The sequence below is a fragment of the Lemur catta genome, chromosome 10 (genome assembly GCF_020740605.2).
Source record: "Lemur catta isolate mLemCat1 chromosome 10, mLemCat1.pri, whole genome shotgun sequence".
NCBI lineage: Eukaryota > Metazoa > Chordata > Mammalia > Primates > Lemuridae > Lemur > Lemur catta.
Window position 1 is genome coordinate 90,894,671 of NC_059137.1, and position 144,179 is coordinate 91,038,849.

Below are 144,179 nucleotides of genomic sequence, written 5' to 3' on the forward strand. Positions count from 1 at the left end.
CTTTTAAAAGAGTATAGAGAAGAAATGAGGAACATAGTTTTTTAAAAATTTACTCACATATTTACCATTTCTAGAAGCCTTCAATTCTTACGGATTTGATTTACTGTTTGGTGCTACTTTCCTTCCGCTTGTTGAACTTCCTTTAGTATTTCTTTTTCTTCTTTTCTTTGTGTGTGTGTGTGTGTGTGTGTGCATGTGTGTGTGCACACTCTCCCCCACCCCCCAAGACAGAGTCTCTTATGTTGCCCAGCCTGGACTTGAACTGGAGTCAAGCGATCCTCCTGCCTCAGCCTCCCGAGTAGCTGGAACTACAGGCACATGCCAGCCACTATGCCTGAGTAGTATTTCTTATATGGAATGTCTGCTTGCAATGAATTCTTCCAATCTTTTTCCAGAAATGTCTTTTCTCATTTTGTTTTTAAATGATTATTTTGCCAGATACAGAATTCTGGGTTGACAAGGTTTTCTTTCAGCACCGCAAATGTGTCCGCCCACTGCATTCTGGCCTCTATTATTTCTGGTGAATATTCAGTCATTAGTCATGCTGTTGTTCACTTACACTTGATGAGTCATTTTTCTCTTGCTGCTTTCAAGATTTTCTCTGTCTTTATCTTTCAACATTTTGACTAGGATGTGTTGAGGTGTGAAACTCTTTGTGTTTACTTTGTGTTTGCTGAGGCTTTTAAATGTGTAAACTGATTTTTTAAAGCTCAAATTTGAGACATGGCCATTACTTCTCCAAAAATATTTTTTGGCCCTTTCCCTTTCTTGTCTCTTCTTGCCTGCCTCTCGCTATATAAACACGTTGGTATGCAATACATTATAAATATATTGCTCCAAAGGTCTCTGATGCTCTATTCATTTTTCTTCAATCTTCATAGCCTTTCTTCTTCAAATTGGTTATTTACTATTGATCTATCTTCAAGCTCACTGATCCTCTGCTGCACCCCTTTTGATAAGGGTTTTTTTAGTTATTTCACATTTCAACTCCAGAATTTCCATTTGACTCTTTTTAATATAAGTTTCAGTCTTTGTTGAGATTATTTGTTGAGTCATTGTTGTCATACTTTATTAATAGGGTTCCCTATACTTTTGGGATATTTGTAATAGCTGCTTTAAAATCTTTGTCTGCTAAATTAAACATCTGGTGACAATGATGATAGCTTCTTTCAACTGCTTTTTTTTTTTCCTGAGTATAGGGTGTACATTTTCATTTCTTTGAAAATCTTGTAATTTATGAAACTAATTCATGTTTTCTAATGCATGACCAATATCTGTGAAATTCCATGTTTGAAAATAAGTTATATTCTCTAGTATGTGGGTGTATATTGATGAAATGTAGCCTATCTATACTATACATCATACATAAAAAATACACCCATGTGTACATGTGTACATACGTATATGTGGATACACATACATGTATTGCACATATACTATAAAAGCTTGGTGAACTGGTATATAATCTACCTTATATTGTTTAGGTGATCTAAAGCCCACTTAATTTTTACCTACTTGACTTTTCTTGGACTGAAAACTCAAATCTCCAGTGTGTTACTATTTTCCCTTGAGTCTCCTATAGTATGCTTTATGAATATGGGTTGTGTTTCTTAGTGCAAATATACTTGTAACTATTTTATCATTATTTTGAATTGTGTCCTTTAGCATTACATGCTTAATGTCTATTGGCCAGAACTCTACCTTGTCTGATATCAGAATTATCTCTGCTTTCTTTTGTTTCTAATGTTTAGTTTTTCTGAGTCATTGAGTTTAAGGTGTGTCTCTTGCATTGCAGAATTTGAATTTTGCTTGTAAACCAATCTGAAAACTTTTTCTTAAGAGTAGAAATTGAGGATGGCGGAGTGGAGGTGACCTCCTGGATTTGTGCTCCCGGAAAGGAAGGCGTGGATCTCCACTTGCCACAACGCTAGAGGATTGCTCCTCCACAGGAACGGTGGGGTGAACCCACGGAGAATCACCGTGGGACACAGGGAACAGGAAAAAACAGAGGCGAGTGGGAAATCAGACCGAGATAATTTGGAGAGTGTGGGACGGAAAACAGACAGCGGAGTGCGGGACGGCCGTGCCCACCTCACCGGCGAGTGGGGCGGGTTCAGCCCCACAGCAAAGCGGCTTGATCTCCCCACTGGCCCCCACATCCACTCGGTCAGGGATCTGACTGAAATTGGTGCAGAATCACCACGGGAGATGTGGAGCTCCGAGGACAGGTGACATAGGCGGGCGAGAGCTTGGACTCTGGCGGGTCTCCGTTGCCCTATCTCTTAAAGGGACAGACGCGTACCTGCACAGAGGCAAGGGGCCGGGAGCGTGAAATATTAAAGGGAGATTTTTTTTTTTTAAATTTCTCTTTCTTTCTTTCTTTCTCTTTTCTTTCTTGTTTTCTCTTTCTTCTCCTTGTTATTCATATTGTTTCTCTCTCTTTTTTTCTTTTTTCCTTTCTTTTTCTTTTCTCCTTTCCGGTGGCCCTCCAGCCCAGGAGCTACTGTATACTCCTGAGTGCTCCAACCCCCCAGCTGATTCCTATTGGACTCTGAAAATTGCCCCCCAGTGCCAGTGATCTGCGGGTGGGCAGCAGCAATTGTGCGGGCCAAGGTCTAACTGCTGCAGAGCCATAGGGTGCCAGGCGGCTCCCCAGGAGGCTCCATCCCCTGATCCATAGACCCTCTCCAGGTCCCCTTCCCAGGTGTGAACACTGAGTGCTTCCCCAGACGCAAGAGTGTGGAGCCCAGACCTTGGGAACACTGGGACAGGGTAGACCTTTGCCCGTGGGAGCTGCAGCAGCTGGGGCACTGAGGGAGTGAGGGCACCGCCTCCTCCGCCTAGCCAGTGTCTTTCCTGCAGAAAGAGACAGAAACCACACATCCAGAGGAATAACCAAAAGTCAGGGGGGGAAAAAAAAAGAGAGGGAGAAGAGGCTTTCTGCTTGCAAATAGTGTGAATCCTGCCTACTAACTGAAAGTGCACAACACAGTGATTTAACTTGCCAAACTGGTCTTAGGTCAAGCCAACCTTCTGGGGGTGGACCCATCAGAAGCAGTCCCCCAACTGAGATAGAAAAAAAAGAACTCTAAACAACACACAACAGTCTCCCCCTCTAGATAAAGGAAGCAACATACCTAGTCTGTTTCACAGCCTAAGAACAGAGTACAAGACGTGCTGTTAACTAGACTAAAGCTGTGAGAAAAGATCTAACGATAGAGCCAGATGGGAAGGGCTCAGCGGAAAAATACGGGGAGCACAAAAAACCAAATGGAAACCTCGCCCCCAAAGAGAAATACCAACTCTCCTCCAATTGGCACAAGCTCGTTTCAGAATACCAACATGTTGCCAGAAGAATTTCAGTCTTGGGTTATAAATAAGCTGAATGATATACAAGAAAAAATTGATATCCAACGCAAAGAAACCGCAAAAAAATTCCAGGATTTGGAAGAAAAATTCACTAAAGAAATAGAAATATTGAAGAAAAACCAAACTGAACTCCTAGAAATGAAGGATTTATTCAGGGAGCTACAAAACACAGTGGAAAGTCTCAAGAACAGGGTAGATCAAATAGAAGACAGAATCTCAGAGATCGAAGATAACTCTTTCCAATTAAATAAGACAGTCACAGAGATAGAGCAAAGAAATAAGAAAAAAGATCAGAGTCTTCAAGAAATGTGGGATTATGTGAAGAAACCTAACATGAGAGTTATAGGCATCCCTGAAGGTGAAGAAGATAATAAGCAAGGGCTGGATAAACTATTTGAAGACATAATAGAAGAAAATTTCCCAGGCCTTGCTAAAACTTTAGATATACAGGTTCAAGAAGCTCAAAGAACCCCTGGTAGATTCATAGCAAATAGGAAAACACTACGCCACGTAGTTGTCAGACTGACCAAAATATCCACTAAAGAGACCCTTCTTCAAGTTGTAAGGAGAAAGAAACAAGTAACATACAAAGGGAGACCCATTAGAATTATGCCAGATTTCTCAACTGAAACTTTACAAGCAAGAAGAAGTTGGGGCCCCATTCTCACTCTTCTGAAACAGAATAATGCCCAGCCTAGAATCTTGTACCCAGCTAAGCTAAGCTTTCTATATGAAGGAGAAATTAAGACATTCTCAGATAAAGAAGGACTGAGGGAATTTACCAAGACAAGACCACCCCTCCAAGAAGTACCCAAAAGAGAGTTACACACGGATCATCACAACAAAGACCCACGAATGTAAAACCACTCAAGACCTAAAGATCAAATTCTAGCCACCACAATGGCTCAAGAGAGAAAACATAGCAAAGAAGTTCTACCCAATAAGATAAACAGAAATCTGTCCTAATTATCAGTTCTCTCACTAAATGTCAATGGCCTGAATTCCCCACTCAAGAGACATAGACTGGGCCAATGGATAAAAAAACACAAACCAAGTATCTGCTGCCTTCAGGAAACTCACTTAACCGGCAAAGATGCATTTAGACTGAAAATAAAAGGATGGAACTTGATATTTCAAGCAAATGGTAGCCAAAAGAAAGCTGGTGTGGCAGTTGTAATTTCCAATAACTTAGTCTTTAAACCAACAAAAGTAATAAAAGACAAAGATGGTTACTACATACTGGTGAAAGGCACAATTCAACAAGAAGACATAACCATACTTAATATATATGCACCCAATCTAGGTGCACCCAGATTCATAAAGCAAATCCTACTCGATCTAAACCAAATGATAGACAACAACACTTTAATAGTTGGAGACTTTAACACCCCACTGACAGCACAGGACAGATCCTCCAAGCATAAAATAAGCAAAGACATAGTAGACTTAAACAGAATGCTAGAACAAATGGGCCTGACTGACATCTACAGGACATTCTACCCGAAATCCACTGAATATACATTCTTCTCATCGGCTCACGGAACATTCTCTAAGATTGACCATATCCTAGGTCATAAAGCAAGTCTTAAAAAAATTAAAAAAATAGAAATCATACCCTGCATCTTCTCAGATCACAATGGAATAAAAGTAATAATGAACCCTAACAGGAACTCTCATTCCTACTCAAAGTCATGGAAGCTAAACAACCTTCTTCTGAATAACAATTTTGTAAAGGAAGAAATTAAGTCAGAAATCAAAACATTCTTTGAATTAAATGACAAAGGTGACACAACTTATCAAAATCTATGGGATGCAGCTAAAGCAGTCCTGAGAGGAAAATTCATTTCCATAAATGCCTATTTCAAAAAGACAGACAACTTACAAATAGACAACTTAATGAATAGACTCAAAGAGCTGGAGAAAGAAGAACAGACTGACCCCAAACCCAGCAGAAGGCGAGAAATTGTTAAGATCAAATCAGAATTAAATGAAAAAGACAACAAAAATACTATAAGGGAAATTAATAAAACAAAAAGTTGGTTCTTTGAAAAGATAAATAAAATAGACACACCACTGGCTAGACTAACCAAGAGCAGAAAACAAAAATCTTTAATAACTTCCATCAGGAACATGAAAGGAGAAATCACAACCGCAGCCACAGAGATACATGACATTATCTATGAATATTACAAAAATCTTTATGCACACAAATTGGAAAATGAGGAGGAAATGGACAAATTTTTAGAAACACACAGCCTTCCCAAGCTCAATCAGGAAGAAATAGAATTCCTGAATAGACCAATATCAAGAACTGAAATTGAAACAGCAATAAAAAACCTTCCCAAAAAGAAAAGCCCTGGTCCAGATGGGTTCACACCTGAATTTTACCATACATACAAAGATGAACTGGTGCCCATCCTACATAAACTATTCTTCAATATTGAGAAGGATGGAATTCTCCCCAACACATTCTACCAAGCCAATATAACATTGATACCAAAACCAGGAAAGGATGCAACAAAAAAAGAAAACTACAGACCAATTTCTCTCGTGAACGTAGATGCAAAAATTCTCAATAAAATCCTAGCAAATCGTATCCAAGTGCTGATTAAAAAAATAATTCATCACGACCAAGTAGGCTTCATCCCAGAGATGCAGGGGTGGTTCAACATACGAAAATCTATAAATGTAATTAACCACATAAATAGAAGCAAAAATAAAGACCATATGATCCTCTCAATAGATGCAGAAAAAGCATTTGACAAAATTCAACACCCTTTTATGATAAAAACACTTAACAACATAGGCATAAGTGGGACCTACCTAAAAATAATACAAGCCATATATGACAAACCCACAGCCAACATCATACTGAATGGGGAAAAATTGAAAGCATTCCCACTCAGAACGGGAACCAGACAAGGCTGCCCACTGTCCCCATTACTTTTCAACATAGTATTGGAAGTCCTTGCGAGAGCTATCAGACAAGAGAGCAGAATCAAAGGTGTCCAAATAGGGACAGAAGAGATCAAACTCTCACTCTTCGCTGATGACATGATGTTGTATCTGGAAAACCCCAAGGACTCAACCAAGAGACTCCTGGAATTAATTAACGAATTCAGTAATGTCTCAGGTTACAAAGTCAATACACACAAATCAGAGGCATTCATATATGCCAATACCATTCAATCGGAGAACCAAATTAAGGACTCAATACCATTCAAAATAGCAACAAAGAAAATAAAATATCTAGGAATATATTTAACTAAAGAGGTAAAGGACCTCTATAAAGAGAACTATGAAACGCTAAGGAAGGAAATTGCAGAACACGTAAATAAGTGGAAATCCATACCATGCTCATGGATTGGAAGAATTAACATCGTTAAAATGTCTATACTACCCAAAGTAATTTATAGATTCAATGCAATTCCTATTAAATTACCAACATCATTTTTCACAGATTTAGAAAAAATAATTATACACTTTGTATGGAATCAGAGAAGACCCCGTATAGCAAAAGCAATCTTAAGCAATAAAAACAAAATGGGAGGTATTGATTTGCCAGACTTCAAACTATACTACAAAGCTGTGGTTCTTAAAACTGCTTGGTATTGGCACAAGGGCAGGAACACAGACCAGTGGAACAGAACAGAAAACCCAAATATAAAACCATCCTCATATAACCATCTAATCTTTGACAAAATAGACAAAAACACACTCTGGGGACAAGAGTCCCTATTCAATAAATGGTGCTGGGAAAACTGGATAGCCACATGTAGAAGACTGAAACAGGACCCACAGATTTCACCTCTCACAAAAATCAAATCACGGTGGATAACAGATTTAAACCTTAAATGGGAAATGATTGGAATTCTAGAAGAAAATGTAGGAAAGACTCTCACAGACATTGGTCTAGGCAAAGAATTTATGAAGAAAACCCCTAAGGCAATCACAGCAACAACAAAAATAAACGAATGGGACCTGATTAAATTAAAGAGCTTCTGCACAGCCAAAGAAACAGTCACGAAAATAAACAGACAGCCTACAGAATGGGAAAGAATTTTCGCATACTACACATCAGATAAAAGACTGATAACAAGAATCTATTTAGAACTCAGGAAAATCAGCAAGAAAAAATCAAACAATCCTATCAAAAAATGGGCAAAGGATATGAATAGAAATTTTTCAAAAGAAGACATAAGAATGGCCAAAAAACGTATCAAAAAATGCTCAACATCCCTAATCATCAGGGAAATGCAAATCAAAACCACAATGAGATACCACTTTACTCTGGTGAGAATGGCCTTTATCAAAAAATCCCAAAACAACACATGTTGGCGTGGATGCGGAGAGACAGGAACACTCATACACTGCTGGTGGGAATGCAAACTAGTGCAACCCCTATGGAAAGCAATATGGAGATACCTTAAACAGATTCAAGTAGACCTACCATTTGATCCAGCAATCCCATTATTGGGCATATACCCAGAAGAACAAAAGTCATTCTTTAACAAAGACACCTGTACCCGAATGTTTATAGCAGCACAATTCACAATCGCAAAGATGTGGAAACAACCCAAGTGCCCATCAATCCACGAATGGATTAGTAAACTGTGGTATATGTATACCATGGAGTACTACTCAGCTATAAGAAATAACGATGATACGACATCTCTTTGGTTCTCCTGGAGAGAGCTGGAACCCATTATACTAAGTGAAGTATCCAAAGAATGGAAAAACAAGCATCACATGTACTCACCAGAAAACTGGTTTCCCTGATCATCATCTAAATGCACATCGGGGAAGGATACCAATTGGATATCAGACTGGGATGGGGGGTGGGGGGAGGGGATGGGTGTATGCCTACATGACGAGTGCGTTGCACACCCTCTGGGGAATGGTCATGCTTGAAGGTGCAGACCCGGGGAGGTGGGGGGGGGGAGGGGATGGAGGTATGAATACATGATGAGTACCAGGCGCACTGTCTGGAGAATGAGAACGGACGCGCTTGGGACTCTGACTCGGGGGGATGGGCAGGACATGGACAATGTATATGACCTAAACTTATGTACCCCCATGATGAGCTGAAATAAAATAAATAAAAAAAAAAAAGAAAACGAAAAAAAAAAAGAGTAGAAATTGAGTGCCCACACATTTACTTATATGATTAATATGTCTGATCTCGTTATTTTGTGTATTTTCTGTATATATTGTTATACTTATTTTTCTTCTTTATTATGGTCTAATTTTGCTTTTTTAAAAAAGAATTTTGGAAGGTTTGCATTTTTGTTTTATGTTTATATTCAAAACTTCTTACAATGTCCTTAATCCCCCCTATTCTTCCATTAGTCTGTCTAAATAATATCCTTGCCCTGAACTCCACCATTATTTACATCATGAGTTTATTCTGCATTTCTTGATTAGATGCTTTCCCCTAGTAGATTCGTCAGGAAGGGCTCATGAATAAGTATCAAATTCTAACTTCAAATTGTTTTTCTATAATCTTGTTACTTGAGTCTGCTTTGTGCATGTAAAATCTTTGATTCACATTTCTTTTTCTCTTGAATCTATGGAAAATGTTCCACTTTTTTTTGCTTTGTGTACTGCTGTTGAGATGATTTATTTTATCTGTGCTTGATCATCCTTGAGGCTCCTATCCTGTCCTCCTCTTTACCAGGCAGTAAGTAGGAAGTGTAAGTATTCTCTACAGCCTGTACCGTGGGTGTTGGTTACGGATGTTTTGGTTTCATGTCATCACAAGGACAGGTGTTTTGGGAAGATGTGTGAAGATATTCACATTAGACAGTCACTATTATCCTTGGACATCTCTATCTTCTGGGACTAAGGCTTTATGTCCACAAGGAAAGATGGCATCAGGCCCACACATCAGATGATTACTGTCTTATTTTGTAGATTTTAAGATGTACCTTCTTCACCCATATTATAATATTTCTAACATTGAAATACATCTTACAGCTGATACCGTATTATAGATAGAGTTGTTTTCTTTTCGTGGTATGTAATATTAAGTACATATGGTACAATTAGTGAAGTTCTGAGTTTGATGAAATACTGGTATCTTTTGTGTCTCAACTTTGCCTCAAAGCCTCCCTTTTCCTGAGTCGGAACCTAACCCTACACAATAAAAAGGTCATGTGGTTCCCTTCTCCCTGGGGGCAATCCTGTTGAGTGGAAATGGGCTCCATGCCAGTCACCCCAAGTGACTGGCTCTCCAAACACAGGATTACTGACAGGGCACCTTAGAGCTCTTTCAGTTTTTGTAAAAGAAATTTGTAACCTGCTTCAGATTTGAGATGACTGTCCTTTCTCAGCATTTTGCTTCAGTTTGATCCAAATTTTATTGTTCCTAGCAGACTTTTTTTTTTGTAGTGCATATTACTGGACTACCGTCACTCCATAGTTTTAATATAAGGGCTTTATTTTTGCTTCTTTTTGTTTAAAATGTTGGTGTGTTTCAATGATTGAAGTAATGTGCCTTGCTCCACCATCTTCCCCAGAAACTTCTCATCAAACTTAGTATTGTAAAAGCTGAAAAGTTACTATTCTTATCTGTTTATAAAAATAATGACTTTGGCATATATATATATATTTTGAGATGGTCTCTGTCACCCAAGTTGGAGTACAGTGGTGTGATCACAGTTCCCTGCAGCCTTGAACTCCTGGGCTCAAGTGATCCTTCCATTTCAGCCTCCCATGTAGCTGGGACTATGGGCATGTGCCACCACACCCAGCTAATTAAAAAAAAAATTCTTTTTGTAGAGGCAGGGTCTTGCTATATTGCCCAGTGTGGTCTTGAACTCCTGGCTTCAAATTATCCTCCTGCCTTGACCTCCCAAAGTGCTGGTATTATAGGCACGAGCCACCGTGCCTAGCCACGACTCTGGTATTTTCGTAGTCTTAAGATGCCAACACTTAAATCAGCAGAAACCTAGGAAATTTCAGATATTATATATTCTTGTATATTCACATGGTTGGGTGTAAAAAAAGGAACTAAGGAATTCAGCTGTTCTTTTCTAAAAAAAAAAAAAAAAGGCACACACACAAAGACTACTACCCTGGGTTTGCCAAAAAAAGTTAAAATTAAGAGACTATTCTGTTGAATACATTACATATGCAAATAGACTGATCATCAGGAATGTAGGTTTATTCCATTAAAAGGCAAAACAAAACAGATTTACCCCCCAAAGAGTACTGTATCCTTTAAAGCAGCAGCAATCACAAGGCACATATATATGTACGAAATACCTCAAGAAAAATAGAAACTGATCATTAAAAAAATACATGTTATTTAAAAAGATGTTGAAGACATTTGTTAATATGAATATAGATTATTAAAATGACACTTTTAAAATAATTTTATTCCTTCACCTTTAGTAAGAGAGGCAATAATGGTGTTATCTTGTGGCATATATCACAAACCTTACACCACTTAACCTGGTTTGCTAAAGAAAAAACAGCTAAAGTACAGCTGAAAATTTTTATTTTTAGTGGTTTCACATATTTTTTAGATATTTGGAATTCATAAGCTGAAAAGAAAAATAATTCTCATTTTTCTTAGGTTAGGAAAAGCCTGCAGTTATACATCCCTAAGCAAACCTACTATACAAAAAAGGAATTCATTTGAGATATTCTAAAATGTGAAGGACATCATTTATATTTTGGGATCAACATAATAACCAACCCCTTCCTAAAACAGACTAGAAGTCAACAACACATTAATAAATGTAAAGGTCAATTATATTAAAATAAAATAGTATTTGATTTAAATTATTGTTCATTTAGGAACAATTCTCTGATTAGGGATGCTCAGGTTAGAAATGGTATAACATTAATATTTAGTGTATATAAAAATTCTAGGATTCAAATATATTATAATGAAAAGTTAATAGTAATCACACACAAAATATCCCTTTTAGCCCCATTTAGCTTCAGATGACAATGACTGGGAGGCATGTGATTGAATGAAATCGTTAATAACACACCTGGTATCGTGTATGTTGCAGGGCTCCTCTGAGCTTTCTGTTGCTAAGTCGCTTTTCTATGAAATACTAAGGGGCTAAGGAGTGCTCACAGAATCATTCCACCAGAGGAGAAAAAAGAGAAACAGACTCCAGTTTTAAATGACAACAATAAAGAATACAAAATACTAGCATAATAAAACATTTAAATAGTACTAAACATACAATTTAAATACCAGTTATACTGTCATTAGTTTTCCTCTTTAAAAAATCAGTTCCTGGGCTTTTAGATGTATTTTCTTTTTAAAAATAATAAGCATCCTTCTGGGTACACATCTGGTCCATACCCACACCATTTGGTAACAATCCCACCAAATACCCACGTGCTCGCTCTCTCCGGACCACTCCCTGGCCAGCAGGAGGTCTGCGTGCTGTGTGGCAGGGCCACAGTCCCGGGACTCAGCCTAGAGCAGGACAGCCCGGGTGACCTCCTTGATGGCGGACGCAGCTCTCTCCAGTTCTTCTTCTGTCTGTTCCACTGTGATCACAACCCTAATGCTGAGAAACGGTAAAGGATACAAAAATTTATCAAGGGAGAAAAAAATTTACCAAGGTCAACCATCTGTGGCCAAAGAGCCAAACTGAGCACCACCACTTTTTGTAAATAAAGTTCTACTGCAACTCAGTCTGCTCATCTGTGTACCTGCTGTCCACAGCCACTTTCTCAGTACCGTGGCAGGTGAGCTGCTGTGACAGGGACTCTACAGCCGGCGAGCCCCGGCCTATAACATTAGCGCACACAGCCTGCTGTGGGCTCTGCCACCAAGGCCAGTTAACGGTGTCCTGTCCCTCACCTACTGCTTCATGCAGTGCCAGGAGCAGGAACTCAACCTTTCTCAAATCAGTGAGTGGTTGTTTGTCTTTTTAAGTCAATAAGCAATGTGGAAGTTCTATAATACTCTGAGGCATGGCAGAAATTTTCAAGTTTTCAGGAAACTGAAGAAACATTAGCTTGACAGGACAACGCCACCTTGGTCCCCCTCACTTCCCTTTGCAAACATCTGCTTCATGCACCGTATACACTTTTCGAGCTACTCTGTGCTGGGCACAGTCCCAAGAGCACACAGCAAAAGCATGGCCCGCCCATGCATCTGTGGTCTGACCAAAAAGTAAACAAAGGATTGTGCGCTTGGATGGGTGCAGTGACAAAGGACAGGGGCGAGGTTTCTAAGGTGCCTTGAGCTGCTGCCAGAGTGACCTTCCAAATCCTCATCTGGCCGCCCCCCGCCCGCCGTGCCTGCAGTGTTTCCACTCCCAGAGGGCTCCTCCCTCAGCCTCCCTGACCCGGTGCCCGGCCTCCCCCAGGACCTGTCTCTCCGGCCCCTCTGCTGCTCGTGCTCTGGGCTCCCAGATGGACCTGGAGGTCTGCGAGCCACTGCAAAATCCGAGCAAAGCTCGCACCTCACGTGCTGAAGGTGCCCCTGGTATCTGGCACACACACTTGCTTCTCCAGGCTTGGGTTAGGCGTCACCTGCTCTTAGAAGCAAGGGTGTCATCCCAGGGCAGAGTTGGCCACACCTCTCCTGTGACCGCCTGACCCAGTGTCGTGTTTGGATGTCCACCTCCCTCGACTATACTATGAGAGCTCTGAGGGCAGAATCCGCTCTCCTTTAGTATCTTTAAGCTTTGCTGTGTCTTGTGGACTCTGCAGAGTTTCTCCACCTTTGCTCTGTTTCCCAAGGCGCTGAGTGAGTGAGTGCTGGATGAAGTGCCAGCAAGGCGGCACGACCCAGACTGCAGGATGGCCCTTGTGGCAGGAACTGCGGGCATGGCGCGTGCCACTTTTGAGATGTGGGGGGACCAGTTGATGGGAACTGCAACTTGCCCGGTTCACTGCCGAGATCTCAGACATTGCCTTGAGTTAACTGGGAGGGTCCACAATGAGTCCTGAGGGGCTTTTAGTTAAAAGTTAAAAATAACTGGTTTAAAAGTGGAAAACGGGTGATATACTATATTTTAATGACAGATATTCTTCCTGATCCTGTGACAGTCTTTCGGAATTTTTCAAAACATAATGTATTTCATAAAGTTTAAAGTAGGAAGGAATGTAAGGTCATATTTTAATGCCAACCAACCTGGGAGGAGGGAGGCACTTCTCTTCTTTCTCTAAGTAGCGCGCCTGAGTCAACGCAATATTTCTGTTCATGCACTGTGTGAAGAACAAGAAAGATATTTGCAACCTGGTCTTCATACGTGGTGGAAATTCAAACAGGAGGGTACACTGAGATCTCTCAACAGCAGTTTTCATTCACATTTCCAACTGTAACTGCTAGAAGACAACACTAAAATACCACAGCGTAACCTAGAGCAGCCCGGTCCACAGAACTTCCTACAGTGATGAATACGGTGTTCTGCGGTGTCCAGTCCTGTCGCCATGAGCCTCATGTGACTGCCAAGCACTCGGAGATGTGGCTGATGCTACTGAGAAACTGAATTTCTAATTTTACTTACTTCTACTTAGCTCAAATTTAAACAGCTGTGGGTAGCTAGTGGCTACCATTTTAGACAAAGCAGAGTTAAATGTGGGGAAGCAGCACGAGCAAAGCCCTGCAGGCACGAAGGGCCACATTGAAGACCACCACCCGCAGGGCCGCGTCAGAGAAACATCGCTACACTTCAAAGAGTAGCAATAATTTGATTTCCACCTGCTACATTCGGGCAAGGTGCTACCAGGACTAAAGAGTCTGGTATTAAATTTTTTGCACAGCTTTCTCATACGCTAACCACTGTCAACATTTCTTTTTTCTTTCATTGAAACATTCTCTACGGCTGGGCGTGGTGGCTCACGCCAGTAATCCCAGCACTCTGGGAGGCCGAGGTGGGCGGATTGTTGGAGCTCAGGAGTTGGAGACCAGCCTGAGCAAGAACGAGACCCCATCTCTACTAAAAATACAAAGAAATTATCTGGACAGCTAAAAATATATATAGAAAAAATTAGCCGGGCATGGTGGCTCATGCCTATAGTCCCAGCTACTTGGGAGACTGAGGCAGGAGGATCGACTAAGCCCAGGAGTTTGAGGTTGCTGTGAGCAAGGCTGACGCCACGGCACTCACTCTAGCCCGGGCAACAGAGTGAGATTCTGTCTCAAAAAAAAAAAAAACCAAAAAAAAAAAACCAAAAAAAAAAAAACCAAAAAAAACATTCTCTACTAAAATAAACAAAGCATAAAAACCAGAGCAAGGTAGTAGGACACAGGGGTTTCTTTTTAGGGTGACGAAAATGTTTTGGAATTAGATAGCAATGGCTGCACCACTTTGTGAATATACTAAAAATCACCTGATTTTATACTTCAAAATAGTGAGCTTTATGGTATGTGAATTATATTAAAAAAAAACCAAACCAGAGTAAGGGGTAGCGTAAAGGAAAGCAAAATTATTCTGTGTGCCTGGTAGGCACAGCATCGCTGCACAGGGGTCGCACTCTAGGCCGCGGAGGCAGCAACACCAGGCCACAGCCACAGCCTCTCACTGACTCTAGATGCTGGACGTGCACTTGGGAAAGTGAACTCCTGCACACATCTGGACTAGCTCTGTTTCTAGCCCTGGCTGGTTAAGAGACATTATAAACAATAGCTCAGTTTGTAAAAAATACTGTCCTGCCAAGCAACTTGACATAAACTTGGCAAAACCTCTAGCTCTACAAAGCTTAAACAAGAGTTAAAGCACCATGATTCTTCTTTCAAATATTAAAAAGAGGGGAGGGGGGCAAAAGATTTTGAAGATTCTAAGCAAAACATTTTGAAGATATTAAACTGTAAGATTTTTCTTTTTTTCTTCCTATAGATGAAAAATGTCCACATAGCATTCTGTTCCCCACCCCTGACTGTTCTCCTCCCACTTAACCCCCAAGACCACTTCATTAAGACCCAGGAATCACACTGGCCCAAGGATATGCTTTTGGGATCTGACAGTTGCCCATGGACTTTCGCTTTCTCTTTGTGCTACATGGGTAGTCTATGCAAACGCAGTATATTCATATCGAGTCACTTCATTCACTTCTTCCATCTCTCTTTGGAACAAAGCGGTGGTAAGACTTTAACCATTGCTGTCTAATGAGAAAAGAACAGAGGTGGATTTATGGGATCAGTGCACTGGCACGCAGAGGCGGCAAGTGTCCCGAACACCAAGCATGTGTAGACAGCCGTCCTGAGGCAGCTCCAGGGGAGACTCTGAAAGAGGCTGAGGAGGCAGCGCTCGGAACGCGGCACGGCACAGGCACTCTGTGTGGCTCCCGGCCACGCCACCGGGCCGGTCCCATTCACCTCTCACACGCAGGCAGTGCGATGCATTCGAATTTTATTGGCTTGTTCATTTGGTGTGTATTCAAGTTTATAAAATTTGTTTTGGTTTTACATTTGTACCAGAACACCAATCATACAAATGTTGCATTTAGTTTTGTGTTAGTTTAGATATAAGCAATATTATAATAAAAATACCAAGACAGTAAAGCAGGCAGCGGGATTTTTTTTCCCTTTAAGGAAGGTTTGTCTTTCTGCATGTCCGCAGAGCTGTGCCCCAGGGGACATCGGTGACATTTCCTCACCCAGCATGGCAAGAAGGCCACCCACTGTATGAAGTTCTTGGTGAATCTGCTACTCCATCCAGATTGTGTGGCTCAAACACTCTAGGAAGTGGGATCGCTGTGCAGCCAGCAGTGGCTTTCGCAGCTGGGCTGCACACTGCACAGCCACGTGACGGGAGAGCTCGGGCCGGGCCTGGCCAAGGCACACAGTGGGCAGCGGCCGTCATCATGACCCCAAGCCTCTGGAAAGAACTGTTAGCAGGACAAGGAAGTGGAATGATGCCTATTTTCACCCTCAAGTACACACTGGGCGTATGTCAGATTCAACTAAAAGGCAGCGTCATCCCAGGGCACACGCATTCATGGCGTGCAGGGCCACTGGGCGCTTCTTCCCAAAGGGGAGAAGGAGCAGCAGAGTACCATGGGGCAGGGCACTCGGGAGACGCAGTGCTACTAAATGGAAAAGGGCAAGTGGCCTTCCTCACCATGTGCTTCTTACAGTTAGTATCTAAGTAATAATTAGTTGTAAAATGACTTTTGGAAAATAAAGAAATTTAAATAAATCTTCCCACATAGGCATGTTACAAACATGGTCTTCGTTCTTGCTTACAAGGGTGTCTACTTCAGGATGACACTTAATTGACTGTCCCTGAGCTATGCTGCTATGCCGGGGGCTCCACAAGTCAGCTCACTGTCTGGGAGTGTGTGCAATTCCTACACACAATGCCTCCCCTAACTACACGAACGAAAGCCTGGCTTTGTGAACGGTGAGCAAGTGAGTTTTCTGCAAGGCTAATTATTCAGAGGAGAAGCCAAGTATGTACATTTAAGTATAAAGTGGCACAGAATGCAACAACTTCGGAGGGAGCTGAGGACTGATCCGTAGGAGGACTGCAGCCTGTCATTATGGCCAGATGCTGGGAAGGACCTGGAGCATTGGGACAATTCTGTGTCATGAGCAGGTGACCAGCAACTTCCTTTACACCCACTCTCTTGGGACAAAGACATCTTTCTTACAAATGATGCAAAAAATTGCTTGGGTTGGTGGCAGAAGTGCTGTGTGGAGATGCACTCAAGTAACCGGACACTTACCTGATCCACAATTTCCTGAAGCAGTTTCACATCTTGCTCTCGAGACCCGGTGCTGTCTTCCAGCTGCAGGTGAAAGGCTGGGGAGAAGGACTCCCCCACCACTTTCAATCCAGAGATGCTGAAGGAAACACACACATCCACAAACACCTCCAGGCTTGAAGACAGCTCACACAGAAACCATTTGCAAGTCTACACTGTTAGGGCCCACTGACTATAACAAACTTGTGGCTCCTGGGAAGCATCACGTGGTGGGATTCCACTCCCTACAAAGAAAGGTAAACCACGCGCTCTGGGCAGCACTTTCTTGGCTGGGAAACCACCTGCGATGCTGCTTCTGTGAGCAAAGCCCCAGGATTCCCAGCCCCAGCCTCCTACCGGGGGGTCTGCGCCCACTGCCTGCTTGGCAGGCCCCTGGCCTGTCGTTTCCTCACCCGACGTGCTCCCTGCCTCCTGCTCTCCTCTGTGCTGCTGCCCATGCTGGGTCCCAGCTGCAGCCTCGGTGACCGTGAGGGGCCTCCTTCGTCACCCAGCTCAGGGCGGTGCCACTGAATCATTTCCTATTACTTGTCCTGTCCTGATTCCTTTGTGGACCATGTACTGCAGCCTCTAATGTTACCCTTCCATGCTTAGCAGCTATGTCTTTACTTGGGTTTTGTCTCTCATAAATTATAGGGATGGTTTTTGACATTAAAAAAAAATCATATTTTGACCACCAGCAACATGTTTGGCTTGAAAAAAATTTCTTATTTGCATGTTTAGTTTTAAATTTTATGTGGATTACGATTATCTTCTTATTTAGGATTAATGGTACAGAAATCTGAAGCTTCTCAGAGAGGAAGATTTCCTTAGGGGTGAAATCCTGTATTTTTAAATGATTATCACAGATACAATGAGAACTCTGTGCCACATTTTATTAGTCAGTTCATTTAAAGGCCATTTTATCCTATAATAAAAATATACTGTTTGAGTTTTGATCTTCTAGGACACAAATGGTGATATATATCTATTTGAAATTGGGCTAAACATTTTAGATTGCTTTCATTTAGTTTGTTTTACCTAGAAAGATTTGTCTGTCCCTTAGAGTGAAATGACCATAAAAAACACTAGGTAGCACAATTGAATCCTCCCAGTTTAGGACTCAACAAGCTTTTACAGAATGACTACTGTGTGCTACAATCACACGATGTACTGGAAGCTACTCTCACTTGGCTTTCAAAACACCCTTGGACATGAGTAATTTGTGTCTCTTTTCTTTAAATGTAACACATCATGCTAGGATCTCTCAATAAAGCAGGCTAAAGGTACAAATCACGGAATCTTAGAATCTAAGGCATCTGAAATGTGATGGAGCCTTCTAGATGAATTCCTTCACTAATGTAGAAACTAAGCAATATGTTTCCAAAACCCGTTTCTTATCTGAATCTTGACTGTATTAAACTCATATACTAAGAAGTATCAATTTTTTTAGGTCATGTTCTCTTAGAACTTAAAAGATGCTTTTCAAATAGCATCCACATAAGTCAAATGGCCTGGATTTTCCTCAGTATATACAGGATACCCGAAGCCCAAATCTAGCTTGTGCTTTGATCAAATGGGTTCATCTCACATGTTGGGTGGGGCAGGAGAAGGAATTAAACAAAATGCCCTATGTCTGGTTGCCTAGATGTTGAATATTAGAAGAGTTTAACTAAACCCAAATGGATACAGAATCATAGCTCAGTTTCAGAAACTTAGAAGCTGTGTTTCATAGGCCATTATATACTCTTTAAAGACAAACTTTGGCAAACATACCATTTTATCCAAATGGATAAATACTGGGCACTGGGCCAGGTCCTGGGCAGAGCACTCACCCTGGCAGCCATGGCCTCCACTGTGTGCTTATAGTCTAGGGAGAGAGTGAGATGCTCATAGACACCTCTATGACAATCTGGGGAGCCTTCCAGTTTCTGACAAGAGGCAAACTAGCACAGCCTGTTGACTTCCTCTCTCAAACTCAATCTCAGAAATGAGAGAAGTAAATCACTGATTAGAGAAAACTGGGGGGAAAAAATTACTTGGAGCTAAACATCGAAGATACTAACTCTGACAATGTTTTATCTTTAATATATTTATTGGAAAATGAGATAAAACTAATAAGCCAAATGTTAGGAGCTGAAGAAGAGTAAGTATACAATGCAATGAAATAAGAGTATACAAAAATAAGGAAAAAATCAATACAAGGAAACAGACTATGACAAAAACACACAAAACCAAGCTCATACAAATTAAAAGAAGAAACAATATAGATACAGACTATCCTCAACCCAAAGGCACTAAAGGTAGAGAGCCCTAACAGGGGGACTCCACTTGACTTTGAAGAAACATAAAGCCTGGTCCTAATGGCTCCAGGAAGCAAAAAGTAAAAAACAGCCAAATCATTTACTGAAGCTACCATAACACTGATTCCTATGTTGCTTAAAGTTGGCATGACAAAAAATTATGGGCTCATTTAAATTATAAATATCAATATAAAAATTCAAATTAAAATATTAGCTAAAAAACCTGAAACTATGGAAAAATATAATCAAGCAGGGGTCTTCTCAGGAACATAAAGATGGTTTAACATCAGAAGATACATCAAGGTAATTTGGCCATGAGACAAATTTACAATTTATCTTAATAGACATGAAAAATATTAATATTTGACAGAGTTCATCTATTTATGATTTTAAAGAAAGATCTTCAAAATTAGGAATAATCAGATAATGGCCATCCACCAAAAATCTATGGTATGATGTTTGATACTTAAGGAATGCTTCTATACTGGGATTAAGAAAGATAAGGATGTCTGCTATTACTGCCATTGTTCAATACAGTATTTGAGACCCAGAACAATGCAGTAAAAGAAGAAAAAGAACTAAGATATATAAGAATTGGGAAAGAGAGAAAACCATTATTGCAGGTAATAGGACTTCTATGCACAACATAATAATAGAATGAAACATATTACTGGAATTAATAAGAGCTTAGAAACACTGATGGATATAAGATCAATTTAGAGAAAACAATAATATTCTTCTTAATCACGAATAGTCAAGTAGAAAATATAAGAGAAAAGGCAACCCCGTTCATAATAGCAACAAAATCTATAGGACATCTAGAAGTCCCCTTTAAAGGTTCCATAAAAGCAGAAGGGCTTTATGGAGAAAATATTCAAATTCCATTAAAGGACACAATGGAAGATTCAAATAAATAGATCACATTCATGGATGGCAATTCCCTCTCCTCATTAATCAGAAAATTTAATACAATTCCAATTATAATTCTAGCAATAATTTTGGAGGAACCTGTGCTCTAAAACTTATATAGTGATAAAACAGACACGCTGATGAAAACAGAGTCTGAAGACTGAGTAACTACACCAATGAAATGAGAGAGACAGTTCAAAAACAGATCCAGATCCAAATGTGAAACTGGTATTATGATAGTACCACCAACCAGCAGGAGAAAGGACGTGTTTGGATGTTAATCAGAAACTGACCCCAATAATTCTTAACCTGAGACATTCTTCTCCAGACACCACTTCTTCCCTCAGCCACCAGCCAGTTTCTCAGTTCCTCTTTACATCAAAACTCCTCCAGATAGTTATCTAAGCTGTGTTCACCTGCTCCCTTCCCAGTCTCTCTGGAACCTCTGTCAATCAGGCATTTTGCCCACCAGTTCCCTGAAACTGTCCATCAAATCACAATTCCCCTCCCATGACGGAGTCAAAAGACAGGTGTCCAGTGAGCTGGCCTGGCCTGTCGGCAGCAGCACATCACAGGCTGACCACCTATGAAAGCACTTTTTTCATGGGGCTTCTAGGACCTGACTCTTCTGGTCTGCCTCCTTCTCACTGGCCACTATTTCTGTCTCTTTGGCTGGATTCTGACCTCTTCACATTGAAATGTTTGAAATCATTATCTATAGGCTAATGACTCAAAACTTTATCTCTAGCCCAGTACTCTCCCTCACACTTCACACCTGTGCACCAAGCAGCTGCTCTCCACTCCCTGTCCACTCAGTGTCTGACGGGCAGTTCAGATTACCATACCTAGCACTGACCTTCCCCAGTAAGCTTTCTCCCACAGTTCTTCCCTCTCTCTCACTAGCAACCCCATCTAGTCGCTCTGACCGAAAACCCTATGCTCAACCTGGAGCCTTCTCTTTCCCACTCACCCGGCATGTGAACTTCAGCCAAATCTAGCTGGCTCTGCCTTCAAAATATATCCAGAATCCAAACACCTCATGGACACCAGGAAGGTCAGAGTCACCATCATGTTTTGCCTGCATCAATCTTCTAACTGGTCTCCTTGCATCTGTTCCTACTGCCGTACAGTTTATTTTTTTCACATCATGAAAGAGTAATTTTGCTAAGATGTAAGTTCAGCTGGGCTGTCACTTTTTTGCTCAGAATGATGCCAGGGCTTCCTATGTGGGCCAAGACTCTCATCACAGCCTACAAGGCCTGTGTGGGCTAGCCTGTTACCTGCCTGGCTCTCATCTTCCACAAGGTTCCCCTCTTCTTCTTGTCACGCTGGCCTCTTTGCTGTTTTGTTTGTTGTTCTCCTTAACCATCTAGATACCTGCATTCAGGTACCTCCCGTAACCTTTTTTAGTGTGTTTAGTATGAGGTGCTCATGGGGTTCTCCCAATGTGGATACTGAGGAGGCAACTGGAATGAAACCTGGAGCCCTGAAGAGTGGTACAGAGTGGAGATAGAAATCAGAGAGCTGTCAACACACAGGTGGCATGAAACAACGTGAAGCTACAGGTGTGTAAGAAGGCAATTCTTCAAAAAGCTAATGAGAAGAGAAGAGGACCAAGGACTACTAAGCCCTGAAAAGCAGGGTGCTGAAAGAAAGCCTTCCAAGGAGACTGAGATGAAGCCATTCAAACATGTGGAAGGAAACCCAGAAGTGCAGTATACCAGAGTCCAAAGGAAAGAGTGGTCACCTGTGCTGAACGCTGCGGAGACATCAATCAGGTGAGGTCTGAAGACAGGCCACCGCAGTCAGCACCATGGCAGCCAGTGTGACCTCCACAGCAACAGTCTGGGTGAAGTACAAAGTGGAAGCCAGATCTCAGAGTTTCCAGCGTAAATAGGGATGAAGATGTGAAGAAAGCATAAATAACTCTTGAGAAGGTTAGCTACCCAGAGAGGCAAAGAAATGGGTAGTTGCTAGAGGGAAATGTGGGGTCATGGGCAAGACGAAGTGCACAAAGTGGACTCAGATGCTCACATAATGACTCAGGAAAGGGGAGAGTCTCAGGACAAAGCAGGGGTGAGCAAAGGCACTCAGTCCTTCAGAAAGAAGAAGGGCCCGTGATGACTGCAGGGACATGTCTGGACTATGACAGGAGGAAGGCTGGTTCAGATATCCATACGTGTGCCCACTTGTTAGGAGAAATGTGAGAGTTCCCAAGTAGACAGCACAAGGCCAGGCTGTTAGCTGAAAATGGGTGGAGTGAAGACAGAGGGTTAGGGATATTGGAAAGAAGAAAAGGTATGATAGAGCTGGGGAAGGGGAAGATGGGACTTAGAAAACACCCCACCAGACAGATGAATTTACAGGGACTCCAATGTGCTGGGCTGTGCTGGTATATTACGATCTCACAAACCAACATAACTGGAACCAATACAAATGTATCTCTCTACCATAAATCATGCAAGAACTTCTGTTACTATCACACAGACACACCCAGAACTTTAATTGTCTTTGTCCTTATTTTATTGTGAACAGCTGTGTCTACTCATTTATCAACTGTCCTTTTAAAAGACTCTCGCTTCCATATTTGGCAACAGAGATAGGACTTTCATGACCAAAAAAGCTTGTTTCACCTTAGGAAAGGCAAAAAGAAACACCTTGGGCAATGTTGAGATCACTTTCTATAAATAAGATCAGAAATATGCCTGAAAAAGTTCCCAACCTCAAATTTTTTCTTCAACTTCAAGAGGACTCTTAAATAACTATTTTTGTGTAGTATTTAAAAAAAAAGAAACGTAAGGTTCGTATCAATTTCACTTGTTCCTTTTTCTTAATTTAAATCAAAACTTGGCAATTTACTAAAAAGGGAACATAGACAGTACGAGCCCGTGGTCATCTAATTATGGAACACATAAGGACATCCTTCTACCTGTGCAGTCGTGGTGGGACACGCCAGCCTTTACCTTGGCTATTTCTGGAAGTAAGATGCTGAGTTGTTATTTTTATCTTTGCATCTTTTGTATTGCTATAATATTTAATTAATGGGTTTGTTTCATTTTCTGAAAAGCAGAGTCACGATTCTTTAAGACAATGACAGAATGGATGCTCTAGTTTTAAACAAATAAACCAATCTGAGTGAACCAAATTTAGTTGCAATTTGGTCAAAGTGACCCAAGTCTATAAAATTTAAAACTTCTCATTAGTCAAGTATAGTGCAGATAAACTTTATGTTGGTTGAAAATATATAAAACTTACCCTTGTAAAGCTTTATGAATTTGCTTGCACTTTTCCTTCAACACTGCAAAAATACCTGAATAAAAAAAATATATTTGGTAGTCAATTTGGAACATTTGATAGCACTAACTTAAAAATATTTTTAAAGACCCAGTTCAAGTTCATCAATTTAAAATGCTGCAAATCCTTGCACATACTAACAGAGAGCCAGTAACTCTCACTCCTGAGCTTCCTCTTTGGTCTTTGGCACTTACTAACCAGCCCTTTCTCACCTTGCTACCCAGCAAAACAATGGCTCTTGTTCTTATCAAGATTCTACAGATAATCTGGCTAAGAATCAAAAGGTACAAATCTATTACTTATTTCTTGATCCTAAACAATTTGGTGAAAAATTGACTGCAGTGAAGTAATTTTTACAATCTTTTCTTGATATTTTCCTTTTATTAAACCAGATTCAAAAACAAAGTATCTGGTCAGGAGGTGGGAGTGCCAGGCCAGGTAACAAGCAAGCGTGAGGGTGCACAGACACACTGACATTTTCTGATTCTCTGAATTAATACCAATGATGAAGATTCAAAAATATGGTACCAGGTGAGACCTGCAAAAGCCTTTCCATTTTAAGCTTTGGTAAGGTGGCACTATCACAGCCAAAGGCCACGTTTTAAATTCTTAGTTGACTTTTTATTTTGCCCACTAAGTAAGCTCTTGTTGGTAAACCAGGTTTGGTCTCAGTACCAATTGAGGATTCAAAGTCTAAAGGGGAAAAACAACAATATTTATAAAATTATATAGACTCAAAAACAGCACACTTCAGCTAATTTCTCAAAGAACTATAAAAAAGTGATAAACCAAACAGCAACCGGTTTTCTTACACCAATGGAACATCTAGGCCCAGCACTGATGGAGGTGGAGATGGAGAACCCTTCCTCCTCCCAGCATCTCCACCCACACCTGAGCCAGCCTCATCTGGGCTCCAGTTCCCAGCATAGGAGAGAAGCTCTGACCCCAAGTGCCTGAGGCAGGGACAGCTTCTTCGCTGCCATTCTTCCTGTAAATGCCAGATAATGCAATTAAGGGCCAGAGTCTTGTCTGGTAAATAATTTCCTCTAGCTAATTCCTCCAAAAAGCAAACCAGTAATATGACTAACATAAGCTGAGATGTCTTTGGTTTCCTGGGTATACCTGGATTCTCTTCCATGATGTTGAGGGCCTCAATTGCTGCAGCAGCTAACAGGGGAGGTAGCGAAGCTGAAAAGCAGTATCCCTGGCCGGAAAGTCGCTAAGAAGAAACAAGTTAAAAACATATATACATTTTCTATCCTTTTTGGGTAAACATTAGAAAGGCACTGATTCTCTATACTACCTACCTAATAGTGCATACATGTGGTGAGGGGGTAAGATCCAGCCATAAATAAATGTTATACATATAAAAAAAATCGAAGATCTGTTGTTAAAAGGGAGATAATTTCTAAATATAAATATTTTGAGTGATTCTTTAAAAACTCACTTTTCAATAAAAACTGTCATAAACTAAGAGTAAAATTTTATATTCTGAGGTGACCAATGGAGCAATCAGTTTCAGTTTTTGCGTTTGTTTTTAAAAAGAACCCACCTGATGGTCAATTACAAAAGATCTGCCACAGCAGAAACCTCCAATAGAAGCAAGTGAGTTCTCCATGTTGGCGCTGATAAGATCAATATCATCAATCTGCCAGAAAAGTAGGAGTGAAAGTTATTCCTCAATTTCAAGAAAAAAGGGGCAGCTTCAAGCCTAGAGACAAAATTTCAGCATTAAACACATCTGTTAACATCTGGATTCAAACAAACTACCTATATAAAAATAAAGGATAAACCACAGAAGATCTACCTCTACAGGGATGGATTGTATTTTACGGCCCATCTCTGAATCTGTCTCATTTCATACTTTTTTTTTTTTTTTTTTTTTACCATTTCATTATTCATTGACTACTTGACTCACAGTGGAAGAGATAAGTTAAAAGGAGATAAAATCCAAAATTATTTAATATTAAAACTAGTCAGAGAGTCAGAGGTACAAACTAAGATGATTTCCTTACTAAAACAGTGGTCTAGATGGCCTTCCCCATGGAATGCACTTGAGATAAATAAAAATAATCTATCAAAGTTTTGAGAACTTTATTCCTATATTCAATTTACCTTTCAGTATTTCATAAATGAAATCAATTGAGCCAAACCTCATGGCAATGGAATCTCTGACCAGACTGGACAGTGGATGAACCTAATGTGCTCTAATGACCTAAGGGCTTCTGAGTTCCCAAGTCTTTCCAACTGCACGGAAGGCCTTTGGTCCTCATCTTCTGCCCTGGCCCTAGCACCAGGTTCTACTCTGGGTACACAGCAGGCATTTAATAACTACATATTGACAGCCATGATAGTGGTTTGTCAGATCACATCAATGTATAACATTTTCTAAGAGTTCCACAGATCCAACAGAGAAACCTCTGTATTCTTACTCTTTAAAAGTTTTTTAACCTTTTACTATGAAAATTTCAAGCCTAAAAAAAAAAAGAAAGAAAGAAAGAAAATTTCAAGCCCATAAAAAGTAGAAAGAATAAAGAATCCCCGTCACCCACACTCAATTATTAACAACTCAAGGACAAACCTGCTTCATTCTACAGCCCTGACTGTCCTCATCCTTTCTTTGGAGCAAACCCCAGACTTCACAGGGTTTCAGTTATAAACATTTCGGTGTTATTTCTAAAAGATATTGGGCTCTTTCAAAAATGTAATCACAAAACTGTTATTATACTTATTAAACTTAAGATGGCTCACAGAGTTGTTTTTTTTTTCTTTAAACAACATTTGACTCTGGATCAAAATAAAATCTATACATTTTGCACTTTTACTCTTAGGACCTTATAAATATTATCTCAGTAGCAACTGCTGAAAGCATTGAGAAAACTAGACCAGTGAAGCTTGTTTTCCTTTTTAAAGATTTTTAGGCCTTAAAAATGGCTCTCGTGTACTGCTACATTTGCTTGAATTGTGTTTCCATTTATCTTAAACTCCTCCATGCATTTAACTGCCAAACTTCAGTCTGTCTCAGAAGAGTGTGTTTCCATCTAACTTCATGTGACAAGAACTCTGCTTTATTTTTTTTATCTAGGACTATATGGATAGTGTGATGCAGATAATCTAAGGTGACTTTCTATATTATAGTTCAATTTTGTAACACAGGTTGCAAAGCTTTTATGCACACATTTTGGAAAAAAAGCTTCCTGTAACTCTATCCCACCATAGCTGGTAAAGATAGCTGCTCAAGACTGGCTGACTTCTCTCTGCCCTGAGGCCCCCAGAGCATAACTCACTAAGCACTGTGGGCAGTCTGGATCCATTTCCCTTCAGCAAAAGGAAACATGACAAATTCATTTCAACTGTCCAGGACCTTGAGGAGCTTTACTGAATCTATGTCAGTGGTGTTCTGACACTATATATATGTGTGTGTAAAATAAATTATAACTGTATCGACCACTTACAAACAAATTACACAGAACACAGAATTTTAAATACTAGAAAGAATGTCCTTTCACTGCCATCATAAACACTTTTTAAAGGACTACTTAGGGAATTCTTAATGATTTTAAGAAATAAACGGAAGGCCAAATTTAATCATATCTAGAAAAGAGACACTAAAAGCCAAGATCAAACACTACCATGTAAACAGTACACAAACCAAGCCACTTTGAATTTATTGGTTCAGAAGACAGACTGGGCTCCCTGGGGTCAGTGAAGTCACAAACACCAAACTTTCATGACCCTCCAAATTGGTGAGGAGCACTGTCTTATTCCTGTAAAAATATGAGTAGCAGAATAAAACTACACATTTCATATACGATGGGAAATGTTCCAAAAAAGGAGAACTTACACTGATTCCATAGTGTTCAGTGACTCCTCGGCCATGCTCCCCTAGGACTCCAAATGAAAGGCTTTCTTCTAGAAAGATTCTTGCTTTGTATTTGTATTTTAACTTAACCTAAGTGTTATATAAAAGTTAACTTTAAAATACTGATGATGAGCAGCATATATAACATATTGTGAAGAATCAAACTTAAGATTAAAAAAGTATATACAATCGACCCTCAACATTCACAGATTCTTTATTTCCAAATTCACTTACTTGTTAAAATTTATTTGTAACCAAAAACAATACTTGGAGCACTTTTTCAGTCACTCACAGACATGTGCAAGTGCAGGGCAGTGAAGAATCTGAGTTACCAACCTCACTTTCCTGGCTGAGGTTGAACAGGCCACTGGTTTCAGTGATAATGTAAACAAGTGTCCTTTTCATGGTTGATTTATTGCCATGTCTTTTGCATTTTTGTGCTTTTTGTTGGTAATTTTGCTGTTTAAAGAGACCCCTAGTATAGGGCTGAAGTGCCGTCTGTTGTTCCTAAGTGCAGGAAGGCTGTGATGTGCCTTATGGAGAAAATCCTTGTGTTAGAGAAGGTTCAGGCATAAGTTATATTTAGTGCTGCTGGCCAATCAATGGTAATGAATCAACAATATATATTAAATAAGGCAACTTTAAACAGAAACAAACATAAAACAAGTTATGTACTGAATGACTGACAAAAATGTTGCGACCAAAGGCTCACAGAAACCTTAACCCTAGTAGCAATAATTCAGTATTCCCTATTGCAGTGTTCATAGCAACTGTAGAACATAACCATGTTGACTATACTTTGGATGGTCTAAAATGATTCAATTTAACTCACCAATAGAGACAGCACAATACCAATTTTTAAAAAGAAATATTATGACATTTATGGATATAGACATGTAATCTATCTGTTAAACACTGGTCTGATTATACATAAAAACTGCTGGGGAAATGCAGACATTCTTCCCTCGGTGATTCTGTTTTAATTTGGACTCATGACACTTTTTTAATGCAGAAAAGGTTTTCCTTATTAGGTCTTTCCCTTTGTTTTCAGGCTTATAAGAAAGTCCTCTGCAACCAACGGTTTGGATGCATACTTATCTATAGGCTTTTCTAATTATTTCATGTTTTTAAAACAAACACAATCCAACAATTCATTGGGAAGCTGAAACACGCATATTTGTGTATAGGTATTTATTTCTTATGTAACGGATTTACCCATATATGATTTGTACATAATCATTTGATAACCAAATTAAAATACAGCAATCACCACCCACTAGACTTTTATATATATGACATAAGAAGTTGTTGGGCTCTCAAATCTTCCTCTGACTCATGTATCTTTATGTCAGAATCATACTTAAAGGCTTAATTAGTAAGGTGCTTTTGTACTAAAACTACAGAAATGATGCACAGAATGTATAAGATGGTTTGATGTGCCATACTGTAATACTCTGATAATTTATTTTTTAATTATCAAAAGTTTAGGCTGGGCATGGTGGCTCATGCCTATTATCCTAGCACTCTGGGAGGCTGACGGTGGGAGGATCACTTGAGGACAGGAGTTCAAGACCAGCCTGAGCAGGAGCAAGACCCCATCTCCACTAAAAGTAGAAAAAAATTAGCCAGGTATGGCGGCACACGCCGGTAGTCCCAGCTACAAGGGAGGCTGAGGCAGGATTGCTTGAGCCCAGGAGTTTGAGGTTGCTGTGAGCTAGGCTGATGCCATGGCACTCTACTCAGGGCTACAGAGTGAAACTCTGTCTCCAAAAAAAAAAAAAAAACAACAACAAAAAACAAAACTTTACTGGCTATCCTTATGCTAATCAATGTCACATGTGTGGAGGGTTCTTACTACCGGGCTATTGGTTGGATTTTCATTAACAATGAATAAACTAATTTGGAAAAAATTACCTTTCAACACTGACTCTTTTCTATCCCTTAATAAAAACGAGGTATTATCTAGTTTCTGAAAAGCATGTTTTAGAAAATATTTAATAATATTACTGGCATACAAATAGACAAATCAGTTGAAGAAAACAGATACCCAGAGTCAAACCCTAATTTTTATCATGTAATCTTTACGTACTCAATGCTTATATATACTTGATATGTTCACACATTATGTTTCACTGTTCTGCTCTATACTTGTCAATCGGCACTGCTTTATTATTGTAGCCCTATAACATACAGTTCTATTAATAGTATCTTTTGGTCTACCACTGCCCCTACATTATTCTATCAGTCTGTGAGAAGCTTACAAAAACAGAGAGAAGAAAACAAAAGCATCTCTGTTATTGATATTTAGGATGTATTTAGATTTCCTCAGAAATAGTGAAAAACTTTAAAAATAATATATGAAACCCGTATTTTGAATCCTTGTTCGTTTAATGAACTCCTAGATTCAAATCTCAAAGGATGAATGCAAGAGTGGTCCAATATAGGAAAATCAACCGACGTAATACGCCACATTAACAGACTGGGGAAGGGGAAACACATGATCATCTCAATTGATGCAGAAAAAGCATTCGACAAAATCCAACAACCTCTCATGATAAAAACATTTCAATAAATTAGGAATAGGAAGGAATTTCCTCAACCTGATAAAGGGTATTTATGAAACACTCACAGCTAACATCACACTCAATGGTGGAAGACTGAAAGCTCTCCCTCTAAGATCAAGCACAAGATACCTATTTTTGCCATTTCTAGTTAAGACTGCTGAAGTTCTAGCCAGAGCAATCAGGTAAGAAAAATAAAACGCATCCAAATGGGAAAGAAAGAAGTAAAACCATCTCTATTCACAGATGACATGATCTTACATATATAGAAAGATCTACAAAAGTATCATTTGAGCTAATAAATGACTAACAGTAAATAACCTAGAAAAGAAATGAACAAAACAGTTCCATTTATAAAAGAGTAAAAAAGAATCAAATACTTAGTGATAAATTTAACCAAAGAGGTGCAAGATGTGTACACTGAAAACTATAAAACACTGCTAAAAGAAATTAAAGATCTAAATAAATGGAAATGTCTCATGTTCATGGCATGGAAGACTTAATATCACTAAAATGGCAATAATTCCCTAAATTATCTACATATTCAATGCAACCCCTATCAAAATCCTAGTGACATTTTTTTTTACAGAAATGGAAAAGCTGATCCTAAAATTCAAATGGAATTTCAGGGGACCCCAAAGAGCTAAAACAATCTTGAAAAGGAAGAACAAAGTTAGAGAACTAGCATAAGCTGTAATAATTAAGAAAGTGTGGTACTGGCATAAAGACAGACATACAGACAAATGAAATAGAGTCTAGAAATAAACCTATTCATCCATGGTCAGTTGATTTTGACAAGGGTGCCAAGACCAGTAAATTGGGAAAACAAGTCTCTCCAACAAATGTTGCAGAGACAACTGGACAACCACAGGCAAAAGAATGAAGTTGAGTCCCTACATAAGAACATATGCGACAATTAACTCAAATGAGTAACAGACCTAAATGCGAGACCAACAACTATAAAGAAGGAAAAACAAAGGAGTAAATCTTCATAACTTTGGATTAGTCAAAGATTGTTAGACATGATACAAAAGCACAAGCAACAACAAAAAAGATAAATTGGACTTCATCAAAATTAAAAACTTTTGTGCATCAAGGGACACTATGAAAGAAGTAAAACAAAACCCCACATAGTGGAAAAAAAATTTACAAATCAGATTATCTGAGAAGGATCTAGTATCCAGAATATATAAAGAACTCTTATAACTTAAAAAAAAAAAGACAAACAACCCAATAAAAATGGACAAAATACTTGAGAAGATATTTCTTCAAAGATATGCAAAATGGCCAACCAGCACAAGAAAAGAGGCTCAACATCATTAGTCATCTGGGAAACACAAATCAAAACCACAATGAGATACTACCTCATATCCACCAGGATGGCTAAAACAAACAAACAAAAAAACCCAGAAAATAATAAGTGTTGGCAAAGATGTGGAGAAACTGGAATCCTGTTTCTGGATTTACATTCCCACATAACTGGTGGGAATGTAAAATGGTGTAGTCACTGTGGAAAACATTACGACAGTTCCTCAATAAGTTAAACATAGAATTACCATATGATCTAGCAATTACCTAGGTATATACACAAAAGAATTGAAAACAGGGATTCAAACAAATACTTGTACACAAATGTTCATAGCAGCACTATTCACAATAGCAAAATGGTAGAAATAACCCAACATCCATTAGCAGATGAAAAGATAAACAAAATGTATTAACCACACAATAGAGTATCACTCAGCATTAAACAGGAATGAAGTACTGACACATGGTACAACATAGATGAACTTAAAAACATTATACTAAGTGAACGGAGCCAGAAACAAAAGGTAACATATTATATATGATGCCATTTATAGGAATATCCAGAATAGGTAAATCCACAGAGACAGAAAGCAGACTGGTGGTTGCCAGGAGCTGGCGAAGGGGGAAATGGAGAGTGACTCCTTAATAGGTACGGGGGCTTCTTTTGGAGTGGTGAAAAGGTTTTGGAACTAGAGTTGATGGTTGCAAAACGTGGTAAATGTAGTAGATGACACTGACCTATATAGTTTTAAATGGTTAGTTTTGTGTTATGTGACTTTCATCTCAATAAAGAAAATCTCCATAGTCATGTTTTCTAAAAACATTATATTGTTTTCACTACCAAAAAGCTGAGTTTTACAAAATGCATATTATATGCTTTCATTTAGTAAAACTAATCTATAGGAAAAGGAAGCAGATTAATGATTGCCTGGGGCCAGGGTTGGGTACTGACTATACAGAGGCATGAAGGAACTTTCTGGAGTGATGGAAATGTTCTATTTCTTGACTGTGGAGGTGGTGGTGACAGGGGCGTATACATCTGTCAGAACTTATTGAACTATACACTAAAGTAGGTGTATTTATTATTTGTCAGTCCCACCTTGATTAAGTTGGTTTTTACTATTTCAAGGCCAGCACTGGCATTCAGTGTTCATCTACTTCCCTGGTATGATCAAAATATGCTTGTGATATCTACTGTGCAAAGCAATGCAGACGTTATACATTAAAAGTGGTCATGAACAAAAGGCACATCTGCCAAATAGTCTAAATACTAAAATAATGACTATACATGGTTGCTTACCAACTCTGGAAGAGGACAAATAGTTCCAGTATTCATATACAATCCTTCTACCACAATGAAACGTCGAGTTACACGAGCCTTGCGGGGATTCTTTAAAAGAAAAAAAGCAGACAACTTAAATTTCAGTAACCCCAAATATATAATCTGTTACATACTCTGTAGCATTTTCACCTTACAAGATTTATTCATTTAAAAAAGTGTGAATGAATTTAAAGCTCAGTGTTTGAAATCTGGTTATTTTGAAATGAGCAACAGAACTGTCTCAGACATGTTTTTCAGTTTACAATACCAACTACGTGACCTCACACACACACAATTTAGGCATTCTGAGAATACTAAAACACAAATAAAACCCTCCAACCCTAGAATGACTGGGAAAAGGCACAGGGGAACTTTCTGGGGAGACGGGAATATTTTATATCATGAAAGGGCCGAGATTCCTGGGTTACATGGGTATAAACCAGTGTTCAAAATCATATGGCAAGGATTTGTGTGTTTCAATGTCTGTACATTTCACTTAAAGAACTATAATGAAGAACCACCATCATCACTGCCATCATCATGAAGATGGGGTGAAGAGGAGGTGGAGGTATAGATGGTACAAGAATGGCAGAATGGTGATAAAGCTGAAAGAAGGGTACAGGTGGCTTCACTATATACCATGGTTGTTTCCTTTGTATGTACTGGCTATTTTCCCTCATAAAAAGTCAAAAACCAGACAAACCCTGTTCTCCTTCACCTACCAAAAACAAGATGCAACCCTTTTCCTTACTTCCCAGTGACCTCTCACAGGGACAAGTAAACTAGACTATGATCTCGTCCAGTGACGTTCCCAGGTTGTGGGGTGGAGGGCCCTTTTCAAACAACACTCCCCCCGCCACTCCCCTCATGGCAAGTCTCTCCCATGCATTAATCTGTAGATGCTTCAGGTGTGTTGGACTAAAAAACACTGAGATCCACAAACAGAGTTTGCCACTACCTTCCTGCTCAAGGCTTCTTGCCTCTAAGCTTCTGCTCCAATGAACATTAGAGAAAGCATCAAAATGAGAAAGCAGCAGAGCAATGCTTTAAGGCAGTGGTCCCCAATATTTCTGACACCAGGGACCAGCTTCATGGAAGACAATTTTCCATGGACCAGGAATGGGGCATGGGTGGGGAGGCAGAGCTCAGGTGGTGATGCAAGTGATGGGGAGTGACTGTAAATACAGATGAAGCTTCACTCGCTTGCCATTCCCTTCCTGCTGTGCATCCCGGTTCCTAACAGGCCATAGACCAGTACTGGTCTGCGGCCCAGGGGTTGCTTTAAGGGGTATTGTAGAACTCATAACAGTAGCACTAAAAAGAAATGTGGCTGTTGAGGTACACAAAAGCATGTACCGTTGAGGTTGCTCAATCATCTTCACTCCGTCAACTCAAAACTGAATGCCTGGCAGCGTGCAATACTGATCTGTCAGGAGTCACTGATGAAGAGAAGCCACTTTCATTTCAACACAGGAGCATCCTGCCTCTGCCTGCCTTTTTAAAAATGAAGTACTTTTCTTATGATTTAAAAGTAATCAATGTAGGAGTCTTGGGAAATGAGAGTATAAAAAAGAATTTTAAAAATTAGCCAGTCATACTACACAGTGGTAACTTTTGTCTTTCTTTCTTGTAAATACATACATTTATAAATTACTTTGTTCAAAATCAGGATTTTATTGTAATAGTTTTAGGATCTGATTTAAAAAAAATTATGTTGTGAGCATTTCCACATTATTTAATATTATTTAAAACATAATTTTAATGGAGATATTCTACCTTGTGGGTATACCATAAATTACTTAACTATTTCTCTAATGTTCAATTTAGGTTTTTTCCCCCACATTTTGCTTTTTTATATAACATATAAATATCTCTGACACCATTTCTGATTATTTTCTAAAGACAACACCCCAAGTATGGGTCAAAAGGTATGGATATTCTAGGATCCTAGAATATATCTGCTCATTTACCTTCTAGAAAGACAGCACTGATGTAAATTCTTTCCAGTGTTACAGAAGTATCCTTTGTCTCACCACACCTGCGTTGGCACTTACTATTATTGTTAAAAAAGAGCCCTAATTTGACAGGCAAGAACTCCTAGCCTAATTTCCTTCCTTACTAGTGAGGCCAAATTATATTTTCACTTTCATAGCTATGTGTACTCTATGAGCTACTGTTCCTATCTACTGCCCATTCTTTTTACAAGAATTAATATGGGACAAAAGACAGCTGTAGGAAAAGAGATTTAAAATAATCTATGAACCACAACACTTGGAAAATTGTCAAAGAAAACATTCAAAAAGCTAACAATTGTGTGAAAATGAAACTAGAAAAGAATATATCTAAAAACCCAAACGTAAAGTTATTTAGAAAGCCTATTCTCAGCAAGAAAACAGTATAAATTAATTATTAAAAAAGTAAAAATTATAAAGTAGAAATAACTTTCAAGACAATTATATTTCTTGTTCTTACTCATTAAAAAAAACAGTTCCATGGATTACAAATCTTGTAAACCGCCCCGCCCCCCAGCCACATGAGACTTGAATCAATATTTTCCAAATTTATACACTGGTTATACTTTCCCAGACAATGTTCTTCAATCTGGTGGCTAGCACTGTATTACTGAATCAGAATAAGAGACATCTTTTCATAGTCTGCAGAAAGAAATTAATCAGTGGAATGATCTCAATTTTAAGATTTTCCCTGTAGATTTTTCTAAACTGTGTACATATGAAACACTGAGCTATAGCAGATCTAGCATAAAACGGTGAGTTCGTGCATATTCATCATGAGAATGTGTACATTCATCAAGTGCTACACTTGGGCTGACACCTAAACAAAGATGACAATCCTAAATGCATAAGGCAAATATTTGGGAAAAGTAGAAATTAACACCAAATTAATGTGAATGTAATGAGCATTTTTATCAGTTATTTTGGTTATGAATGAGTTGCACTGGCAAAGTCTACTTGGAAGTGGTGTTTGAGACAGAGGCTGTGGTGACCAGATTCCCAGTGCAATCCACACATCATGTGCATAGAAACACAGACCAGAGCTACCCTTTTCATCCATGTTGTTAGGAGAAAATAAGCTGTAATTCTAATGATGACGCTCTAAACACACTTCCTTTGTTCCACTCTCTAATCAGAACACCAAGGAGGTACTTCCAAACCACCATCACCAGAGCATAGGTTCCTGGGAAAGAAGAATTGAAAACAGGGCTGCACACTGTAAGGAGACCGTGGACCGTGTTTGGGGGCAGTCATTTCCTACAAGCAGCAGCTGTTCAGAGCGCCAGGATAGAGGTGGAGCGGGAGAGAAAGGGTCTCACTTTGCTCATATATTAATATTAACTAAGATTTGCTGTCATTCTTTCCTCCATGTAATTGATACATGATTTATTCTGATATGAACAAGCCCATTTTGAATTCACTAGGTATATCTAATTAAGGTCCTAAGGAGTTTTGGTATTGTTATGCCAAGGAGAGGGTGCATTATCTCCCCCACTTATCAAGTACAGGCTATTTCTCTCCCTCTCTTGGTATCTCTTAGAAAGCCGCCTGGATTACCTCCCCAAAATGTGCCATCTATAATTATGGTAATGACAAGGCAATCACAATCAGACTTGGCTCTCCGACATGAAGTACATTTAATAAGCAGGAACACCCTTACTTAATATCTAAATGTGATCCGCAGGCAAGTTTCATGACAAATTACCATTTCATATATAATTTAGCTGGTTGGAAAGTACAAAAGAACTGTATAATTTTCTTCAAAAGAATCATACCTTTTGATCTTCAATCTCTTGTTCTTTTAGTAGCCGCTCCAGGTCAGCCATATCATTATGCTTAAATAACTTAATGTCACTACGTGATGCCTGTAATCCTTTCTGAATAGCAAAGCAGGCAGCTTTATCTCTGCAAGGAAGAGAGACCCACCAAATTAGGGTTTAAAGGGCCTTGTCAACATTCTCAGAAAAGGAATGCTTGCTTTTGTAAATTGACCAATTTCCAATCGTTAACCTGAATGCAGCAAGTAAATAAAACATGTTTGCACATTTATACGTCATTATTTGCTCTTCACTCTTTAAGTCCCTTTCACATAACTACCACATTGAAACTATTTCAAGCAGCATACTCTTGCCATATTTTAGCCTCTCTGAAATCGGCTTGCATCTTACTATGGATGATGGCACATCGGTTTATTCACATACTTTCCTCTTTCTAAGAAATACATAAAATATTGGTGCACACCTCACCATCAGTGGTATCTCCAACTCGACTGACACCTTACTCTGCCATTATTTTGCATAAGAAGCAATACTGGCAGGCCAGCTAGAAAGAAAACTTTTGGACACTAACCACTCTACTGCAGTAAAACACCACGGAAAAACTGTGGCCCCCAACCACATCGACACCAGCAAAGGCTGAGCAGAGAACTAGACTCAACCCTTGAGAGCCTGTAACAAGGCATCCCAACATCTGTCCTAAGATGATGTCAGAAAAGGCCAAGTAGGGAGCTGGGACTTTTATCCCTGCCAGTTGGTAACAAGTGGACATCCCTACCACCCCGTGGTGTCCGTGGCTACCACATGGAGAGTCCGAACTTCTACCTCCACCTGGCAGTAATGAGGGATCCTTCTCGCCTCCACTGGGGCCTGGAGAGTGTCAGCACTATCACCGTTACTCAGCAACAACAAAGAACCTCCCTGACCCTGTGTCTATGGAGGCTGCGTAGAGACCCTCAAGCATACATCCCCATGGTAGTAATGAAGCAACATGCCCACAACCCCTTCCCTTGTTGGAATAGTGTCTGACAATGCCAATTAAAATAGATGGCTTAAATAAGGTATAGATGATAATAGCATAGTATGAAAATGTCCAGGTTTCAATCAAATACCACTTATACCAAGAATCAGAAGACATCAAACAGAATGAAAGAAAACAACAAATGCCAATAGTGAGATGACAGAGATATCAAGATTATCTGCAATTTTAGAGCAGCCACGATAAAAATGTTTCAATGAGCAAATTATGAACATGCTTGAAACAAATACAATAATGCAATAGAAAGCTTCAGCAAAGAAATGAAAGATACAAAGAAGAGTCCCCTGCAGATATCAGAACTAAAAAACAAAATAACCAAGATAACAAGATCAGTGGACAGGCTCATGAGCAGAATGAAGGAGAGAGGAGAAAGGATCAGTGACCTGAAGTCAGAGCAATACGAATTATTCACTGTACAACAGAAAGAAAATGACTAGAAAGAAATGAACAGAGCCTCAGGGACCTGTGGGATTACAATAAAAGATCCTAACATTCATGTCATTAAAATTCTAGAAGAAGAGAAAGAGGGTGGGGCTAAAAAAGTACTCAAAGAAATAATAGCTAAATATCCCCCAAATTTGCCACGTGGCTTAAACCTACAGATTAAAGAAGATGAGCAAAACTCACAGGTAAACTCAAATAAATAGATGCCAAGACACAACACAGTCAAACTTCTGAAAACTAATGACAAAGAAAAAAATCTTGAAAGCAGCCAGAGAAAAAGGGCACCTTACACAGAGGGAAAAATAATTTGAATGACAGCAGATTTCTCATCAGAAACCATAGAGGCCATAAAAAAGTGTCACCATATGCTTCAAATGCTGAAAGAAAAGAACTGCCAACCAAGTCTCCTATAACCAGCAAAAATATCCTTTAGGAATGAAGGAGAAAGCAAGACATTCTCAGTTGAAGAAAAACTAGGAGACTTTGTCACTAGCAGATCTAAAGGAATGGCTAAAAAAAAAGTCCTCTAAATAGGAAAAAAAGCCATAAAAGAAAAACATTAGATCCTTAGATCATCAGAAAGGAAGAAAGAGTACAGTAAGTTAAACAAACAAACCAACAAAAAAAAAAGGGAAAATACACTAGGCTTTTCTTCTCCTCTAGAATTTTCTAAATTATTTTAGACAGTTAAAGCAAAAAGGTATAACACTGTCTGATGTGGTTCTCACTGTATGTACAGGAAATATTTAAAACAGTCACAATATATTATAAGTGAGAAGAATAAAGGGATACAAAGGGAGGTAAGGGTTTCTATAATTGAACTGGTAAAATGGTGACACCAGTAGACTGTGATAACATATGTATATAATGTAATATTATACTTAGAGCAATGACTAAAAAAGCTATACAAAGAGAAACACTTAAAAATACTATAAATAAAGATGTAATTCTAACACAGTTTCAATTAACCCACAGAAAGGTAGGAAAAAGAAAATAGAGAAACAAAAAGTAGAGAGAACAAACGAAACAAAAAACAAAATGGCACATTCAAATCCTAAATATCAATAATTACATTAAATGTAAATTAACAAATCCATGATTTAAAGACAGAGCAGGTCGAGTGGATTAAACAATGTGACCTAATTATATGCTGTCTACAAGAAAATCACTTAACATATAATGATATAGGTAGTAAAAATTATATATATACACAAATATATAACATAAATACATAATGAAAAGGACATCTGATAAAATAGACATTGAAAAAAAGAAAATTAGCAGAGACAAAGACAGACATTATATCTTTGGGTCAATTCACTAAGATAATTTGGTAATCCAAAATATGTACCAACCAAACAACAGAGTTACAAAATGGGAGCTGCAAAAACAGATACAACCGAAAGGAGAAATAGACAAACTCACAATTACAGTTGGAGACTCTACTACCCCTGAACAACTGGTAGAACTAGATAGAAAACTAAGGAGACAGAAGAACTCAACATCATTAACCAACAAGATCTAACTGACATTTACAGAACACTCCAATAAAAACCAGCAGAATACATTTTCCTTTTACGTGCCTACAGCACATATTCCAAGATAGACTACATCATAAGCCATAAAACAAACTACAACAAATTTAAAATCTCCAAATACCTGGAAAGTAAACAACATACTTCTAAATAATCCATGGGTCAAAAATAAATAAATAAATAAATCAAAGTCGCACGCGTTGGCACATGCCTGTAGTCCCAGCTACCCGGGAGGCTGAGGTAGGAGGATCCCTTGAGCCAGGAGTTTGAGGCCCGCCAGAGCAATATAACAAGACTCTGTTGAGGTATTTCTTTTAAAAAGAAAGTTGAGAGAGAGAGAGAGCGAGAGAGAGAGAGAGAGAGAGACTAAAGGCAAATAAAAAAAATACAATGAACTAAATAAAAATGAAAATACAACACATCAAAATTTGTGGGACACAACTAAAGCAGTGCTGAGAGGGAAATTCACAGCACTAACTGCATATATTAGAAGAGAGAAAAGGTCTCAAATTAGTAATTTAAGGTCCCATCTCAAAATTGAGAAAAAGAACAAAATAGACTAAAGTGAGCAAAAGGCAGGAAATAATAAAATAGCAGAAATCAATGGAATTCAAAACAGAAATACAACAGAGAAAAAAATCAATGAAATATAAAAGCTGATTCTTTGAAAAGACCAATAAAGCTGACAAACCTCTAGCAAGACTGACAGAGAAAAAAAGACAAAGACACAAATTACCAATACCAGGCATGAAACAGGGGATATCACCACGGACCCTACAGACACTAATAATAAGGAACACTGCAAACAGCACTATACATATAAATCTGACAACTTAGAAAAAAATCGACCAATTCCTTGAAAAATACAAATTATCTGAACTCACTCAATAAGACATAGATAATCTGCATAGCCCAATAACTACTAAGGAAATTGAATTCACAATTAATTACTTCCAAAAAAGAAATCTCCAGGCCCAGATGGTTTCACTGAAGAATTTTACCAAACATTTAAAGAATTAAAAATAATTCTATACAATCTGCTCCAGAAAACAGAATAGGAGGGAACACTTTCCAATTGATTTTATGAAGTATTATTCTGCTACGCAAACCAGACAAACTATCTGCCTCATGAATACAGATACAAAATCTTTAACAAAACATTAGTAATACAATTCAGCTACATATAAAAAGAATTATATACCATAACCAAGTGGTGTTTACTCCAGGTATAAAAGGCTGGTTCAATATTTGAAAATAAATCAATGTAATCTACCATATTAATAGACTAAAGAAGAAAAAAATCACATGATTGTATCAACCAATATAGAAAAAATGTTTGACAAGATCCAATACCCATTCACAATAAACACTCAGAAACATGGTGGGTGTGGGGTGGGTAAGGAGATGCGATAAAGAGCATCTATAAGAAAGCTACATCTAACACTATGCTTCATAATGGTGAAAAATTGAACGCTGTCTCTCTAAGATCAGGAACAAGGTAACAATATCTGTTCTTATTACCCTTAACACACAGTCATAGAAGTTCCAGCCAGTGCAATAAAGCAATAAAAGGTATATAGATCAGAAAAGAAATAAAACTACCTATTTGCATATGACATGATTGCCTACATGGAAAAACCCTAAAAAATCCACAAAAACAATTCCTAGAACTAGTAAGTGAGTTTGGCAACATTGTAGGATAAAAGATTAGCACACAAAAAAACAAATTTATTTCTAGATATTAGCAATGAACATGTGAACATCAAAATTCTTATTTGCAAACCATGTATCTGATAAAGGACTATTAACTAGAATGTAAAAAGAACTCTTAAACTCAACAGTAAAAAAAACAAATAATACAATTAGAAAATAGGCAAAGGACACGAACAGACATTTCACTGAAGAGATGGCAAACAGACATATGAAAAGATGTTCAACATCATTAGCCATCAGGGAAACGTTAAGTTAAAACCATGACGAGACACCTTTACACACCTATCAGACTGACTAAAAAAAAAAAATAGTGACAACACCAAATGCTCTTAAGGATGTGGAGAAACTGCATCACTCATACACGGTTGTTGGGAATGTAAAATGGTATAGCCACGTTGGGAAAACAGCTGGATAGTTCCTTACAAAACTAAATATGCAATACTATCAATTGCACCCCTTGGCATATATCCAAGAGAAATAAAAACTTTTGTTCACACAAAAACCAGTACATGAATGTTTAGAGTAGCTTTATTTCTAATGCCAAAAACTGGAAACAACCCAGATGTCCTTAATGGGTAACTGGTTCAACAAACTGGTGTATCCATTCAATGGAATAACACCCAGCAATCAAAAGGAATCAAGCCTTCATAAGCAACAACTTGGATGAGTTACCAGAGAATTACGCTAAATTCCAAAGCCAATTCCAAAATGCTACCTTACTGGATGATTCCATTTATGTAACATTCTTGAAAAGACAAAATTATAGAAGTGGAGAATAGATTAGTGGTTGCCAGGAGTTAGTGTGGGTAGGGTGGGAGGAACGTGGATATGGTGACATGAATGATCCTTGTGGTGATGTAAATGTTCTGTAGCTTGACCACAACAAAGTCAATACCCCGGCTGTGAAACTGTGCTAGTTCTGCAAGAGGTTACCAGTGGGGGAGGCCTGGTTAAGAGTATACAGAATCTCTGTATTATTTCTTACAAGTGCTTGTGAATCTATGATTATCTCAATGTACAAAGTTAAATTAAAAAAAATATATGAAGTAACATAAACATAGACTTAGTGGAGTGACAGGAAGACACTTAAATACACAAATGACCACTATGCTGAGACCTGCCATTGGCAAAGCATTATCACTGTTTACTGAAAGGAAGCATCAGACAATGTCTACACCTAATAAATTTATCAAAACCAATTTACTAAACACCGTTTTTACCTCTAGCAGTCCTGCATTCAGGCAGAATATTTAAAATTACGTAGAACAGAATAATTAGGCTGTCTAATGATTCACTGGAAACTGAAATTTTAAGACACTGGGTATAACACAGAAGTGAATTTAGCCTAGGCTTTCTGGTAGCTAAAACAAAAAAGACAATGTAGTGTTTATTATCAGATAAAGGATGTATACACGTTCACCTGTAACCATGAACTTTTTCTAGATTTAAACTCAAAAAGCAATTTATAGTGGGATGCTTATGGATAAAATGATACTAGGTGACACTGCAGTTGTCTGTACTCTGCTTTCACTAAAAACCTAGAGACAATATTTAAATCAATGGCTTTCAAGTTTGTGACGAGTATTTCTGTGATTTTTTTTTTAACTTTGAGAAAAATAAAAATATTTGTTTTCATAGTCACATCAGAATACACTACTACTTAGGCCCAGGCCATTTGCTGGAGTGCTCCCAGGTTGTTGTAGGCTGTGGTGAGGAACAGGTGCCATGAGTCCTGAGAATCCCAGGCAGAGTCAGAATCCACTCTGCACAAAGCGCGATGGAAGGGACGGAAGGTTCTGCCACTGCACAGGCAGGAGCTTCAATGGTGAGTGATAAGTAATAGGACAGTCCAAGTGCTGAGGGAGGCCAGGCTCCAACGTTCAGTCACTTGGACCCCTCTTTGGAGTTCTATCTTCCATTCAATCATTTACTGAACTAATGTTTACTGAGCACTACTAAATGATACATGCTATCCTAAACTATGGGCTCTCAGCAAGAAACAGAAGCAAATAACCATACAGATATAAAATTATAAGCTGTTGTTAAGTATTACAAAAGAAGAGTGTAGCAAGTGTGAAGCAAGTGAGCAGAGTGAGTATGTACATGCATGCACATGGGTGTATAAAGGAGGCTCTAGAAGCACAGTGCCCTTGACAGGCAGTGTTGAGTGCTGGTGTGAGCATGGATTCATGAGGATAACAAATACTCTTTCGGCTGTAAGATCTTCCCCACATGCAGCAGGGGTCTTGAACTGCTCTGAGAGGTTGGGGAAGGCCCCTCCATAGAGGCAATGTGTGTGCAGGATGAGCAGGAATTAACTGGGAGAGGAAAGAAGGAACAGTATTCTAGGCATGGGCACTAGCATGTGCAAAGGCCCTGAGGGGAGAGGAAATCAGTATATATGGTTGGCAAGGCTACACCTTAACCACTTCAGGGGAAATGGTACACAATTAGTCTGAAAAGGTGTCCAGAACTCACAAGAACCTAGGAAGAACTTGGGTCTTTATTTTAGGAATAACAGAAGCTCTTATGCATATCAACAGAGTGCGACATAATCAGATGTGCATTTTTAAAAGATTACTCTAGCTACAGTGTTAAAAAGGAAAGGAGGAAACCAAAGTAAATTTGAGACTGCAAATTAAGAGTCATTTAATAGTCCACTCAAAAGAGGACAGAGGCTTGGGCTGGAGTGGCAGACGCTTCTGACAGGTGTGAGCAGCTGCCTGGGCAAAGGCAGCCCTTCCGTGTCTCCCCTCGGACCTTTCCCTTCACAGTAAACAGCAGCCCAATGCAGCAGCTTTGGGGCAGTCAGGGAAGTTCTCAATTCATAGCCCCCACGTTTTAATAAGCTTAAGAAGGAAGACCAGCAGAGACAAGGAGTTTGGGGTGAGTGGGAGATGAGACATGGAGTGGCTTTACAAGGCAGTGTGAGTGACCATGTTAAGGCCGTGACCATGGACTTACGAGGACATCACACAGCTACAGCTGCACAGGGAAGGCAGATGGCTGGCCTCATTTGGATATCAATAAAAAAAACCATAAGGGCAGATAAGCTACCACTGATACCTTTAAGCATTTTCGAGTGAAGGTCTTACAAATTTTGTAGAATTACTTGGCTGAGGTTACTATACCTTTCTTTAAAAACAAAAAATATCAACATTATTTTAGGCAGATAACTGCTACTGACATAATTCTCTAAGATGGTCAGTATTATTTCCAAATAAATTTTGATTACAAAACTAGGTAAAGGTTACTTACACAAATACAATGTCCCCTCTCTTGGAGTAAGCAGGAATAGCACTGGCTATGGTGGCAAATCCATATGAGTATATAATGGCTTCTTCTGTCTTCATAAATTTTGCCAGGCGGTCTTCCAAATCCAAATGGACATCTATTTCAATAAAAAAGGGTAAATGGTTAAACCATCTTAAAAGTCTTTTTCTCTGTTCAAGACTAAAGAAAAGAACATAAGCAGTTTAATTATCAATACTTTCACTTCATGGCCAATACATAATTATTTTTAAATGATAAATTATATAAGATCTATTAAAATAATTCTGGGCCAAAACTACTAAAATACATGAACTGAATCAGCTACTGATCTGCCTGCATGGCAACTCTGAAGTCTGGGCAACGCGCGGCAGGCAGTCTGGACATTCCCAAGTGAGGTGCAGCAGACAGTGTGGCCTGGCAGAATCCAGGGCATTTACAGACTTCTTAAAGGACATTACACAATTGTTAAAATGAACTATTTATCCTATTCCAATCAAGTAGTGATAAAACATGAAGCATGCTTCTTTCCATATGTAAGTTAAAATGTATATAAACGTGGTCTACCATCATATAAAAAAACATGAAATATCACTTGATGTCCATTACCAGTTGGTTACAATCACTTTATAAAACACTTTTCATTGTAACCACATTAAATAAGTGTGGAGTTTTGCAAGAACACAAAGTCTAGAAGAATGCATCCCAGTTAACCTTCAAGTATCAGATCTGTGATATTAACATAACCAAAGTCAAGGCCTTGACCCTTTGAGCCTGACAGCTGCCTTCTGGGAGAGATGCCATCAGTGAATGGTTTCAAGCAAAATCTGGCAAAAAGGAAGAAAACAACCAAGTAGCTGAGCATGGGTTAGTCTCAGGGGTGTCTTCCTTTTCATCCTTATTAGTGTTCTCTGAGTGCCACCACTCTGTGACCTTTCACTTCTGCATCAGGCAGGTCCCCAACAGGAGACCTCCTAATTATAACGTTGCCTCTAGTCGAGAATATCTACCACAAACCTTCACAATTTAGCTGGCAGATGGACATCCCAACCGCAGTGAATTGCTTTCATTTACTGTCTCCATTTCAAAAAGAAAAACATGCTATAGATATAGACAAACTATTTTTGCTAACTACTAAAGGGATTTTAAATAATTCTATAGACTTCTTAGCTCTAAATGACTCTTCACTGATGAGTGATAGGAGATTATAAAACTGAATATGACTCTGTTTTAGGGCTTTAGAGTGAGTTTCCCAGTTGATGAAAATGGGCATATTATGAATATTCTCATCATTAAGTACCTTCATAACCACTTATACACAGTTGTTGTAAGGTTATAAGAAGAACCTCTAAACAATAAACCAATGACTTATTGGCTCTTGTCTAGCCTCAAAAGTTAAAAAAAGATTGGCCTTTTCCTTCTATCAAAAGACACTGGGTTTTAGCTGATGTCAGCCTTGCAAAGCAGGTTTTGTGACAGGTGACTGCAGAACTTGTTTCTCTTGTTGCTACTTTGTGCTATGAAGAAACTCTCAACACAAGGAAGGGTGAGGCAGCAAGTGGGAAAACTGCCAGGGTAGTTTTCAACTTCCGATGTCCTTAACTTCTGTGTGTATGATCCACTTCACCAACTAGGGCTGTAGATTTACATGGTATAAAACTAAAGCACTACATTCTCTAATCCACTGCTGGGAGTAAACGCAACAGAGAAGAGCCCCTAGAGCGAGGTGCCCTAGAAAGCCTCAGAACAGCCCATAGCACCTGGCACTTTCCTGCACTTGCTTATCTGCCTGTCTGGCGCCCTCATCAGAAACTCAGAGACAGGAGGCCTGGCCACCTTGGGCATCACAGAGCTAGCTGACTGCAACCAGGCCTCGGGCATTCAAACCTGGGCTCTCCCATCACCAGGTGCTTGTTCAAGCATCTGGACGAGCTTGAAACGGCTCTGTGCCTCAGTGCTTTCCTCGGTCTAACAGGGTAACAGCCCTGGCTTTCCTCAAGGGTTGGTAGGTGGAATATACAAGTTAATTGCTAATAAAACACTCTGAACAATGCCTGGCATGGAACAAGCAATATGCTATGTAAGAATTTGTTCAATTAAATCAGTATTTGTAGAATAAAAGGTTTTTTTTTTAAAGGAAAAACATGATCACACTTTAAGCTATCTTTTAATTAAGTTATCTAAATTCTGTAGGGTTAAAAGACTATCTTCTATTAAGAGTCACAAGGCAATATATGTAACCTACACATCTGTGCCCCCATAAATTTCTGAAAGTAAAACAAAAAAGAAAAAGAACAACAACAAAGAAGAGCCATTTGTTCAGATTCTCACAAGAAAGAGATTATGGGCTTCTTGGTTGTTTTCCAGGGAAAGGCCATAAAATAGTCAACTTTAGAACATTTAGAAACAATGAAACAACTGCATTTTCTCTTAAGGCTGAACTTATAAGGCCTTCACATTTTGCACACATACTGTCTTAAAACAAATTTCTAGAGAGATGGATAATTTTTCTTATTCATTAGAACTTCTATATAGTCCTGAATGTTTTTCAAAATGTTTTCCCATGCAGTATCTTATGTGATTCTTACCAAAATGTTCTAAGTTTTGCAAACAAGGATTGTTCCCATCCTACACCTGAGAGAACTATGATCCCATGATCGGTAGGAAGAAGAAGCAGATCTAGGAATTTTATAACCAAATGTTCTTCCTATGAAAGCACGCAGTCATGGATCAGCTGGCTGTTCTAAAACAAACAAGGAAAACAGTTTTGAAAACTACCCAAATGAACAATTGTTTACTCTAGACTGGCTCTAGAACCCAATTAAGTACCATCTTCTCTCACAATGAAACCCTGTCACACAATTTTTTTCTTGATCTAGTTTAAGACCCAAGAGCCATTACACATATAAAACAGCTCCCAGGGCATGAGAGATAAATCACAGGTAAATAAGATGTTAACGGATTTAAAACAAAAAAAAGTTCAACAAACTCTCACAAGTGCACTGGGACCCCTCCAGCCTTAGAGGGAAGGCAGGCTCCACAGCTCGATAAAACCACTTGCTCAGTTCTAAAATACACACAAGTAGCTGGGAAGAAATTCGGATCACATAGCCCTTAAGAAACTATTCTGAGAACCCAGGCAGTTCTACCTGCCAGGCCTCTAGGAATTAGGGGAACATTTAGCCTAAAGACTAGATGAATTTTAACTCTACTCTTGCTCCGTTTTCTTGTTCTGTGTTAATCATGTGACATATATGTTACCATGAAACAGTAACAGGAGAGAATGTTTAATAAGGAAATTTACTTTTATAAGTAAAATGATTTACATTCATTATCTGAAAAGTTAAGAAAAGAGCTATAAAAGGTAGCAGGCTTTGAAAACAGATGTCTCAATGGGATACTTCTAGGAAAAAAAAAGGACCACAATTAAAAGCAACCCAGAGCTCAGAGAAAGAGACCTTAAGCCTTGAACTAACCTCTTCCAGAATACACAAGCAACTACAGAAAAGAGAGAGGCCTCATGTCTGCTTTACTGCTCAGCACAAAGGGTCAACCTACCTTAAATATGTAGAATAATTTAATTGTACAGGGTATTTTAGAGATTTAAAATTTAGCCTTAGATGACCTTCTCTGATTTTATCTAATGCTAAAATTTCAAGGTAATTTAATATAACCATAACAATTCAAGTAATTACTTTCAGAGTAAGGAAAAACAGAAACAATACTGTTGGAAAACCAAAAAAGTACAAATATGAGATAGATACATAATAAACAAAGAAAAAAAAAGATGACAAGTAAACATGGGCAACTGTTAAGAAGGAAGGAAAACAAGTTTATCTGAAGGACAATGCACTCTAAAAATATCACATATTGCTTCAAGACATTGGTGTCTTGTTACAAAACCGTCCCATTGCAAATTAACTTGCAATCTTTGGGAGCCAGTCTGTATGACCCTTCAACGACAGTTTTAGGAAAAGGATGACTCAGTCAGCAATCAAGTAGTTTACAGAGGGTCTGATACACAACTGTGCATTCATTAGACTGCCTCTGGTGGCCCATATAGACACCAGAAAGAGCAAATCCAATTCAAATTTAAAACACATTCACTTCAACAGCAAGGTACAGAACGGTGTGTATGGTATGCTAGCATTTTTGTAAACATGGTGGGGGGGAATACATGTATGGAAGTGGTTTGCATATGCTGAAAGTAAATTAACAAGAAACTACTAATAACAGCTTGTCTTTTGGGGGGGGATGGGATGGCAGTGGGAGGATAGAGCCAGGGTTAGAAGACCTCTCACATCTATCCTTGCACACGTTTTGAAGTTTATATTGTGTACTGAATTTCCCAATTAAGAAAATTAATTTAAAAACCATTAATCTAAAGACCTCATGTCTGAAACCATCAACCATGCAGATCATGCAAATGGAAAACTGATGGTTTTAACACAACATATTTCACAGCTTTGAGAAAACTAGTCTTGAAAATTTGAAACATTTTTTCCCCTACAACTTTATCTGGCCATAAATAAATCTCTCACCTATCTTTCCAGATTAAGTCTCAAGTAAGGGCCAAGGTCATATATGTAAATAAAATCCACTAGAAAGAGACGCTTTTTAGAAAGCAATTACTTTTCCCCAGCAAGCAGTCACAGAAAGAAAGCCTTGTTAATCAGATTACAACCAACAATCCCATTAAAAAAATACCTTTTCTAGTTTACTAATACTTGTCAACGGGACAATTCCCTACCAATAAAAACCAAGTAAACAACTCATGTTCACATTAGACTAAAGGAAAGTGGGAGACTGATCTGAGCTCATTTCTTTGATCTTGCCATCGTCTTGGAACCATGTCAGAATACCTGCTTTCCAACTTTAGGGCTGAAATTAATGAGCTGTGTGACTGTGAGAAAGACACTTAACCTCTCTGGACTTTCTCTTCCGCTTCTGAATAGGTGGAATGATGGAACACTAGATTTTTAAGATCCCTTCCAGCTGTAGGATTCTTGGGCACTAACTCTTCTCATCTGTATCCAAAACAAATAATGTAACTAACCACCAAACTAGCTAAGGAATAAAAAAGGTGCTTCCTTACATTAAAAACAAAACAAAACAAAAAAAAACTTCTAAAGCAAAAAACCACAAAAAGATCCAGAAGTAGAAATAAGGATAGAAGACACAAGATATTTCCCTGGCTCTACTTTCTGCACACTCTGACATTTTGTAAGCCAGATGTTATTTCCAGCAATACATTCGTTTGAACAATTATTTAATGACATTTTCAGAAGCAAAAAATAATATACACTTAATAAAAACAACCATAAAATGAGAGGGTCTTTCTCCTGTGATGATTGAGTTAGGGAGTTCACAGTATTTGAAATCATATACTCATCAAATATTTACTTAATCCACACACAAGGAAATCAATGATTCTTCATCTTCATTCCAGCAAGAAACAAAGCTATATAGATTATCCCACCCTCCTCTTGAAATCTGCTCTGGACTTTCTACCTGGCACATGGCTGCCTCGTTAAAGCTGTTTCCCAGCCTTCTTTGTGGCCAGTCACTGCCTGGAGTTACAGTCTCATCAATGGGCTATGGGCGGGACCATTAAATGCCACTTCCCCTGCATTCTGTGGATGCAAGACACAGTGTGCAATGCCACCTCCCTGAATAAAGGGCACTGTTGCTCTGCATTTCCGGTCCCCATATGCGACCCCCACACATGCAAACAAGGAGGGTGCCCACGGACACTAGGGTAACAAGACGGGAAGATCCCAGTCCCCAAATGACTGTGAGGAGCACAACCACTCACACTGAACCCTTTACCTTGCAGCTGTTAGGCACAACAGAAACAAACTGTCTTCTCACACCACTGCCCCTTGGGGCATGTGCAACAGCACCTCTGCCTTCACCCTCCTGATGCGGCACAGCTTTGAGGGCTCCACTGCTCCCTTCTCCACAAGTCCCACTCAACCCCAGACCAAGGCATTTCCCACCAGCAGTTCCCAACCACAAAATGTTCTAGAAAGTTAGGTAAGAAATCACACATATCAGCTTAACACCACAACTAAGTGAGGATGTATCTTCCAAGGTGTTCTGAAATAACATTGAATCTTAATTCTTGAAAGTAATTGCATGAAAAAGAACACAACGAAACTTACCAAAAGTGCCATAAAATCCTCTAGGTCCACAAGTCCCTACACCATACTTCTTCAGAGATGCTAAAGCTGCGGCCTTTATTAAAGTAAAAAAAAATTATACTTTAATAATTTATCTTTAAGAGTACAAAACTGACATTTCCTATTCTTTAACCCACATAGCTCTTTCCTCCTTCCCTTACTTTTCTTCCTTTCTTAGGACTATGATAATTCTAACAGGATATAAAGAAAAGACAGATATAAAGATTTAGTATATGACTTAAAATATGGAAAAATTATATTAGTTTGATTCTCAAAATCTGGTTAACTTTTCTGCCTTTGTGGGCCTAAGTATCTCCTGAAAAATGCTTATTAGCCTACAATCCCAAGAGGAAACAGAGCAATTTCCCAGACATTTTTCCAACTGTTACTCAGGTCTGGCTTATTCAGTTCTCTGGCTGTCACCCAACACTAAACCAGATTAGACACTCTTGCCTCCCTCTCTGTAGGTCCAGGTCACGAGTCTGTTGGACAAAGAGAAATGGAAAACACTTGTAGAGCCCCTTTCTGATATTCTGCATTTGTCTTTTATGTCCAGTTTCTTAAGTTTGTAATGTCATCTGTCCATGTCAGCATTTTGTGCTACTCACCTTAACCCTAGGGTTATCCAACAATCCAAGAAAATTAAATGAGGCGAAGTTTATACATTCCTTTCCATTCACTACAATGTTGTGGCTTGGAGGGCTAGGCAAAAGAGACAAAGAGAGGCACCTTTTAATACACATTCATGTTACACGTTATTGTATTACCCTGGTGGCAGGCATGACACAACGGTTGTCATTCTACCCACTGGCATCCTGGTTTTCTCTTTTATTTTGTTTTTAAGAAGTCAAATTAGAGAATAGTGCATTAAAAATCAGATACTTTTCCACTAATTTTATTTTTAATAAGCTACCCTGTATGACTTCAATAAACAGAAAATGACCTAGAATTCCAAAATAGAAGAATGGCAAATCTTTGTTTTGACTTTAAAACTCACTTGAGAAACAAGCTGCTAAACATTTCAGAAAAAATCTGGAATAAGACAAACAGGGAAGAAATATAAAATGGTCAAGATCAAAGGCAAGAACAGGCAGAGTGAGTTACAATCTTACAGTTATGTGGTTTAAAATAAATGTTATCTATAGGCAGTCACTAAAAGAATAAGTGGGATATATTCCCCGTTTCTAAAGTTAACGCTGGAACGCTATTTAAGAGGCACCCCCACCCTCTGGGGGTGGGGGGAGAATGAGGATGGCCAGCTGCACGGTAGCTGATCTGAGCACAGTTGGGGCAGGGGAATGGGCTCTGAGGAGACAACTTGTGAAGCCCTCTGCTGACATCTACTCAAGCCAGAAGCCATGCTTCACAAGCCCAGGGTCAAACTACAGGTCACAAACTATCAAAGGGCTGTGAGACCAAGTTAGTTAGTCACAACCAGCCTATTTTAACCAATGGAAACAAAAAGACAAAACAGAACAGAATACAAAATATGAGAAGCATCACACAGGGTGAGGGAAAGAACTATGTATCTGTACTGGTCTGTGTACTGGGTGGCTCCATAAAATGTACCACAGCCAGAAATGATCGAGAAACACTGTTTTCATCGATACCTTTTAACAGAATTGGTAAGCCATGAGCAAAGTAACACAAGATGCTGGGAAACCAGGGAAGGAAAAGAATGACAACTTGAAGTAAACTCACAAAAGCTGATCAACTCACATAAAAGGCAAGAAGACTTAATGAAAAAAACATGGGTTGTGAAGTCAGTTAGAGAGACCTCACTGCATTACGGCTGCTGATGACTTCAGAAGCAAGGATGTCACTTGGCCTCTGTGATCCCCAGTTTCTTCATCTGTAAGCAGGGGAGAACCTGCCTCTCAGGTAATTGTCATAAAAGTGCCTGGTCCATAACAGGCACACTCTACATTATTTTTTTCCTTCTTCTCTGGGGCTTCAAGGGCTTCTCTTTCAATTCTAGCATCTGTCACCTCCTCAACCACCATGATTCTGAAGCCATCATGTTATATAGTTTCCCACTTCTCAGGGTTTAAGTTTCCTAAGTTCCCCCTGATTATAGAGGTATTGGCAGTCACAAAAAGATGAGAAAATAAAACACCTAGGGAGACACACCTTGTAATAAACGTTGCTGCTGTGAAAGTTGAGACCACTGTACAAAAACTGTAACACATAGGAAACAAACTATCAAGTACATTCAGAGCCCCTGACTACAACCCAAAAGCTGTCAGGAAGCAGCATGATGTGATGCAGGGATGCTGTTTCTGTCTAGCATTTGGAGTACGGAAGGAACAAAGCTTCCAGTGAGAACTGGAAGTCTCACACCTGTGCCCCATGCAGGCTAGCAATAATAAGTCATACTTGATACAGGAATCCTGGAGCCTAAAATCCTATAGGGTAGGTCGCAGAAGCAAGTAAAACCAACCAGAAACACAACTCCACCACCAAGGCCTAATAGGACTCAAAGGAGGGGAAAGAAAATCCTTCTCAATCAAAAACGACACCCCCTACTACGTGTGAGAGTCAGCAAGCAAAACATGCAGAAGGACCCACTTCCGAGAACTTGAGACACTGGAACATTAGAAAGTGGTGAAGATCAAAAGCATAAACATAAAAAAAGTTTAAGGAACTATTAAGAAAAGGATAGGAAGATCTGTAAAATAACCAAATATAACTTCCAGAAACAAAATCTAAGAGTCAATACAATAGAAATCCAAGAGATAGATTAAATACCCAATCAGACACAGCAGAAAAATGAAAGAACTGAGAAAATTACAAAGAGATGTCAAAATATGAAAGAGCACATAATGGACACAGAGGATATAAAGAAAAGGTTGGGGCATCAAACAGAAGCTCTAGAAGGAAAGAATGGAGGAAAAAAGTGAGAGAATGTTTGAAGAGATAGCTAAAAAATTCCCAGAATTCATACAAGCCAGAAATCTATAGACCGAAGAGGAAAAATGAATCCCAAGCAGGATAAATATGAATTACAGAAGACATACTATAGTGAAACTGCAGAATTCTGAAGATAAAGAGAAGTGTAAAAGCTACCAGAAAAACAAAAGATGGACAACAACTGGACTATCACTAGTCCCATCAGAACAGAGGCCAGGACACAATGAAAGAATTTTCCAAGGGCTGCAGGGAAAGTAACTATCCACCTAGAACCCATTATCCACTGTCACTCAAGGAGGGAAAATAAAAACATTCTCAGTAAGAGATAGAGATTATCTTCTACCAATCCCTACTGAAGGATCTAATAAAGAACATACTTTAGAAAAAAAAATTTTAAGCCCAAAGAAGTTGCATGGATAAAGCAATAAATATCCAAAGATCAATGAAGACACTGGTAAATAGGTAAAGAAGTGGTGATTCTCAAAAATAATAATCCTGGGGATATAAAATAAGGGGAACTCAAATACCAAACTAGGATATCATGAAAGGTGATGTGGGGAGGGAGAATGACTGAAGTAGAAGGAGTCTAGTAAGTCCCTACACTAAGGAGGAGAGAAATATTTATTAAAATTTAGACAAGAAATACTCGTGTTGATTATGAGGGGAAGGGAAGAATGAAAAAAATGTAATCAAGAAAACTTGATCAAGTCAACAAGAAGGCAAGGGGAAAAAATGAAAAAAGTAAAAGTCTTGTATTTAGAAAAAAATGATAGAAATAGTGCCTATTAAGACATTTTTTCTCGCCGGGCACGGTGGCTCACGCCTATAATCCTAGCACTCTCAGAGGCCGAGGCGGGCGGTGGCTCACGCCTGTAATCCTAGGAATCTGGGAGGTCGAGGCGGGTGGATCGCTCGAGGTCAGGAGTTTGAGACCAGCCTGAGCAAGAGCAAGACCCCCGTCTCTACTAAAAATAGAAAGAAATTATCTGGCCAATTAAAAATATATATAGAAAGAAAAATTAGCCAGGCATGGTGGCACATGCCTGTAGTCCCAGCTACTCGGGAGGCTGAGGCAGGAGGATTGCTTAAGCCCAGGAGTTTGAGGTTGCTGTGAGCTAGACTGATGCCATGGCTCTCACTTTAGCCCGGGCAACAAAGCAAGACCCTGTTTCAAAAAAAAAAAAAAAAGAATAGGAACAAAACAAAGATGCTTAGTATCTTTTTACTGTTCAGCATTTTATTATACTAAAGACCATGCTGGTACTCTAAGGCCAAAAATATAAATATACAAACAAATGTACATACACATGGCTGAGAAGAGTCACATTGTTATCTGCAGTGCTACGATCATCTTACATAAAAAACCTCAACAGACTCAACAAACTATCAGAATTAGTAATAATAAAGGTGATAAAATACAAAATACTTATAATATTAAAAAATGTAAAGACAGGAATAAATACATAAGATGTTGTGATATTCATTTGAAGGGATGGCTTAACATTTTAAAGATATTATATTATGCCAAAATAAACTATAAAGTCCATGCAAACACAATTAAAATTCCTTTAAGATTTCTAATGGAGCTCTGCAAACTTCAATAATTACATGGAAGGATAAGGTTCATGAATGGCTGAGTTTAGAAATAGGGAGGAGGGTGCTTTATAAGAAAGAAGCAAATATCACAGACCCCTGTTAACAACAGGTTTGCTACTAGTGCAGGTAGACAAATACAAATGAAAGAATCCAGAACACTAGAGAACTGTGTATACATAAATACCTGGAAAAGGATAGCAGTTGTCTCATTAAAACTACTAGGTTATACACAAATTTTTCTCAATGAGTAAAGTGGAACAGCCATGTACAAAGGTGAATCCCATACATAACAAAAACCCTAAAGTTATTTTAGAAAAGATAACAGAAGAAAACATAGAAGTGTATCTTTGTGACCTTGGGATAGGAAATGATTTCTTAAACAAGTCTCCAAACACATAAATCATAAGACCAAAATGGGTACATTTGACCAAGTCAAAATTAAGAAATTTGGTTTAATGAAAGATACCAAAGACAAAGTTAACAGGTGGGTGATAGAGAAAAGACTGATTGCATTTCACTGAATCTAAGATGTCAACAATTATATTTTATCTACCACTAAGAAAGAAAAATACTACTAATTAAAATGTAACTGTGTTTGCCTAGCATGTAGAATTTTTTAGTTTGTATTTAATAAAAGGGCCTATTAGGCATTCTTAGATACAGATTTTTGTCATACTACCTGTGTACTTAGGAAAAGGAAAATACATTAGTAACAAGATAAATCAATTGAGATATTCCTAAAATCTCTGTATCCGAGTTTTGTCTCTCTCTTCTGTTAAGTCATCAGCATCATGGGTATTCATGCTATATTCTCCTCCCTGCTTTTAGGAGTATCCTGGCATTGCTTAAAAGGATGCTCCACTATCACCTCTGAGATCACCTGACATGTTACTGTCACTGGAACTTTCCTATTGGACTAACCTTGCAATTTCATCTTTCCCCAGTCAAACCACGTTTCTAGAAAGTAAGCTGCTACTATCCAAAGGCAACAGGCATCAGACAAAAAGACCTTCAAAGCCTTGTCATAGCAGCCTGTATTAGTGGGTCTGGCCATTTCTTCTATTGTCAGCTGCCTCACTAACCAGCAGTGCACATACCCCAACTAGAGAGCTGACAGTAAGCCTACCACGACCAAGTTCGGTACACAGGCAAGGACAACCACATCACAAAGCCCCCCACCCAGCTGACAACGGCCCATCAGTGACTCTCAGCAGCCGTAAGATTCACTTCCACTTCAGACATCTTAAACTAGGAAAAAAATGTGTATTAGAACAACAGTGGTCCCCAACTTTTTTGGCACCAGGGACTGGTTTCATGGAAGACAATTTTTCCACAGACTGGGGAGAAGAGGGATGAGAGGCGAAGGCGGAGCTCAGGTAGTGATGTGCAATCTGTTTACTAATAGGCCAGGGACCAGTACTGGGGCCACAGCCTGGAAGTTGGGGAACGCATTCTTATAATTAATGTAACAGAATACTAAATAAAAAGTTGACTAAGGATTAAAATCTACAAGGTATCTAAAACCCTTGCTAATCAAAAGAAAGGCTGAGAATTCAGCAGAAAAATAGGTCAAAGATATGCAGATGCACTCACAGAAGCAGAACACTCCAGCAGCTAATAAGTAGGTGAAATGATGCTCAAACAATAAGAGAAATGCAGAATAAAACAATATCATTATACTAAACATCCCTGTTTAGTATAATGTATGGATGTGGGAGAACTGGAAACCCTATACTAACTCAGGGCAGCATAGATGATATAGAAAAGTCCTACAGGAAGATTAGGTAGGCATACATCAGTACCCATTCTTGGTTCTATATCCCAGAGAAACTCAAGCATAGGTCCACAAGGGAACATTAACCACAAGATTCTTTGCAACACTGGGAAATGGGGGTGGCTTAGGCATCCATCACAAGAAAAATGGCTACACAAAACATGCTGGCTGTACACAGCAGAAGGATATGTCGCAGCCAAAGGAACTGAGCCAGAAACACGTACAGCAACCCCAACTGTTTGCCCTGTATGATATTTCTTCACAGCACTTAATGTCAGCTAACATTAAAAATCACTTCAACCTCTGATCTCTTCTGAAAACACACTCTGAAAGCACACAGAAATGCCTACAAAGTCTGGGTCTAAATTTACCCAGAGCAGCAGCAGAAGACATGACACAATGTTGGAAAATGGAAAGCAAACGGACAAGTTGTATTTGATAAGTCAGAGAGGATCAGAGAGAAAGCTGAGCCTACCCTGGAAGTAAATGCCTAGCGGTACTTCCAGAAACACGTTTCAAAACTGAGGCACCAGCTTCTTTTAAACATGCAAGAATGGGAGGGGCTGACAACAGGAGAACTGGCTGGGTACCTGCACAAGAGGCAGTGAGTCATTCCCTCAGATCCCCTCACACACCCTGAAGAAAGGCTAGAGAAGTGCTCTCTGGAAAGGCTGGATGTAAATTAAAACTCCAAATGACGAGTAGGGCAAAACTGATATTCTGAAGATGAAAATTAAGTGTGAGTTACATAATGAGTAGTGAGACTCTGAGTCTCCTGCCTCCCACTTAGTTCCCAGATATTGGAAACCAGCTTTTTGCCACCAAAGTAGAAAACTAAAGTATTCCTCCCTTGGGAAACTGAAAGTCAAGAGAATATAAACTATAAATACTAGCTTGGGGTCCCCCCAAATAAACAGACAGGTCCCTGTCTGATTATCCTAGCATGAAGCCCACCAGTCAAGAAACTCAAGAAACTCTTACTAATCACCCCATGGTAACTAAGTGTAGTGATGAATGTGTTAATTAACTTGATTAACTTGATTAATCAATCAATTAATTAACTTGATTGTGGCAGTCATTTTACAATATATGTATATATTAAATCATCACATTGTATATCTTACATATATTTTTTATTTGTCAATTATACCTCAATAAAACTGGGGGGAAAAAGCCCAGCTCATTTACACACAAGGCTTCCAATTAGCATTCTAATGTCTCATTCTTGAAAACAGACAATCCTTACATTTATGGTGAACTGATTTTCAACAAGATAATTCAATAGGGAAAGAACAGTTTTTTCAACAAATGGTACTAGGACAATTGGATATCCATTTGCAAAAAAGATGAAGTCGGACCTCTACCTCACACCATATACAAAAATTCACTCAAAATGAATCACAGACCTAAATGGAAGAGCAAAAACTATAAATTCTTAGAAAGAAACAAAGGAGTAAATCTTCAAAACATTAGATAAAGATTTTTAGATATGACACAAAAGCACAAGCAACAAAAGGGAAAAACAGATAAACTGGATTCCATTAAAATTAAAAACTTTTAAATTTCAAAGATTACTGAAAGATGTAAAATAGGTTTCTTCCTGGGAGGATGGGCAAGATGAAGGACAAGAAAAACCACCAGGCACAGTGTCTCTGCAAGAAAGACAGATTTTAGAAGAAAGGAAAAAAATAAACAGGCAGACAAACATAGATCGGACAAGGGTTGGAAAGAAGGGTGCCTGAAACTACAAGAGATTCCACAGGAAGAAGTTGCAGAGGAGAACTGGAAGGAGAAAGGCCCCCAAGAGGCTTGGAGACCAGCGACAAGGGTAAGTGGAGCAGTTAAATTCCCCTCCCTTAGATCTCGGACTGCTGGTGGGCTCCTGAGCAGTTGGAGAAACCTGCCAACAGCAACCCAGAGACCTCATCCAGACTGCAGGTCTCAGACAGCCCCACACCCCCACACAGAATTTTCAGCTGAGTGGGGCCATTCAGCCCCTCCCTGGCAGCTTTGCCCAGAGGCAGAGAACAGATCTTTGACCCCCGCTAACATCTGTGGAGTCTGAAGGCAGGCTCACCCAACCCAGCTCTGCCCAGACTCACTCCCCCCACTGCCTCCACTGAGGTGCAGAATAAGGACACACCTGGAAGTCCCAGGGCCCCACCCACCACCTGAGGCACTAGACTGCCTCTTCAGAGGAACAAAAGCCCATTACAGGACCCAAAAACAACACTCCGGCCTGCTCCTCCCAGCAAGTGCCACCTACTGACAGGGAGGTCATTCTGCACACCCTTTTACTGCAACTACTGACTCATCACACAGGGTGTAGTCAAATCTCACCCACAAACACCACCTAGTGGCTCAGAGACTAAACAGGGTGTGTCATCATCCAAAGGAAAATCTAAAGGTAAGAAGCAACAGCTGATCCAGATGGGAATGAATTAGCAAAAGAACTCTGGAAGTATGAAGAATCAACCAGAAAGCACACCCCCAAAGGAGTACACCAGCTCTCTAGCAATAGACATCAGCCAAATTCAGAACACTAAAATGACAGAAGAATTTCGAACATGGATTGTAAGAAAACTCAATAATATGCAAGAAAAAAATGGATAACCAACACAAAGAAACCACAAAAAAAATCTAGGACTTGGAAGAAAAATTCACTAAAGAAATTGAAATATTAAAAAAAAAATCAAACTGAACTCCTAGAAATGAAGAATATATTCAAGGAACTACAAAACACAGTGGAAAGCTTCAAGAACATGGGAGATCAAATAGAAGAAAAAAATCTCAGGGATTGAAGATAACACCATTCAATTAAATAAGTCAGTCACAGAGAGAGAGCAGAGAAATAAGAGAAAAGAGCAAAGCCTACAAGAAATGTGGGTTATGCGAAGAGGCCTGATGTGAGCATCATAGGCATCACTGAGGGTGAAGAAGAAAATATACAAGGGTTGGATAAGCTATTTGAGGGTATAATAGAGGAAGATTTCCCAGGCCTTGCTAAAAACCTAGATATCCAGGTACAAGAAGCTCAAAGGACCCCTGGGAAATTCATCGCAAACAGGAAGATACCATGACACATGGTTATCAGACTGACCAAAATAACCACCAAAGAGGCCCTCCTACGAGCTGTAAGGAGAAAGAAGCAGGTAACCTACAAAGGAAAATCCATCCGAATAATGGCAGACTTCTCAAATGAAACCTTACAAACAAGAAGAGACTAGGGTCTCATTCTCACTCTTCTCAAACAGAATAATGCACAGCCTAGCTTCTTGCACCCTGCAAAACTAAGTTTTGTATACGAAGGAGAAATACAGACCTTCAAGATAAGCAAACACTGATGAAATTCATTAAGACAAGACCTGCCCTCCAGGAAGTACTCAAAACAGTGTTACACAAGGATCAGCACAATAAACACTTAAGAATGTAAAATCATCCAAAAGCTAAAGGTCAAAGGCCAGATACCAGAATTGCTCAAGAGGGTAAACAAAGCAACAAAATTCAACTCAACATGATAAACAGAAATCTGCCCCACTTATCAATTCTCTCACTAAATGTGAATGGCCTGAACTGCCCACTAAAGAGACATAGGCTGGGGGAATGGATAAAAATAATACAAGCCAAGTATCTGCTGTCTTCAGGAAACACATCTAACCCACAAGGATGCATTCAGACTCAAGGTGAATGGGTGGAAAACAATATTTCAAACAAATGGAAGCCAAAAGAAAGCTGGCGTGGCAGTTCTGATTTCAGATAACTTAGTCTTCAAATCAACAAAAGTAATGAAAGAGAAAGAGGGTCACTACATAACGGTGAAGGGTACAATTCAACAAAAGACATAACAATTCTTAATACTTATGCACCTAACTCAGGTGTACCCAGATTCATAAAGTAAATCCTACTTATCTAAACAAAATGATAAACAGCAACACCATAATAGCTGGAGACTTCATCACCCTGCTGACAGAACAGGGCAGATTCTCCAAACAGGAAATTAACAAAGAAACAATGCACTCAAGCAGAAATGGGCCTGACTGACATATACATAACATTTTACTCAAAAACCACTGAATATATCAAAATCTGTGGGACACAGCTAAAGCAGTCCTGAGAGGAAAATTTATATCCATAAATGCCTACGTCCAAAAGATAGAGTGATCACAAGTAAACAATGTAACAAGAATCATCTCAAAGAACTGGAAAAGGACGAGCAAACCAACCCCAAACCCAGCAGAAGAAAAGAAATAACAAAGACCAGAGCAGAACTAAATGAAATTGATAACAAAAAAGCTATACAGAACATTAATAAAACAAAAAGTTGGTTCTTTGAAAAATAAATTTGACACGCCTCTGGCTAGATTAACGAGAAGCAGAAAAGAAAGAACTCTAATTAGCTCCACCACCAATGAAAAAGGAGAAATTACAACTGATGCCATGGAAATACAAAATATCATCTATGAATACTACAATAACCTCTATGCACATAAACTGGAAAATGTGGAGGAATTGGACAAATTATTAGAAACACACAGCCTCCAAGGCTCAATCAGGAAGAAACAGAATTCCTGAACAGACCAATATCAACTGCCAAAATTGAAACAGCAATAAAAAAAACCTTCCTAAAAGGAAAAGTCCTGGACCAGATGGTTTCACACCTGAATTTTACCAGACCTCCAAAGAAGAACTGGTGCCTATCCTGCAGACATTATTCCACAGCATCGAGAAGGAAGAAATCCTCCCAACATGTTTTATGAAGCCAACCTCACACTGATACCAAAACCATGAAAGGATGCAAGAAAGAAAGAAAACTACAGACCAATATCCCTTATGAATATAGATGTAAAAATTCTCAACAAAATCCTAGGAAACTGAATTCAGGTGCTTATCAAAAAAATAATTCATCACGACCAAGTGGGCTTCATTCCAGAGAAGCAGGGATGGCTCAACATACGCAAATCTATAAATGTAATTCACCACATAAACAAAAGCAAAAACAAAGACCATATGATCCTCTCAACAGACGCAAAGGAAACATTCAACAAAATTCAACACCCTTTTATGGTAAGAATGCTTAACAAAATAGGCACAGATGGGACTTACCTAAAAATGATACAAGCCATATAAGACAAACCCACAGCCAACATCATGAACCAGACAAGGTTGCCCTCTATCACCGTTTCTATTCAACATAGTGCTGGAAGTCCTAGCCAGAGCAATCAGACAAGAAAAGCAAATCAAGGGCATCCAAATGGAGGCAGAAGAGGTCAAACTATCACTCTTTGCTGAGAATATGATCTTATTTCTAGAAAACCCCAAAGATTCTGCCATGACACTACTGGAATTGATAAACAAATTCAGCAAAGTCTCAGGTTACAAAATCAATGTACAGAAATCAGTAGCATTCCTATACACCAACAAGAGTAAAACTGAGAAAGAAACCAAAGACTCAATACCCTTCATAATACCAACAAAGAAAATAAAGTACCTAGGAATAACTAAGGAAGTATAAGACCTCCACAGGGAGAACTACGAAACACCAAGGAAGGAAATTGCAGAGGACTTAAACAGGTAGAAAACCATACCATGCTCATGGGTCAGCAGAATCAACATTGTTAAAATGTCTATACTACCCAAAGTGATCTACAGATTCAACACAATCGCTATTAAAATACCAACATCATTTTTCACAGATACAGAAAAAATAATTCTATGCTTCATATGGAAACAGAGAAGACCCCCATATAGCAAAAGCAATCTTATGCAGAAAGAACAAACTGGGAGGCATCAATTTACCAGACTTCAGGCTATACTACAAGGGTATAGTAACCAAAACAGCTTGGTATTGGCACAAGAACAGAGACACAGACCAATGGAACAGAACTGAGAACCCAGATATAAATCCATCCTCATATAGCCGTCTAATCTTTGACAAAGCAGACAAAAACATACACTGGGGAAAAGAATCCTTATTCAATAAATGGTGCTGGGAAAACTGGATAGCCACATGTAGAAGACTGAAACAGGACCCTCACCTTTCACCTCTCACAAAAATCAACTCACGGTGGATAACAGACTTAAACCTAAGGTGTGAAACTCTTAAGAATTCTAAAAGAAAATGTCGGAAAAACTCTTATAGACATTGGCCTAGACAAAGAATTTATGAAGAAGATCTCAAAAGCAATCACAGCAACAACAAAAATAAATTAATGGGACCTGATCAAATTAAAAAGTTTCTGCACAGCCAAGGAAGCTATCACGAGAGCAAACAGACAACTTACAGAATGGGAGAAAATATTCGCATGTTACACATCCAATAAAGGGCTGATAACTAGAATCTATATAGAATTCAGGAAAATCAGCAAGAAAAAAAATCTAACTACCCTATCAAAAAGTGGGCAAAGGACATGAACAGAAACGTTTCAAAAGAAGATAGAAGAATGGCCAACAAACTTATGAAAAAATGCTCAACATCTCTAATCATCAGGGAAATGCAAATCAAAACCACAAGGAGATATCACTTATCTCCAGTGAGAATGGCCTTTATCAAAAAGTCCCAAAACAATAAATGTTGGCATGGTTGCCAAGAGATAGGAACACTCATACACTGCTGGTGGGACTGCAAACTAGTACAACCTCTGTAGAAAGCAATATGGAGATACTGCAAAGAGCTACAGGATGAACTACCATTTGATCCAGCAATCCCACTACTGGGCATCTACCCAAAGGAAAAAAAGACATTCTGTAATTAAGACATCTGCACTCAAATGTTTACAGCAGCACAATTCACAATTGTAAAGATGTGGAAACAACCGAAATGACCATTAATACATGAGTGCATTAAGAAAATGTGGGGTGTGTGTGTGTGTGTGTGTGTGTGTACATACACACACCATGGAGTTCTACTGAGCCACAAAAAACAATGGTGATATAGCACCTCTTGTATTATCCTGCATAGAGCTAGAACCCATTCTACTAAGTGAAGTATCCCAAGAATGGAAAAACAAGCACCACATGTACTCACCATCAAATTGGATTTAACTGATGAACACTTAAATGCACACATAGCAACAACATTCTTCAGGTGTCAGGCAGATGGGAGGGGGCAGGAGGGTATGGGTATATACATACCTAATGGGTGTGGTGCGCACTGTCCAGGGGATGGTCACACTTGAAGCTCTGACTTGGGTGGGGCAATGGGAATTTATGTAACCTAAACATTTGTACCCCCATAACATGTGAAAATAAAAAGAAAATTGAAAAAAATAACAAACAAACAAAAAAGATATAAAATAAAACCCCACAGAATGGGAGAGAATATTTGGAAATCATATTTGATAGGGGACTAATACCCAAAATACATGAAGAACTTTTACAACTTAATGATAAAAAGAAAACCCAACTAAAAAATGGGCAAGTCATCTAAGTACTGAATGTACAGGTTTTGCATATACTGAAGAAGAGTAACACTCAATTTATTAGTATCAATAAAACGTCCTTCAGTTTTTATTAAAGTTTTTATAAACAATTTACATAATGCTCTTGATTACAATGAAAATATACTGCATATTGGGCAAAAAAATGAATGGATGCTAAAGATCACCAGATATTGAGAAGGTATCTAGCAGATCAATAAAGACAGATAAAACCACCAGTATAGTGTAACAGAGTAAAATAAAAAACAATTTTAAGATGTGTAAGGTTTTGAAAAATTCACCTTCTGTAGACCCTGCTCAAGAGTGTATCTATACTCTATTAATATAATGGAGTAAAACAAGAAAGAGGAAATAGCCAATGCAAGCAAGAGACAAAGGGAGCTCCCAAGCTAATGACGATGGGGAAGAGACTCCAGGGTCACCCTGTGCCACAGCTGTGCAGAGCAACCAGTCAGGACTGGTGCAGGACAACACAGAGTTCACCGAAGAAAACAGAAAATGAACCTAAGAGATAACTAACATATATGAATGTTCTAAACAGGGATTTGCACTCCTGGAGGAAGACAACAGGATGAATTACAGACCGAACTGTAGAACCAAGCAAGTGAGAAAACAAAGTGACTAACTCCAGCGAAAACAAAAGTGTACAAGAAAGAAAGTGTAGTCAGTCATACAGCAATGACTCAACTGAATGATACTAATGAAATCGTAAAAATGGAAACACTAAGTAATTTAAGGACACATAATGATATAAACGAACTCTGCTAGAAAGAAGGAAAGAGCAAAGCCCCTGCATGTAGCTGAGCAGCTGGGGTTCTGTTGAGGGTGCCCAGGGATCTGTACCACAGCCCCAGATCCACACCAGGCTGCTGTACTTGCTGGAGGAAGAGCATATTTTCCTAATCCACACCAAGGTAGGACAGGGGCTACTACAGGCCTGGGGAGACACGTGTAGGTGTGTTTTCAGAGAGCAGGTCTTTCTCTCCCACAATTAATGGACATACAGCCATGTGCTACATAATGATGTCTCAGTCAATGACAGGCTTCTCATACAACAGTGGTCCGTAAGATTGTAACACCATATTTTTATTGTATCTTTTCTATGTTTAGATATACAAATACTTACCATTGCATTACATTAATAATTGCCTACAGTGTTCAACACAGTAACATGCTATGCAGTTTTGTAGCCTAAGAGCAACAGGCTACACCATATAGCCTAGGTGTGCACTAGGCTCTACCACATAGTTTTGTGTAAATACACTCTGGGATGTTCCTATTATGAAGAAATCACTTAATGACACATTTCTTAGACTATATCCCCATCATGAAGTGATGCATAGTTGTAATACAAAGTGAGAAAGAAAAAAAATCAAGAAATAATGGCATAAGCTAGTTCCTTAGAAAAACAGAGATAAATATCAGAAAAAAAGCTAAAGAAATAGAATTACTTCTAGAGAGCAGGAAATGTGGAGTGAGAAAGGTAGCGTGGGAAACTGCAGTTTTTCTTATAAAACTTTCAAATTATACATTTGTCTAATTAAAAGAACCTATCAATAAAATTTAATATAGTAACTGATTAGAGGAGAAAAATCATGATTATCTCAATAGATACAAAAAAAGTATTTGATAAAATTTAATATTCTGATTTTAAAAAACTACCACAAATTTCCCTTAGCAAACTAGGAAGAGAAAGGAATATCTGCAGTTCAATACAGGTTATCTCTTAGTTTTTAACGTATACAAAAGAAGGCCACTGTCACCACCGCTATTCAACACTGACTACAAAGTGGCCTAGCCAGTACATTAAGACAAGAAACAGTAAAAAAAAAAAGACAGAAACAAAAACTCTCTGGTACCTACACACAAATCTATTAAAAGATATGCAATATCAATCTCCCACCTGTGATACTGTACTACAGTTATGCAAGACATTACCATTGGGGGAAACTGGGTAAAGGGTATAAGGAATCTCTCTGTATTACTTCTCACAACTGTATGTGAATCTACAAATACTTCCGAATAACAAGTAGAAAACAAAAGGGTGCCTTTATGACAAAAATTATGTAACTTTACTGTAGGAAATAAAAGACCCAAGTGTACAAGTGATATACCATGTACATGGGTGGTGAGACTTAGTAATAGCAAGATATCAATTCTCCCCCAAATTAATCCTTAAATTCAATGCATATCTAATAAAAAAACAGATATTTTGGTCAAATCTGATCATCTAAACCTAAACGCATAGTGAAGAAGAGAGCCAAGACAATTTTAAGAACAAGGAGGTGAAAGGACTCACTCTAGTCAAGGTTTATTATAAAGCTGTGGTATTTATAAGAGCCAGGCCCTTGCACATGGAGAGACAAATATACCAAAAGAATAGAAATAAAAGCCAGAAATGGACCCTTTATAAGGGAACTTGGTATACAACTAAAGGGAAATTTCCAGTCAGTAGGTAAAAACTGGACTATACAACTGATAATGTTGGGACAACTGACCATCATATGGAAAACAGCTAAGTTAGACCTTTGGGGTAGAAAAGGATTTCTTAACACCTCAAAAGAACAAACTATAAGATAAAATATTGATAAGTTTGATTTTAGAATGCATAAAACTTTTGTAAGACTAAAGAGATCCACAGAAGGAAAAAAGCCTCTCTTAGATTAGATCAGAATTAGAAGAATGTATTCAGGAGAATATCTCACATCATATTTTTAAACAAAATGCTAAATATTTTCATGGCAACAGGCATACATCATAAAACTATAAATATAAGCAAAAGAAAGACATCCACTAACTTCAAGACATTGGTTATCTTGTATGGGAGGAAAGAGTAAATGATGGATGGGAAAGAGATTCTCGTTTTTTGTACAGACAGGATCTTGCTATTGCCCAGGCTGGTCTCAAACTCTTAGCCTCAAGCAATCCTCCTACCTTGGTCTCCCAAAGTGGTAGGATTTCAGGCGTGAGCCACTACAGCAGCCCCAAGAAAAGAGTTTCTTAAGTTGTATTTGTAATGTTTTCTTTTTAAAAATAGATTTGATGTGAAGACAGCAAAATGTTAATGCCTATCAATTCTGGAGATGGTTACACAGGTGTCTGATATTTTCTGTATTATTAAAATACTTAATTAACAAAAACTCCTACAATAAAGCAAAGATAACCAATGGGACTAAAAATAAAAAATAGACCAGACTTGGAAATAAGGAGGGAAATGGTATAAGCAAGCTAAAGTTCCATAACTCATATTTTGAGGATCAACAGGTATTGACTGTAGCTGATGAATCAAGAAACAGTAGTGTAACTATGCTATTAACATTGAGAGTTATCAAGGTAATCTATAGCAGATCTAAAATTAGAAAAAAACCAGGTGGAGAAAAGCTGGAGTCTGTCTTTCATTTTAAGTGTGTTTAACCATTTAAAAGATTAACAGGTACGTGCATTAGTTTGAAAAAAAAAAAGATTGTTTTAGAGAAAAGAGTAAATGTTACTGCTCAAATTGAAGACTTAAAAAATGTCCATACTATCCCTAGAATAATTTTTTTTTATTGGGAACTAAAGTAGTTGGTTATTCCCAAGAATTTCTAAATGTTTTACTTCAGTTAATAAAGGAATACTATATAAGCCACCATATACTGTAGCAAATATACCTACAGGAAACCAAATATAAGTCCTTCAAGTAGCAAAACTGATTTACCCTGAAACTATATTATAGTTGAGAGCAGGATGGTCTTTTGGAATGGGAGGAACGAGAGGTTCTGGTTGCCACTCTTCAATCAGTTCTTCCTTTTCCTACAGGAGAAAAAGAGTTAAAATACAGTGCAGTGCTAGTCACCTCACGTTGACTTCAGCAGTATCTAAGTCGTTTCTTGTAATAAGAAAGTCATAATGAATATACTGCTAGAAATACCACGTCTAGCTGCTCTGGCTAGAATGAAAACACAATGGCTCTCGAGTTCTGTGCGCTCACACCCTCACCTATATCCTCATAACAAGCAAAATGATTATTTTTCAATAACTTGACAATTTATGAAAATTTTATTTCTCTGCTGAGCATTTTTTTTTCCTTATCATATACATCAAAATTCAGTTTGGAGTGGGTGTTGAGTAGGATTCTTTCAAATGTCAAATCTCCTTTAAGAAGACCACAGGGGAAACTTTCCCTCAGGCTTCAGAAACAGTTGTACTTTTCCTGAGCAACTCATGCAACCTTCATATGAACATTCAAAATCCAGTAGTTGTCCATGCTTCCCTCTAACCATCTATATGTGAGATGGCTACTTACCCCTAGCAAAGTACACAGGGCCAAACTGTGGTATTCCTCTGGGTATTGACTTTACCCCTAGCTTTCCCCTTATTTTGCCTACCCTGATATTTCATTTCCCTTGATTTCCTTACACTATAGAAAACATTAACATAACATAGTTGAGCCACCACAAATCCTTTTTAAAAAAATGTAGCAACTGTAATGACACCAAGTAATAAAATAGAGATTTAATTTCTTACCTTGATCGTAAGATCAGATCGTTCTTGTAATTTGTAAGTTTTGGAGAAAAGGAGTCTGATTATCCAGAGTATTAGAATTCCTTCCAAAATAAGATGGTAAGCAGGAGCCTAAGAGTAAGTCAAAAACAAAACAATAAAAGAAATGAAACACACACTTCCAAAACCTGTACATAAAAGTAAGTACACCTGTATATACTGCCTCTCGTGACCTTTAACCTATTACTTCTTACGATTTACTTTCAAAGCTACCTTAATTTCTACTCATTCCTTTTCTCATTTCTAATAGCAGGCAATTTCTCCTTCACATGAAAAACCTCTAATACTTTCAGCTTTTAAAACCTCTGTAGGAATAAAAATTAAATTTTAAAAAATAAAATCTAACATAGAACCCCAATATCTAAAACAATATCAACTATCAGATCCTTTAGGTGATTTAAATTTTTACTTGTGGGAAATGACTATAACAAAACATTTCACAGCTTAACAAGACGTCTATCACTTCCACCTATCCATGAATGAGTTAATAAAGTCACATGGAAACCAGTTTCCACAATTCTTAAAGTTCTGTGCATCCTGTACTCTCTGCATCCCTGATAAACTTCTTTAAATCCTTCTTGGAATATGGCAGAGGAAAAAAATGCTATAATGCTTATTAAATGCTTAAAGGAAGAGGAGGTCTTGTTTCTACCACAGTTCCCCAAAAGTATGTAGCATTTTCCACTCAATAGGCATAAAGATACTTTATCCTTCTCAGGTCTTCTTTTCAACTGTATGTTTTCTGGATAAAGGCGAGGTTGACTTTTTTGTTTTATGTAAATAGACATTAGTGTTGTACATGTGGAAGATTTCAGATATCAACTAAACCCCCAGTCAGTCATGGAGTGCTCTACTCCAATGGGTTGTCCTTGGAAAAATCACTTAAAAGAGGCATTTAGAAACATAAACACAAATTATTTTCAAATATCAGAAGTAAAGAAAATGATAATGATTCACCACAGTTTAAAAAACAAATCAGAATTTGGAGACTGGAAAACTGCTGACAAATTTGTATGCAAACCTTCAAGTCAATGCATAACTAACTTTAAAACCATACACATATGCTACACACACACACACCACACAGTTATTTCTTTTTGTGGTACACTATACAAGACTCCTCAAATTCTATATACAAAGCGCATCAGAATTGGGTCAAGAAGTCTCTTCAAGATGATTTTTAAAATTTTCTGATCCCCCTGAATATAATTCATTTAGGAATGAGTCTAAATACCCTTTCAGTTTTCTCAATAATTGGATTCTAGCAGGCAAACATCTGCCCAAGCCACTAAACAGCCCGCCCCACAAAGAAATCACTCCAAGAAAAGTTGAGAAACTATGTATCTAGTGAAGTAACAAAAATCACAAATGGCACTTCTTTTCCTCCTTGGGAAATGTTATATACAGGAGGCATTCTCCCAAGTCTCACTGTTGGACAATTTCAGAGTATGATAAGTTACCCTTCAAACAGTCTTCAAAAATGGAGCAAACAACATATAATATAAAACAACTCACTTCTAAAAAAAATCACTTAAAAAATCATTCAATTTTAGTGGCTCTTCTTAGTCGCTTTAATTAACCTAATACTGCACATTACTTAAACAATATATGCACAGGAGAGAGCCACAACTGCTTTCTTAGCTGTTTTTCGAGAAAAAATTTCCCAGTGTCTTGCAATGGAAGACACCAACATTACGCCTGCCAGTAAACAGTACTATTAAGTTTCAAAAAAAGAATTATCAAAAGAAAAGTGAAATTCACTTTAAATGAATGTATGGTCTATAACCACAGGGCCTTTTGCCTGTTTCTTATCTGTGCGGTCCAATACCGTAGCCACTATTCACATGTGGGTACTTAAATTTATATTTAAGTTAAATTAAAAATAATAGCCATATATGGTTAGTGACTATTGCACCCGTAAACAGAAGACGCAGAAAGTGCTACAGGACGGCGCGGGGAATATCAGTTGGTACAAGGACATTCTCTGACATTGTAATTTCATATTACCTGAAATAGCTATCCTTTTAAAAAACTGTTAATACTTCTTTCTTTACACATTTACTAAAATAGTTGTGTCTTTATACGACAGAAAATTGGGACATATACGGGAGAATGACAAACTATTTCTTATTCCCAAACCCTAAATCCCTCGACCTCCTGCGCCCCGTCCCCCGTGTCCCTTTCCTGCGCTCCGACGGGACCGGGAACAGGAGAGCTCGAACCCGCAGCTCGGTTCGCGCCCCGACCGGTCCCTCCTCACTCTCCGCCGCGGCCTCGGAGCCACCCGGGGCTCTTCCAGCGAGAGACGCCGAGTCGCTGCGGGGCGTGACCGAACCGACCCGGCCGAGGCCTCCGCAAATCCACTTGCGCCGTCCCACCCTCCCCCGGGCTGGGTGCAGTCGTAGGCCTCCTGGCCGCGGAGCCCACCTCGTAGAGCGCCTGCACCATCTCTACCAGCACCCACTGCTCCGCCGCGGTCGCCATACTCTCCAGGAATTTCTTCCGGAAGGCAGGACACGGGCGCGTCCGAAGCAGCGCGCGGCGCGGCTCAGTGACGTCTTCGCTTTCGCTGGGGCCGGGCGGCTGCCGGGACCCGCCTCCTCGCGCTTGCGCACTGACTGGCGCGGGGGGGGGGGGTGAGTCACGTGGCCAGATCCTCCGAGGGTCGTTTACCGTTTGTCCCTGATGGGCCAGGCCGGGTGCTGGACTCGGGATGGAGGGAGTAACAGTAAATGGCCTTTACTTGGCAGTCAGTTGAGCACAGAGATAAGAAATCCAGTTGTGCCAATCCATAGCCAACTCTTACATAGCACTTAAAATGTGTAAAGCACAGTCTAAGGCGTTGCGGTTATTAAGTCAGAGCAGTTTGGTGCAGAACCTTTTAGCGCCTTCGTGTGCACATGCAAACCATGCACGCGCATGCACACGCACACGCTTAATTGGATTGGATTTCTTAAATATAATTGGGGCCCAGGACAATATGATCATGTGGAATTTGATCTGCAACTTACTTTTTCTTGTTTTTCTAGCAGTTTTTTCACTATGTATGTTGTAGTTTTAATGGCTGAAGACTATTTTCTTGAAATAATTTGTTGTGTGTATGCCTCCTTCCATTTTATGTAAACATTTCTCTATTGGTGAACACTTACAGTATTTATACCTTTTCCCCCTTACAAACAATGCTGCCCTAAACGTTGATGTTCTGTATGCATATATTTCTGTGTATGTCCGAGTATTTCTGACTGGTTTCTTTAAAGTGAAATTTTAGTCAAAATACTATGCACATTATTAATTTTGATAAATGCTCCCATACTGCTCTTCAAAATGGCTCAACCAATTTAAAATATTTGAAAGTGTTTCCATGCTCTAGTCCACAATGGATATTAGCTGTCTTTTAAAAATTTTTTTGCCAATTTAATGGAAATAAAATTGAGCTTTATTTTTCATGCTTCTGGTTACTTATGAGGTTGAGCAACTTCTTATATATGTCTATTGGCATTCATAGACCTTCTATGAATGGCCAATTCCTTTTCTTTATCTGTTTTTCTATTGGTTAATTTTTTGCTAATGGATTTGTAGGAACTCCATGCATTTTGAATATCATTTTCATGTTTCATATGTGAAAGTTATTTTCTCTCAGTTTCTGTCCAGTTGTTTCTGTTGTTTTGTCATGCCTTCATTTCAAATTTTATGTGGAGTGATGATTCAGTCTGCTTCTTTATTGCCTCTGTGTCTTGCTTAGAAAGGCCTTCTTCACCGCACCTGTGCTTTCCTACCATTCTCACATCAGTTTGCTGTTGTTACAGCTCTTTGCTCTGCAAATTATATTTTTGTATGATGAGAGGTACGGGATTTAATTATTCTTTTCCAAAAGAATAACAGATTTATTGAGTGCCATTTATTTGAATAGTCCTAATCCTGACTTTCCCTAATACTCTGAAATGGCACCAGCACTACACATTACATTTCCACATAGAGTTAGCATTATTTAGCCTGTAATGTCAGTGCTCTGCCCACATTCCCTCATATGCATTCCAATGCTTGTGCACATCGCCTCCCTTAGGTGCTTTTATTCCGACAGACCACCCCTGTGTTTCTCAGAGGCCTACCTCAAAGGCTGCCAGATCCGTGTTTCCTGCTCTCGTGGAGAGTTGGAACTATCTTGAGAATTTATCTTCTCCTGGGCAGTACTTAATAGCATGAATGATTGGTGGGTGCTGGGATACAAATATTGCAGCTTCCTTGCCCCTCATAGCAAGACAACTCTGAGGGGTGAACTTCGCCACCTGCCCTGCAATTCTGAATCAGTGATACTGTGTGCAAATTATTTTATACACCCATCAAGAAGCGTAGTCTAAGGCCGGGCGCGGTGGCTCACGCCTATAATCCTAGCACTCTGGGAGGCCGAGGCAGGTGGATCACTCGAGGTCAGGAGTTCAAGACCAGCCTGAGCGAGACCCGTCTCTACTAAAAATAGAAATAAATTATCTGGACAACTAAAAGTATATATAGAAAAAATTAGCTGGGCATGGTGGCACATGCCTGTAGTCCCAGCTACTCGAGAGGCTGAGGCAGGAGGATCGCTTAAGCCCAGGAGTCTGAGGTTGCTGTGAGCTAGGCTGACACCACGGCACTCACTCTAGCCCGGGTACCAAAGTGAGACTCTGTCTCAGAAAAAAAAGAAAAAAAAAACAAAGTGTAGTCTATGTTTCCTCCCCTCAATGCTGGGAATATCTTTGTGACAGCTTCTACAATAGAATGCTGCTGCTATGTAGAGAAATCGTGGGGGGACCACATGGTTAAGGGGTCACATCTGCTCCAGCCTTTATTTATTTGAGTCCTTAGGTGTCAGACACATGAGGAAAGACACCTTCAAGACTGGCGCAGCCCCAGCCGCCATCTGGTTACAACCCCTGAGACACCCTGAGTGAGATATGCCTAGTTAAGCCCAGAAGACCAAAAAATGTGTGAGCAAAAGAAATGATTGTTACTGTTTTAGGCCACTGTCTTGGGATTGTTATACAGCAGCAGATAACTGGAACAGATATCCTGTGGGACTTTGCTTGACTTTGCACTCTTGCTTGGCCTCTGTATTAGTTTTCCAGGGCTGCCATAACAAATGATCGCAATCTGGGTGCCTTGAAACATCAGAAATTTATTCTCTTACATTTCTGGAGGCCAGGTGTCCAAAATAAAGGTGTTGACAGGGCTGCACTTTCTCCAAAGGCTCTGGGGGAAAATTATTCCTTGCTTCTTCAAGCAAGAACCTTAGCTTAGTCACATCTACAAGGAACCTTTTTCCAAACAGGGCCTTCGCATTCACAGGTTCCAGGGATTAGGATGTGGACATGTCCTTTTGGGGGCCACCATTCAACCCTCTGGCCTCCCCAGTTCACATCTGTCTCATGTACAAAGTACTTTAATTCCATCCCAACACCACAACTTTCATATAAATGTCATAAATATTAATTCAAAAAGTTCCAAATATCATCTTCTAAATAATCTAAATCAGGTAGAGGTGAGTCTCTGGGAATGATCCATGCAGGGGCAAAATTCCTCTCCATCTACTGACTAGAAAACAAGAAACTAGAAACTAGAAGACAAGTTATCTACTTCCAAAATATAATGTTGGGACAAGTATATAATATGCATTCCCCTTCTAAAAGGGAGAAAATGGAAGGAATAAAGGGGTCATTAGTCCCAAACAAGTCAGAAATTCAGTAAGGCAAATTTAATTTGGTTTTGAGGCCTGAGAAATAATCTTCTGTGGCTTGAAGCTGCATCTTCTGGGCCCATGACATCATAGGCCTCTTTGCTCATGGCAGCTTGGTAGGTCTCTGCTGCTGCACCTTAATTCTCTACCCCTATGACCACGACTTTGCCCTTATAGTCACTCTTCCTTTTTCTTGAAGGGCAACACAATGTTTATAGCCAAGTAGCTCTATCAGCCCTGCCTGTAGAATTGTGGAAATCTGACAGCCCTCTTTTACTTTGACCTGTCTCTGTTCCTTTAGGCCAAGCTGACAGTGTTTCTACTGATAAAACATTCTCAAAAAGCTTGTGAGTCTCCCAGGTATGTCACAAGGATCCATGCCATTAGACAAGAGGGCCCTGCACAGATCTTTCCTGGATAACCCAATATCTATTCCTGGATCTGCTGAGATGGTTGAGGGGATCCATTGGTCATACACCAAACCTCTTCAGCAAAAGTTTGTCTGGGCATATCCTGGGCCCTCTATCCAGAGCACTCCTTTTCAACAGTGAATTTGCTAATTTTAGCATCCTTTGCAATCTGGATAGGCCAAGAAACTCACAAATCATCAAATGCCGTTTGTTTTTGCTTAACAGCGCCTTCCTTAATTTATCTTTTTCCTTCTGTGTTTTATTATAAGCAGCAAGAAGAAACCAGGCCATACCTTCAACACTTGGAAATCTCCTCATCTAAATATCTAACTTCATCACTTACAAGTTCTACTTTCCTCATTGCCTTCTTAGCCTTCAACAGAAACACCTTTAACGTCCATATTTTTACTATAATAACATTTTGCTCATGTTGAGGTATAAATTCTTTAGGATGATAGAAGTACTCTCTACTATGCTCTTCACTTCCTTTTGTGCCCTTACTAGAATTGCCTTTAAAATTCACATTTCTACCAATAGTCTCTTTAGTAAAGTCTAAGAGTTTTCCCTCAAGCATCTCAAAATCCTTCCAACTTCTACTCATTACCCAATTCCAAAGCCACCTTCTACATGTTTAGGTATTTGTTACAGCAGCATCCCATTTCTTGGTACCAAAATCTGTGTTAGTTTCCTAGGGCTTCTGTAACAAACTGCCACAAACTGAGTGGCTTAAAACATGAAAAGGATTCTCATAGTTCTGGAGATAAGAAGCTCAACATGAAGGTGTTGGCAGAGCCTTCTCCCTCCGAAGGCTCTAGGAGACTCTCCTTGCTGCTTCCAGGTTCTGCAGGCTCTGGAGTTCCTCAGCTTGTGGCTGCACCACTCTAATTTCTACCATCTCTTCCCATGTGCCTCTCTTTCTTTGTATGTTTCTCCTCTGCATCTCCTATAAAGATATTTCTCACTGGATTTAGGGCCCACCTGGATAATTCAGGAGAATCTCATCTTGAGATCCTTCATTACATCCGTTAGGACCCTTTTTCCAAATAAGGCCACATTCATAGGTTCTGGAGTATATTAGTCAGGGTTCTCCAGAGAAACAGAAACAAACCAATAGGATATGTGTGTGTGTGTATATATATGTGTGTGTGTGTGTGTGTGTGTACATATATATATATCCTATATATATAGGCGCATATGATTATGGAGGTTGAGAAGTCCCATGATCTGCCATCTGCAAGTTGGAGAACCAGGAACATTGGTGATGTAATTCAGCCCTAGTCTGAAGATTTAAGAACTGGGAGCCCCAATGTCCAAGGGCAGAAGAATATGGATGTCCCAGCTCAAACAGAATCAAATTCACCCTTCATCTATCTTGTTGTTCTGTTCAGGCCCTCAACGGATTAGATGATGCTGCCCACGTTGGGGAAGCCACTTGTTTTATTTAGTCTATTAACACAAATGCTAATCTCTTTGGGAGACGCCTTCATAGACATACTAGACATATTGTTTTACCAGCTATGTATCCCTTAGCCCAGTTAAGTTGACACATAAAATTAGCCAACACATGGGGAATAGGACATGGCCATGTCATTTTGGGGTCCACCATTCAACCCCCTATAGCCTCCTTCCCTTCCTCATCCCAACTTCCCACTCTCCTACCAGTTTTTCTTAAGGATATCCACTAATAAATTACTTTGATGTAATTACACAAATCCTGGTTTCATGGTCTGCTTGTGGGGAAACAAACCTAACAGGGTTTATAACTTGAGTCTCAGATTCCATTAATCTGTTTCTGCCTATGTCAATATGAGATTGGATTTTAAAATTAAATTATTTGAGATATTTCTAGGGTCATATGCAGTCATAAGAAATAATGAAGAAATATCTCATGCACTCTTTACCATCAATATCATCAATATCCAGTTTCCCCAAATGTTAGCATCTTGCAAAACTATAGTACAATATAACAGCCAGGTTATTGACATTGATATAGTCAGGGTACAGGACCATTACCTCACCACAAGGATCCCTCATGTTGCCTTGTTATATTAATAACTACACTCCACTCACTTCCCCTCCTTTCTCAGCCCTCAGGCCCTGGTCCTGATACCCACTAATCTGTTCTCCATTTATATTATTTTGTGTTTCTAGAATGTGATGTAAATACAATCATACAATAGGAAACCTTTTGGGATTAACTTTTTTCATTCAGCAAAATTCCCTAGAGATTCATCCAGGAGGTTGCATGTATCAGTAGTCTGTTCCTTTTTATTGCAGAATGGTATTCCATGGGATGGGTGTACTACAGTTTGTTTAGCTATGCCCATGTTGAAGTACATTTGGGTAGTTGCCAGTTTTAGGCTATTACAAATAAAGGGGCTATGGACATTTGTGTATAGATTTTTGTGTGAACGTCAATGTTTATTTTTCTGGGATACTTGCCTAGGAGTGCTTTTTGGTGGATCATATGGTAGTTTTATAAAATATGGCCAAATTATTTTCTAGAGTGGTTGTATCATTTTTCATTCCCAGTAGCAATATATAAATGATCCAGTTTCTCTGCATCCTCACCAGGAGTTGTCACAATTTTTTGCTTTGGCCATTCTGATAAGTGTGTAATTATATCTCATGTAGTTTTAATTGGAATTTTCTGATTGGTTAATGATGCTAAAATGTTTTCATATGCTTATTTGTCATCAAATAAAAATGAATATCTGTATATCCTTTTGGATGAAATGTCTATTCATGTCTTTTGCCCATTTTCTAATTGAACTGTTTGTGTTTGACTGTTCGGTTTTGATAGTTCTTTGTATACTAGATACTAGTCCTTTGTGGGATAAATGGTGGTGCTATGGACTGAATATTTATGTCCCTTAAAATTCATGTTGAAAATATCATCACCAGGGTGATGGCATTAGGAGGTGGGGCCTCTGAGAGGTACTTGGGCCATGAGGATGGAGCCCCTGTGAATGGAATTAGTGCCCCTATAAAAGAGGCTCCAGAGAGCTGCCTCGCCCCTTCCACCATGTGAGGACACAGCAGGAAGGTGCTGTCTATGAACCAGGAATTAGGTCCTCATCAGAAACTGAATCTTCCAGGGCCTTGATCTTGGCCTTCCTGGCTTCCAGAACTGTGAGAAAGAAATTTCTGTTGTTTAGGAGCCACCCAGCTTATGGTATTTTATTATAGCAGCCTAAATGGACTAAGACAAGTGGTTTGTACCATATTGGTTTGTGGGTGTTTTTTTTCACCACAATGGTCAAAAACACATAACATAAAATTTACCATCCTAATCATTTTTAAGTGTACAGTACACTAGTGTTGGCTATGTATACATTACTGTGCAACAGATTTCTATAACATTTTCATCTTGCAAAACTGAAACTCTGTAACCATTGAACAACTACCATTTGCCACCTCCTTCCAATCCCCTCCCATTCAACTTTATGTTTCTAAGAGTCCGACTATTTTAGATACTTCACATAAGTGAAATTATGTAATATTTGGCATTTTGTAACTGGCTTATTTCACTAAGCATAGTGTCCTGAAGGCTTATCCATGTTATAGCATATGCTAGGATTTCATTTTTTTTAACCTTTCAAATAGAGAAGAAGACAAAGTTTCACTCTGTCACCCAGACTGGAGTGCAGTGGTACTACCACAGCTCACTGCAGCCTTGAACTCCTGAGCTCAAGTGATCCGCCTGCCTCAGCCCCCAGAGTAGCTTAGACTCCAGGCTTGTGCCACCATGCCTGGCTTGTTATTTTTTAAGGCTGAAAAATATTTCATTGTAGGTTTATACCACATTTTCTTTATCCATTCATCTGTTGGTGGATATTTAGATTGCTTCCACTTCCTAGCTATTGTGCACCATATTGTTTTAATACACTAATTTTGTGGTGTTTTTTTCCTTGGTGGATGTAGCAATTCAGCAATTCAGTTGGCTCATTCAACACTTTCTCAATCACCACTCCCATTGTCTTCCTCTACTATGAAGGAAGGAAAGTTAAATATTTGGTTTTCTTGGCCATCTTTCAGAGGTAATAATAGCTAAGATTTTTTTGAAACATTGTGTTGTTTCCACTTCCAACTTAAAATTATGTTGGACTATTATGAATAATGCTGTTATGAACATTCATGTACAAGTTTCTGTGTGGACATCTGTTTTTAATTTCCCTTGAGTATATACTTATGAGTGGAATTGCTGGATTATATGGTAACTCTATGTTTAGCATTTTGAGGAAATGCCAAACTACTTTTCCAAGCTACCAGACCACTTTACATTCCCACTAACAAAAAATTAGGGTTCCAATATCTTCACATCCTCACCAACACTTTTTGTTGTCTATCTTATTGGTTATAGCCATCCTAGTGTGAAGACTGTGACATGACATCGCATTGTGGTTTAGATTTGCATTTCCCTAATGACTAATGATGTTGAGTATCTTCTCATGTGTTTATTGGTCATTTGTATACATTCTTTAAAGAAATGTCTATTCAAATTCTTTGCTCAGTTTTAAATTGTTTTGTTTCTGTTTTTGTTATTGCATCTGCTTTGCACTTTGAATGTGCATAGTTATGTACCTTTCTTCAGTTCTGTGGAATTACTCTTAATAATATCTTCGAGTGTTTTCTCTCATCTATTCTTTCTGTTCCCCTCTTTTGAAACTCCTATTAAATGAATTTCAGATCTTCCAAATCTATCTTACATGTCTCTCAAGTTTACTGCCTGCAACTTACTTCCCCAGTCTTTATTCTTTGATATCAACACTTTGAGAATGTCCAGACCAATGTTTCAGCTCAATAATTCATTTTTAGTCATGATTATTCTGTTATTCAACCACCTATTGAGTTTCATAAATTGGAGTATTTTTTATTAAAATGTCTCCTGTTATTCACAGCAGCCAGCTCCTCTTTCATGAGACTACAGTGTCTTTTTATTTACTCACCCAATCAATATTTATTGAGTACCCACTATGAGCCTAAGGAGATAGAGATAAAGAAGTGAACAAAATAATAAAAATTCTCTTCCTTCATTGAGCTTATAGTCTGCTGAAGCAACCAGACAGAAACAAGTTAAATAAGTAAAAGGTATGGATCATATTAAATGCTAGAGAGAAAAAAATAAAGCAGGAAAGTGGGGTTGAAACTGGGGAAGGAGGCTGGAATTTTAGATAGGATGACCAGGGAAGCCTCACTGTGAAGCTGACTTTTGACTTGAAGATCAGATGGAAATGAGTGAGCCACCCATGCAGATATCAAGTGGTTATCTTTGTACTTTTGTACTATATACTATAAGAATTTCTCAGCTTCCATGAACTTTGTGGGTAGAGGGCATAGCAGATACAAAGGCCCTGAGGTTGGAACATTCCTGGATGTTCAAGACATAGTGGGGAGGCCTGTGTAGCTGGACAGGAGTGGACTAGAAGGAGTGGAGCAGGTAGTGAGGTTAAGAGTGAGTAGGGGGCCAGGTCTTATGGGCTAGTGGGTTCCCCTGAGGATCTTGCCCTTTCCCGGAATGTGGTGGCTGCTGGAGGTTTTGAATGGAGGAGGGACATGCTCTGACTTGCGTTTTGTCAGGATTGCTCTGCCTGCTGTGTTGAGAACTGACTGGTGGGAACAATGGTGGAAGCAGTGTACAAGCCAGAGTCTAACCGGGAGAAAATAAACCACTTGAGTGTTGAGAAAGCACAACTTCTGCATTGTTCTGAGCCTGGTCCTGCCACGCATTGAGTTTGCACTGGGCTCCCTGTGCCCTGCCTCAAGTTCGTCAGGCACCTTGAAGCCAGCAGCGGCCTGAGCAAGCAGCTCCGGTGCAGCCTGACAGCACCGCAGCGGCTCTGCGTGTGTCTCTTCCTCTCTGGGCAAAGAGGCTGACACCACTGAACAGACGGGGTTGGCACTGGCCTGGCACCCATCCATATGCAACCAGGACATACCAGGAATTGGCACCCTGTGGCACCCACTCCTGTCTTCCAACTTAAACCAAAACCCAAAAACAAACCCCTGAATTATTGACTTTTTCCCTTTCTTCTTTCACTTAGCCTATCCCACACTCCTCTTCCCCAGGAGCTTGTTCCAAAATAACCTTCTTGGCTGCACACCCTTGTCTCAGGCTCTACATTCTGGGGGAAGACAGTTCAGTCAAGAAAAGCCTTGCGTTTCAAGAGAAACTGCAGAACAAAAAAGCAAACAAAAACCAGGAACATCTTATCTTTTCTTAAATTGATCAAGTCTAGTGCTTTGGGCCTATTTCCCTTAAGGTTTGACTCCCTAAAGGAAACCAACTTTATTTCTGACTTAATGACCACCCCAGATACACTCATGATATGAGGAAACTGCAATTTTTCCACCAAAGAGAATGAAGAGTAAATTGGCTATAACTTTTCTGTTTATCCTCTGAAATAAATAATGCTGTATCTTTTATTCTGAAAGGCAGTTCTGATATTTGTACTTCCGAGCAATTGTAGGGTTTTGGGGTTTTTTAAAACAATATTTAAAACAGAATAATTTTAATAGAGGCAATGGAAGGAACCGAAAAGAGATAAAGGAATGGCAAGGCTACCCAGGGGCCTTAGACCTTAAGGACACAGAGAAGGGTCTCACCTGAGTCACAGCCTGAGATGCCTTGCTCACATAGGAACTGCGGCGGCCACCCTGCAGGCTCCTGGTGGATACAGCTCGCAAGGCCAGGGTGGCTGGAGCCTCCCGCAGGGCCTGAGAGGAGCTGAGAGCTGCAGACAGGGAGATGCAGCCTGCAAGGACCAGTCCTCTGAGACACAAGAGGAGGCTGTGGTGCCTCGGAGGGCAATGGGCCCAGGAGCTGCACAAGCAGAGTCAAGTCAAGAGCTTGCAGATAGAATATGTTAAGTAAAGAATCTAGGAAGAGGCCAGGGGCGATGTCAAGTACCCAGTTGGATGAACAGGGGAGAATCAGGGCTGAAGATGTAAACCCAGGAGTTGTCAACATAAAGGTGGTGTAGCCCTTAGAGACACCCCAGGAGATCATCTAGGGGTGGAATAGAGGAGAGAAGAGGTTCAAGGCCTGAGCCCTGGGGAACGGCCAGCCCAGGGGTCTGAATTGGAGCATCAGGAAGGTCAGAGGAAACCAGGAGAGTGTGCGGGCACGAGAGCGTGGGCGTGGTGACAGATACCGCTGAAAGGCTGATAGGTGGACAGATGACTGCAGCTTTGCCGCCAGGGGTGTCAGTGGGCTCGAACAGAGCAGTGTCGTGGGGTGGTGTAGAGGGCCGCTTGACTGCAGTGGGCAGGAAGAAGATTGGGAGGACGAGACTGGGAGATAGGCCATATAAACAACTCCACTTGTTCCTCTGAGGACACAATTACACTTACCTCAGTATTCCCAAGGATTTGGTTTATGAACTCTTTCCAAGGGCATTAGTTTCCTTTAAGGTGTTGGTTTTATTCAAAGGCATGATCATTTTTGGCCATGTATATGTATATTTTTACTTTTATTTGCATTTATTTTATGCTGAATTTAGTTCCATGCCCTAAATTTTTGTTTCTTCAGTTTCTTCTGGAATATCTTTTTCTTCCATGCAGCCTCGTCTTCTGGTTTAGGAATCCATTCCTTTTCAGTAAGGACCATCTCAGTGTGGCAGGAGAAGCTCCTGCATGACTCAGCCCGACCACGGGCTCTGCAAGGCAGCCTGTCTTGGGTGTTTTGTTCACCAAGATAAGCTCAATGACCAGAGAATCTACAGTGAAACCCTTTTAAGCTCAGCATTGTTCTCTGCATTTTTAAGAGTGTGCAGCAAAAATTCAGCATTCTTGGGCTGCCAACGCTGTGTCCAGCCCCACTGTCTGGCCTGGGCACACCCCCAGCTCCACCATTGTCACTTGGACTGCAGACACGGCTTCTGTGACGCAACAGCTTTCAGAGCTTGGTGGCTATTGGATATGCCCACCCTTGATGGTCTGAGCAGTTCCATGTGTGTTCTTAAAGTGAACATGGACATTTGAACCACTTGATTTGCATGATTTTGTGGGGTGTTCTTGGTCAAGTGAATAGCAAACCATTTCCACAGATGCCCTCAGACTGCTTATAGGAAGAGCTGTGTGTTCTTTTTGATGTTTGTTTTCTCCTGTTTGTTTTTCTTTGAATGCTGTGTGGTTTTTCTCAGCCCTTTCCAAAATGATTGTCTCTTTCACTAGAATTATGTGGTCCTTTTTGTCCTACGTAATGTTTGTGTCTTGGATTCTGGCTTGTTTGATGTTACAGTTTTGTCAGATTGATCTGTACCCTTGTAACTTTCTATAATGTAAAACGTATACTATACTCTAGAAAATCTTCATTAAAGATAAAAAAATCCATTTACTTTATATATCAGATTTTCCTAGCTCTTAAATATGGATGGTCATCTGAAAGTCGTCACAGAATGGAAGAAAGCCGCTAGCATGAAAAATCAACTCCAAACAAAAAAATAAAAAGAACTTGACAATATTTGCAAATCAGTCTTGACAAATGTGCCACACTAATGTAGGCTATTAATCTGGGAGGAGCTGAATGTTGGGTGTATGACAACTTCCTATACAACCTTCGCACTTTTTCTGTAAGTCTAAAACTATTCTAAAATAAAAAGCTTTTAAAAAAATAACTTGGAGAAACGGAATTAATGCAGTGGACAGAAGTAAAGATATATAATTAGTATCTTCAGGAAAAAAAGAATATATTGCATGCAGGAGAAATGAGCCATATGCTATATAAAGAAACATCTAGATAACAAGAAAGAGCTTTTGGAGATTAAAAATATGGAAGCATAAATGAAAGAATGTATTAGAAGCCTTGGGAGGTAAAGTTTTAAAAAACTACCAGAAAGTAGAACAAATCTCCTAAGAGATAGAAAATAGAGATGAAAGACACAAAGATGAGAGAATCAGTTGTGAACTGCAAGACTGGAATGTGTACTCATGTCACAGGAAAAGCTGCAGAGGAGCCATCTAAGAAATACCGTGAGGACATCCACAGAAGGTCATGAGTTTCCAGATTCAAAGCCTCCATCAAGTGCCCAAGACAGGGATCATATTATAAAAAAACCCCACGACTAGCTATAGCATTATGAAGTTAAAGAATAATGAGAATGAAGAAAGCGCCTAAAACTTCCAAAAGGGGAGATAAAAGGACAGGTCACATGAAAAGGGTCAGTAGAGGAATGGCATCACACTTCTCGTTAGCAGTGGTAGAAGCCAGACAGCAGAGCACAGCCTCACGCTTCTGAAGGAAAGGGTTTCCAACCAAGGATTCTATCATTAACTAAACTATCCATAAATAATAAAAGTAGAATAAAAGACACACAGTGTATATCGATCAGGAGAGGTTAGGCTATGCTGTAGTAACAAGCACCCCCAGAAATCTTTGTGGCTTATAAAAACAAAAGCTATTTTTTCCTCTTGATATATACTCCTTTGTGAATTTGGGAGTGGAGGGATTGATTGGATTCTGCCAGATGTGTCCTTTTTGCATAACTGAAGATAACAAAACAGACACTGTCCTGAACATTACCTATCATTATATTAGAGAAAAAATGCTCTGGAGAGTGTCACACTGGCTATTCAGTGCTCTGTAAGGAAAGTGACATGCCACTTCCACTCACATGGCCAGGAAGTGTAAAGTTACCCCCTGCTGGGGTGACGGCTCCAGCACTATTCAGTGAACAGGACTGATGGCCACCACATAGATTCTTAAAAATGGATCTGCCAGGCATTCTTTCTCAAGGAACTCCTGAGGGATCTGCTGCTTCCAAATAAGTGAGCAAAACAAGAAAAAAGAGGGCGTAGCGTCCCTCTAGATGTGTCATACAGAACAGGAGGGAAGTGGGCCCCAGGACGACAGCTGGGAGCAGCCTGGTGTGACCAGTCACACTGGAGTGAGGGATGGAGGGCAGGGGGAATAAACCCAGCTGGGCCCAACATCAAGGAAATGAGAAAAAAGAGGGGATTAAATCCAGGAGAAAAATGTTCCAGACAGGAAAGGTAAACACTACTTGGCTCAACAGCAAATAGCAACTTTTAAAGTCATTTAATAATGAAAACATTCTAATGGACTTCATCAAAAAATGGGTTAAAACTATATTGAGAAGATGGGCGGAGGGGAAATGTGTTTGAGGAATAATATAAGAGACTTACATCTTTACCTCCTCTAGGAAGTTGTTAATGAACAATAGTGAAAATTAACATATCATCAATATGAGCGTGGTCTGCTGTTTACAAATATGAGGAAATTTTCAGAAGTAACTAAAAGATTGCCCTTTGGAAATAAGAATTTGGGGTGGGAAAGAGTGGGCCAGGACTGTTTTTATTTGTTATAAATTTTGTGCTTTTATTTGAATTCTTAAACTATAACATATGTACTACTTGGATAAAAATTAAAATTAAACCAAAATTATGTCTTTAATTTTCCTATTGTTAACTTTTTAACTAACATATTTACATTATGTGCCAAGTACCATTCTCAGTGATTTATGTCTATTGAACAGTGGAGTAGCATCTTATTGTGCAGTGCGCAAGGATTTCTGTTTGGATCTAAAATTAGCTTGTCAGCATAAGAAAATTACAACTGAAAATTCCTTAAATCTCTCATAAGTCTACAGCACATCAAACATGTAGTTTCATATACACACCGTTGGATCCATTCCCACAACTTTTCCTTAGTCAGGGGTGGGGAACCTGCGGCCTTAAGACCACATGTGGCCTTCTAGGTCCCTAAGTTCAGCCTTTTGACTGAATCCAAACCTTCAGATTTGTTCTGTAACATTTGGATTCAGTCAAAAGGCCACACTTAGGGACCTAAAAGGCCACAGTTGTTTTCAGGCTGCAGGTACCCTACCCCTGCCTTAGATAATGTTTCTTGAGTACCCTCAATTCATTATTCATTTTTTTAGTCTTAGGAGTACAAAATTGATTTGTTCAAACTCTTAAGTTTAACAATAATTTCTAGTTCGTTTATTCATTGCCCCTGTTCACTTTCCCCTTTCGTCCCAGAGCCCCACTCCCACTCCCTTCCCTTGTCCTTCTGAGCACCCGCTCTAATGTCTTCAGTATACCTGTAACCTTGCAAAGTATGCAGGCAATTCAGGGGTCCAAATAGTCATGTAAAATTTAAAAAGTGAGGTTCAGTCCATCCCTGGATAACTCCAGTCCTGTGGCTCAACAAAGCCATTAAAGACGCTGGTTCTTTTGAGATCTTTGCTCTGCTACCCACCAGAGTATTAACTTCCATTTAAGACCAATATCAAAGTCATTTTAAGACCAATATTCCTCATTGGTTATAAGACAGCAGTCAATGGTAACCAATTCTGCATGATTGCCTGTTTGTGTCCAGGCAATGAGAGAGACTGGCTTCCTGAGGTTTTTTTCCTTAAAAGCAAGAAACCAACTTTCTCAGAGACTCTTAGAGTCTGCTCAGGTCTCATCAGCCCTGTGAACAAATGTGAACCTCAAAGAGCCTGTCATTCAAGATGGATCCCAAGTGACTAACTGGCCCTAAATTTAAACTGGAGCCAAGTGGCCATTTACTGACTAGGAGTTACACATGCACTCTGAATTCCCTGAAAATCTGCACTTTTATCTCTGGGACTTTCAGAGCTCACCTGAACCGACCAATCTGAGCTAACCTGCCTTGGCCAATCAGGATTCGTCCGTATCCATCATTCAGATACCGCTGCATCAACCAGCCAGAACCAAGCAAGTTTCAGTCTTCATCTGCACAGACAGCTGGCTGGGCACCTGCACAGGAACTTTTGCTGTAAAACCCAAGCTCTTCCTTCGTTCTCTGGAACCCACCTTTGCACCTTTGTTTTACACCACACCATGCATCTCCCCAGTTTGCAGACTGTTCAACGGAAAAGTCTCTTGCCTCCAAACATCTTTCCAGAGAACTTTTGTTCAGAGCCCAAATTGGTTTAGCTCTGCCCATCGCTGAATTCATCAGTGTAAAGGGGAGAAGGAATGATCCTCAGAAGGCCCACCCTGGAGCAGAGATCTAACCTTTAGATCCCATGGCTGCTACCCAGTGGGGGGGGATAGGATGGATACTGGGAGTTACTCACAATCTTCTAAAACCCCGTCACTATCTCCCCTATTTTATCTTGCTTTCCTCCAATTCATTCAACACAACAACCATCTGATGATATAACTTGTCACTTAAAATCGTTCAATGCTATGGTGGCTAGTCTTCAAAGATGATCTTGCCACTGAGTTACACCTTCCTGTGTCCAGGCCTTGAACCTGGGTTGTCTTAGTATTTGCTTTTGGCCAATAAGGTATGGTGAAAATGATGCTACATGACTTCCAAAGGTAGATCATAAAAAAAGCCTTACTGTCTCTGCCTAAGCCTCTAGGGACATTCCTTTTTTTTTTTTTTTTTTTGATATTCCCCTAGACCAGCCACCATACTGTGAGATGCCCCAGCCACCTGAAGGGGTCATGTGCAGGCACAGTGGTTGACAGCCCAGCTGGGCCTCAGCCAACAGCTGGCACCAATCCCCAGCCATGTCAGTAGCCTCCTTGGACATCCAGCCCAGCTGAGCATTCAGATGGCTGCAGCCCCAGCTTCCCTGTGACCGAAACTACATGCAAGACCTCTGGTGAGAATTGCCCAGCCAAGCATAGTCAACCCACAGGACTGTGAGAGACAGGTTAAATTGTCATTCTATGCCATTAAGTTTTGGAGTGGTTTGTTATTCTACACTAGATAACTGAATCAAATGCCTTCACATATATGTCAGTTTAGGTTGCATTTGGTTGTAAGAGGATTCCTGACCAACAATGACTTAAACAAAGTGCTATGGTTTGAATGTTTGTCTCCTCCAAAACTCATGTTGAAATTTAATTGCCTTTGTAACAGTCTTAAAAGATGGGACCTTTAAGAGATGATTAGGCCATGAGGGTTCCACCTTAATGTATGGGATTAATGCCCTTATTAAAGAGTGAGTCTGGCCCCCTTTTGCCTCTTTGCGCTTCTGCCTTCTGCCATCTGAGGACAAAGTGTTCCTTTCCTCTGGGGAACTCAGCACTTGAGGTACCATCTTGGAATCAGAATCGCCAAACCTGCTGGTGCCTCAATATTGGACTGCCCAGCCCCCAGAACTGTGAGCCAATGCATCTGTGTTTATAAATCACTCAGTCTGTGGTGTGCTGTTATAGCAGCACAAATGGACTAAGACACAAAGACCCTTATTGATCCCACATGCCAAGAAGCCTGGGGGAGGCACCTCTAGGGTTCGTTCAGTGGCTCAACAATGTCAAGGACCCAAACTCTGTGTTTCCATCCTGCTATCCTCAGCACATTGACTTCGTGTCATTAGAACAGTCATCCATTCCAGGTGCCACAGAGCCGCATATCACATTAGTGTCAGTAGAGAGGGGCAGGGCAAAAGGGCCTCTCCTCTTGAGATGCTGAGGTTTTACCTGGAAATTTTGTTTTCCCAGGAACTGTCCAGCTGGCTTCCACTGACATTGTGTCAGTCAGAACTGGGTCATATGCCCACCCCTGACCAGTCCCTGGAAAATGGGGGATAAAGTTAGCCAGCCAACGATAACTCATCTTCTGGGCCTAGTACCAGGCCTGCCTTCCTTGAAACCAAGGAGTCTCTGCCCACTGCTTGAGTATAGTGGAGTTCTGCTTAGGAAAGGGGTGGGATTGGACGTCCACGGCCTCTGCCTCACACTCAGTGAAGCCCAGTCCAACCCCTCTGTGTCCCATACTCCAGCCCCATGAGCCCCTCCCTCCTCAGTCCGTGCGCCTCCTGGCACTCTCCATGCCCAGGACCCCTCTTCTCCCAGCCCACACCCTTACCCTTCAACTCTCAGTGCAGAGGCCCCCTCCGCTCCCTCAGGTACCTGCCCTGGTGGCTCTTTGCACTTCTTTGTTTCGCATAGTGAAACCTAAGTATTTGCGTATGAATGGATCAACATCTGCGTTCTCTATTGACCAAAGAGTGAAGCTGTGACATTATTTTTGTCACTATTTCTCTAGTATCTCGTAGACACTTAATAAATAATTATCAAATTAATGAACGACTGTATTTTGCTTCCTCAGCGACACCTCCCTATGCTGGTGCTGTGTAAACACAGAAGTCATTCTGGATCCTAAATCTTGAAAAAGTTCAGCAGGGTGGTCTTAGATTGTATATACAATAAGTTCCATTTTCCTTAAATGGGAGCTTATTTTATGCTTGGTGAAATTTATGTTTCAGTTCAGGATCCTACAAATAAGCAATTTATAATGATACAGAATCTTATTCATCTTTCAAATCTTGGATAACTATATCACACACTTTTTTAAAAAGTCCAGATTAACGTGATTAGGAGAGTCCCCCTTAAAGATGGACTAAGTTGATTGTTTAAAAAACAAATGTATTTTAGTGATGTATCCAGCCCCTAATGCTCAGGGGTGACCTGGTGACGAGGTTTCTTGAAAGCTAGACTCTTTGGTAGTGGGCAAAAATATTATTTTTGACATCTATTTATAGAATATTGGGTCGACATTACAAAGAGATGTCAAAAATAATATTGTCTTACTTTATTATAAAGAAGTGGAAATACTGTTCTAAGTTACAGTTTGCTCTTACGACCGTCCCTCCTACACATCTATCTGTGTGACCTTGGGCAAGCGCTTAGCCTCTGAGTGCCGTTTCCTCAACTGTCAAATGCGGGGAAGACTGTTGTGAGACAGGCCAGTCGGTGCAGGCCGGTGGCGAGGGTGGGGCAGGCCCAGCATGGCGTGTGCTGCTGGCTCTGGGTGCCGTTCCAGGGTCCAGCACAGCAGCAGGATCTCGGTGCACTGCCACTAGAAGCATGGCTCTCACGGTTTGAACCAGACTCCACCACTAAATAGCTCTAAGACCTTTAGTCAATTGTTTCATTTCTCTACACCTCTGTTTCCTCATCTGTGAAATGGGGATATCAATATCTACCTGACAAGATGAGGGTTCAAGGAAATCAGGTTGTGGCTGTAAGCACCTAGCACACTGCACTGTTCTCACGTCCGGTCCTGTCCCCCGCCTGGGCTACCAGGAAGCCATTGTCCACACCAGGCGAGAGCTCACAGGACTGTTGGGCAGGAAGGCCCTTCAAAAGCCATCAAGATCAAGTTCACTTATTTTTCAGAGGAAACAAGCCAGGGCCTGAGGGAGAGGGGATAATAAGTGATTTGTTCAAAGGCATCCAACTAGTTAGAGACAGAGACAAGCAGAACCGTGTTGTAAACGAAAAACAATCATGTGTCTCTGTTTTATGATAACATGTATATTTACATTGTGTTACTCTACAGTAGTGTAGTGTCTTTTATTCTAGAATTTAGATACTTCCCGCTGTTACCTATTGTGGTGCAGAGAAGAAGGGATAAATTGGTCCCGCTAACCAATACGTCCTTACCCCTTAACTGTCTTTTCAAAAGCCTGTCACAGAAAGTGGGCTTTTCTTGGTCCTCTGCAGAGGAGGAGCTGAGTGCACGGGGCAGCTCTGGTCTGCAGGAGCCCTGGGGCAGAGGCCGGCACCGTTTAGATGACTGTACTGGTTTTTAGTGAAAATCAGCCTTCTTAAAATCAGCACTCTTTAATACTACTGTTGTGCACCTAAAGAGAATATCTACAAGGAATGTCAAGGGGTGAATCAGATAAATATTCCGAATGTAAAAAAGGGTCCTATAGCTGGTCCTCCATTGCAGGTTCATTGAGCCAAACTGGGAGGGGGAAGTCTGAGTGTCCCACAGTGGCCCCCGAGTGGCTCCCCAGTGAACAGGGCCAGCTCCAGGGCCAGCCGGGAGGACTCATGGCAGCAGCAGAGTCTCTTGAGCTGGAACCTGTCGCTTAGTGTGGCTGCCCAGGGCCAGGCCTCATGGCTGACCCAGCTGCCTGCGGCTGAGGTGGGCCCAGACCTGCCCTGGTTCTGCTGGTGAACTCCCTGCCACCTTCTGGAAACCACAGAATGTTACCTGCTCTCCAAGTATGAGCACCACTTTATTCTTACAAAGGAAACAAAATTTCATCAACATTTGATTTCCAAAACAAACAATCTAATTTCCTACAGCAGTTTGGCATTATTGCAGGATACGGGGTTAATGTGAAAAAAATCAGTCATATTTCTAGTCTTGAAGTAGTGATGAGCAATTTCAGAAATTAAAATTAACAGACACCACCATGTACAATAGCACTAAACAACACAAAATACTTAGGTATAAACCTAATAAAATTTGTGGAAGATCTGTATGCTGAAAACTAAAAAACATTGTTGAAGGAAATCCAAGAGGATCTACCTAAATGGATAGGTATACCATGTTCATGGATTGAAGGACTTGGGTTTAAATTTTTTTTTATTGATACATAATAGATGTAGTTATTTTTGGTGTGTAAGTGATAATTTCTACATTCATATAACTTGTAAAGATCAAATAAGTATAATTGGGACATCTACCACCTTAAATATCTGTCTTTTCTTTATGCTTGAAACATTTAATTATTTTCTTCTAGCTATTTTGACATATACAATAGATTATTGTAAATTTCTGTCACCCTACTAATATATCAAACACTAGGTCTTATTTCTTCTGTCAAATTGCATATCCATCAATCAGCTTCTCTTCACCCCCTGTCCACACTGCCCTTCTCAGCCTCTGGTAACCACTAATCTACCCTCTATCTTTATCAGATCACTTTTTTGGCTCCCACATATGAGTGAGAACATGTAATATTTGTCTTTCTGTGCTTGGCTATTTCACTTAACATAATGACATCCTATTCCATCCATGTTGCTGCTAATAACAGGATTTCATTCTTTGTATGGCTGAATAATATTCCTCATTTTCTTTATCAATTCATCCATTGTTGAGCATTCTGGTTGATTCTGTATCTTGGCTATTGTGAATAGTGCTGCAATAAATGTGGGGATGCAGATATCTCTTTAATACATTGATTTCCTTTCTTTTGTCTATATCCCTAGTAGTGGAATTGATGGATCATAGGGTAGATCTATTTTTAGTTTTTTGAGAAATCTCCATCAGCTTTCCATAGTGGCTGCCCTAATTTACATCCCCACTAATGGCCTATGAGGGTTCACCTTTCCTCACATCCTTGCCAGGCTTTGTTATTCCCTGTCTTTTTTATAAAAGCCATTTTATTTTTTTATTTTTTATAGAGATGGAGTCTTGCTGTTGACCACAATAGTCTCAAACTCCTGGCCTCAAGTGATCATCACACCTTGGCCTCCCAAAGTGCTAGGATTATAGCCTGAGCTATCATGCCTGGCTGATAAAAGCCATTGTAACTGGGGTGAGATGATATCTCATTGTGGTTTTGATTTGCATTTTTCTGATTATGGTATTGAGCATTTTTTATATGCCTCTTGGCCATGTGTATGTCATCTTTTGATACCTCTCTCTCTGTCTCTTACTCTCTCTCTTTCTCTCTTTTTAGAGACAGTGTCTCACTCTGTTGCCCAGGCTGGGTTCAAGCAATCCTCCCACCTCAACCTCCAAAGTAGCTGGGACTACAGGTGCGCATCACCCCCACCTGGGTATATTTTTTTAATAGAGACCAAGTCTCACTTGTTCCCCAGCCTGGTCTCTAACTACTGGCCTCAAGAAATCCTTCAACATTGGCCTCCTAAAGTGCTGAGATTGCAGGTGTAAGCCATTGTGCTGAGCCATTTTGCCCAGTTTTTAGTGCAATTGTTTGGGCTTGTTTGTTTTGCTATTGAATTGTTTGAGCTCCTTATATATTCTGGTTATTAATCCCTTGTCAGTTGAATAGTTTGGAAATATTTTCTTCCATTATGCAGGTTGTTTCTTCATTTTGTTGATGATTTCCTTTGCTGTACTAAAGTTTTTTAGCTTGATGTGATCCCAATTGTTCATTTTTGCTTAGTTTGCCTGTGCATTTGAGGTCTTACACAAAAAATTTTGCTCAGACCTGAAATGTTTCCTCAATGTCTTCTTCAATAATTTCATAGTTTCAGGTTTGATTTAAGTCTTTAATCCATTTTGGTTTGATTTTTGTATATGGTGAGAGATAGGGTTCTAGTTTCATTCTTCTGCATATGGTTATCCAGTTTTCTCAGCACGATTTATTAAAGAGACTGACCTATCCCCATTGTATTAATATATGGTTGGTGACTTTGTGGAAAACAAGTTGGCTGTAAATGTGTGCATTTATATCTAGGTTCTCTATGCTGTTCCATTGGTCTGTGTGTCTGTTTTTATGCCAGCACCATGCTGCTTTGATTACTATAACCTTGTAGTATATTTGGAAGTCAGGCAATGTGATGTCTCCAGTATTGTTCTTTTTGCTCAGGATTGCTTTGTCTATTTGTGGTCTTCTGTGGTTCCATATACATTTTAGGATTTTTTTTTCTATTTTTGTGAAGAATTTCATTGGCATTTTGATTGGGACTGCATTGAACCTGTAAATTGCTTTGGGTAGTATTGTCATTTTAACAATATTAATTCTTCTAATCCATGAGCATGGAATATCTTTCCATTGTGTGTGTGTGTTTCCTCTTCAATTTCTTTCATCAATGCTTTCTATATTTTCTTGTATAGATCTTTCACTTCTTTGCTTAAATAGATTCCTAGGTATTTTATATTCATTGTAGCTGTTGTAAATGGGATTGCTTTCTTGATTTCTTTTTCAGATTGTTTTGATGTTGATATGTATAAATGCTACTGATTTTTGCACACGTTGATTTTGTATCCTGCAACTTTACTGAATTTGTTTATCAGTTCTAACAGTTTTTGGGTGGAGTCTTTAGGTTTTTCTAAGCATGAGATCATGTCATCTGTGAACAAACTAATTTGACTTCTTCATTTTCAATTTTGATGCCCTTTTATTTCTTTCTCTTGTGTAATTTCTCTGGCCAGGACTTCTAGTACTATGTCGAATAAAAGTGATGAGAGTCAGCATCCTTGTTTTGTTCCAGATCTTAGAGGAAAGGCTTTCAATTCTTCCCTGTTCAGTATGATGTTAACTGTGGATTAATCACATATGGTCATTATTATTTTGAGGTATGTTCCTTCTATGCCCAGTTTGTTGAAGGGTTTTTTTTTTTTATCACAAAGGGATGTTGAATTGTATCAAATGCTTTTCAGCATATATTGAAATGATTATATGGTTTTTGTTCCTGGTTCTGTTTGTGTGATGTATCCCATTTATTGATTTACATATGTTGAACCACCCTTGCATCCCTGGAATGAATCCTACTTGATCATGGTGAATGATCTTTTTAATGTGTTGTTGGATTTGGTTTGCTAGTATTTTGTTCAGGATTTTTGTGGCTATGTTAATCAGTGTTATTGGCCTGTAGTTTTCTTTTTGTTGTTGTTGTTGTGTCTTTGTCTGGTTTTGGTATCATGGTAATGCTGGCCTTCTAGAATGAGTTTGGAAGCATTACTTCCTCTTCAGTTTTTTTTTTCCTTGTTTTGAAGAGTTTGAGTAGAATTGGTATTAGTACTTCTTTAAATGTTTGGTAGAATTTGATAGTGAAACCATGAGATCCTGGGCTTTACTTTGATGGGATACTTTTCATTATGGCTTCAATCTCATTACTTAAATTTGATTTGTACAGGTTTTCTATTCATGGTTCAATCTTGGTAGGTTGTATGTATGCAGAAAATTATCCATTTCTTCTAGGTTTTCCAATTTGTTGATGTGTAGTTCACAATAGTCTCTAATGACTCTTTGTGTCTCTGTGGTTTCAGCTGTTATGTCTTCTTTCTTGTTCCTGATATTATTTACTCAGGTCTTCTCTCTTTTTCTCTGAATTAAGCTAAAGGTTTATTATGTTTATCTTTTCAAAGAACCAACTTTCACTTCATTGATCATCTTTATTAGTTTCTAGCCTCAATTCCATTTATTTCTGCTCTGATATTTATTATTTCTTTCCTTCTACTAATTTTGGATTTGGCTTGTTCTTGCATTTCTATTTCCTTAAAGTGCATAATTCGGTTGTTTATTTGAAGTCTTTCTACTTTTTTGATATAGGAGTATATTGCTATAAACTTCCCTGTTAATACTACTTTTATTGTATCCCATAGATTTTGGTATGTTGTTCCATTTTCATTTGCTTCAGGCAATGTTTTACTTTCCTTATTAATTTTTTCATTGACCCACTGGTTGTTCAGGAGCATGTTGTTTAATTTCCGTGTTTTTGTGTGTTTTCTGAGGTTCCTATTGTTATTAATTTCCAATTTTATTCCATTATTGTCAGAAAACATACATGATACAATTTTTACTTTTGTAAATTTGTTGAGACTTGTTTTGTGGCCTAAGATACAGTCTATTCTGAAGAATGTTCCATGTGCTGATGAAAAGAATGTGTATTCTGCAGGAGGGATCGTCACCTAGAGCCTCTGGAGGGAGAGTCGCCCTGGTGACATTTGGAGTCTGGCCTAGAGAGCTGTGAGAAAATAAGTTTCTGTTGTTTTAAGCCACCCATTCGTGGCCATTTCTTACAGCAGCCACAGGAAACTAAGCCGGGGTCCAAACAGAGACACCAAGGGGCATCCATGGGCAAAAGGGGGTGCCCTGGTCACAGCCACAGCCCAATCAGTGGTAGTGGGTCAGGCTGTGAGGGCCTCTGCCATCGCCTGGGTTGACACCCTGTTGGCAAAGATGGAGGGAGGTCTCTGGCTTATGGTGGTTTAGTGAGTCAGGACGAGAAGCAGCTTCCAGGCTCCACCCCAGGCCACTTTGCTGTAAGGACAGGAGCTGTGGCCACCACGTGCAGGACCAGGGGATGGGGAATGACATCCTCAGGCTGGGAGAGTCCCTGGAGGTCAGCAGCCAGGGTGGATGGGGCGGGTTCAGAACAAGGCAGGAAGATCCCTGTTGCTATCAGCTGTGCCATCTCCCTGCTGTGACTACTTGAGCACCGGCCATGGCAGGGGGCTGGGGCAGGTTCGTTCCCACAAATCCCAGCTCCACGTGACCCTGAGGAGTGACAGTGAACATAGGGCAGGGAGGATGGTGGAGCAGAGGTCATGTGGAGCCCTCCCCGGGGTGCTTCAGGGAACCCTGCATACTCCGTGTCACCCCCTTGGATGCTCATCCTCCTCCACAAATAGGAATGGTGACAGCAACATCCAAGGAATCCAGCTTCTCAGCACCAGAGCCTCAGGTGGCTGGGTTGTCTCCTCCATCAGATGAGCAGAGGGGGAGGGACTTCTTCTGCCCCAGAGTGGAGCGGGAGGGAGCTGTCACCTCAGCCCTCTGTGGAAAAGCCTGGAAATCCCACTGGGTTACACAGAGCTTCTCTCTCCTGCCCGCCCTAACATAGAGCTTTGTAAGATTTATTTATTTTTAAGGTTCAGCTTATGAAGCATTTACATCTAGAGAGCACATTTCCCCAAATCCTTAAACGCTGCTACACAACTAATAAAGCAAACTACACATTTCATGAACCAATTGACTGGAGTGATTAAATGCTGATTTCACACTTAGGCAAGGTCTTTTATTCATTGTGGGAAAGGACAGGTAATATTGATCGTGTGACCCATTTATATGTAAGTGTACAATTCCGTGACACCAGAACATTCAGAATGTGTTGAACCATCACCACTATGTGTACCTGATATTGTTCATCACCGGACACAAACTCCAGGCTCATTAAACACTAACTCCCCAGGGCCCCTGAACCCTTATCTCCACTTTCTTTCACTATGAATTTGCCTGTCCCAGGTCGCTCATAGAAGTGCCATCACACAGTATTTGTCCCTCTGTATGCCTTACTGAAATGTGGCTTTTTAGTAATCTTGGCCCTATGAACAGAACATCACATTAACGACAAAGTGTCACATCACTGGATTCCATGGCTGAAACTTCCGCTGAACAGAGAGACCCTGGTGACCTGAGCCTTAGTTCCCTCCCATCCTGCCCTTGACGGGGCCTGGGCCCATGGCATGTTTCCATGAGTGACACAGTCCCTGGGCCAGGCCCGTCTCCCACGGAGAAGCCCTCCCGCCCTGCCCTGGCCCCAGACCACCTTCCTGCCTTTTTGGCTAATTGGACTTGATTGGCGAGCCCTGGCGGGGTGGGTGGGGATCGGGGAGTCTGTGGAGGGGGAAGGTAGGGGCAGGGGACGCCCTCCCGCTGCGCCCGGCGTTGCACTTCGGGGTGGCCCGTCCCCCCGCTGCCTCCTTCCCCCACACCCCGCCAGGGCTCGTCCCAGGGCTGGGACTCCGGTTCCGAGGAGAGCGCTGTTGTGGGGAGTGGTCGACCGAGGCCTCCGCGGTCGTCGGCGGGGTGGCCCCGCGTGGTGCCCCCTGTCCCGGGGGTGGCCACGCGGGCCGGATGGGGGCCGCCGTCCAGCTGCCGCGGCCTCTCCCTGGCCGCAGGGGTGGAGGGGGTCGTTCGGTCCGGACCCCGCCTGTCTCCACGCCCCTCTTCTCTCCCGCGAGTGGAGCTCACCAGCAGGCCGGCCGTCAGCGGCGCTGGGCGCGGGTCCCCGTCGGGGTAGAGCGGCAGGGTCTCTCGGGTGTCGGGCTCACGCCTCCGCCGGTGCCGCGGCGGACGCCATGGGGTCCACGGGGTCGACCAGATGTCCCCGTCACACTAGGTCTCTTTGGGACTGGAATCGGCCCCTGCGGCCTCGTTGACCCTAGGGGTCTCCGGGAGAAGGTTCTGCAGCTGCACCTTCTTGACTCCCTCTCACTTCGTTAGTACGTGGCCAAAGGTGTGACTTGTTTTTCTTCTCTCTCTCTCTCTCTCTCTCTCTCTCTCTCTCTCTCTCTCTCTCTCTCTCTCTCTCTCTCTCTCTCTCTCTCTTCCTTTCTTTACTCCCCACCCCCCTTTTTTCCCCAAACGCACGCAATTGTCAGGCTCATGAACTATCACGGGACCGGGCCTGGGGCAATGCTCACCGGGCCTTGTGCCGCTGAACTCGCTGGTCGACCAGATGCCCGGTCTCTGGCAGCCATCGCGGCAGGGGGCCTTCGGGTTGGATTTCGTCCCTCTGGCCCCACTGCCCCTAGGGTCGCCCTCCGAACTGTATTCCTCCGGCGCGGGGCGCGGGGGAGGGGCGCACCCCAGTGTTGCTCTCGGAGTTTGTGTCTGCGGCTCGTTGATTTGCTCTCACTGCCCTAGTGCGTGACCGCGGTGTGACTTTCTTTTTTGCCCTTTCATTTTATTTATTCTCTCTTTGCCTTTTCCTGCCGCCTTTTTCCCCCTGTATTCATTGTTTCACGTCACACGGGTGACGTGCCCACACACTAGGAGACACATCTCACACGTGTGTGTGTGAACACGCAATCACCATGTTTATAAACTAGAAAGGGATCTGGTGTGACTTTGAGATTATTTTCTTTTTCCCTCCCTCCCCCCTCCCCCCGCACTGACAATGAGCTCCGCGGGCTCCTGTGCCCGCCTGGGAATCGGCTGCGGACGCCGTGGCCCCGGGTCCGCCGCAGGTTGCCCTCGGCCTCCCTTGGCACAGTGCCCCGGGCGACCGAAATGGGCCGTATAGCGCCGCCGCCTACATGGTCACTAGATGTCGCTCTCGGGTTAGTATTCTTCCTTCTTGCTGTGACTTTTTGTTTTTAAAATTTCTTTCTTCCTCTTTTTCCCTTTGTTCATTTTCTCTTTTTCATCTCTTTCTTTCTGTTCCTTTTTTCGCGTCAGATGGGTGATGTGTGGACGAAACGCAGTGTGAGGGAGAAGACACGTCTCACACGTGCCTGTCAACACCGGATCCTCACCCTTTGGAGCAACAGATGGATGTGGTACGACTCTTTAATTGTTTTCTTTTTTCTTTCTTTTTTCTATTTTCTATATATATATTTTTTTAATTAGTAAGACTGACAATGCGCGCTGCCTGCCTGTGTTACTCCGTAGAGCTCACGGGTGAGGTCCACTCGGAACATGCGCTCCAAGGAGGAAGGGGAGCTGGACTGGCCACGCACGGTGCGCCCCACCCCCACTCCTCCCCACCCCACTGCCATCAGAGGGTCGGTTCCTTTCAGGCTGACCCTGGCATCGGTTATTGGGTGTCACCTAGCGGCCACTTTGGTCAGACATTGGGATGGGGAAAGTCAGCTGACGTTGGGAGCTTAAGAGTTGACTCCTTGGAGGTGTGGAGGGCGGGGCGGGGTTCGGGTCAGCGGGGAGTAGAGCACGGTCCGGTCCCACCCTCTTCTGCCTGGGCCCGCAGCTCTGGGCCCCCCCGAAGCAGCCCTGGCCTCTAGCGGGTCTCCGCCCACCCGCCCTGTTGTCTGCGGGAGGCCACCTTCCTCCAGCTCCCTGCCTCCTCCCCCCACCATAGGCCTCTGCCCATAGTGTTTTTTTCTTTTTTCTTTTGTTTCTGTTTTATCTTGTTTTTTAGGTTTATTGAATATCATATCGTATAAAAATTTAAATCACAGAATGAATTATATACAAAATGTGTCTTTTTATCCTATGCTGAGAACAATGCATTTTCACTTCCTGTCAATTTTCCTGTCCTGGAAGAAATACAAAGTTGCTCATTGTAAGGTTTCTTTGCAGTAGCCGGTGCCAGAGAAAGAAAGACGAGCAGAGTAGAAAGGGATAGTAAAGAGGCTTTATTGGAGCGCTCCCGGGTGGGGGTAACGAGTCCCTGAGAGAGAGGGACCCGGGCGAGCCTCAGGGGACCCACGGAGTGGTGCCAGAGAGGCTGTGCTGCCCAGCAGTCTGAGTGGGTTTATGTAGGTTCTTAGGGCTGGGGGATGGGAGCTTCTTCGGCCAGGAGATGTCTGTGCAAGGAGTGAGGAATTTCTTTGTTTCAGCTTTGGGGGGGTATTGAGGGATAGGAGGGACTTCTTTTTTCCATTAGGGAAGGGAGGGGTACCTGCCACCAGCCTTACATTCCTGCCTTTTAGTGATAATAGGGCGCCGTGGTCTTTCTGGCTACTTCCTGCTTTTGAGGGGCATAGTAGGGGCTTTGGGCCGCAGTCGGCTGGTGGAGGGGTGACTGGAAGGGGAGAGCAGGGATGAAGAAGCATCTGGTTTACTGTTACTCTGGGTAATTCCTGCAGGCGACGTTGGAGAAACTGTAAAAGACAGGGGGCAAAGAGAAAGATTAAGCAAATGGTGACAATGGGTGGGGACTGTATCCATCCGAAGGAGGAAGTACTCTGCCCGTGGCGGTTGTGTAGCTCTTTGCTCAGGGTGTCGCGTTTGTTTATGTTTTGTTCTATAAGGCCTGACTTGTTGATGTAGTAGCAGCATTCCTCGTGGAGGAAAATGCAGGTTCCTCCTTTCTCAGCTGTTAATAGGTCCAGGGCCCTCCGGTTTTGGAGAGCTACGTGAGCCAGAGAAGTCAGTTGTCTCTGCAGGGAAACTAGTGATGCGGACGTGGTTTCCAGGGATAGCTGTAGGCGATCTGCAAAGTCTTGGGCAGAAATGACACTGTGGCCCAGGGTGCCTCCTGCAAGCCCTGAGGCTGCGATGGAGGAGACCACGCTGAGACCCACCATGACCGGCAAGAAGATGGCTCGTTTTGAGCGGGGTCTCAGGAGAAACCACTCGAATTCAGACTCACCGTATAGAGTTAATTGAGGGACGACCATGACAGGGAAACAAGGACCCGGGGTGGATGTATTGACGCAGTGGGTAAGTGTTCCGTTGCACCAGGAGAACTGTCCTGGAGCAGAAGAGGTGGTCGTGGTCACAGTATGGTTAGTAAGACAGTGTCCATGAAGTTGTAGGTTGGGGTCAGTGAGGGTGGTGAGAAAGCACACGCGATCTGCATAAGGTTGGCCTGTGGGCTCAGGTTCCCATAGCGGAACTCGAGTGAGCGGAGTGGAGCACGAGGGACCCAATGAGGGAGTCTTTTAGGGGTTAGAAAAGTTTAGGGGAACAGCGGCCAGTAGGCGGTCGTTGAAGGGAGGCACAGAGGAAACAGTGGGAGAGATTAGAGATTATTTTGGAGGAGTTTAGGAAGGCGAGGGTATGTTGAATGATATTTAGCCAGGAGGTAAGAGGGGGATGTTTAGGGCGGGAGGAAAGTTGTCCTGCTAGAGTTTGTTCTGCTTCCAGAATATCGATAGATATTTGAACCTGTGTCTGGTGGGCCAGGACGTATTCACGGCTGACATGAATAATTGCTGAAGGGTAATAGTCATATATTTTTTAGTATACTTTGCCTGTGACTTTAATTTGCAACGCTGGTCTCAAGGGTAGAGGATATCCGTGTGAGAGATATCTGAGTTGGTCTCTGGAGGCTGAGGCAGGTATCTGTCTGCGTGGGCCCAGAGAAGTTGCCTGAGAGGCAGAGACAATGGCATAGGGTGCCCGATGTTTGCTGTCCTCACCCGTGACAGAGCTGCCATCAACAAAGAAAGTTAAGTCCCCTGTAGGGAGTGGCTTATCTGACAGGTCAGGTATAGGGGTAGTGGAGGCTTCAACCATTTCTGAGCAGGAGTGTGAGGACAGGGTTAGGCAGGGAATGGGGAGCAGAGTGGCAGGGTTTAGAGTTGGGGATTGAGATAAAGTAATGGTGGATTTTCAATAAACAAGAGATGGAATTCTTGTAGTCTAGACGGAGTGAGGAGGGCTAAAGAGCGGTGAGTTAGAAGGTCCTGTAAACGGTGGGTGGAGAAGACATGTAAGTTCTGTCCCAGGGAGAGTTTCAGGGCCTCCCTGGTGAGAGTAGTGGCCACTGCTAAGGCGCAGAGACAGGGTGGCCAGCCACGGACCGTGGTGTCCAGTTGTTTGGATAAGTAGGCCACTGGGGTGGAAATGGGAGTAGGTCCCAGAGGTTGGGTGAGGATGCCGAGGGCGAGGGCCTGGCGCTCATCCGTGTAGAGGTTAGAGGGTTTTTCAGGATGAGGGAGTCTTAGAGGGGGTGCTTGTAGGAGAGAGACGCGAAGTTTTAGGAACGCGTGGCAGACAGCCTGAGGGTTTAAGAGAGGGCCAGCAGAGGCATCATGTGCTGCCTCATAGAGGGGTTTGGCAAGGAGAGAGAAGTTAGGGATCCAGTGTCGGAAGAAACCAACAAACCCGAGGAAGGACAGAATTTGTTTAGCAGTGGTGGGAGGCTGGAGGTCGCGAAGAGCCTGCTGGTGAACAACAGTGAGATGTCGAGAAGTGGGGGTGAGACTAAGTCCAAGGTATGTGACAGTAGGCTTAGACAGTTGAACTTTGCAGGGGGCCTGTCATTGACATAGTAGTAGCATTTCTCCTGAAGGAAGATGTAGGTCCCTCCTTTTTTGGCTGTCAGTAGATTTAGAATTAAAACGCTTTTGTGGTTTTATTAAGAGCAAACTGGTATTTTAAGAATACCTTGTGATTTTAACCAAACCTTTCTTCCTCTAATTATAGCTGACTCAACCATACACAAAATTCTTTCGTAAATTCCTTTTACGAACTCCATCACAACCTATACACACCATCTACAACATACTTGAGCTTTCTTTTTTGTCCTAAATTTCCTCTTTCTCAGATAACCGGCCATTCTGTTCCAGGACAAAAAGTCACTACACAAGATCCTTCTCCACACAAATTATTCTCTTGCTGATTTTTTAACAAAAATACATTTCCATGTTCATAGCCTTTCTACATCTCTTTTTTTTACCTTATTAGTTACCTTCTATCTTGGTTTTATTTTTCCCTCCAAATCTAGGCTTTGAATCAATTTTTAAACAACCTCTGAATTAAACAAAATTACACATATAATTTTTTAATGTAAACTCGGGGTTCAGACAGGAGAGGGTATGTAGGGCTTGGTAAGGTGGGAGAGGCTGTGGGCAGAGCTGAGGAATCTGGAGAGAGAGAGAGAGAGAGAGAGAGAAAGAAGGGCGCAGGCCTCGGAGGAAAAGTGGAGGGTGGTGTCCAGCTTGGTTAATAAGTCCCTTCCCAATAGCAGAGCAGGACAGGAGGGCATGATAAGGAAGGAATGGGTGATGGGACAGTCATCTATCAGGCAGGTTAGGGGACCAGTGGTGGGGGGTCGAGAGGGATTGCCGTCAATACCCATGAATGACACCTGGGAAGGATACATAGGGCCTGAAAAGGAAGGCAGGACAGAGTAGGTAGCCCCCGTGTCAACCGTAAAGGACACTGCCTTACCCGATACCTTGATTGTTACCCTGGGCTCGGCGAGGGTGATCGGGGTCACCGAGTCGAGGCCTCTTCAGTCTTCAGCAGCCAGACCCAAAGCTACCATTGGCAGGTCTAGGGATGGAAGGACTGGCCCTCTGGACTTCTGTCCTAAGGGGCAGTCACTTTTCCAGTGTCCCTCTTGACCACAGCCGGGCAAGGCGTGGTGGGTGGACGTGGCTGCGGGCACCACTTGGCCCAGTGGCCTTCCTTACCGCACTTGAAGCAGGTGCCTGGTGGAGTGTGGCTGGTCGCCTTAGACGAGGTCGATGGTTTCGCGGGTCCCGCCGGCCTCAGGGCTGCAACCAAGGCTCGAGCCTGCAGGTGTGCCTTTGGCGGACACGGGCCTCCCTTTGGGCCTCTGCCTGTTCATCTCGGGAATTGAAGACTTTAAATGCCATGTTCACCAGGTCTCGGATAGGGGTCTGAGGGCCCTCCTCTGCCTTTTTGAGTTTCTTTCTGATGTCAGGGGAGGACTGAGTAATAAAGTGAGTTGCAAGGACAGTAGTCCCCGCAGGGGAGGTAGGATCTAGGCGGGTATATTGGCTAAGGGCGTCTGTAAGGCGGCTGAGAAAGGCCACCGGGTTTTTATCTGCCTGCTGAGTGATTTCTCTGAGCTTATCATAATTTACAGCATGGTGGGCGGGGGCCTGGAGGCCAGCAAGGACACACTGCAACAGGTGGTCCCTCTGCTGCCCAGACGTGCTCCTTTTTTATCAGTAGTAAGCGTAGACGATAGTATAACAAAAATATCATGCCAGGTAAGGTCACATGCCTGTGTCAGGTAACGGAACTCTTTGTTGTAGGCTGTAGGGTCATTAGAAAATGAACCTAGGCACTTTTCAATCTGAGAAAGGTCAGAAAGAGAAAAGGGAACATGTACGTGTACAAGCCCCTCGGCGCCTGCCACCCCCCATAACGGACAGAGGAGGGGCTGGTCCGAGGGGTTTGGTGGGAGCGGGGGTGCCGGCTGACTGGAGACGTCGGCTGACTGGAGACGTCGGCGGCAAGTGGCTGGGCGGTGTTGGAGGATGGGCGGGCGCCTGTGGGTGTGGTGGGGGTCGGGTGGGGGAGGGCAGAGGGAGTCGGGTGGATCGGAGAAAGCAGAAGGGGCCTCTGAAGAGACGTCCGGTGGAGAGTTAGAGGGAGAAGAGGTGAAGGAGGGGGTGGAGGATCCAGCACAAGGAGGACTTGTGCGGGGTGGCAGGTCAGACAGAGAGAAGGACGGGAGCGTAAACAGAAAAAGGCTTGGACATATGGGATCTCCGACCATTTGCCATTCCTGCGACAAAAGTTACTAAGGTCTTGCAGAATATTGAAACTGAAAGTCCCATTTTTAGGCCATTGGGAGTCGTTGTCCAATTTATACATTGGCCAGGCAGTATTGCAATAAAGAATGAGGCGCTTGGGCCGGATGTCTAAATCCAGGGCCTTCAGATTGGCCAGCAGACACCCCAGGGGCGTCTCTTGAGGAATTTTGGTCACCCATGTCACCACAACGCGGATGGGGAAACAGCCAGGAACAGCTTCCTGGCTAGGAAGGCAGCAAAAGTCTGGGGGGACGTCTCCGCCCGACACTAGAGTGCTGGCACGGAAAGGGGTGAGAGGAATTCAGGCATCCCCGAATAGCCTCAGCCCCTGGAACGGGGGAGCCTCCGACGTGGGCCCACGGCTCCTGGGGGATCCGGGTTGGGAGAACACGGGGTGACTCACCCAGGCCGAGGTCCTCAATCAAGGACTCCAAGGCAGTCAGTGGAGGTCCCGGTCCGGAAAGTGAGAGTTCTCGGAAGGGGGTGGCGCAGCCAAACCCCCCTCCTGGGTTTCGGCACCAACTGTAAGGTTTCTTTGAAGTAGCCGGCGCCAGAGAAAGAAAGACAAGTAGAGTAGAAAGGGATAAGTAAAGAGGCTTTATTGGAGAGCTCCTGGGTGGGCATAACGAGTCCCAGAGAGAGAGGGACCCAGGTGAGCCTCAGGGGACCCACGGAGTGGTACCAGAGAGGCCTCGCTGCCCAGAAGTCTGAGTGGGTTTATATAGGTTCTTAGGGCTGGGGGATGGGAGCTTCTTCGGCCAGGAGATGTCTGTGCAAGAAGTGAGGAATTTCTTTGTTTCAGCTTTGGGGCGGGTATTCAGGGATAGGAGGGACTTCTTCTCTTTTCATTAGGGAAGGGAGGGGTACCTGCCACCAGCCTTACACTATGAATCTGCGTTTTAGCGAAGCGAACGTCGTCCTTGTGAGCCGCGCAAGCGTGAACAGCATGGAGCGGGGCTCCCGCAGGCCCTTTGCTTTCAGAGGGTCCCGGTGCTAGGCTAGGGCCACTTCTCAGGGAGGTTGTGATCGCAGCGACAGGCCCCATAACCCCTCCCCCAGGAAGGTGAGCGCCGTCGGAGCTGACCTCTAGAAGGTCAGAGTGCATGTGCGCGTGGGGGGCACGTGTAAGAGTGTGGGGGCGTGGCTGGGAGACCCCGAATTTTTTGAAAAGAGAAGAAAGGACTGAGGCTGCCTGTGAACTCCCCCCACTGTGCCGCCCACCCTGGAGAAACGGCCACTGGACTCACGACCGCTGTCCCGCCCGAGCTGGGTGGCAACGGGACGCGGAGCGTCCCTTTTCCCAGTGAAAGGCGACCGGTTCACATTAAGATCGTTTCCTGGAGAGCTAATGGCCCTCTCAGGTTAAAGACTCAAGGCGAATTAACTCATCTGGTCACGACTCTGTGGGGGACACCTGGTGGGGGGGTGTCTCATCGCTGTAGCTTAATTAAAGACCCCCAGGCGCCGGGTCAGCTGGTGGCCCTGCAGGCTTGACTAATTATAATATTTTTCTCATTAAATTTCTGGAAGGAGACAAGCTTGGTCCCGCACAATCCCTCAATCCCCCAAATAATCAGGCGGCGTGTGGCACACTCTCCACACGGCCGGGTCCCGGGGAGCTGCCGCCCAGCGACAGCAGACGGCTGACTGTCGCGGGGACTCTCGGTTCTCGCCCCGCTGGACTGCGGGTGTTGCGGGAGACGGCGGGACAGCGAGGGGCGACCCGCCCCGCCCTCTGGGGAGTCCTCCTTCTTCCCTGACTCGCGAGACAAGCAGGGACAGTGAGAGCCACACGCCTCCCTCCGTGCTTCCGCCCTTCGCATCCGGAAAGCCGCTTCCACGCAGGCGCGGGCCGAGTCACTGCCCGGCGGGTCCCGCGGTCTGCGCTGTCACACGGCGGCTCTGGAGCAGCCACGCGGGCCGCCCGAGCGGAGCCACCGCACACAAGGACCCTGGCTCGGGCCGGGCAGGTCCGCCCTTCCGCCCTGGGGAGTGGCTGTCACGTCTGCACAGCCCCCTGGATGCTGGGCCTTGTGAACCTGCACTCTCCTCACATTTGCCACCCGGCATGCCCATCGCTTGTCACACGCTGTGCGATGGCTTTAGAAACATTTCCTTTTAGTTTTTATGGCAAACCCAATGAGATAGACAGTTTTACTCCAGTTTTACAAACGGGAGAGCTATGGCTCCGAGGTGAAGCAGCACGCCCAAGTTCAACAGCTGCCCAGTGCAAGAGCTGAGTTTGCGGCTCTGTGACCCTCAAAGCCCTGCCATTCGCAGAGCAAAGTCAGAGCTCTCTGCATGTCCCTTGAGCTGCTGACCTGAGCTTCCCTGGGGGCACCAGCCGCCTGTACTTCCCCACTGTTGTGGGCTAAATTGTGTCTCCCTCCCCAAAATTTGTGTGTTGTAGCCCTAACTCTCAGCACCTTGGGATGTGATCTGTATTTGGAGACAGGGTCTTTGAGGAGGTGATGAAGTCAAAATGAGGCCTTGGTGATGGGCCCTAATCCGGTGTGCCTGGTGTCCCTATAAGAGGCGCTGAGGACACAGACACACACAGAGGGATGACAGCTGTAAGCCAAAGAGAGAGGCCTCAGATGAGACCAACCTGCAGGCACCTGGATCCCAGACTGCCGGCCTTCAGGACTGGGAGACAACCCGTCTCTGCGTGTGACTCGTCCAGTCTGCGGTTCTTTGCTGTGGCAGCCCAAGCGGCCCGAGACGCCTCTCCCCATGTGCTGCCCGGGGCCTTTGCTCAGACCCGGGCCCACGCCTGGGGTGCTCTTTCCACTGTCTCTGCTCTGTTGGCCTTTGTCAGTCTTTTGAGATTCACTTCATGAGTCCTTTCCTCTAAGAATCCTCTGGATTGGGCTAAGAATTCCTCTTCTGGTCATCCGTACCCCCTTCTGCGTGGCGCTATCTTAGCAGATAGCAAATCATGTTTAGTTGTGTATCTGTCTCCCTGATTGCAGAGCAGGGACCAACTTGTGCTCCCAGCAGTTGGCCCAGGCCCTGGCACGTGGTAGATGACAAATAGATGTTGGTGGCACCGTACGCTGAATGCTGAGTCCCCATCAGAGCACATGTTGGAACCTGTTTCCCATATTCTTTCTTTCCCAGGCTTGTGCACAGAAGCCTCTCCCACCCCCTGGCAGGATCCGTGGGGGCCACATTTCCTTCTTTCACTCCTCTCCACTGAGCCTCAGAGTCACCTTTGCTCCCACGCCTCAGCAGAGCACGAGGGGCCTGAACCCAGCAGGGGAGCCTGGTTCCACTCTCACCTGGCGGAGCTGTGAGCGTCTCTTTGCCTTGAGACTTCCAAAGTCCCCCTGGTCCCCTGGCCCCTCCTTGGTGCTCTTAAATCCTGGAGGCCAGTGAGATCTTACAGAGGCTGGGCTCACCTGTCCTCAGGGCCTGGAGTGGCAAGTGCGTTGACACAGGAGACAGGCCCTCCACTCCCCACCCCCTGCCTCTGCAGCGCAGCTCTGCTTCATGAGTGGAGCAGGTCACTCCAAGGTGAAGTCCTGGCTAAATCCGATCTTGTAAAACAGCAGATGAAGAAAAAGTGGCTTTAATTTGGATTGAACACGTATTACATCCAATGTTTTTTTTTTTTTTTTTTTTGCAGCACTGGTAGCATTTTGCTATCTTGATAATTTTTTGCATATGCTAACCTTAAACTGAATTACATTTCCAGAGTCCACGTCAGCTAGTGTGTGCTTGTAGGCACGTGGGGGTGTGGTGAGCCCCCACCCCTTGATCGGTGTGGACGTCTCCCAGCCTGTGAGGGTAGTTTCTCTGAGCTGGCACTTCCTCCCCTTTAAAATGGGGATAATGTCTACACTGCAGGGCTGTTTTGAGAAATGGAGATTTTGTGAGAGCTGTTCTAGTGATAGCTCTCCCTGACAACTACTGATACTAACAGTACTACTCTTTCTTCTCAACTTAATTTTCATAGCCTGGGGCAAACATCTACCTCTTTAGTATCTTCTTTACTATCTATTGCTGCTGTTGTTGTTTTTAACTAACTCCATGAGAAAGGGAGACAAGAGATGTCATGTTTGGGAATAAAACAAAAATAGCTTAAGGAAATCAGAAAGGAAGTAACTACGCCATTGCCTGTGTTATGCGTTGCCTGGAGGACAGCAAGCGTGTCTTGTGAGCGCCAACTACCCCCGCTGGGTTCTCGCACCGGCTGTCTTCCCCCGGCACCTGACCTGGGAAAGCCAAGCCTTCGCTGTGCCCTTCCTTGGTGCTTTCTGTCTTGCCTATAATGGGCATATGTCATTGCTGTTTGTTGCCTTGCTTGGAGCCACTGCACAACACATCTTGTGCACGGTTTTTAATTTACCAATTTACCAAAACAGGAGGGCCTGTGAGGAGCTGCCTCCTGCTGGGGGCGCACACCCGGACAGAGACAGATGCAAACCTCACTGCCCTGCCCTAAAGCACCCGACAATCCAGTCAATAATAGAGGATCTTAGAATTTTTTTTTTTTAAGTTTGAGAATAGTCGGTATGAACAGTGCTAGAGGAGTGGCATGAAGACATTGAGTGCTCCATGAGGACAAGGGAGCGAAGGCCTGGCCCTGGTGGGGGCAGGGGAGAGAAGCCATCCGTGAGACAGGGAGTCCAGAGGGAGAGCAGGCAGGGCTAGGGGAGAGCTGGGTCACCCTGGGGGGTGCCTGCTGCCACCTTCTCCAGATGCACCACCTACTTCTCCCACCGCAGCCCCCAGAGAAGGAGTGGCTTGCTCCCCGGGCCATGGAGGCTGCCTTGCCTGGCTACCCCCAGCAGAGTGAGCAAAGCCCTCTTTCCCAGGGTTGGGACGGCCTCAGGACCCATTCAGAACCCACCTGATCCTGATCTCAGGGCAGATGGGACCTCATCCCTAACAGGGCCTCATGCAAGACCCCTGTCCACCAAGACCAAGGTGGACAGATGGTTTGGGCAGGTAGGATGGCTTGGGGGGTGGTTCTTCCTCAGCTACTTTTTAATGGTGACAGTGATAACAAAATCAATATAGTATGATTATTATATAACATCAGTACATTTCAGCAGATCAAGTACATCCGAATCAATGTGCTCATTATGCAACTTACAATATGCAGTCTGAGGTTCAATGCAGCACACAGTGTACAACACGAACCACTCCATGTACAGCTCAACACAGTCAGGCATCGGGCAATGATGGGGCTGTGTTCTGAGAAGTGCTTTTTTTTAGGTGATTTCATTGCTGTGCAAACATTACAGAGTTACTTACACAAACCCAGATGGTGCAGCCTACTCCAAACCTAGGCTACATGGACAGCTTATTGCTCCTGGGCTGCAAAGCTGCACAGCATGTGACTGTACTGAACACTGTAGGCAACTGTAACACAATGGTAAGTATTTGTGCATCTAAACATATCTAAACTTAGAAAAGGTGTGGTAAAAATACAGCACTAAAGATGAAAAATGGACACTTGTGTAGGGCACTGACCATGAATGGAGCTCCCGGGACTAGAAATCGCTCTGGTTGAGCCAGTGAGTGAGTGTTGGGTGAAGGGGAGGCCTAGGACGTTCCTAGTGTTTATAAAGTCTGTAGACTTTAAGGAAACACTGCACACTTAGGGTACACTAAATTTATTTAAAGAAATTTATTTTTTCAATAATATATTAACATTAGCTTACTGTAACATTTTTATTTTGTTTTAATTTTTTTAACTTTTGACTGTTTTGTAATAGTACTTAGTTTAAAACACACATTGTACAGCTATACAAAAAGTTTCTTTCTTTACATCCTTATGCTATAAGCTTTTTTATTTTTAACACTTTTTTTTTTACTTTTTAAACTTTTTGTTTAAAAACTAAGACACAAACACACAGTAGGCCTACACAGGGTCAGGATCATCGATATCACTGCCGTCCACTCCACACCTTGTCCCTCTGGAAGGTCTTCAGGGGCGACAGCAGGCCTGGGGCTGCCGCCCTGTGACAGCAATGCCTTCTGGATGCTTCCTGGAGGACCTGCCCGGGGCTGTTTTACATTTACTTTTTTTATATAAGTAGAATGAGCATACTCTAAAAAAAAGATAAAAGTTTAATAAATATACAAACCAGTAACCTAGTTGTTTATTTTTATCAAGTGTCGCACACCGAGCGTATTGCATGCGCTTTGCTTTCATAGCCCTGGCAGTGCGGGGCTGCTCGCGCCCGCCTTCCCACATGCGGGACTAATGTGTCACGCTCCACCGCCACTGCGTCACTAGGTGACAGAAATCATTCATCTCCGTTTTAACCTTGGGGACCACTGTCATATGTGTGGTCTGCCTTGACAGAATGTTTTCACGCGGTGCAGGACTGTGTAGCTGGACACCAGCTGGAGGGCCGATGCGCAGTGCATGTTATGTACAATATAATGATCCCTGTGTGAATATTCGCTCCTCCTACACACAGCCCAAATAAGAAACACTCCACAAACGCCGAAGCCGACGGCTGGAGAAGGGCAAGACGCACCGTTGGTCACAGCGTGGAGCCACACAGCGTGCAGCGACACAGCGTCGCCCTTGGCACGCAAACGCGCTCCCGCCACGGCGTCTTCCCGGCCGCCTCCAGCCTCTTCTCCGGGCTCAGCCTGACCTCCTCTGCCAAATGGCCCGGGCCACCCTTCGTCCCCTGCTCTGGCTGATCCAGGTGCCCCTCCCCCAGCCTCCCCAGCCGCAGCTCCCGGCTCGGGAGAAACCCCTGCCGCAGAGCTCAGAGCCACACGTGCGGGTCGCCTGGTTCTCAGCTGGTTTCCCCGTGCGGCTCCGCAGCCTCTTCGCACTGCTCCTCCGCCGTTAGTCCATCAGGAAATCGGTGTAGTGAGCTGTGGTCAGCGTTTAAGGAAAGAAAAAGAAGAGAATAGAACATACCAGGATGCATCGCACATATTGATAGTATGGACCGGCCTGTTTTGTACAACTTTTGTTTTCTCTGTGTGTCTCTGTGTGTGAATGTGTGTTTCTGTGAGTGTGAGTGTGTTTGTGTATGTGTGTGTGTGAGTCTGTGTGTGTTTGTGTCTCTGTGTGTGATTGTGTGTGTGTGTCTGGGTGTGCTGGATCACCATGAAAAATGCATTTTTTACATTTAACTGTGGATTATGATCAAAAAAGTTGCAAGCCCTGAGTTAGAGGGCTGGCATTTTCCTGCTCATTCTGTTGCCCTCGGTGCCTACAAAGTGGCTGGCCCCAGGGAATGGGGACCGGATCAATACCTGAGTTAATAGTCCAGGAAGGAGCTCAAGCCAAAGCCAGGGGCGCAGCTGCCGGTCCCTCCCGACTCCTGCTCCAACACTCCCAGTCTGCGCGCCGCCCCCAAGCCTGCAACCCACCTCCCCACACACGACTGCCCCCCACCCCCACACACACCCTGCAGGAAGGGGCCAGCCGGGTTGACCTCATTAGAGCATTGACACCGCGTGCGGGATGGTGTAAAAGCAAAATCCTTCCATTCGGGCATTTACTGAAGACCCAAACTCCACTGCGTGCCTCAGTGCGAGGCGTGCTGTGGGGCAGAGTGGTGCCCGGTACCTGTCTCTACACTAAGCACCAGCACCCCTCGCCCCGCCCCACCCCTTAGCTCCTGCACAGTGCGGGGAAGAGCATCCCGGAAACTGCGCTGCGTAGCTACCTGCAGACACACACCTGCGCCCCCTTTCCTTCCTTGGCCGGGTGTCCGCCTCCCCGGGCTCAGTGCGGGCCGAACAGGCTGGTGTTCCACGGCGGCGAGGCTGGGAGGTGACCACCGCTGTTTCCCGCCCGGAAATGCAGGCTGCCCTGGCAGCGGCCGCGTCTCAGCTGGCTCTGGGGGGCGGCCAGAGGCATGTCATGCTGCCTGCGCCATAGCTGCCCTTCTGGAAGGTCCGCGCGGTCCTCCCTCTGGAGAGAGTGCTCCCTCCTGCTGCCGTCTGCCCCACTGCCGCTCTGTTTTCACTCCAGGGACTGGGACTTTGGGAACAGCCGGACTCAAACATTTGGCCTGAGCTTAGGCCCTCGGCAGACTCACCCCTGACACGCTGTGTCAGCAAACCAGGGCGGAGCGAGAGTGACCACGGCCCAGGGGAGGCCAAGCAGCCGGGAAGAGAGTGAGCAGAGAGGAAGGCTGGCCGCTGGCCGGGACACTTTCCCAGGGTCTCTCTAAGAGCTTCCTTCACATGGGGAAGGGGTGGAGGATATGGAGATTTGACAGCCAGCTACTTAACAAGAGATGAAAGGAAGCTTTAGGGACACAGGTTGTCTGGTGACAGCAAGCAGAAAGCAGGGCAGGACCACCAACATTCCTCCTAGTTCCTGAGGGTAGGGGACTACTTTCCATTTGCACTTAGTGTGTAGGCTGTGTAGTGGCAGGGGTCTCACTCTACTGCCCAGGCTGGTCTCGAACTCCTGGCCTCTGGTGATCCTCCCACCCTGGCCTCTCAAAATGCTGGGATTGCAGGAGTGAGCCACTGTGCCTGGCTAGGAAGCAGAACTGCTAAGTGCTCCATTGATTCCAGAAAGCAGAGTTATGTTTCCAAGTAAAGCATTTAAGATGTAAATTTAAAACAAACAAAAACGCTAAATGTCCCAAGAGGCTATAGTCACCCTGTTTATCAGGGATCTTTGAGATGCAGATCACTGGTAAAAGCCAGGAGGAGGGACAGAAGAAACAAAGGACTGTCTTCCTGCCCCTGAGGAATCGACCTGCTAAGACAGAGACAGGTAAAATGCACGTAAAAGACAGTATGTAACCATGTACATTAGAAAATGCAGACTCCTCTGGGGTGAATGATATCCCAAGTCTGGGGGTTATGGGGTTTGAACATCGTAGACCAGGTGACTCGGGAGAGCTTTGTGGGGTACTGAGTCCGTCCCTGCCCCTACAGGCAGCGACGGTCAGGAAAGGCACGCCCTCCAGCGTGGCTGTGGGGGGGGGGGGCGTCCCATGGCGGCAGGCTGTTTGCAGCCTCTGGAGCAGAGAGAGGAAAGGGAGAGGCGAGGATGAGCCACGCGGAGGGACTCACTCGTGCTGTTCCCGTCACACCCTTCACGCGTCCGTGCATTTGACCGGCCTGCATTGCCTGTTCCGCCGCGGTCCCGGGCATTCATTCACGCTGAGAACTCCGGTGAATTCTGACAATCGGGAACCAAGCAATGGCACAATCACAGTAGCCTAGGACAAAGAGGTTTTTGGGACAACATACAGGAAAGTGTATAGGATAACAGAGGTTGGAAGTCCATAAAGTAACAAGATTTAGCAGACTTTCATTTAGGAAAAGAAATGACACAAAACTTGTAAAATTTTGGCCTCATTGTTTTGCGATCTTTTAAATTAGCCTAAAATGTTTGAAGTGTGAAAAATAGAGAGAAGACAGGCACCATGGCACAAGGCGACAGTCCCAGCTACTCCGGAGGCTGAGATGGGAGGATCACTTGATCCTTGAGGCCAGCCTGGGATACCCCGTTTCTAAAAAAATAAACAAATCAAAAACAGAGGGGATGAGGTAGCCATTCACTAATAGTAGTTTATTAAAGGCATTATTTTTCCACCAAATTCACTAAGGCCTGGACACCAAAACCTGGGCTCCGTACAGTTCAAAACAAGTGACATTACCCAGAATAGCCATAGGTCCAACAAGCTGTCCACCCACCTACCAGTTTCACCTACAGTCCTTGGACCAAGCTAAAACAAAGTGAAACAGAGACAATAGCTCCTGGTTGGTGGAAGAGCCCACTCTCATGTCTGGAGCCTGGCTTCCAGCCTTCAGAATAGCTCCATGGCCCACATTTCATGGCACTTGTCTTAAATGTATGGGCCACACTCCCTAAAGCTCCTACCGCCTGGCTGCTCACAGCCTTCCCCCACCACAGGCCCGCGTCCCATCTGGGCTGCCCAGCAGAGCCTGTCCTGAGCTCTCCACATGCATAAACATTAGCACCGTGAGGGATGAGTGGCCACCACACCCAGGCCAACCCACAGGACCAGTTCCTGCTCCCGTGGGGTGTCCCCTGGGCCTGCCCACATCATATGGCAGTCTCTTGTCTACCTTTGTGGGGTATTTCCTCAAACACTCTCAGGCAAAGCAGCTGCCTCTCTCCCCGTCTGAGCTGCTATGTTTTGAAACACATTGGCCAAGAAACAATATACTTAAAAAAGTCTCGCAGGACTCTGTGAGCTTGCAAACTGCAAGGAAATAAAACAATATTTTAACAGGCTGTCCAGCCAACAGGGATCCTGGGAGTCTTATATCAGGACTCCATGACTAATCCTATCAAAACTAATACAGGCTACAACAATATTTAGCCAGGAACACTGCTGAAAGCTGCCAGTGTGTGGTCCTCCGTGTAATGATTTCTCAGGTTTTTATGCTGGGCAGAGGTTTGGGGAGGAGATGGCGTTTCAGAGACTGTTTTACCTTCTGTGGAAGAATTCCTGATGCATACCAAGAAAAGTCCCATTACTAGTCAGAAGCCAGGCTGCACCTTTGCATGGGTCTTTCAGGCACTCACTTTAGAAAAGGCAAACCAAAGTTTCCCCAAAGAACACGTTACTTTGTTCTTACAGCCTTGGCGGTGGCAACTTCTACGTCGTGTGCCAAGATTCTGAGCCTTCCCCCTAATCCTGGGAAGGAAGGCAGGTGGGGAGTGGCCATGGCTCCCGACAGAAGAAGTGAGTAAAGTCCTTTCTGAGCTCCCAGGGCTGCTGCCAGCTCTCCAAATGCCACGGAGAGTGGGAACAGCGCTGTCCGGGAGACAAAGGCCGTCAGACGTAAACTCTGCCCACGGCAGCCTCAGCCCTCCTTTGCACTGTTTCTGTCTGTGCTTCATGTCTTTTCATACACAAACACATACATGTGTACACACATGCTCACACAAGCACATATGTGAACACATATGCTCATGTAAGCATATCCTTGTGCACACATGCTCAAGCTAACACACACCCATGCACACATGCACACATGCTCATGCAATTATGCCACAGGCACCTGTGTTCTTTATTTCACATCTTCTCGTACTCTGAACACATGCATGTGCACACATATGTGTACACACATGCTCACACAGGCGTGCACACATCCCCTGCAGAGGGGAAATAGCAGAGATGGATGTGAGTGCACAGAGCTGAGAGGGGAGGAGCAGAGAGTTTGGTCGTGTCTACAAAAGCATCTGCCCAGGCAGCCCGAGTTGGGGATCTGGGTCAGGTCACGTTGGGATCCCAGCTCCACCACGGGCCAGCTCAGTGTTGTTGTTTTAGTAACTTAATCTGAAGCCCAGATTAAGAGTTTTTTTTTCTTTTTTTCTAAAATGAAGATGACACCATCTACTCACAGGACTTTTCCCCCCAGAGGATTAAATGAAATGATAAATGTTAAAGCTCTTTGTAAATTTCAGTGTCATAAGGAGTCATATGGAGCTGACAAAAAGGAACAATGTGCATCTCTAAATGCAGCTATGGGAACATCCTCACATACTTTGAACCAAAGGTAAAAAGTTGATGAAAAATGTACAAAGAACAGAACACTGTCTAGCGCCCAGCATGTCCCAGGCTGTTTGTGTGTTCTGGCCGACGCCCGTACGTCACCTGGTGAGTGATGATGCAACTCCGCAGGTCTGGGACCCTGGACTGATTAGAAGTGACTGTCATTTAGACAAGGATACAGGGCCATAAAACAAACAACAACATCTTGTCTTTATTTAAAATTCTGGTATTCTGTTCATCAAGACTTTTGCATGGAAATAACTTTTATTTTTTAAATATTGCATTAAACTATTACTTATCTTGATTACTGAGTTCTTTGGTGTCCCCTTAAATTTTGCACGGCAGCCAAGCACTTCCCTTGCCTCCCTCAGCTGCAGCCCTGGTGAACTGTAAATGAACATCACTCGTCATTGCCATGTTTCATTTCAGCAGATTTTCTGTGCAGCCGAGTCACTCTGTCTTTTCTCCCTGTCTGCTCAATCTATAAAATAATAAAACTGTTGCAAAGAGTATAAAAGAAGTAAGAAAGTTGGCCCCTGGTGTCAAGGACCTTACAATCTGGTTGGGAAGCCAACCTAGCCTGCTTCAAGCTACTGAGCTACACAAGACAGTGTGATAAAAACTGTTTTTATAAATTTTATAGGATTTCAGACTCGGAGGAAGACTTGTGGGAGCCATGATCTCTCTGTAATAGGTTCATTAAAGTGAATCTTAAGTGAAGTGCAGGTCTGGATTAGCATGAAAAATGGAGAGAAACATCACACAGCTGAGATGGTGGGAGCCTCTCTCCTCTGTCTTTGGGTCAGATTTCAGCTCTCGTTAATTAACATAGTAACCCTGGATGCACAAAGCTGTGGTGGTCAGAGCTCTCTCTAGAAAAAGGGTTCAAGCCCCCCCCAACACCAGTTGCTCCCCAAATCTCATAACAGCTGGCAATATTTTTTGATCATTTTGGCCATTTCAGAACCAGAACTTAAAATGGATCTTAATAATGGGTTTGGGATTTAGGGGTTTTACTGTTGTTGTTGTTGTTTTGTTTTCTGGCCACAATTTAAAAAGAATGGTGAAGGAGAAAGCTAGCTAGCTGTCTAGGTCATCAAAAACAAGGATAGTCTGAGAAATTGTCACAGCCGAAAGGAGCCTAAGCAGACATGACAACTAAATGTAATGTAATGTCTGGATGGGACACTGGGACATAACAAGGACATGAGGTGGAAGCTAAGGAAACCTGGAGCTAGATGCCAGTTAATAGTAACGCCCGAGTCTGGGTTCGTTCCTACTCCAGTGATGTGAGCTCTGACAGGGCAAACTGAAAGGCATATAGGGGGGCCTCTGTCCTATCTTTGAACTTTTCTATAAATCTAGAACTATTCAAAACACAAAGTTTATTGAAATTATAAAAAAAAGCTTCTTAGTGGCACAGTAAGGTTAGAATCCGGCAGAGGGATAAAAATGAGTCCTGAAGATATCAACAGGTAATGCAACCTGGGCCAAAACCTCTTTTCCAAATCCCCCCAGAGGGGTGTGCACGGGGGTAGCATGGGGAGGCCGCTGAGCTGGAGTGAAATGTCTGGAGGAGTCCAGGGCTCAGGATTCTGTCACCCAACAGAACCTCAGGTCGTTAACCGAAGCCTGGGTGCTCCCAGCTGAAAATGCCTCCTACGAAACGCCCCAGGCCAAAGCACAAGGCATCAGAAACTGAGTTCCCATGTCCCCCAGCAAGAACCCGAGGCCTCCCAGGGCTGGATTGGCTTCCTCGGGGGCTCCGGGATCCTCCCGCTTGTCCTCTGGGCCTCATCCCGGACGGCCAGGATCAGGGCCACCTGAGAAGCTGCGACCCAGGACACACTTGTTCACTTATCCATGGCAGTCTGGACTCAGTTTACCCTCTTGCCTCCTTGGCCCAATCCGGAAGTAGAGGAGCATAGTGCTGATAAGTCTCAAAATTGAATTAAAATGAGAAGTAACAACACAGCTCAGGGCACATGGCAGTTCCACAGAAGCACAGTCCCTAGTCCAGCCTCTGGGGCCCACTGTGTGTCTTTAAGTTTCTCCGTTTGGAAAACCCTAACAAGGCAGTGGCCTTCACGTGCCAGGGTGTGTTGCTGGAAGGAGGCTCACTGGAACCCAGGAGTTCGAGGCTGCAGGGAGCTATGATTGCACCACTGCACTCCAGCCTGGGTGACAGAACGAGACCCTGTCTTTAAAAAAAGCAAAAACTAAAATAAATGAAAATTTGTAAGAAATGGTCCCATAAGGTGGAGCCAGCCTGGAAAAGAGAAGGCTGCGGAGGGAATGTCTTCAGTCCACAAGTGACCCTCCCACAGTGCTTCTCACCAGAAGCAAAACCCGTGTGCGTGCGCACACACACACACGCACACATGCACATGAGCGTGCACACACGCACACACGCACACACGCACACACCCACCCACGCACGCATGCACGTGCACACACACACGCACGCACACACACACGCACACACACACGCATGCGTGCGCACACACACACGTGCGCACACACACACACGCATGCATGCGAGTGCACACACACACGCACGTGCACACACACACGTGCATGCACACACATGCACGCATGCACACACACACGTGCACACGTGCACACACACACACACGCACGCTCAAACGCGTGCACTTCCCTGCTCACTGCGGGCACAGTGTGCATGAGCCGCCCATGCTGGCCATGCAGAGAGAGGCCGGCCAGCCCGGGGCCTCCCCTCCTCTGCCCCATGGAGGTGCTGCACACGCTCACGGCCCACAGGCTGCACCTCCAGGGCCCACCCGCTGCTCACCAGGTGTTTGCCTTCCCGTTTCTTTGAACCGGAAGGGAGTGCAGAGCTCTTCAGCTGCAGTCTGTGCTGCTTTCTCTCATCTGACTGGGGGCTCCCTGAGCACCCCGTGCCCAGCATTGCACGCTGAGAATCAGCCAGGGACTCTGGGCATGAGCACAAAAGCCGACCCTAACCCTAACCCTGACACTATCCTGGGGTTGATGCTAACCCTACCCCTAAGCCTAACACTATCCTAGGGCTGATGCTACCCCTAACCATAACGCTAACTTTATCCTAGGGCTGATGTTAACCCTAACCCTACCCCTAACACTATCCTAGGGCTGATGCTAACCCTAACCCTAACACTAACACTATCCTAGGGCTGATGCTAACCCTAACACTAACACTATCCTAGGGCTGATGCTAACCCTAACCATAACCCTAACACTATCCTAGGGCTGATGCTAACACTAACCCTAACACTATCCTAGGGTTGATGCTAACCCTAACCCTAACATAACACTATCCTAGGGTTGATGCTAACCCTAACCCTAACCCTAACACTATCGTAGCGCTGATGTTTACCCTAACCCTAACCCTAACACTATCCTAGGAATGATGCTAACCCTAACGCTAACCCTAACACTATCCTAGGGCTCAAGATAACCTTAACCCTAAACCTAAAACTATCCTAGGGCTAATGAAAACCCTAACCTGAACCCTAACACTATCCTAAGACTGATGTTAACACGAACCCTAACACCATCCTAGGGCTGATGCTAACCCTCACTATAACCCAAAAAGTATCCTAGGGCTGATGCTAAACCTGACCTTAACACTAACACTAACACTATCCTAGGGTTGATGCTAACCCTAACCCTAACCCTAACACTATCCTAGGGCTGATGCTAACCCCAACCATAACACTAACACTATCCCAGGGCTGATGCTAACCCTAACCCTAACACTATCCTAGGGCTGATGCTAACACTAACCCTAACCCTAACAATATCCTAGGGCAGATGCTAACCTTAACCCTAACCCTAACCCTAACACTATCCTAGGGCTGATGCTAACCCTAACCCTAACACTATCCTGATGCTAACCATAACCCTAAAACCATCCTGGGGCTGATGCTAACCCTAAAACTAACCCTAACACTATCCTAGGGCTGATGCTAACCTTAACCCTAACACAATCCTAGGGCTGATGATGAATCAAACCGTAAACCTAACACTATCCTAGGGCTGATGCTAACCCTAACCTTAACACTATCCTAAGGCTGATGCTAACCCTAACCCTAATCCTAACAATATCCTAGGGCTAATGCTAACCCTAACCCTAACATTATCCTAGGGCAGATGCTAACCCTAACCCTAACCCTAACATTATCCTAGGGCTGATGTTAATGCTAACACTAACCCTAACACTATCCTAGGGCTGATGCTAACCCAGCCCTAACACTATCCTGGGGCTGATGCTAACCCTAACCCTGAACCTAACACTATCCTAGGGCTAATGCTAACCCTAACCCTAACACTATCCTAGGAATGATGCCAACCCAAACCGTAACCCTAACACTCTCCTAGGGCTGATGCTAACCCTATCCGTAACACTATCGTAGGGCTAATGCTAACCCTAACCCTAACCCTAACACTATCCTAGGGCTGATGCTAACTCTAACCCTAACACTATCCTAGGGCTTATGCTAACCCTAACCCTAACACTATCCTAGGGCTGATGCTAACCCTAACCCTAAACCTAACACTATCGTAGGGCTGATGCTAACACTAATCCTAACACTATCCTAGGGGTGATGCTAACAGTAACCCTAACCTAACACTATCCTAGGGTTGATGCTAACCCTAACCCTAACCATAACATTATCGTAGGGCTGATGCTTACCCTAACCCTAACCCTAACACTATCCTACGGCTGATGCTAACACTAACCCTAACAATAACACTATCCTAAGGCTCAAGGTAACCTTAACCCTAACCCTAAAACTATCCTAGGGCTAATGCAAACCCTAACCCGAACCCTAACACTATCCCAGGGCTGATGCTAACCCTAACCCTAACACCATCCTAGGGCTGATGCTAAACTTCACCCAAACCCAAAAAGTATCCTAGGGCTGATGATAACCCTAACCCTATCCCTAACCCTAACACTATCCTATGGCTGATGCTAACACTAAACCTAACACTATGCTAGGGTTGATGCTAACCCTAGCCCTAACCCTAACACTATCCTAGGGCTGATACTAACCCTAACCCTAACCCTAACACTATCCTAGGGCTGATGCTCACCCTAACCCTAACACTATCCTAGGGCTGACGCAAACACTAACCCTAACACTAACACTATCCAAGGGCTGATGCTAACCCTAACCCTAACCCAAACACTATCCTAGGGCTGATGCTAACCCTAACCCTAACACTATCCTAGGGCTGATCCTAACCCTAACCCTAACACTATGCTAGGGCTGATGCTAACCCTAACCCTAACCCTAACAGTATCCAAGGGTGATGCTAACCCTAAACCTAACCCTAACACTATCCTATGGCTGATGCTAATTCTAAGCCTAACACAATCCTAGGGCTGATGCTAACTAAAACCGTAAACCTAACACTATCCTGGGGCTGATGCTAACCCTAACCCTAACACTATCCTAGGGCTGATGCTAACCCTAACCCTAATCCTAACAATATCCTAGGGCTAATGCTAACCCTAAACCTAACACTATCCTAGGGCTGATGCTAACCTTATCCCTAACACCATCTTACGGCTGATGCTAACCCTAACCCTAACCCTAACACTATCCTAGGGCTGATGCTAACCCTAACCCTAACCCTAACCCTAACACTATCCTAGGGCTGATGTTAATGCTAACACTAATCCTAACACTATCCTAGGGCTGATACTAACACTAACCCAAACACTATCCTAGGGCTGATGCTAACCCTAACCTTAACACTATCCTAGGGCTGATGCTAACCCTAACCCTAACCCTAACACTATCCTAGGGCTGATGCTAACTGTAACCCTAACACTGTCCTAGGGCTTATACTAACCCTAACCCTAACACTATCCTAGGGCTGATGCTAACCGTAACTCTAACCCTAACACTATCCCAGGGCTGATTCTAACACTAACCCTAACACTATCAAAGGGCTGATGCTACCCCTAACCCTAACGTAACACTATCCTAGGGTTCATGGTAACCCTAACCCTAACCCTAACACTAACCTAGGGCTGATGCTTACCCTAACCCTAACACTAACACTATCCTAGGGCTGATGCTAAACCTAACCCTAAACTTAACACTATCCTAGGGCTCAAGGTAATCGTAACCCTAACCCTAAAACTACCCTAGGGGTAATGCAAACCCTAACCCGAACCCTAACACTATCCGAGAGCTGATGCTAACCCTAACACTAACACCATCCTAGGGCTGATGCTAAACTCACCCTAACCCAAAAAGTATCCTAGAGCTGATGTCAACCATAACCCTAACCCTAACCCTAACACTATCATAGGGCTGATGCTAACACTAACACTAAAACTATCCTAGGGTTGATGCCAACTCTAACCCTAACCCTAACACTATCCTAGGGTCGAAGCTAACCCTAACACTCACCCTAACACTAACCTAGGGCTTATGCTAATCCTAACCCTAACACTATCCTCGGACTAATGCTAACACTAACTCTAACACTAACACTATACTAGGGCTGATGCTAACACTAACCCTAACCCTAACAATATCCTAGGGCTGATGCTAAACCTAACTATAACACTATCCAAGGGCTGATGCTAACCCTAACCCTAACAGTATCCTAGGGCTGATGCTAACCCTAACCCAAACAATATTCTAGGACTGATGCCATCCCAATCCGTAACCCTAACACTATCCTAGGGCTGATGCTAACCCTAACCCTAACACTATCCTAGGGCTAATGCTAACCCTAACCCTAACCCTAACACTATCCTAGGGCTTATGCTAAGACTAACCCTAACACTATCCTAGGGCTGATGCTAACCCTAACACTAACACTATCCTAGGGCTGATGCTAACCCTAACCCTAACCCTAACACTATCCTAGGGCTGATGCTAACACTAACCCTAACACTATCCTAAGGCTGATGGTAACCCTAACCTTAACCTAACAGTATCCTAGGGTTGATGCTAACCGTAACCCTAACCCTAACACTATACTAGGGCTGATGCTTACCCTAACCGTAACCCTGACACTATTCTAGGCCTGATGCTTACCCTAACTCTAACCCTAACAGTATCCTAGGGCTCAAGGTAACCGTAACCCTAAACCTAAAAGTATCCTAGGGCTATTGCAAACCCTAACACGAACCCTGACAATATAATAGGGCTGATACTAACCCTAACTCTTACACCATCCTAGGATTGATGCTAACCCTCACCCTAACTGGAAAAGTATCCTATGGCTGATGGTAATCTTAACCCTAACCCTAACCCTAACACTATCCTAGGGATGATGCTAACCCTAATCCTAACCTCAACAGTATCCTAGGGTGGATGCTAACCCGAACCATAACCCTAACACTATCGTAGGGCTGATGCTAATTCTAACCCAAACACAATCCTAGGGCTGATGCTAACAAAAACCGTAAACCTAACACTATCCTAGGGCTGATGCTAACCCTAACCCTAAACCTAACACTATCGTAGGGCTGATGCTAACACTAATCCTAACACTATCCTAGGGGTGATGCTAACAGTAACCCTAACCTAACACTATCCTAGGGTTGATGCTAACCCTAACCCTAACCATAACATTATCGTAGGGCTGATGCTTACCCTAACCCTAACCCTAACACTATCCTACGGCTGATGCTAACACTAACCCTAACAATAACACTATCCTAAGGCTCAAGGTAACCTTAACCCTAACCCTAAAACTATCCTAGGGCTAATGCAAACCCTAACCCGAACCCTAACACTATCCCAGGGCTGATGCTAACCCTAACCCTAACACCATCCTAGGGCTGATGCTAAACTTCACCCAAACCCAAAAAGTATCCTAGGGCTGATGATAACCCTAACCCTATCCCTAACCCTAACACTATCCTATGGCTGATGCTAACACTAAACCTAACACTATGCTAGGGTTGATGCTAACCCTAGCCCTAACCCTAACACTATCCTAGGGCTGATACTAACCCTAACCCTAACCCTAACACTATCCTAGGGCTGATGCTCACCCTAACCCTAACACTATCCTAGGGCTGACGCAAACACTAACCCTAACACTAACACTATCCAAGGGCTGATGCTAACCCTAACCCTAACCCAAACACTATCCTAGGGCTGATGCTAACCCTAACCCTAACACTATCCTAGGGCTGATCCTAACCCTAACCCTAACACTATGCTAGGGCTGATGCTAACCCTAACCCTAACCCTAACAGTATCCAAGGGTGATGCTAACCCTAAACCTAACCCTAACACTATCCTATGGCTGATGCTAATTCTAAGCCTAACACAATCCTAGGGCTGATGCTAACTAAAACCGTAAACCTAACACTATCCTGGGGCTGATGCTAACCCTAACCCTAACACTATCCTAGGGCTGATGCTAACCCTAACCCTAATCCTAACAATATCCTAGGGCTAATGCTAACCCTAAACCTAACACTATCCTAGGGCTGATGCTAACCTTATCCCTAACACCATCTTACGGCTGATGCTAACCCTAACCCTAACCCTAACACTATCCTAGGGCTGATGCTAACCCTAACCCTAACCCTAACCCTAACACTATCCTAGGGCTGATGTTAATGCTAACACTAATCCTAACACTATCCTAGGGCTGATACTAACACTAACCCAAACACTATCCTAGGGCTGATGCTAACCCTAACCTTAACACTATCCTAGGGCTGATGCTAACCCTAACCCTAACCCTAACACTATCCTAGGGCTGATGCTAACTGTAACCCTAACACTGTCCTAGGGCTTATACTAACCCTAACCCTAACACTATCCTAGGGCTGATGCTAACCGTAACTCTAACCCTAACACTATCCCAGGGCTGATTCTAACACTAACCCTAACACTATCAAAGGGCTGATGCTACCCCTAACCCTAACGTAACACTATCCTAGGGTTCATGGTAACCCTAACCCTAACCCTAACACTAACCTAGGGCTGATGCTTACCCTAACCCTAACACTAACACTATCCTAGGGCTGATGCTAAACCTAACCCTAAACTTAACACTATCCTAGGGCTCAAGGTAATCGTAACCCTAACCCTAAAACTACCCTAGGGGTAATGCAAACCCTAACCCGAACCCTAACACTATCCGAGAGCTGATGCTAACCCTAACACTAACACCATCCTAGGGCTGATGCTAAACTCACCCTAACCCAAAAAGTATCCTAGAGCTGATGTCAACCATAACCCTAACCCTAACCCTAACACTATCATAGGGCTGATGCTAACACTAACACTAAAACTATCCTAGGGTTGATGCCAACTCTAACCCTAACCCTAACACTATCCTAGGGTCGAAGCTAACCCTAACACTCACCCTAACACTAACCTAGGGCTTATGCTAATCCTAACCCTAACACTATCCTCGGACTAATGCTAACACTAACTCTAACACTAACACTATACTAGGGCTGATGCTAACACTAACCCTAACCCTAACAATATCCTAGGGCTGATGCTAAACCTAACTATAACACTATCCAAGGGCTGATGCTAACCCTAACCCTAACAGTATCCTAGGGCTGATGCTAACCCTAACCCAAACAATATTCTAGGACTGATGCCATCCCAATCCGTAACCCTAACACTATCCTAGGGCTGATGCTAACCCTAACCCTAACACTATCCTAGGGCTAATGCTAACCCTAACCCTAACCCTAACACTATCCTAGGGCTTATGCTAAGACTAACCCTAACACTATCCTAGGGCTGATGCTAACCCTAACACTAACACTATCCTAGGGCTGATGCTAACCCTAACCCTAACCCTAACCCTAACACTATCCTAGGGCTGATGCTAACACTAACCCTAACACTATCCTAAGGCTGATGGTAACCCTAACCTTAACCTAACAGTATCCTAGGGTTGATGCTAACCGTAACCCTAACCCTAACACTATACTAGGGCTGATGCTTACCCTAACCGTAACCCTGACACTATTCTAGGCCTGATGCTTACCCTAACTCTAACCCTAACAGTATCCTAGGGCTCAAGGTAACCGTAACCCTAAACCTAAAAGTATCCTAGGGCTATTGCAAACCCTAACACGAACCCTGACAATATAATAGGGCTGATACTAACCCTAACTCTTACACCATCCTAGGATTGATGCTAACCCTCACCCTAACTGGAAAAGTATCCTATGGCTGATGGTAATCTTAACCCTAACCCTAACCCTAACACTATCCTAGGGATGATGCTAACCCTAATCCTAACCTCAACAGTATCCTAGGGTGGATGCTAACCCGAACCATAACCCTAACACTATCGTAGGGCTGATGCTAATTCTAACCCAAACACAATCCTAGGGCTGATGCTAACAAAAACCGTAAACCTAACACTATCCTAGGGCTGATGCTAACCCTAACCCTAAACCTAACACTATCGTAGGGCTGATGCTAACACTAATCCTAACACTATCCTAGGGGTGATGCTAACAGTAACCCTAACCTAACACTATCCTAGGGTTGATGCTAACCCTAACCCTAACCATAACATTATCGTAGGGCTGATGCTTACCCTAACCCTAACCCTAACACTATCCTACGGCTGATGCTAACACTAACCCTAACAATAACACTATCCTAAGGCTCAAGGTAACCTTAACCCTAACCCTAAAACTATCCTAGGGCTAATGCAAACCCTAACCCGAACCCTAACACTATCCCAGGGCTGATGCTAACCCTAACCCTAACACCATCCTAGGGCTGATGCTAAACTTCACCCAAACCCAAAAAGTATCCTAGGGCTGATGATAACCCTAACCCTATCCCTAACCCTAACACTATCCTATGGCTGATGCTAACACTAAACCTAACACTATGCTAGGGTTGATGCTAACCCTAGCCCTAACCCTAACACTATCCTAGGGCTGATACTAACCCTAACCCTAACCCTAACACTATCCTAGGGCTGATGCTCACCCTAACCCTAACACTATCCTAGGGCTGACGCAAACACTAACCCTAACACTAACACTATCCAAGGGCTGATGCTAACCCTAACCCTAACCCAAACACTATCCTAGGGCTGATGCTAACCCTAACCCTAACACTATCCTAGGGCTGATCCTAACCCTAACCCTAACACTATGCTAGGGCTGATGCTAACCCTAACCCTAACCCTAACAGTATCCAAGGGTGATGCTAACCCTAAACCTAACCCTAACACTATCCTATGGCTGATGCTAATTCTAAGCCTAACACAATCCTAGGGCTGATGCTAACTAAAACCGTAAACCTAACACTATCCTGGGGCTGATGCTAACCCTAACCCTAACACTATCCTAGGGCTGATGCTAACCCTAACCCTAATCCTAACAATATCCTAGGGCTAATGCTAACCCTAAACCTAACACTATCTTAGGGCTGATGCTAACCTTATCCCTAACACCATCTTACGGCTGATGCTAACCCTAACCCTAACCCTAACACTATCCTAGGGCTGATGCTAACCCTAACCCTAACCCTAACCCTAACACTATCCTAGGGCTGATGTTAATGCTAACACTAATCCTAACACTATCCTAGGGCTGATACTAACACTAACCCAAACACTATCCTAGGGCTGATGCTAACCCTAACCTTAACACTATCCTAGGGCTGATGCTAACCCTAACCCTAACCCTAACACTATCCTAGGGCTGATGCTAACTGTAACCCTAACACTGTCCTAGGGCTTATACTAACCCTAACCCTAACACTATCCTAGGGCTGATGCTAACCGTAACTCTAACCCTAACACTATCCCAGGGCTGATTCTAACACTAACCCTAACACTATCAAAGGGCTGATGCTACCCCTAACCCTAACGTAACACTATCCTAGGGTTCATGGTAACCCTAACCCTAACCCTAACACTAACCTAGGGCTGATGCTTACCCTAACCCTAACACTAACACTATCCTAGGGCTGATGCTAAACCTAACCCTAAACTTAACACTATCCTAGGGCTCAAGGTAATCGTAACCCTAACCCTAAAACTACCCTAGGGGTAATGCAAACCCTAACCCGAACCCTAACACTATCCGAGAGCTGATGCTAACCCTAACACTAACACCATCCTAGGGCTGATGCTAAACTCACCCTAACCCAAAAAGTATCCTAGAGCTGATGTCAACCATAACCCTAACCCTAACCCTAACACTATCATAGGGCTGATGCTAACACTAACACTAAAACTATCCTAGGGTTGATGCCAACTCTAACCCTAACCCTAACACTATCCTAGGGTCGAAGCTAACCCTAACACTCACCCTAACACTAACCTAGGGCTTATGCTAATCCTAACCCTAACACTATCCTCGGACTAATGCTAACACTAACTCTAACACTAACACTATACTAGGGCTGATGCTAACACTAACCCTAACCCTAACAATATCCTAGGGCTGATGCTAAACCTAACTATAACACTATCCAAGGGCTGATGCTAACCCTAACCCTAACAGTATCCTAGGGCTGATGCTAACCCTAACCCAAACAATATTCTAGGACTGATGCCATCCCAATCCGTAACCCTAACACTATCCTAGGGCTGATGCTAACCCTAACCCTAACACTATCCTAGGGCTAATGCTAACCCTAACCCTAACCCTAACACTATCCTAGGGCTTATGCTAAGACTAACCCTAACACTATCCTAGGGCTGATGCTAACCCTAACACTAACACTATCCTAGGGCTGATGCTAACCCTAACCCTAACCCTAACCCTAACACTATCCTAGGGCTGATGCTAACACTAACCCTAACACTATCCTAAGGCTGATGGTAACCCTAACCTTAACCTAACAGTATCCTAGGGTTGATGCTAACCGTAACCCTAACCCTAACACTATACTAGGGCTGATGCTTACCCTAACCGTAACCCTGACACTATTCTAGGCCTGATGCTTACCCTAACTCTAACCCTAACAGTATCCTAGGGCTCAAGGTAACCGTAACCCTAAACCTAAAAGTATCCTAGGGCTATTGCAAACCCTAACACGAACCCTGACAATATAATAGGGCTGATACTAACCCTAACTCTTACACCATCCTAGGATTGATGCTAACCCTCACCCTAACTGGAAAAGTATCCTATGGCTGATGGTAATCTTAACCCTAACCCTAACCCTAACACTATCCTAGGGATGATGCTAACCCTAATCCTAACCTCAACAGTATCCTAGGGTGGATGCTAACCCGAACCATAACCCTAACACTATCGTAGGGCTGATGCTAATTCTAACCCAAACACAATCCTAGGGCTGATGCTAACAAAAACCGTAAACCTAACACTATCCTAGGGCTGATGCTAACCCTAACCCTAAACCTAACACTATCGTAGGGCTGATGCTAACACTAATCCTAACACTATCCTAGGGGTGATGCTAACAGTAACCCTAACCTAACACTATCCTAGGGTTGATGCTAACCCTAACCCTAACCATAACATTATCGTAGGGCTGATGCTTACCCTAACCCTAACCCTAACACTATCCTACGGCTGATGCTAACACTAACCCTAACAATAACACTATCCTAAGGCTCAAGGTAACCTTAACCCTAACCCTAAAACTATCCTAGGGCTAATGCAAACCCTAACCCGAACCCTAACACTATCCCAGGGCTGATGCTAACCCTAACCCTAACACCATCCTAGGGCTGATGCTAAACTTCACCCAAACCCAAAAAGTATCCTAGGGCTGATGATAACCCTAACCCTATCCCTAACCCTAACACTATCCTATGGCTGATGCTAACACTAAACCTAACACTATGCTAGGGTTGATGCTAACCCTAGCCCTAACCCTAACACTATCCTAGGGCTGATACTAACCCTAACCCTAACCCTAACACTATCCTAGGGCTGATGCTCACCCTAACCCTAACACTATCCTAGGGCTGACGCAAACACTAACCCTAACACTAACACTATCCAAGGGCTGATGCTAACCCTAACCCTAACCCAAACACTATCCTAGGGCTGATGCTAACCCTAACCCTAACACTATCCTAGGGCTGATCCTAACCCTAACCCTAACACTATGCTAGGGCTGATGCTAACCCTAACCCTAACCCTAACAGTATCCAAGGGTGATGCTAACCCTAAACCTAACCCTAACACTATCCTATGGCTGATGCTAATTCTAAGCCTAACACAATCCTAGGGCTGATGCTAACTAAAACCGTAAACCTAACACTATCCTGGGGCTGATGCTAACCCTAACCCTAACACTATCCTAGGGCTGATGCTAACCCTAACCCTAATCCTAACAATATCCTAGGGCTAATGCTAACCCTAAACCTAACACTATCCTAGGGCTGATGCTAACCTTATCCCTAACACCATCTTACGGCTGATGCTAACCCTAACCCTAACCCTAACACTATCCTAGGGCTGATGCTAACCCTAACCCTAACCCTAACCCTAACACTATCCTAGGGCTGATGTTAATGCTAACACTAATCCTAACACTATCCTAGGGCTGATACTAACACTAACCCAAACACTATCCTAGGGCTGATGCTAACCCTAACCTTAACACTATCCTAGGGCTGATGCTAACCCTAACCCTAACCCTAACACTATCCTAGGGCTGATGCTAACTGTAACCCTAACACTGTCCTAGGGCTTATACTAACCCTAACCCTAACACTATCCTAGGGCTGATGCTAACCGTAACTCTAACCCTAACACTATCCCAGGGCTGATTCTAACACTAACCCTAACACTATCAAAGGGCTGATGCTACCCCTAACCCTAACGTAACACTATCCTAGGGTTCATGGTAACCCTAACCCTAACCCTAACACTAACCTAGGGCTGATGCTTACCCTAACCCTAACACTAACACTATCCTAGGGCTGATGCTAAACCTAACCCTAAACTTAACACTATCCTAGGGCTCAAGGTAATCGTAACCCTAACCCTAAAACTACCCTAGGGGTAATGCAAACCCTAACCCGAACCCTAACACTATCCGAGAGCTGATGCTAACCCTAACACTAACACCATCCTAGGGCTGATGCTAAACTCACCCTAACCCAAAAAGTATCCTAGAGCTGATGTCAACCATAACCCTAACCCTAACCCTAACACTATCATAGGGCTGATGCTAACACTAACACTAAAACTATCCTAGGGTTGATGCCAACTCTAACCCTAACCCTAACACTATCCTAGGGTCGAAGCTAACCCTAACACTCACCCTAACACTAACCTAGGGCTTATGCTAATCCTAACCCTAACACTATCCTCGGACTAATGCTAACACTAACTCTAACACTAACACTATACTAGGGCTGATGCTAACACTAACCCTAACCCTAACAATATCCTAGGGCTGATGCTAAACCTAACTATAACACTATCCAAGGGCTGATGCTAACCCTAACCCTAACAGTATCCTAGGGCTGATGCTAACCCTAACCCAAACAATATTCTAGGACTGATGCCATCCCAATCCGTAACCCTAACACTATCCTAGGGCTGATGCTAACCCTAACCCTAACACTATCCTAGGGCTAATGCTAACCCTAACCCTAACCCTAACACTATCCTAGGGCTTATGCTAAGACTAACCCTAACACTATCCTAGGGCTGATGCTAACCCTAACACTAACACTATCCTAGGGCTGATGCTAACCCTAACCCTAACCCTAACACTATCCTAGGGCTGATGCTAACACTAACCCTAACACTATCCTAAGGCTGATGGTAACCCTAACCTTAACCTAACAGTATCCTAGGGTTGATGCTAACCGTAACCCTAACCCTAACACTATACTAGGGCTGATGCTTACCCTAACCGTAACCCTGACACTATTCTAGGCCTGATGCTTACCCTAACTCTAACCCTAACAGTATCCTAGGGCTCAAGGTAACCGTAACCCTAAACCTAAAAGTATCCTAGGGCTATTGCAAACCCTAACACGAACCCTGACAATATAATAGGGCTGATACTAACCCTAACTCTTACACCATCCTAGGATTGATGCTAACCCTCACCCTAACTGGAAAAGTATCCTATGGCTGATGGTAATCTTAACCCTAACCCTAACCCTAACACTATCCTAGGGATGATGCTAACCCTAATCCTAACCTCAACAGTATCCTAGGGTGGATGCTAACCCGAACCATAACCCTAACACTATCGTAGGGCTGATGCTAATTCTAACCCAAACACAATCCTAGGGCTGATGCTAACAAAAACCGTAAACCTAACACTATCCTAGGGCTGATGCTAACCCTAATCCTAATCGTAACACTATCCTAGGGCTGATACTAACACCAACCCTAACACTATCCTAAGGCTGATGCTAACCCTAACCTTAACACTATCCTAGGGCTGATGCTAACCCTAACCCTAACCCTAACACTATCCTAGGGCTGATGCTAACTGTAACCCTAACACTATCCTAGGGCTTATGCTAACCCTAACGCTAACACTATCCTAGGGCTGATGCTAACTCTAACCCTAACACTACCCCAGGGCTGATGCTAACGCTAACCCTAACACTATCCTAGGGCTGATGGTAAACCTAACACTAACCTAACACTATCCTAGGGTTAATGGTAACCCCAACCCTAACCCTAACACTAACCTAGGGCTGATGCTTACCCGAACCCTAACCCTAACACTATCCTAGGGCTGATGCTAAACCTAACCCTAAACCAAACATTATCCTCGGGCTCATGGTAATCGTAACCCTAACCCTAAAACTACCCCAGGGCTAATGCAAACCCTAACCCAAACCCTAACACTATCCTAGAGCTGATGCTAACCCTAACCCTAACACCATCCTAGGGCTGATGCTAACCCTCACCCTATCCCAAAAAGTATCCTCGGGCTGATGCTAACAATATCCCTAACCATAACCCTAGCACTATCATAGTGCTGAGGCTAACACTAACACTAACACTATCCTAGGTTGATGCTAACCCAAACCCTAACCCTAACACTATCCTAGGGCTGATGCTAAACCTAACCGTAAAACTATCGTAGGGCTGATGCTAACCCTAAATCTAACAGTATCCTAGAGCTGATGCTAACCCTAACCCTAACAATATTCTAGGACTGATGCCATACCAATCCGTAACCCTAACACTATCGTAGGGCTGATGCTAACCCTAACCCTAACACTATCCTAGGGCTAATGCTAACCCTAACCCTAACTCTAACACTATCCCAGGGCTGATGCTAACTCTAACCCTAACACTATCCTAGGGCTGATGCTAATCCTAACCCTAACACTATCCTAGGGCTGATGCTAACCCTAACACTAACCTAACACTATCCTAGGGTTCATGGTAACCCTAACCCTAACCCTAGCACTATCATAGGGCTGAGGATAACACTAACACTAACACTATCCTAGGATGATGCTAACCCTAACCATAACCCTAACACTATCCCAGGGTCGATGCTAACCCTAACCCTCACCCTATCACTATCCTAGGGCTTATGCTAATCCTAAGCCTAACACTATCCAAGGCTGATGCTAACACTAACCCTAACACTAACACTATCCTTGGGCTGATGCTAAACCTAACCGAAAAACTATCGTAGGGCTGATGCTAACCCTAAATCTAACAGTATCCTAGAGCTGATGCTAACCCTAACCCTAACAATATTCTAGGACTGATGCCATCCCAATCCTTAACCCTAACACTATCCTAGGGCTAATGCTGACCCTAACCCAAACCCTAACACTATCCCAGGGCTGATGCTAACTCTAACCCTAACACTATCCTAGGGCTGATGCTAACCCTAACCCTAACACTATGCTAGGGCTGATGCTAACCCTAACCCTAACACGATCCTAGGGTTGATGCTTACCCTAACCCTAACCCTAACACTATCCTACGGCTGATGCTAACCCTAACCCTAACCCTAACACTATCCTAGGGCTCAAGGTAACCCTAAACCTAACCCTAAAACTATCCTAGTGCGAATGCAAGCCCTAACCCGAACCCTAACACTATCCTAAGGCTGATTCTAACCTTAACCCTAACCCTAACACCATCATAGGGCTGATGGTAACCCTCACCCTAACCCAAAAAGTATCCTATTGCTGATGATAACCCTAACCCGAACCCTAACCCTAACACTATAATAGGGCTGATGCTAACACTAACCATAAAACTATCCTAGGGTTGATGCTAAACCTAACCCTATCCCTAACACCATCCTAGGGTTGATGCTAACCATAACCCTAACCCTAACACTATCCTAGGACTGATGCTAACCCTAACCCTGACACTATCCTAGGGCTGATGCTAACCCTAACCCTAATCCTAACACTATCCTATGGCTTATGCTAACCCTAACACTAACACTATCTTAGGGCTGATGCTAACCCTAACCTAACCCTAACACTATCCTAGGGCTGATGATAACCCTAACACTAACACTCTCCTAGGGCTGATGCTAACCCTAACCCTAATCCTAACACTATCCTATGGCTTATGCTAACCCTAACACTAACACTATCTTAGGGCTGATGCTAACCCTAACCTAACCCTAACACTATCCTAGGGCTGATGCTAACCCTAACCCTAACACTATCCTAGGAGTGATGCCAACGCAAACAGTAACCCTAACAATATCCTAGGGCTGATGATATCCCTAACCCTAACACTAACACTATCCCAGGGCTGATGCCAACCCTAACCCTGACAATATCCTAGGGCTCATGCAAACCCTAACCATAACCCAGACACTATCTTAGGGCTCAGGCTAACCCTGCCTCTAACTCAAACACTATCCTAGGGCTGATGCTAACCCTCAACCTAACATTATTGTAGGGCTGATGCTAACCCTAACCCTAACCCTAACACTATCATAGGACTGATGCTAACCCTAACCCTAACCCTAACCCTAACCCTAAGACTATCCTAGGGCTGATGTTAATGCTAACACTAACCCTAACAATATCCTAGGGCTGATGCTAACACAGCCCTAGCACTATCCTAGTGCTGATGCTTACCCTAACCGTAACGCTAACACTATCCTAGGGCTGATGCTAAACCTAACCCAAACACTATCCTAGGAGTGATAACAACCCAAACCGTAAGGATAACACTCTCCTAGGACTGATGCTAACCCTAACCGTAACACTATCCTAGGGCTGATGCTAACCCTAACCCTAACTCTAACAGTATCCTAGGGCTGATGCTAACTCTAACCCTAACACTATCCTAGGGCTGATGCTAACCCTAATCCTAACACTATCCTAGTGCTGATGCTAACCCTAACCCTAATCCTAACACTATCGTAGGGCTGATGCTAACACTGACCCTAACACTATCCTAGGGCTGATGCTAAGCGTAACCCAAACCTAACACTATCCTAGGGTTGATGCTAACCCTAACCCTAACCCTAACACTATCCTATGGCTGATGTTTACCCTAAACCTAACCCTAACACTATCCTACGGCTGATGCTAACCCTAACGCTAACCCTAACACTATCCTAGGGCTCAAGGTAACCCTAACCCTAACCCTAAAACTATCCTAGGGCTAATGCAAACCCTAATCCGAACCCTAACACTATCCTCGGGCTGATGCTAACCCTCACCCTAACCCAAAAAGTATCCTAGGTCTGATGATAACCCTAAGCCTATCCCTAACTCTAACACTATCCTAGGGCTGATGCTAACAGTAAAACTAACACTATCCTAGGGTTGACGCTAACGCTAACCCTAACGTTAACACTATCCTAGGGCTGATACTAACCCTAACCCTTACCCTAACACTATCCTAGGGCTGATGCTCACCCTAACCCTAACAATATCCTAGGGCTGATGCTAACACTAACCCTAACACTAACACTATCCAAGGGCTGATGCTAACCCTAACCCTAACCCAAACACTATTCTAGGGCTGATGCTAACCCTAACCCTAACACTATCCTAGGGCTGATGCTAACGCTAAGCCTAACACTAGGCTATGGCTGATGCTAACCCTAAACCTAACCCTAACAGTATCCTATGGCTGATGCTAATTCTAACCCTAACACAATCCTAGGGCTGATGCTAACCCTAACCCTAAGAGTATCCTAGGGCTGATGCTAACCCTAACCCTAATCCTAACAATATCCTAGGGCTCATGCTAACCCTAACACTATTCTAGGGCTGATGCTAACCTTAACCCTAACACCATCTTACGGCTGATGCTAACCCGAACCCTAACACTATCCTAGGGCTGATGCTAACCCTAACCCTAACATCATCCTAGGGCGGATGCTAACCCTCACCCTAACCCAAAAAGTATCCTAGTGCTGATGGTAACCATAACCCTAACCATAACGCTAACACTATCATATGGCTGATGCGAACACTAACAATAACACTATCCTAGGTTGATGCTAACCCTAACCCTAACCCTAACACTATCCTAGGGTCGATGCTAATCCTAACTCTCACCCTAACACTATCCAAGGGCTGATGCTAATCCTAACCCTAACACTATCTTAGGCCTGATGCTAACACTAACTCTAACACTAACACTATACTAGGGCTGATGCTAACACTAACCCTAAACCTAACACTATCCTAGGCTGATGCTAAACCTAACCGTAACAGTATCCTAGGGTTGATGCAAACCCTAACCCTAACAATATTCTAGGACTGATGCCATCCCAATCCGTAACCCTAACACTATCCTAGGGCTGATGCTAACCCTAACCCTAACACTATCCTAGGGCTTATGCTAACGCTGACCCTAACCCTAACACTATCCTAGGTCTGATGCTAACTCTAACCCTAACACTATCCTTGGGCTGATGCTAACCCTAACCCTAACAGTATTCTAGGGCTGATGCTAACACTAACCCTAACCCTAACACTATCCTAGGGCTGATGCTAACAGTAACCCTAACACTACCATAAGGCTGATGCTAACGCTAACCGTAACCTAACACTATCCTAGGGGTGATGCTAACCCTAACCCTAACCCTAACACTATCCTAGGGCTGATGCTTACCCTAACCCTAACCCTACCACTATTATAGGCCTGATGCTACCCGTAACCCTAACCCTAACACTATCCTAGGGCTCAAGGTAGGCCTAAACCTAACCCTAAAACTATCCTAGGGCTAATGCAAACCCTAACCCGAACCCTAACAATATAACAGGGCTGATGCTAACCCTAACCCTTACACCATCATATGGCTGATGCTAACCCTCACCCTAACCGAAAAAGTATCCTATGGCTGATGCTGATCTTAACCCTAACACTAACCCTAACACTATCCTAGGGCTGATGCTAACACTGCCCTAACACTATCCTAGGGTTGATGCTAACCCTAACCCTAACCTTAACAGTATCCTAGGGTTGATGCTAACCCTAAGAATAACCCTAACACTATCCTAGGGCTGATGCTAACCGTAACCATAACCCTAATCCTGAAAATATCCTAGGGCTAATGCTAACCCTAACACTAACACTATCCTAGGGCTGATGCTATCCCTAATCCTAACACTATCTTAGGGCTGATGCTAACCCTAACCCTAACCCTAACCCTAACCCTAACACTATCCTAGGGCTGATGCTAACCCAAAACCTAACCCTAACACTATCCCAGGGCTGATGCTAACCCTAACCCTAACACTATCCTAGGGCTGATGCTAACCTTAACCCTAACCCTAACCCTAACACTATCCTAGGGCTGATGCTAACCCTAACCCTAACACTATCCTGATGCTAACCATAACCCTAAAACCATCATGGGGCTGATGCTAACCCTAAAACTAACCCTAACACTATCCTAGGGCTGATGCTAACCTTAACCCTAACACAATCCTAGGGCTGATGATGACTCAAACCGTAAACCTAACACTATCCTAGGGATGATGCTAACCCTAACCTTAACACTATCCTAAGGCTGATGCTAACCCTAACCCTAATCCTAACAATATCCTAGGGCTAATGCTAACCCTAACCCTAACACTATAATAGGGCAGATGCTAACCCTAACCGTAACCGTAACACTATCCTAGGGCTGATGTTAATGCTAACACTAACCCTAACACTATCCTAGGGCTGATGCTAACCCAGCCCTAACACTATCCTGGGGCTGATGCTAACCCTAACCCTGAACCTAACACTATCCTAGGGCTAATGCTAACCCTAACCCTAACACTATCCTAGGAATGATGCCAACCCAAACCGTAACCCTAACACTCTCCTAGGGCTGATGCTAACCCTATCCGTAACACTATCGTAAGGCTAATGCTAACCCTAACCCTAACCCTAACACTATCGTAGGGCTGATGCTAACTCTAAACCTAACACTATCCTAGGGCTTATGCTAACGCTAACCCTAACATTATCCTAGGGCTGACGCTAACCCTAACCCTAAACCTAACACTATCGTAGGGCTGATGCTAACTCTAAACCTAACACTATCCTAGGGCTTATGCTAACGCTAACCCTAACATTATCCTAGGGCTGACGCTAACCCTAACCCTAAACCTAACACTATCGTAGGGCTGATGCTAACACTAACCCTAACACTATCTTCTGGGTGATGCTAACAGTAACCCTAACCTAACACTATCCTAGGGTTGATGCTAACCCTAACCCTAACCCTAACATTATCGTAGGGCTGATGCTTACCCTAACACTAGCCTAACACTATCCTACGGCTGATGCGAACACTAACCCTAACAATAACACTATCCTAAGGCTCAAGGTAACCCTAACCCTAACCCTAAAACTATCCTAGGGCTAATGCAAACCCTAACCCGAACCCTAACACTATCCCAGGGCTGATGCTAACCCTAACCCTAACACCATCCTAGGGCTGATGCTAACCTTCACCCTAACCCAGAAAGTATCCTAGGGCTGATGATAACCCTAACCCTATCCCTAACCCTAACACTATCCTATGGCTGATGCTAACACTAAACCTAACACTATGCTAGGGTTGATGCTAACCCTAGCCCTAACCCTAACACTATCCTAGGGCTTATGCTAACCCTAACCCTAACCCTAACACTATCCTAGTTCTGATGCTCACCCTAACCCTAACACTATCCTAGGGCTGACGCAAACACTAACCCTAACACCAACACTATCCAAGGGCTGATGCTAACCCTAACCCTAACCCAAACACTATCCTAGGGCTGATGCTAACCCTAACCCTAACACTATCCTAGGGCTGATGATAAGCCTAACCCTAACACTATGCTAGGGCTAATGCTAACCCTAACCCTAACCCTAACAGTATCCAAGGGTGATGCTAACCCTAAACCTAACCCTAACACTATCCTATGGCTGATGCTAATTCTAAGCCTAACACAATCCTAGGGCTGATGCTAACTAAAACCGTAAACCTAACACTATCCTGGGGCTGATGCTAACCCTAACCCTAACACTATCCTAGGGCTGATGCTAACCCTAACCCTAATCCTAACAATATCCTAGGGCTAATGCTAACCCTAAACCTAACACTATCCTAGGGCTGATGCTAACCTTATCCCTAACACCATCTTACGGCTGATGCTAACCCTAACCCTAAACCTAACGCTATCCTAGGGCTGATGCTAACCCTAAACCTAACCCTAACACTATCCTAGGGCTGATGCTAACCCTAACCCTAACACTAACACTATCCTAGGGCTGATGTTAATGCTAACACTAATCCTAACACTATCCCAGGGCTGATACTAACGCTAACCCCAACACTATCCTAGGGCTGATCCTAATGCTAACCTTAACACTATCCTAGGGCTGATGCTAACCCTAACCCTAACCCTAACACTATCCTAGGGATGATGCTAACTGTAACCCTAACACTGTCCTAGGGCTTATGCTAACCCTAACCCTAACACTATCCTAGGGCTGATGCTAACCGTAAATCTAACCCTAACACTCTCCCAGGGCTGATTCTAACACTAACCCTAACACTATCAAAGGGCTGATGCTAACACTAACCCTAACGTAACACTATCCTAGGGTTCATGGTAACCCTAACCCTAACCCTAACACTAACCTAGGGCTGATGCTTACCCTAACCCTAACACTAACACTATCCTAGGGCTGATGCTAAACCTAACCCTAAACTTAACACTATCCTAGGGCTCAAGGTAATCGTAACCCTAACCCTAAAACTACCCTAGGGGTAATGCAAACCCTAACCCGAACCCTAACACTATCAGAGAGCTGTTGCTAACCCTAACCCTAACACCATCCTAGGGCTGATGCTAAACTCACCCTAACCCAAAAAGTATCCTAGTGCTGATGTCAACCATAACCCTAACCCCAATCCTAACACTATCCTAGGGCTGATGCTAACACTAACACTAAAACTATCCTAGGGTTGATGCTAACTCTAACCCTAACACTATCCTAGGGTCGAAGCTAACCCTAACCCTCACCCTAACACTAACCTAGGGCTTATGCTAATCCTAACCCTCACACTATCCTAGGGCTAATGCTAACACTAACTCTAACATCAACACTATACTAGGGCTGATGCTAACACTAACCCTAACCCTAACAATATCCTAGGGCTGATGCTAAACCTAACCATAACACTATCCAAGGGCTGATGCTAAACCTAACCCTAACAGTATCCTAGGGCTGATGCTAACCCTAACCCTAACAATATTCTAGGACTGATGCCATCCCAATCCGTAACCCTAACACTATCCTAGGGCTGATGCTAACCCTAACCCTAACACTGTCCTAGGGCTAATGCTAACCCTAACCCTAACCCTAACACTATCCTAGGGCTGATGCTAACACTAACCCTAACAGTATCCTAGGTCTGATGCTAACCCTAACACTAACACTATCCTAGGGCTGATGCTAACCCTAACCCTAACCCTAACACTATCCTAGGGCTGATGCTACCAATAACCATAACACTATCCTAAGGCTGATGCTAACCCTAACCTTAACCTAACAGTATCCTAGGGTTGATGCTAACCGTAACCCTGACCCTAACACTATACTAGGGCTGATGCTTACCCTAACCGTAACCCTGACACTATTCTAGGCCTGATGCTTACCCTAACTCTAACCCTAACACTATCCTAGGGCTTAAGGTAACCCTAACACTAAACCTAATAGTATCCTAGGGCTAATGCAAACCCTAACACGAACCCTGACAATATAATAGGGCTGATGCTAACCCTAACTCTTACACCATCCTAGGGTTGATGCTAACCCTCACCCTAACTGAAAAAGTAACCTATGGCTGATGGTAATCTTAACCCTAACCCTAACACTATCCTAGGGTTGATGCTAACCCTAACCCTAACCTCAACAGTATCCTAGGGTTGATGCTAACCCTAACCATAACCCTAACACTATCGTAGGGCTGATGGTAATTCTAACCCAAACACAATCCTAGGGCTGATGCTAACAAAAACCGTAAACCTAACACTATCCTAGGGCTGATGCTAACCCTAATCCTAATCGTAACACTATCCTAGGGCTGATACTAACACTAACCCTAACAGTATCCTAAGGCTTATGCAAACCCTAACGCTAACACTATCCTAGGGCTGATGCTATCGCTAACCCTAACACTATCCTAGGGCTGATGCTAACCCTAACCTTAACATTATCCTAGCGCTGATGCTAAACCTAACCCTAACCCTAACCCTAACACTATCCTAGGGCTGATGCTAACTGTAACCCTAACACTATCCTAGGGCTTATGCTAACCCTAACGCTAACACTATCCTAGGGCTGATCCTAACTCTAACCCTAACACTATCCCAGGGCTGATGCTAACGCTAACCCTAACACTATCCTAGGGCTGATGCTAAACCTAACACTATCCTAACACTATCCTAGGGTTAATGGTAACCCCAACCCTAACCCTAACACTAACCTAGGGCTGATGCTTACCCGAACCCTAACCCTAACACTATCCTAGGGCTGATGCTAAACCTAACCCTAAACCAAACATTATCCTAGGGCTCATGGTAATCGTAACACTAACCCTAAAACTACCCCAGGGCTAATGCAAACCCTAACCCAAACCCTAACACTATCCTAGAGCTGATGCTAACCCTAACCCTAACACCATCCTAGGGCTGATGCTAACCCTCACCATATCCCAAAAAGTATCCTCGGGCTGATGCTAACAATATCCCTAACCATAACCCTAGCACTATCATAGGGCTGAGGCTAACACTAACACTAACACTATCCTAGGTTGATGCTAACCCAAACCCTAACCCTGACACTATCCTAGGGCTGATGCTAAACCTAACCGTAAAACTATCGTAGGGCTGATGCTAACCCTAAATCTAACAGTATCCTAGAGCTGATGCTAACCCTAACCCTAACAATATTCTAGGACTGATGCCATACCAATCCGTAACCCTAACACTATCGTAGGGCTGATGCTAACCCTAACCCTAACACTATCCTAGGGCTAATGCTAACCCTAAGCCTAACTCTAACACTATCCCAGGGCTGATGCTAACTCTAACCCTAACACTATCCTAGGGCTGATGCTAATCCTAACCCTAACACTATCCTAGGGCTGATGCTAACCCTAACACTAACCTAACACTATCCTAGGGGTCATGGTAACCCTAACCCTAACCCTAGCACTATCATAGGGCTGAGGCTAACACTAACACTAACACTATCCTAGGATGATGCTAACCCCAACCATAACCCTAACACTATCCTAGGGTCGATGCTAACCCTAACCCTCACCCTAACACTATCCTAGGGCTTATGCTAATCCTAAGCCTAACACTATCCAAGGCTGATGCTAACACTAACCCTAACCCTAACACTATCCTAGGGCTGATGCTAAACCTAACCGTAAAACTATCGTAGGGCTGATGCTAACCCTAAACCTAACAGTATCCTAGAGCTGATGCTTACCCTAACCCTAACAATATTCTAGGACTGACGCCATCCCAATCCTTAACCCTAACACTATCCTAGGGCTAATGCTGACCCTAACCCTAACCCTAACACTATCCCAGGGCTGATGCTAACTCTAACCCTAACACTATCCTAGGGCTGATGCTAACCCTAACCCTAACACTATCCTAGGGCTGATGCTAACCCTAACCCTAACACGATCCTAGGGTTGATGCTTACCCTAACCCTAACCCTAACACTATCCTACGGCTGATGCTAACCCTAACCCTAACCCTAACACTATGCTAGGGCTCAAGGTAACCCTAAACCTAACCCTAAAACTATCCTAGTGCTAATGCAAGCCCTAACCCGAACCCTAACACTATCCTAAGGCTGATTCTAACCCTAACCCTAACACTAACACCATCATAGGGCTTTTGCTAACCCTCACCCTAACCCAAAAAGTATCCTATTGCTGATGATAACCCTAACCCGAACCCTAACCCTAACACTATAAAAGGGCTGATGCTAACACTAACCATAAAACTATCCTAGGGTTGATGCTAAACCTAACCCTATACCTAACACCATCCTAGGGTTGATGCTAACCATAACCCTAACCCTAACACTATCCTAGGACTGATGCTAACCCTAAGCCTAACCCTAACACTATCCTAGGGCTGACGCTCACCCTAAACCTAACACTATCATAGGGCTGAGGCTAACACTAACCCTAACACTAACACTATCCTTGGGCTGATGCTAACCCTAACCCTAACCCTAACACTATGCTAGGGCTCATGCTAACTCAAAACCTAACCCTAACACTCTCCTAGGGCTGATGCTAACCCTAAACCTAAACCTAACACTATCCTAGGGCTGATGCTAATTCTAACCCGAACACAATCCTAGAGATGATGCTAACTCAAACCGTAAACCTAACACTATCCTAGGGCTGACTGTAACACTAACCCTAACACTCTCCTAGGGCTGATGCTAACCCTAACCCTAATCCTAACAATATCCTAGGGCTAATGCTAACCCTAACCCTAACACTATCCTAGGGCTGATGCTAACCCTAACCCTAATCCTAACACTATCCTATGGCTTATGCTAACCCTAACACTAACACTATCTTAGGGCTGATGCTAACCCCTAACCTAACCCTAACACTATCCTAGGGCTGATGCTAACCCTAACCCTAACACTATCCTAGGACTGATGCCAACGCAAACAGTAACCCTAACAATATCCTAGGGCTGATGATATCCCTAACCCTAACACTAACACTATCCCAGGGCTGATGCCAACCCTAACCCTGACAATATCCTAGGGCTCATGCAAACCCTAACCATAACCCAGACACTATCTTAGGGCTCAGGCTAACCCTGCCTCTAACTCAAACACTATCCTAGGGCTGATGCTAACCCTCAACCTAACATTATTGTAGGGCTGATGCTAACCCTAACCCTAACCCTAACACTATCATAGGACTGATGCTAACCCT

At 42.6% G+C, this 144,179-nt stretch overlaps 1 protein-coding gene, 1 non-coding gene and 1 pseudogene across 2 annotated transcripts; all 3 read right to left on the reverse strand.

Moving 5' to 3' along the window:
* Positions 1-10,516: 10,516 nt before the first annotated feature.
* Positions 10,517-71,401, reverse strand: SPTLC1 (serine palmitoyltransferase long chain base subunit 1). The gene is made up of 15 exons (XM_045563966.1): positions 71,251-71,401; positions 68,788-68,895; positions 67,979-68,073; positions 51,174-51,267; positions 50,548-50,620; positions 44,372-44,504; positions 36,383-36,512; positions 32,575-32,664; positions 27,388-27,495; positions 25,096-25,191; positions 24,666-24,762; positions 23,505-23,559; positions 17,023-17,140; positions 13,484-13,557; positions 10,517-11,906 (listed from the first exon to the last, which is right to left on the reverse strand). The coding sequence occupies exons 1-15, from the start codon at positions 71,305-71,307 to the stop codon at positions 11,813-11,815; spliced, it is 1,422 nt and encodes a 473-aa protein (XP_045419922.1). The 5' UTR covers positions 71,308-71,401; the 3' UTR covers positions 10,517-11,812.
* A 26,737-nt stretch (positions 71,402-98,138) lies between these two features.
* On the reverse strand, positions 98,139-98,232 carry LOC123646817 (annotated as a pseudogene).
* Positions 98,233-98,567: 335 nt separating this feature from the next.
* On the reverse strand, positions 98,568-98,671 carry LOC123646819. Its single transcript, XR_006738061.1, has one exon. It is a non-coding gene; the product is annotated as a small nucleolar RNA U13 (small nucleolar RNA).
* Positions 98,672-144,179: the final 45,508 nt, after the last annotated feature.

Excerpts from the sequence above, each read along its gene's own strand:
- SPTLC1 (XM_045563966.1), bottom strand. The coding sequence starts at position 71,307 with ATGGCGACCGCGGCGGAGCAGTGGGTGCTGGTAGAGATGGTGCAGGCG. Across the intron at positions 44,505-50,547 it reads AGGATTTTATGGCACTTTTG|ATGTCCATTTGGATTTGGAA; the intron begins GTAAGTTTCGTT and ends TTATTGAAATAG. Across the intron at positions 27,496-32,574 it reads TTTGTCCTCTTCCAGAGTTG|GTTAAGTTAAAATACAAATA; the intron begins GTAAGCAACCAT and ends TATAACACTTAG.